The 126,916-nt window shown below is 42.1% G+C and overlaps 5 protein-coding genes, 4 long non-coding RNA genes and 1 pseudogene across 67 annotated transcripts; 6 read left to right on the top strand and 4 right to left on the bottom strand.

The window, feature by feature from the left end:
* Positions 1–16,834: 16,834 nt before the first annotated feature.
* ZNF177 (zinc finger protein 177) lies at positions 16,835–46,932 on the bottom strand. 8 transcript variants are annotated; one of them, XM_077976329.1, is made up of 8 exons: positions 43,866–46,932; positions 38,612–38,687; positions 25,791–25,932; positions 20,675–20,760; positions 19,931–20,057; positions 19,400–19,492; positions 18,866–18,948; positions 16,835–18,343 (listed from the first exon to the last, which is right to left on the bottom strand). In XM_077976329.1, the coding sequence occupies exons 4-8, from the start codon at positions 20,705–20,707 to the stop codon at positions 17,234–17,236; spliced, it is 1,446 nt and encodes a 481-aa protein (XP_077832455.1). In that variant the 5' UTR covers positions 20,708–20,760; positions 25,791–25,932; positions 38,612–38,687; positions 43,866–46,932; the 3' UTR covers positions 16,835–17,233.
* Positions 20,675–75,422, bottom strand: ZNF559 (zinc finger protein 559). 50 transcript variants are annotated; one of them, XM_077977187.1, is made up of 12 exons: positions 75,220–75,422; positions 74,837–74,921; positions 64,721–64,841; positions 63,591–63,699; positions 63,190–63,288; positions 58,524–58,691; positions 57,812–57,900; positions 57,077–57,203; positions 55,224–55,306; positions 38,612–38,687; positions 25,791–25,932; positions 20,928–21,569 (listed from the first exon to the last, which is right to left on the bottom strand). In XM_077977187.1, exons 7-12 carry the CDS (start codon positions 57,842–57,844, stop codon positions 21,461–21,463), a joined length of 570 nt encoding a protein of 189 aa, XP_077833313.1. In that variant the 5' UTR covers positions 57,845–57,900; positions 58,524–58,691; positions 63,190–63,288; positions 63,591–63,699; positions 64,721–64,841; positions 74,837–74,921; positions 75,220–75,422; the 3' UTR covers positions 20,928–21,460. The 50 variants fall into 50 exon arrangements, with proteins under 50 accessions (XP_077833316.1, XP_077833313.1, XP_077833306.1 ...); XM_077977180.1 differs by lacking the exon at positions 74,837–74,921 and having other exon boundaries at positions 58,629–58,691; positions 63,190–63,308; XM_077977170.1 differs by lacking the exons at positions 20,928–21,569; positions 25,791–25,932; positions 38,612–38,687 and adding exons at positions 52,565–54,706; positions 55,722–55,815 and having other exon boundaries at positions 74,837–74,924; positions 75,337–75,422.
* On the top strand, positions 36,310–37,883 carry LOC144336650 (uncharacterized). Its single transcript, XR_013408870.1, has 2 exons — positions 36,310–36,931; positions 37,247–37,883. It is a non-coding gene; the product is annotated as an uncharacterized LOC144336650 (long non-coding RNA).
* Positions 47,176–47,805, top strand: LOC100424827 (UBX domain-containing protein 2A pseudogene; annotated as a pseudogene).
* Positions 61,512–73,877, top strand: LOC144336644 (uncharacterized). The gene is made up of 2 exons (XR_013408864.1): positions 61,512–62,623; positions 73,516–73,877. It is a non-coding gene; the product is annotated as an uncharacterized LOC144336644 (long non-coding RNA).
* Positions 75,423–80,170: 4,748 nt separating the features above from the next.
* Positions 80,171–99,501, top strand: ZNF699 (zinc finger protein 699). 3 transcript variants are annotated; one of them, XR_013408826.1, is made up of 7 exons: positions 80,171–80,654; positions 84,887–84,939; positions 87,536–87,662; positions 92,117–92,227; positions 92,628–92,811; positions 93,174–96,035; positions 97,487–99,501. XR_013408826.1 is itself a non-coding variant. In XM_077977138.1 (7 exons), the coding sequence occupies exons 3-7, from the start codon at positions 84,892–84,894 to the stop codon at positions 94,630–94,632; spliced, it is 1,929 nt and encodes a 642-aa protein (XP_077833264.1). In that variant the 5' UTR covers positions 80,171–80,408; positions 80,565–80,654; positions 84,887–84,891; the 3' UTR covers positions 94,633–96,306. The 3 variants fall into 3 exon arrangements, 2 of the variants coding, with proteins under 2 accessions (XP_077833264.1, XP_014978257.3); XM_077977138.1 differs by lacking the exon at positions 97,487–99,501 and having other exon boundaries at positions 80,171–80,408; positions 80,565–80,654; positions 93,174–96,306; XM_015122771.3 differs by lacking the exon at positions 97,487–99,501 and having other exon boundaries at positions 80,171–81,065; positions 93,174–96,306.
* Positions 80,171–99,501, top strand: LOC144336641 (uncharacterized). The gene is made up of 3 exons (XR_013408861.1): positions 80,171–80,736; positions 82,378–82,429; positions 98,629–99,501. It is a non-coding gene; the product is annotated as an uncharacterized LOC144336641 (long non-coding RNA).
* Positions 99,502–100,187: 686 nt separating this feature from the next.
* LOC144336648 (uncharacterized) lies at positions 100,188–110,482 on the bottom strand. Its single transcript, XR_013408868.1, has 3 exons — positions 109,654–110,482; positions 105,114–107,006; positions 100,188–100,395 (listed from the first exon to the last, which is right to left on the bottom strand). It is a non-coding gene; the product is annotated as an uncharacterized LOC144336648 (long non-coding RNA).
* LOC720341 (olfactory receptor 7D4-like) lies at positions 108,473–109,749 on the top strand. Its single transcript, XM_002801463.4, has one exon. It carries the CDS (start codon positions 108,473–108,475, stop codon positions 109,409–109,411), a length of 939 nt encoding a protein of 312 aa, XP_002801509.4. The 3' UTR covers positions 109,412–109,749.
* Positions 110,483–120,855: 10,373 nt separating the features above from the next.
* On the bottom strand, positions 120,856–121,874 carry OR7E24 (olfactory receptor, family 7, subfamily E, member 24; the record flags this gene model as incomplete). The annotated part of the gene is given in 1 exon segment (NM_001194036.3): positions 120,856–121,874. A coding segment is annotated over 1 exon segment (1,019 nt), but the record flags the coding sequence as incomplete, so codon positions are not given.
* Positions 121,875–126,916: the final 5,042 nt, after the last annotated feature.

The raw sequence follows: 126,916 nt of genomic DNA, 5'->3' as shown, positions 1-126,916 counted from the left end.
TGCCTGGGTACTTTTAAAATTTTTGTAGATATGGAGTCTAGCTATGTTGCCCAGGCTGTTCTCAAAACTCCTGGCCTCAAGCGATCTTCCCACATTGGCCTCCCAAAGTGCTGAGATTATTTCTTCTGCTTACTTTGCTTTTTTTTTGTTTTTTTCCCCAGTTTCCTAAGGTGGAGGCTTAGATGATTGACATAGATCTTGTTTCTTTTCTAACTAACCATTCAGTGCTATAAATTTCCCCTTAAGAACTGCTTTTGTTGCACCCCACAAATCTTGTTAAGTTGTATCTGCTGTCAGTGCAAGTTTTTTAAAGTTTTCTTGAGATTTCTTGTTTGACCTATTTGTTATTTAGAAGTGTGCCATTTGATCTTCAAGTATTTTGAGATTTTTTTTAGCTGTCTTTGATTAGTTTCCAGTTTAATTCTGTTGTGATCTGAGAGCGTACATTGTATTATTTCAGTTCTTTCATATTTGTTAAGAGGTGTTTCATGGCCCACAGTGTGGTCTGTCTTGATGAATATTCTATGTGAGCTTAAGAAGAATGTATAATCTGCTGGTTTTGGATGAAGTAATCAGATATGCTAATTATATACAGTTGATTGATGGTGCTGTTCAGTTTTACTACATTTTTACTGATTTTTCTCCCTGCTGGATCTGTCCATTTCTGATAGAGGGGTATTTATTTTTTATTTATTTATTTTTAAATTTATCTTATTTTATTTTATTTTTTTGAGATGGAGTCTTGCACTGTCACCCGGGCTGGAGTGCCATGGCATGATCTCGGCTCACTGCACCCTCCACCTCACGGGTTCAAGCGATTCTCCTGCCTCAGCCTTCCGAGTAGCTGGGACTATAGGCGTGTGCCACCACGCCCGGCTAATTTTTGTATATTTAGCAGAGACAGGGCTTCACCACATTGGCCAGGCTGGTGTTGAACTCCTGACTTCGTGATCCACCCGCCTCAGCCTCCCAAAGTGCACTACCGTGCCTGGCGATAAAGGGGTATTTAAATCTCCAGCTATAATAGTGGTTTTGTCTATTTCTCCTTGCAGTTCTATTAGCTTTTACCTCATTTTGATGCTCTTTTAGGTGCACACACATTAAGGATTGTTACGACTTATTGGAATATTGATCTCTTTAAGTTATGCCCCTCTTTATCCCAGATAACTTTCCTTGATATGACATCTGCTCTGGGCCAGGCACAGGGTCTCACGTCTGTAACCCAGAACTTTGGGAGGCTGAGGTGGAGGATCGCTCAACGCTAGGAGTTTGAGACCAGCCTGGGCAATGTAGCAAGACCCTATCTCTGTAATTTAAAAAAGTTGAAGTCTGGGCCAGGCACGGTGGCTCATGCCTGTAATCCCAGCACTTTGGGAGGCCGAGGCAGGTTGATCGTGAGATCAAGACCATCCTGGCTAACATAGTGACACCCTGTCTCTACTAAAAATACAAAAAAAAAAAAAAAAAAAAAAAAATTAGCTGGGCGTAGTGGCACGTGCCTGTAATCCCAGCTACACGGGAGGCTGAGGCAGGAGAATGGTGTGAACCTGGGAGGTGGAGCTTGCAGTGAGCCGAGATCCCGCCACTGCACTTCAGCCTGGGCGACAGAGTGAGACTCCGTCTCAAAAAAAAAAAAAAAAAAAAAAAGTTGAAGTCTGCTCTGTCTGAACTTAATATATCTACTCCTGCTTTCTTTTGATTGTCATTAGCATGGCATATCTTTCTTCATTCATCTTTTAATCTATATGTGTCTATATAATTAAAGACACATATATATGTGTCTATATAATCTATATGTGTCTATATAATTAAATTTTATCTATATGTGTCTATATATTCTTGTAGACAATGAATAGCATTCCTTATAGCCCTCCTCATCTAACCTATTGACCACTGGCATATTACACATCCACACCCCATCACCAATCCTCAACCCTGACCTTACCTAATGCATCTTCCATCCCTGGTAAATATTCCATGGGCGCCACAGTACTTACCTCTGAATTCCCAATGACCTATCCCACGGGCCTTCCATCAATGACCCCACCGTTCCCCAGCATCACTGACCATCTGGAGTTCCACTAAGCCCCCTTGGAACCACATCACTGACCCCCACATAGCCACACTATTCATTTCAGACTGCACATCACTGACCCCACTTCATATCACTAACCCCACAGAGCTGCAACACAGCACCAGAGATTCCTCCATTGATCTCTGTATAATCCCTATCAGTGCTCCTACGGAATCTCTATCACTGACCCCACAATGTACATGTTACCCCAGAGATTCCTAATCACTGTCCTACAGACCTTCATCACTAACCTCACAAATCCTCAGTTTTAGTCTGTTCTCATGCTGCTAATAAAGACATACCTGAGACTGGGTAATTTATAAAGGAAAGAGGTTTAATTGACTCATAGTTCCACATGGCTGAGGAGGCTTTACAACCATGGCAGAAGGCGATTGAGGAGCAGAGTCCTGGTGGCAGGCAAGAAATCTTGTGCAGGGGAACTACCCTTTGTAAATCCATCATATCTTGACAGCCTTATTCACTTCAGCAAGAACAGCATGGGGGAAACCGCCCACATGATTCAATTATCTCCACCTGGCCCCCACCCTTGACATGTGGGGATTATTACCATTCAGGGTGAGATTTGGGTGGGGACACCGCCAAACCGTATCACTCACTAACCCCACTGACCCCTGTGATCTCACAGTAGAGGTGAATAGACCTCATCACTGATCATAAAGACTCCCAACCAAATCCACAAATACTCCCCATTCTTTCTTTTCTTTCTGTTTTTATACAGAGTCTTGCTCTGTTGCCCAGGCTGGAGTGCAGTGGCGTGTGATCTCGGCTCACTGCAACCTCTGCCTCCTGGGTTCAAGCAATTCTCTTGCTTCAGCCTCCCGAGCAGCTGGGATTACAGGCACCTGCCACCACACCTGGCTAATTTTTGTATTTTTTGTAGAGACAGGGTTTCACCCTGTTAGCCAGGCTGATCTTGAACTCCTGACCCCAAGTAATCCGCCCTCCTCGGCCTCCCAAAGTGCTGGGATTACAGGTGTGAGCCACTGCACCCGGTCACTCCCCATTATTTCTAATAGTGGTATAAACTGTTACCTCTTGGTTAAGATGGTGTCTGGCAAGTTTCTCCACTGTGTGTTAATTTTTTTAATTTTAATTTTTTGTTTTTCTTTACTGAAAAGTTGTAAAACTCTGCATTAATTAAAGGTAAGTTATATTTAAGTGCTTTGCGGAGGGGGGCAATGTGTTAAGACTATGTAAATATCCTTTTCCTCTTAGAAACTTTCATGTACCAGTAATGATTCTTGCCTGGATTAATTATTATAATAATAGTTACCAAATTGTTTTTTTTTTCTTTTCTCTGAGATGGAGTTTCGCTCTTATTGCCCAGGCTGGAGTACAGTGGCGTGATCTCGGCTTACCGCAACCTCCGCCTGCCTCCCAGGTTCAAGCAGTTCTCCTGCCTCAGCCTCTCTAGTAGTTGGGATTATAGGCATGCGCCACTACACCTGGCTAATTTTTTGTTTTTTAGTAGAGATAGGGTTTCTCCGTGTTGGTCAGGCTGGTCTCGAACTCTCAACCTCAGGTGATCTGCCCTCCTTGGCCTCCTAAAGTGTTGGGATTACAGACGTAAGCCACCGTGCCCAGCAGTTTTTTTCCCCCCCCAGAAGGAATGCCTTCTGGATTTCTCATTTGTCATACTGCTCTAGGTTAGAGATTTTTCTCCTCCCTATTTGTTTCATTTATTTATATCAGTGTGAATTCATGGGTTCCCATGTCCTCATTACTTATTTTGCCCTAGTTGTCCCAGCTTTGGCCAGTGGACGCCCCCTCGACTGGCTCCTACATCCCCTTGATATGGCCCATCATTCCATGAGAACTTTCTGACCTTAAGATGTTCTAGGCTTATCTCATATTTTTCCTTCTCCAGCCCTGGAGTCAGCCTTTCTCCCAAGAGCTCTAGTTCCTTTAAGAGGATAATGGTATTTAGAAACCAATTGTGGACACTAAGTGTGCTCATTGCTACCTTGAATTCGTTGTTTTCAGGGCCTCTCGGCAAACAGGGATAAAGAATAAATGTTTTTCTATCTACACGCATTCATGGATATAAGTACACAAATTTGAGTTCTATATTATATCTTAACAGGGCTTTACACTAATATTTCCAATTAATCAGGCATTATTCTCACCTTCCTCCTTTCCTGTTTGTAACTCTTAGTGAGAAGACTAGCTTCCATTATCCTCAGAGCATTTCCTCATTGGCTTATAAACCCTCACTTGCAACTTTGTGTATATGGCAACTTTGTTACCCAAAAGCTTGACCATGGACATGCTGGCCCCTGCACTCCCCCACACCTCAGGGGTACCTTCCCAAAGGACACTCTGCTGAAAGGGAAGAGAAAGGGGGAAGGAGGAAAGGCCAAAGATTGGTTTTGTTGTGAAACCTTTCCACATTCATTGTAGAAACATTGGTAAAACACCTGAGAGCAAAGAGGATATTAAATTGGATACATTTCAATCTCCAGAAAACTTTCCTTCTTACAAAAATTTTTTTATATATACAAATGGAGTATTACTATGTTACGGAGGCTGGTCTGGAACTCCTGGGCTCAAGCAATCCTCCTGCCTTGGCCTTTTAAAGTGCTGGGACTGCAGGTGTGAGCCAGCATGCCTGGCCTCCAGAAAACTTTTAAGATGAAATAATTGTAAATTTAAAGCAACGGATCTAATTATTAACATAATAATGGCCACAAAGTCTGAAATCTCAGGGTAGTAGTGTATTCTTTATACTTTTTTAGATTAATAACTGAACCCATTGATGCTAATTTGGAGGTGCTTCACCTATATAGATAGATCATAGTTGAAAAAAAACACATTGAACATATACTTTGAAAATATATGTGTATGTCCATATACATATATGTGTATATATATGTATTTACTTTTTAAAATTTTTTATACTTTAAGTTCTAGGGTACATATGCACAGCATGCAGGTTTGTTACATATGTATACTTGTGCCATGTTGGTGTGCTGCACCCATTAACTCGTCATTTACATTAGGTATATCTCCTAATGCTATCCCTCCCCCCACTCCCCACAATAGGCCCTGGTGTGTGATGTTCCCCTTCCTGTGTCCAAGTGATCTCATTGTTCAATTCCCACCTATGAGTGAGAACATGTGGTGTTTGGTTTTCTGCTCTTGTGATAGTTTCCTGAGAATGATGGTTTCCAGCTTCATCCGTGTCCCTACAAAGGACACGAACTCATCTGTTTTTATGGCTGCATAGTATTCCATGGTGTATATGCGCCACCTTTTCTTAATCTAGTCTGTCACTGATGGACATTTGGGTTGATTCCAAGTCTTTGCTATTATGAATAGTGCCGCAATAAACATACGTGTGCATGTGTTTTTATAGCGGCATGATTTATAATCTTTATGTATATACCCAGTAATGGGATGGCTGGGTCATGCGGTATTTCTAGTTCTAGATCCTTGAGGAATCGCCATACTGTTTTCCACAATGGTTGAACTAGTTTATAATCCCACCAACAGTGTAAAAGTGTTCCTATTTCTCCACATCCTCTCCAGCACCTGTTCTTTCCTGACTTTTTAATGATTCCCATTCTAACTGGCATGAGATGGTATCTCATTGTGGTTTTGATTTGCATTTCTCTGATGGCCAGTGATGACGAGCATTTTTTCATGTGTCTGTTGGCTGCATAAATGTCTTCTTTTGAGAAATGTCTCTTCATATCCTTTGCCCACTTTTCGATGGGGTTGTTTTTTTCTTGTAAATTTGAGTTCTTTGTAGGTTCTGGATATTAGCTCTTTGTCAGATGAGTAGATTGCAAACATTTTCTCACATTCTGTAGGTTGCCTGTTCACTCTGATGATATTTTCTTTTGCTGTGCAGAAGTTCTTTAGTTTAATTAGACCCCATTTGTCAATTTTGGCTTTTTGTTGCCGTTGCTTTTGGTGTTTTAGACATGAAGTCCTTGCCCATGCCTATGTCCTGAATGGTATTACCTGTGTTTTCTTCTAGGGTTTCTATGGTTTTAGGTCTAACATTTAAGTCTCTAATCCGTCTTAGATTAATTTTCATATAAGGAGTAAGGAAAGGATCCAGTTTCAGCTTTCTGCTTATGGCTAGCCAATTTTCCCAGCACCATTTATTAAATAGGGAATCCTTCCCCCATTTCTTGTTTTTGTCAGGTTTGTCAAGCAGATGACCGTAGAGGTGTGGTATTATTTCTGAGGGCTCTGTTATGTTCCATTGGTCTATATCTCTGTTTGGGTACCAGTACCATGCTGTTTTGGATACTCTAGCCTTGTAGTATTGTTTGAAGTCAGGTAGCATGATGCCTCCAGCTTTGTTCTTTTGGCTTAGGATTGTCTTGGCAATGTGGGCTCTTTTTTGGTTCCATATGAACTTTAAAGCCATTTTTTCCAATTCTGTGAAGAAAGTCATTGGTAGCTTAATGGGGATGGCATTGAATCTATAAATTACCTTGGGCAGTATGGCCATTTTCACGATACTGATTCTTCCTATCCGTGAGTGTGGTATGGTTTTCCATTTGTTTGTGTCCTCTCTTATTTCATTGAGTAGTGGTTTCTAGTTCTCCTTGAAGAGGTCCTTTAGGTCCCTTGTAAGTTGGATTCCGGCTGGGCGCGGTGGCTCAAGCCTGTAATCCCAGCACTTTGTGAGGCCGAGATGGGCGGATCACGAGGTCAGGAGATCAATACCATCCTGGCTAACACGGTGAAACCCCGTCTCTACTAAAAAATACAAAAAACTAGCCGGGCGAGGTGGCGGGCGCCTGTAGTCCCAGCCACTTGGGAGGCTGAGGCAGGAGAATGGTGTACACCCGGGAGGCGGAGCTTGCAGTGAGCTGAGATCCGGCCACTGCACTCCAGCCTGGGCGACTCTGTCTCAAAAAAAAAAGTTGGATTCCTAGGTATTTTATTCTCTTTGAAACTATTGTGAATGGGAGTTCATTCATGATTTGGCTGTCTGTTACTGGTGTATAAGAATGCTTTTGATTTTTGCACATTGATTTTGTATCCTGAGACTTTGCTGAAGTTGCTTATCAGCTTAAGGAGATTTTGGGCTGACACGATGTTTTCTAAATATACATGTCATCTGCAAACTGGGACAACTGGACTTCTTTTCCTAACTTAATACCTTTATTTTTTTGTCTTGCCTGATTGCCCTAGCCAGAACTTCCAACACTATGTTGACTAGGAGTGGTGAGAGAGGGCATCCCTGTCTTGTGCCAGTTTTCAAAGGGAATGATATTGGCTGTGGGTCAGAAATAGCTCTTATTGTTTTGAGAAACGTTCCATCAATACCGAATTTATTGAGAGTTCTTAGCATGAAGGGCTGTTAAATTTTGTCAAAGGCCTTTTCTGCATCTATTGAGATAATCATGTGGTTTTTGTCTTTGGTTCTGTTTATATGCTGGATTACGTTTATTGATTTGCGTATGTTGAACCAGACTTGCATCCCAGGGATGAAGCCCACTTGATCGTGGTGGATAAGCTTTTTGATGTGCTGCTGGATTCGGTTTGCCAGTATTTTATTGAGGATTTTTGCATCGATGTTCATCAGGGATATTGGTCTAAAATTCTCATTTTTTGTCGTGTCTCTGCCAGGCTTTGGTATCAGGATGATGTTAGCCTCATAAAATGAGTTAGGGAGGATTCCCTCTTTTTCTATTGATTGGAATAGTTTCAGAAGGAATGGTACCAGCTCCTCCTTGTACCTCTGGTAGAATTCGGCTGTGAATCCGTCTGGTCCTGGACATTTTTTGGTTGGTACGCTATTAATTATTGCCTCAATTTCAGAGCCTGCTATTGGTCTATTCAGGGATTCAACTTCTTCCTGGTTTAGTCTTAGGAGAGTGTAAGTGTCCAGGAATTTATCCATTTCTTCTAGGTTTTCTAGTTTATTTGCGTAGAGGTGTTTATAGTATTCTCTGATGGTAGTTTGTATTTCTGTGGGGTCGGTGGTGATATTCCCTTTATCGTTTTTTATTGCGTCTATTTGCTTCTCTCTTTTCTTCTTTATTAGTCTTGCTAGCGGTCTATCAATTTTGTTGATCTTTTTAAAAAACTAGCTCCTGGATTCATTGATTTTTTGGAGGGTTTTTTGTGTCCCTATCTCCTTCAGTTCTGCTCTGATCTTAGTTATTTCTTGCCTTCTGCTAGCTTTTGAATGTGTTTGCTCTTGCTTCTCTAGTTCTTTTGTAATGTTAGGGTGTCAATTTTAGATCTTTCCTGTATTTCCTGGATGTGAATGTTGGCCTGCCTTGCTATGTTGGGGAAGTTCTCCTGGGTGATACCCTGCTTTCTCTTGTGGGCATTTAGTGCCCTCTTCTCGAGGAGTATCTTTGAGGCGTTTTCTGTATTTCCTGGATTTGAATGTTGGCCTGCCTTGCTAGGTTGGGGAAGTTCTCCTGGATGATATCCTGCAGAGTGTTTTCCAACTTGGTTCCATTTTCCCTGTCACTTTCAGGCACACCAATCAGACGTAGATTTGGTCTTTTCACATAATCCCATATTTCTTGGAGGCTTTGTTCATTTCTTTTTACTCTTTTTTCTCTAAACTTCTCTTTTCGCTTCATTTCATTCATTTGATCTTCAATCACTGATACTCTTTTTTCCAGTTGGTCGAGTCGGTTACTGAAGCTTGTGTATTTGTCACGTAGTTCTCGTGTCATGGTTTTCATCTCTATCAGTTCGTTTATGGACTTCTCTGCATTGATTATTCTAGTTATCCATTCTTCCATTCTTTTTTCAAGGTTTTTAGTTTGTTTGCGCTGGGTATGTAGTTCCTCTTTTAGCTCTGAGAAGTTTGATCAAGTGAAGCCTTCTTCTCTCAACTCATCAAAGTCATTCTCTGTCCAGCTTTGTTCCATTGCTGAGCTGTGTTCCTTTGGAGGGGGAGATGTGCTCTGATTTTTTGAATTTGCAGCTTTTCTGCACTGCTTTTTCCCCATCTTTGTGGTTTTATCTGCCTTTGGTCTTTGATGATGGTGATGTGCTGATGGGGTTTTGGTGTGGGTGTCCTGTTAGTTTTCCTTCTAACAGTCAGGACCCTCAGCTGCAGATCTGTTGGAGTTTGCTTGAGGTCCACTCCAGACCGTTTGCCTGGGTATCAGCAGCGGAGGCTGCAGAAGACAGAATATTGCTGAACAGCGAGTGTTGCTGATTCTTGCTCTGGAAGCTTCGTATCAGGGGTGTACCCCGCCGTGTGAGGTGTCAATCTGCACCTAGTGTGGGATATCTCCCAGTTAGGCTACTCAGGGGTCAGGGACCCACTTGAGCAGGCACTCTGTCCGTTCTCAGATCTCAGCCTCCTTGCTGGGAGATCCACTGCTCTCTTCAAAGCTGTCAGACAGGGTCATTTACATCTGTAGAGGTTTCTTCTGTTTTTTGTTTAGCTATGCTCTATCCCCAGAGGTGGAGTCTACAGAGACAGGCAGGCCTCCTTGAGCTGCGGTGGGCTCCACCCAGTTAGAGCTTCCCAGTCTTTACCTACTTAAGCCTTAGCAATGGCGGGTGCCCCTTCCCAAGCCTCCCTGATGCCTTGCAGTTAGATCTCAGAATGCTGTGCTAGCAATGAGGGAGGCTCTGTGGGCGTGGGACCCTCCAGGCCAGGTGTGAATATAATCCCTTGGTGTGCCATTTGCTAAGACCCTTGGTAAAGCACAGTATTAAGGTGGGAGTTACCTGATTTTCCAGATGTTATGTGTTTCCCTTGGCTAGGAAAAGGGATTCCCTTCCCCCTTGCGCTTCCCAGGTGAGGCGATGCCTTGCCCTGCTTCAGCTCTCGCTGGTCGAGCTGTACCAGCTGACCAGCACTGATTGTCCAGCACTCCCCAGTGAGATGAACCTGGTACCTCAGTTGAAAATGCAGACATACACCCGTCTTCTGTGTTGCTCATGCTGGGAGCTGTTCCTATTCGGCCAACTTGCACTGGGACCCTTTTTTTTTTTTTTTTTTTTTAAACAGATTGATGGTGAACTGTCTGACTGTGGTTTTCTTTGCATTTATCTCACTTGGGTTTGCTGAGCTTGAATCTGCTGGTTTGATGTTTTTAATCAGTTTTAGAAAACACTCATTGTTTTCCTGTGTCCGTAAGTTTGGCACATTTGTTAACCTACCTTGAGTTCACTGATTGCCCTCTTCCCCCACCTTTATTTGCTGTTTAGTTTACTTTTAGGCCCACTTACAGAATTTTTACCTCTAGATTGTCTGTTTCTACTTTATAGATTCCACTTAGATAATGCAATTCTATGTATTTTTTTTTTTTTTTTTTGAGAGAGTCTTGCTCTGTCACCCAACCCTGGAGTGCAATGGCACAATCTTGGCTCACTGCAACCTCTGCTTCCCAAGTTCAAGTGATTCTCCTACCTCAGCCTCCCGAGTACCTGGGATTATAGGCATGTACCACCACACCTAGCTGATTTTTCTATTTTTAGTAGAGATGGGGTTTCACCATGTTGTCCAGGCTGGTCTCGAACTCTTGACTTTGTGATCCACCCGCCTTGGCCTCCCAAAGTGCTGGGATTACAGATGTAAGCCTACAATTCTGTGTTTTCATCCATTCGAATTTTTTAATTTAAACTTTATAAAATTAATCAGGAAAGGAGGGGGACAGATGGAAAACCAAGCTTACAGCACATTCAACATTAATCAAGTTTAATCTCTGACCTCCTTCATAGTTCACTGGTGCCTACTGTCCTAGAATTATGTAGACCCTGTGTATTAGTCTGTTCTCATGTTGCTAATAAGGACATCCCTGAGACTAGGTAATTTATAAAGGAAGGAGGTTTAATGGACTCACAGACCCTCATGGCTGGGGAGGCCTCACAATCATGGACGAAGAGCAAAGGGATAACTTACATGGTGACAACCAAGAGAGCGTGTGCAGGGGAACCGCCCTTTTAAAAAATCATATGTTCTCATGAGACTTATTCATATCATGAGAACAGCGTGGGAAAAACCCACCCCCATGATTCAATTACCTCCCATTGGGTCCTTCTCATGACAGGTGGGATTACAATTCAAGGTGAGATCTGGGTGGGGACACAGAGGCAAACCATATCACCCTGTTACAAGATCATACTTCCCCGTAACTCCTCTATTGATAACTTGACCATTATAAAACATTGTTTTTCCTTTGAGATATTCTTTCACACTTTTTACATGCCGATAAACCTACCATGTCAGCTAGTCTGAAGGACCCCATTGACTCAGCTGGTCTGAGGGGCCCCTGTTGATGGGCTCTGACCATCAACAACTCTAATTCTCCAGTCCTTCACCCTCCCTGATCCCCTTTAAAACTCCAGCCTGGAACTTCTTGGGGGTATAGATTTGTCTCCTCTTATCTCCTTACTTGGCGCCCTGTGGTAATTAAACTCTCTGTTTAATCCCTGTCTGTGTAATTGGTCTGTTACTACACAGCAGATATATGAACCTGTTGGTTCTGTAACAATTCTAACTTCTCATATCATCTATGGGACTATTTCTGTTGGACCGTTTGCTCTTGATGATTGGTAACATTGTCCTTCTGCTCTGCACATCATGTGATGTTTTAAATTGTATGTGGATATTATGTTTAGAAGAACAACAGAAATCAAAAAATATTTTCACATAGAAGTCACTCCATTTCCTCTGTCAAGCAGTTCAGATGAGAATCTCCTCAACTTTGATCCAATCAGAGGTTGAGATGTGAAAAAAATTAGTTTTGGTTCACTTCTGGTTTCAAACATCTTGAGTAAGATCTTTCCTGTGACTATTTCAGATCACTTCCTCTAGCAGGACTGTGGAATCTAAGCATTGCAAGACAACAGGGATATCCATTTTTTTCCTGGTTAGTGCCCAACACCAGCTGTTGCTATGCACTCAGCAAATCATCATAGGGACATGCAGCACTGGTAAAGACAGTCCGTTTTATGTTATAGTGTCACACTAGCCTTGTGACCATTATACTGTCTCCCTGGTCTCTCCATATTCCAATAAAGTTCCTCTGCCTGTGGCAGGCCTGGCTCTCCACCAATCTGCTCCTAGACCAGGAAAATGCCTTCAGGGAAGAAACCAGCCACTGATTTCTGCTCTTCTAGGAGGAGCTCATCCTCTGGCATTTAATTCTCTCACTCCTTTTTTTGTCCACAGATTTCCAGGGTCTTTGAAGATGTTAATTCACTATGAATGTGGGTTCCTGTAAATGTCTACAGCCAATCTGGAAGTGGAGCTGTATAACTTTGGAACTTTTGGAATCTAAATCAGTTTGGGAGAATTCAGTCTTTTCAGAATTTGGCCTATGAATGTCTCAAATTTGTTTAGGTCATTTTAATGTTTTCAGTACTGTCTTCAAAACAATTTTGGTAAGTTTTAAATTTATTCTTCCGTATGTTATACTATTGTTGCTCTCATAAATGGTATCACCCTCTAAATTTTTCTATTCCTAAGTTCCAAGTTTACCTTTAAGATACTAAACATTTTCATTAATTCTAATAATTTACATATACATCCTTTGAAAGTTTCCATTAAGGTAATATTATAAATGACAGATTTACTTCTACTTTTCTGGTCCTTAGGTTTTAAAATATCTTTTATTAGCCTGCCTCACTTAAGATTCCAGTAAAATACTAAGTAGTGTTTTTAATAGTGGATACCATTATCTTCCTGATTTTAAACTCATTTTCCACTATTGTTTACTTTTGCATTTTTATATAGTGTTTATATTTTGAAAGATTTTTCTCAGTAATACCTCTTTATAGCTTTTTCTATATTTACTGAGATAATCCTGTTTTTTCAATAATATGTTAAATGCTTTGAACACTGCCTCATTCATTTTAGGTGCCTAGTAATTATTAGTATGAGTGAATGATAATAAGCCTACTTTAAAAGTGAATTGTATTATTGATTTTTCTAATGTATAACCAACTTTGCATTTCTGGATAAATTTAAATTTGATTTCTTTTTTTTTTTTAAATACCCCGTTTCAGCCACGCATGGTGGCTCACACTTTTAATCTCAGCACTTTGGGAGGCTGAGGCGGGCAGATCATGAGGTCAAGAGATCGAGACCATCCTGGCCAACATGGTGAAACCCCATCTCTAACTAGCTGGGTGTGGTGGCGCATGCCTGTAGTCCCAGCTACTTGGAGGCTGAGGCAGGAGAATTACTTGAACCCAGGAGGCGGAGGTTGCAGTGAGCTGAGATCACGCCACTGCACTCTAGCCTGGCAACAGAGCAACACTCCATCTCAAAACAGAAAGTTTCCCTCTATCTTGTAAACTATTTTTGAAAGTTTTCAGGCTTTATTCTGTCCTTGTCTGAGTTTGTTATCCTGCCCTCATATATTGCCAGAATGTGTTGTTTTTCTCTTTTGAAATGGGGTTTCACTCTTGTTGCCCAGGCTGGAGTGCAGTGGCGCAATCTCAGCTCACTACAACCTCCACCTCCCGGGTTCAAGTGATTCTCCTGCCTCAGCCTCCCAAGTAGCTGGGACTATAGGCATGCGCCACCATCCCCAGCTAATTTTTTATTTTTGGTAAAGACAGGTTTTCTCCATGTTGGTCAGGCTAGTCTCCAACTCCCGACCTCAGGTGATCCATCCACCTCGGCCTCCCAAAGTGCTGGGATTACAGGCGTGAGCCACCATGCCTGGCCCATAATGTGTTGTTTCTCCAAATTCTCAAAGTGTTGTCATATTGCTTCTTTTCTGTAGGGTAGAGACTTCACTAATAGAGTCATCTGCAGATGGGTCGGATGTGTCAATATAGTGCCTCCAGAAACCAAAAAAACTTACTAAGCATTGTGCTATTTGTTGTTAGTAGCACAAATTGCAGCAATTTTCCTTTCACTTTAGAGGGAATATCTTGGCAAGCTCCAGACAACTAAACCCCGAGAAACTTCAGATGGTTAGCCTGAATGTTTGGGTCTATTCCCCAGCAAACATCTTACTCACCTATGTCTTATGAAAGAACTCATAAAGGCATCAATAAGAGAGGACAAGTTGTGGGATGTAAAGATGACCATAGCTGGTGGATGCTATTGTAAGCAACAGTGTAACTGATGTAACGCTGAGAAAAAGTTGCTCCTGGTTGTCCTTACAGTTTGAGAAAATGGCATTTCTAAGTCAGTAGCTCACATTTATATCAAGTAAATTAATGAAAATTATTACGGGAAATCTATGGATACTAGATAAGAATAATAGGACAATTTGCCAGAAACATAAAATGAGTAAACCTATTTGTACCCAATTGTAATGCCCCCAAAAAATGAGAAACAGATTTTTATTTTTTCCTGAGATAGTCTCGCTGTGGCCCAGGCAGAAATGCAGTGGCATGATCTCGACTCACTGCTACCTCTGCCTCCTGGGCTCAGGTGATCCTCTCAACCTCAGCCTGCTGAGTAGCACACTACTATACCTGGCTAATTTGTGTGTGTGTGTGTGTATTTTTTGTAGAGATGGAGTTTCAACTCATTGGCTGGGCTTGAACTGGTAAGCTCAAGTGATCTGACTGTCTTCTGCTCCCAAAGTGCTGGGATTCCAGACATGCACCACTGTACTGGCCTAGAAAGATAAATTTAAAAAAAAACAATTTGGCTGGGTGCAGTGGCTCACACTTGTAATACCAGCACTCTGGGAGGCCAAGGCAGGTGATCACTTGAGATCAGGAGTTCGAAACCAACCTGGCCAACATGGTGAAACCTTGCCTCTACTAAAAATACAAAAAGGTAGCCAGGCGTGGTAGCATGTGTCTGTAATCCCAGCTATTTGGGAGAATGAGACACGAGAAATCACTTGAACTCGGAAGGCAGAGGTTGCAGTGAGCTGAGATCACACCACTGTACTCCAGCCTGGGCAACACAGCAAGACTACGTCTCAAAAACAAAAAAATTTAGAAAAACCATGGTTATAGTATGATGTCTTAACATACTGAGAGGTGACGATGTACCAGCAGCCCTCACTCTCAGTGCCTACTCGGCCTCGGCGTCCACTCTGGCGGCACTTGAGGAGCCCTTAAGCCCGCCACTGCACTGTGGGAGACCCTCTCTGGGCTGGCTGAGGCCGGAGCCAGCTCCCTCTGCTTGTGGGGAGGTGTGGAGGGAGAGGTGCAGGTGGGAACCAGGGCTGTGCGCAGTACTCATAGTCCAGTGCGAGTTCCCGCAGGCATGGACTCTGCTGGCCCAGGGCAGTGAGGGGCTTAGCACCGAGGCCAGCAGCTGTGGTGGGTGCACCCAGTCCCCCAGCAGTGCCAGCCCGCTGGGCCTAAGCTGTCTCCCCGTGCGGCAGGGCTCGGGACTTACAGCCCGCCATGCCCCAACCACTCCACGGTGGGCTCCTGTGCAGCCCGAGCCTCCCTGACCAACGCTGACTGCTGCTCCACGGTGCTCGGTCCCATCAACCACCCAGGGGCTGAGGAGTATGGGTGCATGGCGCAGGACTGGCACCTGCCAGCTCCACCTGCAGCCCCAGCATGGGATCCACTAAGTGAAGCCAGCTAGGCTCCTGAGTCTAGTGGGGCCTTGGAGAACTTTTATGTCTAGCTAAAGGATTGTAAATGCACCAATCAACACTCTGTGTCTAGCTCAGGGATTGTAAACATACCAATGAGTACCCTGTCAAAACAGTCCAATCAGCTCTCTGTAAAGTGGACCAATCAGCAGGATGTGGGTGGGGTCAGATAAGGGAATAAAAGCAGGCTGCCTGAGCCAGCCAGCGGCAACCTGCTCAGGTCCCCTTCCACACTGGAAGCTTTGTTCTTCCACTCTTTGCAATAAATCTTGCTGCCACTCACTCTTTGGGTCCACGCTGCCTTTATGAGCTGTAACACTCACCTTGAAGGTATGCAGCTTCACTCCTGAAGCCAGTGAGACCAGGAACCCACCAGGAAGAACGAACAACTCCAGACGTGCCACCTTTAAGAGCTGCCACACTCACCGCGAAGGTCTTCAGCTTCACTCCTGAAGCCAGCAAGGCCATGAACCCACCAGAAGGAAGAAACTGCGGACACACCATCTTTAAGAACTGTAACACTCACCATGAGGGTCTGTAGCTTCATTCTTGAAGTCAGTGAGACCAAGAACCCACCAATTCCGGACACAATACCACTCTCGATTATAGAGATCAGAAGACAAAGTTTGTAAATAGATGACTTTTTTTTTTTTTTTTTTAAAGAGTTGGGGTCTCACACTCTTTTCCAGGCTGGAGTACAATGGTGCAAACATGGTTTATTGCATCCTCAACTTCTGGGCTCAAATGATCTTCCTGCCTCTGGCCTCCAGAATAGCTGAGGCTACAGGTGTGCAGCCGGTACCCAGCTAATTATTCTTTTTTTTGGTAGAGATGGGGTCTGTGTTGCCTAGGCTGATTTTAAGCTCCTAGGCTTAAGTGATCCTTCTGCCTTAGAAAACACAGACATAACAGTTGGGACTGAAATCAGCTGAAAGAGGAACTTCCCACAAGAGTGGTTTAAACCACATGGCAGTTAAGCAATACAGGATTAGTGCAACTAGATAATATTGCATCTCCCCTGTTGTTTCATTTAGTATCTTTTCTCTGGCCTCCTTTTGGTGTATATATTTTCTAGGAAATAAGGGATAAGACAGAGGGTAAATAGTTAAGAAAAAAAACGCCAGATGAGATATTCCCATTTCCATGAGCTTCCTCAGAAGCTGTATCCAGTGACTTCTGCCTACTTTGCATGGGCTAGGGATGTGGACACATTTGTAAGGAAAGCTGTAAGGAAAGCTGGGTGAAAACTGTCCACATTGCCAGGTTGAACTAAATAGTAAATTTTATTACTTAAAGAAGGGAGGAATGGATATTGAGACAGCAACTAGTTCTGTCTGCCTCAGTACATCCGTGTCCAGCAATTATGTTCAAATCTGTATCACAAAGAATCTACATATTGAAGACCATGTATTCTGTTCACAATGGAATTAAACTGAAAAGGTAACTATAAGATCTACATAAGTTGTGACACATATAAGAATGAAATACTCACTGACAAAAACAATCAGCACTATAACATTTTAAGGTTTGTCCCAGTGTAACAGCCAGCCAGAGTTGGGCCAGAAGGCTGTTTCCATGTGGCCATAACAGGGCTTCTCTGCAATGTATGTTCTAAAGTGAGAAAGGAGGCATGAGGGGCAACAAACACTTTCCTGTCGTCATTTCATTCATGGAGTTCCTGGCCAGTGTGGATTCGCTTGTGCATTATAAGGTTAGTGCTTGTGCTAAAGGCTTTTTCACACTGAATACATTTATAAGGCTTCTCTCCAGTGTGAGTTCTCACGTGTACCCTCAGGCAAGAGGAATTCCTAAAGGCCTTCCCACATTCTTTACACTCATAGGTTTTCTCACCAGTGTGAGTTCTCTTGTGCACAATAAGGTAAGAGCCTGTGCTGAAGGATTTTCCACACTGGTTACACTCATAAGGCTTCTCTCCAGTGTGAGAGCGTGTGTGTTTCTTAAGGGATGACTGATCAATGAAGGCTTTTCCACAGTCACTGCATTCATACGGTTTCTCTCCAGTGTGGGTTCTCACATGTTTCTGAAGGGATGAAGGAACAGTGAAAGCCTTCCCACATTCTTTACAGTCATAGGGTTTCTCTCCAGTGTGAGTTCTTTTGTGCACATTCAGATGAGAGCTCTGGCTAAAGGATTTTCCACAGTGATCACACTCATAAGGCTTCTCTCCAGTATGAGATCTCGTGTGTTTCTTAAGGGAAGACCGAAAAATGAAGGCTTTCCCACAGTCACTGCATTCATAGGGCATCTCTCCAGTGTGAGTTCTGACACAGTTCTGAAGGGACAAAGGGTCAGTGAAAGTTTTCTCATGTTCATTACATTCCAGACCCTCCTCCACACTACCAGTTTTTCTGTGGACACTAAGGGGAGATCTTTTGCCATAGTCACTGCATTCATCGCCTTTCTCTCCAGTAGGTATTTGCTCATGTACTGAGCAGGAAGAGTGTAGGCTGAAGGACATATCACATTGATCATACTCATGACACTTCTCTCCTGTGGGAGTTCTTAAGTGTTTCCCAAGGGATGACTCTTGATTGAAAGCTTTTCCACAATCAGTAAATTCAAGAGTGTTCTCTCCAATGTGAATGCTCACATGACTCCTAAGAGTTGAGGGATGGTTGAAGACTTTGCCATACTCTGTATATTTATAGCATTTCTCTCCCTTGCAATATCTTGTACAAATAAAGAGAGTGTTCTTTCTGAATTTCCCACAATGGTTACACTCCAGGGAGTTCTTACCAGGTTGATTTTCTGCCTATTGAAAAGGGAGTAAGTGGTGACTAAAGGCTTTTTCACTTTCACCTTATTCACAGGAATTCTCTTCCATGAGGGTTCTGCCATATATAGGAAGCACATGATCATAACTGACATGTTTACCATTTTCAGTATGTGCACATGACTTTTGCCCTATTAGCTTTTTTGAGTTGAATAAGCCTAGTCCTCTATCCAAGGCTCTATTCCTTCCCAGCAAAGGGCTTCTTTAATATAGTTTTTCTAATACTGAGTGAAGAATGAATGAATTATGTACTAAATACTTAACACTAAAATCATATTTAAGTAAATGTTTACTTGTGGTTATTCTCTGTGAGCCAGCAAGTGTTAACCTAGGTTTACACATTTCTCCAATTTCATGAAAATGAACTCTCTCCTGAGATAGCTTTCTGGTGAAAGCTTGGTGCTTGAACTCTTCTTACCCCTGCTTTGGGTGCTGATGTTTTAACTCATTGAAATTCCCAGACTTCTACAAAGACCAGGAATAATTCCTAGTAAGTCTTACCATGTTTATGCCATTGGATGTTTTTCCCCCAGGAATGTTCTGCACAGCAATTGCATCTTTTGATTTAAGTCGAGTTTCCCAGTCTGAAATAGCACAGGAAAATTTTTATAATTATTGGGAGAAAAGGTTGAGATGAAAGAAAAAGGAAGCGAGACCCTATAGATTTGTTTTCAAATAGTATCTTGCAAGTAGAGAAATGTGAGAGAGAAGACACAACCAGTGATTCACCAGTGATAGGAACAAGCAGTAGAAATGGGAGGTATTTTAGTTGGAAAGGATTGTGGAGGTTGGGAAATAAGTATTATCTGGAAAATAGGGAGAACTAAACAAAAGGCATTCATGGAAATGTTACATTTAAGGAGGGGTTAAAACTTTTCTCAGAGACCAAATTAACACATGAATGATTGGACAGATGGTGAAACAGGAAGGAAGCTCATGTAATGGCCTCAGATTTCTTTTCCTGCACTGAGTGACATTCCCAAATGTACCAACCCTCAATGGCCAAGGCCGTACTCTGTTCTGCCCAGGGCTCACCTGCACAGTCACCTTGTAGAATTCCTCTTTCATCTGTCTTCAGCTCTTCTTGATCCACCTTGGAGATCAGACTGTGTCTGCAGAGCTGATACCCTGCTCGTGCAGAAAGAGAGGATGTGGGAGAAATGTGTGAGAATTAAATATTCCACAAAACTGACTGCCATACTTGACTTTAATTAAAGGACTGCTAAAATAGTCAAGTGCAGCTTTAGGAACAGCGAAACAATCAGAGCTGAGTTCTTTCTTTCACAAAGACCAAAAAGCATAGTCCATGCCCTATACGGAAGTGACCCTTGAAACCTATACACAAGATCAGACACAGATCACAAATTACCTAAAGCTATTAGTGATAGAGAAAATGAAATCAGTGCATTTTCATGGGAAGCCACTGGACTGCCCCCTCAAGGGCAGGGACCATTCATTTTGCGGTTAACCACTGTATTGCCATTCTTTTCACAGATTCTGGAATACAATATGCACTTAAGAAACTATCTGCTACATAAACAAATGAAGGAAAGAGGCCAGCCTTACCCACTGAGGCCAGGTTCCTAAAGTTCTCCAGCATCACATCTTTGTATAGATTTTTTTGAGCAGGGTCCAGCAATGCCCACTCCTCCTGGGAAAAGTCCACTGCCACTTCCTGGAAGGTCACGGAGTTCTAAAACATCACATACATATGCTGGCTCAGCCGATGACCATTTTTGACAATATACCAGGAGAATGGTGGGTGAGGCTGACAGGACTGCAGAGAAGACCAAGGGCACTGGAAACTCAGACATACATCAGAGGCCTTCTATTAATTTGCCTTAAAGCTGACTTCTCAGAACTCTCTTTAAATCCTACTCCCTGGGCCATTTTATTCAGGGTCATGGTCAAAACAGCTTTTCTAAAATATGGTTGGCTTGATCTTTGCACAGTGAGGCTGTGAGGACTCTTTTGGTCTTATTCAGATCCAGAATAGATAGGGCATACTGTAGGAATGCAAGAAATACTTGAGAAATGATCAACAGTTTTCCTAGTAAAAGTCTTTGTTTACAGCACTCACTCAAGTATGGAATTCATACTCAAAAATATGGAAGAATATCTGGAGAACGTTAACAAATGTGGGAACACAAGCCTTTCCCAGGGATTCCCTCTTCCACATGCAGCAGCCTGGGAACTGTGGAAGATGAAGCCAGCTCAGACTGGGCTGTGAAGCTTCAGGTCAGGGGCAAGAGATGTGTTCTTTTCAGGAATGGCAGTGTGCTTTTGGAAATCGAGAAATTTCTTGTGTACCTGTGACCAGGTTGTCAGCCACCCTGCAGCCATTCTTCCTCCTGTAGGTTTCCTTCCTGGCTGGGCAGAGTCCTAAGCAGGCAGAGCTAAAGGAGAAAACAGAAGCCATTAGAGTCTAGGCCTGCTAGATATTCAACACTAGCAGGCTCGGAAGCTTCTTCATACTAGAGTATACACACACATAGCGTTTAGTTACAATTTGTCTCCTTATCCAAGAACACAGTGTATCCTCAAATTAGAAATATAGTATGCATTTTTCATTTTTTCTTATTGGACTTTTTTCTAGCCTGAACCACTGAAAAGGCTTATGACTGCTAACGGCTCAGGAGGAATGCGCCTCTAAAGTGCAAAACTCTCTGAATATCATTTACCTGTGACAGAAACCAGGACTCACTGGGGAAATAGCTGAGTCTGGTATAGAATAAGAAATCTTCAAGATGAGTTTGGAATATCTTGTATCGCACCTCACGTTCCTCATTGTTAGAATAGGACAGACTTCATAGGGTTGGGCTGAGTTAATATCCCTAAATTACTTACAATAATAAGGAGTAACTCCTAAGGACCATAAAGGTGAGCATATTTGCATTTCATAATAAAAGGGTGACATTCCAGAACAACATTTAGTACACTTAGCTGTGTATGTGAAGTCATCAAAACCTGCTGCAAATCTTCCAGGACTCTGTCTTCTTAACTCAGTAGCCTACTTTCAAGGCCCAGTTTGCCTGCCCGATTTTACTCTTTAAACTTTTTTGTTGTAAACGAAGACAAATATGCACCAATCTAGGCCTACACAGGCTTAGGATCATGAATATCACTGTCTTGAATCTCTTCTGAAGCATCTGCTTGAGGTTGTTTTTGAGTTAACTCGTCTTTTTTAGTAAGTAGAAGGAATACACTCTAAAATAATATAAATAGTATAAAAATAATATAAACCAGTAATGTGGTCACTTATTACTATTATCCATTATTATGTACTGTATATAATCTGTACTGTACATAATCATATGTACTATGGTAACATGACTGATAGTGCAGGTTTAAACCACGACATGTGAGTAATGTGCTTTACAATGTTACATTGGCTATGTCACTAGGTGATTGGAATTTTTTAAGCATCATTATGAGACCACTGTCACATATGTGGTCCATCGCTGACCAAAATGTCTTTATGCAGTGCATGACTGTACTACCAACCAAGAATGTTTTACCTGCCAAAAATGGCCTTCAGAAATGAAGGGACAAAAACTTCCTTGGACAAACAAAAGATGAGGGGCTTCATGAGTAATGGAGCTGATTTATAGGAAATAGTAAATTCTTCAGCTTAAAAGAAAGGACACTTAGTAACATGAAAACATATAAAATTATAAAACCCACTGGGATAAAGGTAATTATACACTCAATCCAGATTACCCTAATACTGTAACAGTAGTATCTAAATAACTTATAACTCTAGTATAAAAGATTAAAATATTAAAAAGTTATAATTTGTTAATACACAATATAGAAAGATGTAAATTGTGACATCAAAAACATAAAATGTGGGAAATGGAAGTAAGAGTATAAATTGTATGCAATCAAAGCTAAGCTGTTAACAGCTTAAAACAGACTACTGAAACTACAGGATGTTGTAAGCTTCATAGTAGCCACAAAACAAGAACCTATACTATGGAGGAAAGAGAATGGAATCAAAGCATATCACTGCAGAAAGTCATCAAATCACAAAGGAAGACAGGAAGGGAGGAAGAAAGGAACACAACATCTGTACAACAGCCACAAAAGAATGAATAAAATGGCAACAGTAAGTACTTACTTATCAATAATTACTTTAAATATAAATGTACTCAGGAGGCTGAGGCGAGAGGATCACTTGAGAGCAGGCAGGAGTTTGAGACCAGCCTAGGCAACATAGCAAGACCACATCTCTACAGAAAATAATTTAAAAAAATTATCTGGGTGCAGTGGCATCTGCCTGTAGTTCCAGCTATTTGGTGGGCTAGGGTGGGAGGATCGCTTGAACTTGGGAGTGGTTGGAGTATGATCATGCCACTGCACTCCTCCTGGGTGACAGAAATCCTATCTCCTTAAAGCAAACAAAAAAGTAAATGGATTAAATTCTCTAGTCAAAATATATAGTAGCTGACTGGATTAAAAAAGAAAGACCTAAGGTATATGCTGCCTACAAGAAACTCACTATAGCTTTAAGAATGCATGTATCCTGAAAGTAAAAAGATGGGAAAAGACATTCCACGTAAATGGGAACCAAAGAGAGCAAGGGTGAGTAGGAAAGATCTTATACAGCTTAATGTTACACCTCAAGTTACTAGAAAAAGCAGCAGCTAAGCCCAAAGTCAGCAGAAGGAAACAAGAAGAAACTAAGCCCAAAGCCAGTAGAAGGAAGGAAATTAATAATAAAGATCATAGCAGAAATAAATGAGAAAGAGATAAGACAACGGAAAAGATCGATGAAACTGAAAGTTGGTTGTATGAAAAGATAAACCAACAAAAACCTTTAGCCAGACTACCTAAGATTAAAATAGACAAGACTGAAGTAAAATTAGAAATGAAAGAGAAGGCATTACAACTGGTAACTACAGTGCCAGGTGCGGTGGCTCACGCCTGTAATCCCAGCACTTTGGGAGGCCGAGGCGGGCGGATCACGAGGTCAGGAGATCGAGACCATCCTGGCTAACCCGGTGAAACCCCGTCTCTACTAAAAAATACAAAAAACTAGCCGGGCGAGGTGGCGGGCACCTGTACTCCCAGCTACTCGGGAGGCTGAGGCGGGAGAATGGCGTGAACCCGGGAGGCGGAGCTTGCAGTGAGCTGAGATCTGGCCACTGCACTCCAGGCTGGGGGACAGAGCAAGACTCTGTCTCAAGAAAAAAAATGGCCGGGCGCGGTGGCTCACGCCTGTAATCCCAGCACTTTGGGAGGCCGAGACAGGCGGATCACAAGGTCAGGAGATCGAGACCATCCTGGCTGACACGGTGAAACCCCGTCTCTACTAAAAGTACAAAAAACCAGCCGGGCGAGGTGGCGGGCGCCTGTAGTCCCAGCTACTCGGGAGGCTGAGGCAGGAGAATGGTGTAAACCCAGGAGGCGGAGCTTGTAGTGAGCCGAGTTGGCGCCACTGCACTCCAGCCTGGGCGACAGAGCAAAGACTCCGTCTCAAAAAAAAAAAAAAAAAAAATCAACTGGTAACTACAGAAATACAAAGGATTGTGAGACTATAATGAAACATTATATGCCAAAAAATTGGATAATCTACAATAAATGGATAAATTCCTAAAAACACATAACCTGCTAAGACTGAATCATAAATAGAAAACCTGACAAGATCAATAAGAGTACGGAGATTAAATCAGTAAGGAAAAATCTTCCATCAGAGAAAAGCCCAGGACTTGGTGGCTTCACTGTTGAATTCTACCAAACATTTAAAGAATACTCCTTCTCAAACTTTTCCAAAAAAATGGAAGAAGAGCCCAACCAAGCTCTTCATTAAACTCATTTTATGAGGTCAGCATTACACTGATACCAAAGCCAGAAAAAAACACTGTAACAGCAAAAAACTACAAGCCAATATCCCTACTGAAAATAGATGCAAAACTCCTCAATAAAATACTAGCAAACCATATTCAACAGTACATTAAAAGGATCATACACCATGATCAAGTGGTATTTATCCCAGAAATACAAGGATAGTTCAAGATATGCAAAATCAATGTGATACGCCATACTGACAGAATGAAGGATAAAAACTATATGATCATTAGAATAGATGCAGAAAAAGCACATGGTAAAACTCAGCATTCTTCTGTGATAAAAACCCTCAACAAATTAGTTATAGAAGGAATGCACTTCAATACCAGTAAAGGCCATAGGTGACAAAGCCACAGCTTACAGTCAATTATAAAAAATTGGAGGCTTCTCCTCTAAGATTGGGAACAAGATGCCCATCCTCGCCACTTCCAGTCAACATACGACTGGAAGTTCTAGGCAGAACAATTATGCAAGAAAACAAAAGGCATCTACATTGGAAAAGAAGTAAAATTATCTGTTTGTAGATGACATGATAGTTTGATGTAGTTTCACTTCATTATTTTTGCCTTTCTTGCCTGTCCTTTCGGTGTCAACTCCTTTAAAAAAACCAGTCAAGACCAGCCTGACCAACATGGTGAAACCCCGCCTCTACTAAAATGCAAAAATTAGCCAGGTGTGGTGGTGGGTGCCTGTAATCCCAGCTACTCGGGAGGGTGAGGCAGGAGAATCACTTGAACCTTGAACCTGGGAGACACAGCGAGACTCTCTCAAAAAAAAAAAAAACAAAAACTGAATTATGAAAGGAAGCAAGGGAGAAAACGGATGTAGTAAGAATGGCAAAATGGTGACAATCATGGAAGCTGGGTGGTAGGTACATAGTAGCTTCATCATAGCACTCTATTCCTGGGTATGACTGAAAATCCATGGTGAAAAGTTTTTTAAAAAGAAAGTAAAATTTCCATATGAAACATGAAGCAAGGAACTAACTGTACCTGTCAGGCATAATAGAAAGAAAATCTCTCTTGAGGATTTGTATATACAAGTGCTTTCTTTTAGGTTTCAGTCCAAATTCATTTGTGTAGTTCAAACAACCTCAAGAGAATCATTTCACTTTAAGAGGGTCCTAAGTGGCATTGTCCCCAAGCAACTAGTGCAAGCAAATGGACCTATCTCTGGAAAATCAACTTTAAGTCAGGTCTTGAGAAAAAAATCTTATATGCAAAGTTCTAAGTAAACTGAGGAAGGCACAGTTTAAGAAACAAACACAAATACGCAATGTACCATGTGTAAGACACAACTAAAACACAGCCATCAGGTGGAAAAGCCTAACACTTCAGATATTATCCTTTTAGACATACTTTAAAAAATATAAAAGCTTAAAGAAATTAACAAAAATTTGGATGTGGAATAAGATACTATAAAATGGTTAATTAGTTTAAAAAGCAATTTTTAGAAATGAAAAATAAACCCACTGAAATGAGAAATTCAATGCCAGTATTAACTACTAGATTAGAATTTTGATAGCACTATTAGATGAAAACCTAGCAATTTTCTTGAAGTAGTGAAAGACACTAACCTTTGGGTACTGGAAGTATTATAAGCCCCAAGCTGAATACATAAAAAGAAATCCACATCTAATTTCATTATAGATTTTTCTTCCTTGGTATTTGATTTTTTTCCATGATTTTCAAAGCAGCCAGGGGAAAAACACACGTCACCTATAAAAGGAAAAACAGACTGATAGTTGATGTCTCAACAGCAACAATGGACATCAGAAGAAAGCAGGACTATGTCTTCAGTGTGCTGAGAAAAAAATGGCTTATCAACCTAGAATGCTAGACAGTTAAACTATCTAGCTGCTCTTTATAGGAAATACAAAGATAACCAGTTTAAGCAATGAAAACAAACCAGTCAGCCAAATCCAAATATTATGTGGGACATTTTAAGAACAAATAACTTTATTTTTTCAATAAATCAGTGGATTAAAAAAATGAAAAGGGAGGAGGCAGAGAACAGACACAACAGAAACTTAAGGGGTATAAAATAAAAAAAATGGAGACCCTGTTAAGCTTCTCATTTGAACAAACCAAACGTAAAAAGATATTCTGTAGCCAGTCAGGGAACATCAGACTTTGTTAGTTGGGATAATGGAGTAGTGGTGATGAACCAACTAGAGATGCACAGTTAGTAATTTACTGAAGAAATGACAGGATGTCTGGAATTTGCTTTAAAAACAAATCTGGGGGGAAAAAAACAGCATTATCCAATAATATTTATTTGTAGTAACCGCTAATACAGTAACCACTAATCATGTATGGACAGCTACTGAACACTTGAAATGAGGTTAAACTTTAAGCATTTAAACTTCAATAGCCACACGAGGCTAGTGGCTACTGTATTGGACAGCTAAGGGCTAGATGATGCAAGATGAGCAAAATATTGGTAACTGTCAAAGCTGAGTGTTAAGGACGTGAGAATTCATTATACAGTCAGCCCACTACACGACCACAGATCAAAAATATGTGGAAAAAAAGATGAATGCTTGTGTCTATACCGAACATGTAGACTTTCCCCCTTGCTATTATTCCTTAAACAATACAGCATAACTATTTATGGTCCAGCACAGTGGCTCACACCAGTAATCCCAGCACTTTGGGAAGCTGAGGCAGGAGAATGCCTTGAAGTCAGGAGTTCAAGACTAGCCTGGGCAATAAAGCAGAACCCTGTCTCTACAAATATATATATATATATATATATATTTTTTTTAAAGTTATCCAGGTGTGGTGGTGCATGCCTGTGGTCCCAGCCACTTGGGAGGCTAAGGTGGGAGGATTACCTGAGTCCAGGAGTTTCACGCTGCAGTGAGCTATGATCACAACACTGCACTCCAGCCTGAGCAACAGAATGAGACTCCATCTCTTAAAAAAAACCAAAAGACCAACCAACCACTTACATAACACTTATTGTACTAGGTACTATAAGTAATCTGGGGATGACTTAAAGTAAATGGGAGGGAAAACATAGCATTTATGGGAGGATGTGTACAGGTTATATGCAAATAAAATGCGATTTTATATAAGGAATTTGTGGCTGTGGAGTTTGGAAGCCCTGTGGGGGTCCAGGAACCAGTCCCCCATGGATACGAGAGACACCTGTACTATTCTACTTCTGTGGAGAATTAAAAATTTTCATGATTAAAAGCTTAAAAAATATACAAGGAGAGTTATATAAAGGCATTTTAAAATAAAGACTTGAGACAACGTACCCATCAAAAAAGACCATCACAGAAGTAAATTAAAAGTACTTCAGGAGATAGGAATTGGAAGACCCAAAATGTTAAGTAGAATGAACACAGGTAAAATGGATAAAATTAAGGAAACCTTTATTATATAAAATGATAATAATATCCAATTTGTGAGATGGAAAAATAAGCTCAATCCTAATACTAAATAATACATAAATTGGGAAGGAGGCTGTATGTTCCTTGTATTCTTCCACTGGGGACTCACAATATTGATTAGCTTTAGACTGTAAGTATGCATGATAAAATAGGGTAAAAATTCAAAGGATGGACATAGTGAGTTTAACTCAGTCTAGAAGAGAAAATGGAATTAGGTTAAAAAAAAAAAAAACCCTCAATTCCAAAGGTAAGAAAAATAAGGGAAATGAAACAAAAAAATAGGTCAAATGAAAAGCACAATGTAGTAAGATGGTAGAAAATGTCTGACTTTATCAGTAAGTGTACAAATGGGCTAAATTCTGCAGTTTAAAAAGACTGTCCTGGTAGATTAAGATAAACTCCAGCTCTATGTTATTTCATTAGATGCACTAAAACCCACAACACCACATAAAAACTGAGTCTCGCTGAGGTGGAATGGATCACATGAAGTCAGGAGTTTGAGACCAGCCTGACCAACATGGAGAAATCCCGTCACTGCCAAAAAAAAAAAATACAAAATTTGCCGGGCTTGGTGGTGTATGCCTGTAATCCCAGCTACTCGGGAGGCTGAGGCAGGAGAATCACTTGAACCCGGGAGGTGGAGGTTGCAGGAGCTGAGATTGCGCCACTGCACTCCAGCCTGGGCAACAAGAGCGAAACTCCGTCTCAAAAAAGAAAAAACAAAACAAAACAAAACAAAACTGAGTCTCAAAAATAAGAAAGATATATCAGGTGAATATTAACCAAAATAAAGTTTGCTAAATTAATTTCATACATTTTAAGATAGCACTATTAGAGGTAATGATATGAGGATGTAAAGTACCAATTAGGAAGATATAAAATTCTAGTCTCATAAAACTCATAAAGCAGAAGCTAGTACAATTAAAGAAGAAATAACACAAATCATCAACACTTTAAGACTTTGAAACACTGCTCAGCGATAGATCATATGAAAAAAAGGATATGAAGATTTGAACAATACAATAAGTATGTTTAATCTAGCACACTGAGGGATACGACTGAATGTATTGAGTATACCAGACATTCTTTTGAAGCACAAATGAAGTGTTTATAAAAACTGACCATACTGTATGGTAAATATACTGTAAAGCTTGTCTTCAACCTTTCAAAATTTGGTATATAAAACATCAAGTGCCCCTTAAATATATACACCTACTATGTGCCCACAAAAATTAAAAATTAAAAAAAATTAGAAAAAGATTTGGTATACAGACACGTTCTCTGACGTGTCTTAATTACAATGTAATTAAGTTGTAAGTTAATGACAAGAGATTACGTTGCACTATATGAAATGGCTGTTTTGGTAGTTTAAAACTGTGGTTGAATGTTAGTGGTTTCATATTTTTCAAGCAAATAGAAAAAAGTAACACATTTGGAATTAAGAACACATCACACTTCCAAAGAACTTATGGTTTTATAAAAGAATTGAATTAGAAAATACATAATACTATGGTTATTGATTAGTTCTAAGTACCACAACTTGTAGAATGTACCTAAACTGGTCCATAGGAAAAAAATAAGCTTTATATGTTTATATTAGAAAAGAAGTGAAGTTAAAAATTAACTTAAGTGGTTGGAGCAGGAATAGCAAAAAATACTATGATGAACTAGAAAACAACAGTATCACTCAGGCAACAAACTGGTTCTTTGAAAGCTACTAGGAAAAAAATCAGGCAAAACTCTTCAAAGAAAAAGAGAGAAAAACACAACTATAGATGTTGCAGAGATTAAACAAGACATGAATAACCTTAATCAAATTCAAAACTTTCAGGAAATAAATTGATTCCTACAGAAATATAACTTACCAAAACTGACTATGTAGAAATTACAATAAAAAGAACTAGCTGGTGATGGTTGAGTAACACTGTGAATGCAATTAATGCCACTAACTTGTACATTTAAAAATGATTAAAATGGCAAATTTGGCTTTAGATATTTTACCACAATTTAAAAAACGTAAAAGAGAAGAATCTAGACTGATGCTGTCAGCAAGGTGCTAGGTCTTCCCAGCTTAACTCACTGCCCAGACATTCTTTTAAAATAGAAAACAAAACTGGATTATTTAGGTATTCACCAAAAAACACCATGCTCAAAGGCTTAATCAGTCAGTTATGCCACTCAAAGAAGAAAGAATTCTAGTCTGGATGAAAATCTTCCAGAGATTAGGCATATTTATGAAGACTCTGGTTACTTAAACTACACTTCAATGTAATTCGTCACTAACGTTTGCATTATGTTAGGTATGGATAACTTATCCACTCTATAGGCGAGAGTTGGGTATTTGGAAGGTTTAATATAGCCTTTATGCAAACCCCAGAACCCTGTATGGTTCAAAATGTCATGTTTGCATTTGATTATTCTATTAACAGCAGTTTACAATATTACAAGGGGAAAAAATGGTCACTTTTAAACTAATTTCACAAAACAGTTTAACTTATCAAAGGGATTACAGTGATTAACAGTATAAAAGGAAGAATGTTCTCTGAGATTGGCATACTGATATCAAACATGACAAGGCCACTTTAAGTAAACAAAATCATAGGCAAATTTCAACATAGATTCAGATATTCTAAGGAAAATAAGTCCAAATAAAAATGTCAATAAATAGGAAAGATAGTACAACAGAATTAAGTTAGGTTTACCAGAGGAATACAAGATGCTTACTATTAGAAAATCAATCAATATAATTTGCTTCATTAATAGAGCAAAAGAAAACCAGGATGATCAACTCAAAGTGATAAAAACCAGTATCACATAATAATTTCAAAAATAAATGTTTTCAGCCTGAAAACTTTCAGGCTGAATTTAATTCAGCCAGCTTCTTTATTTATTTATTTTTGAGACGGAGTCTTGATCTGTTTCCCAGGCTGGAGTTCAGTGGCACGATCTCTGCTCACTGCAACCTCTGCCTCCCGGATTCAGGCGATTCTCCTGCCTCAGCCTCCCAAGTAGCTGGGACTACAGATGCGTGCCAGCATGCCTGGCTACGTTTTTGTATTTTTAGTAGAGACGGGGTTTCACCGTGTTAGCCAGGATGGTCTCAGTCTCCTGACCTCATGATCCGCCCGCCTCGGCCTCCGGAAGTGCTGGGATTACAGGCGTGAGCCACTACACCCAGCCTCAGCTGAATTTTTAAAACACAATTCAAAGATGGGCAAAATGATCTGAATGAACATTTTTGTAAAGATAAAAAGGTCAACTGCAATGAAAAGATGCTAAACATCATTAGTCACCAGGGACATGCAAATCAAAACCACATTAAGATACCACTTCACACACTAAGGTGAGTGTAATTAAAAAGACAAGTGTTGAGGATGTGGAGAAATTCTTGTTTTTTGTGGAGGCGAGTGAAGTGGTGCTGCCACATTGGAAAACAGCCTGGCATTTCACCAGAAGATTAAACATAAAAGTTCGTCTCATGAACAAGCCATTCCACTCCTAGGTATATGCCCAAGAGAAATATTCACAGCAGCAGTATTCATAATAGCCAAAAAGGAGAAACAACCCAAATGTCTATCAATTGATGAATGGATAAATGAAAATGTGGTGTATCCATACAATGGACTACCATTTGACAACAGAAAGGAATGAAGGCCAGGCATGGTGGTTCATGCCTGTAATCCTCAGCACTAAGGGAGGCTGTGGTGGGTGGACCACATGAACCCAGGAGTTCAGACCAGCCTGGTAACACAGTAAGACTCAATCTTTACCAAAAATTTAAAAAATTAGCTGGGCTTGGTGGCCCACACATGTGGTCCTACCTACTCAGGAGGCTGAGGTGGGAGGCCAAACTAGGAAGGTCGAAGGCACCACTGCACTCCAGCCTGGGTGACAGAGCAAGATCCCCTCTCATTAAAAAAAAAAATAAGGAATGAGGCTGGGCACAGCGGCTCACACCTGTAGTCTCAGCACTTTGGGAGGCCAAGATGGGCGGATCACGAGGTCAGGAAATCGAGACCACCCTGGCCAACATGGTGAAACTGCGTCTCTACTAAGAATACAAAAATTAGCCGGGCATGGCGGAGCACGCTTGTAATCCCAGCTACTTGGGAGGCTGAGGCAGGAGAATCGCTTGAACCCAGGAGGCAGAGGTTGCAGTGAGCTGAGATCGCGCCACTGCACTCCAGCTTGGCGACAGGGCTAGACTCCGTTTTAAAAAAAAAAAAAAAAAAAAAAAAGGAATGAAGCAGTGATACATGCTACAAAATAACCTTGAATTCATTACGCTAACTCAAAGCAGCTAGTCGCAAAGGACTACATAGTTCATGATTTCCATTTCATGATTCCATTTATATGAAATGTCTAGAATAGGCAGATCCACAGAAACACAAAGTCTCTTAGTGGTTACCAGTGAAATGGAGTGGAATGGGGGAATAACTGCTGATGAGTATGGGGTTCTCTTTGGGGCAATGAAAATGTTCTAGAGTTAGATTGCAGTCATGGTTGTACAACTCTTAATATACTAAAAACCACTGATTTATACACTTTAAATGAGATGAAATATATGATCTTATGTCAATAAAGCTGTTACAGAAGGGAATGTCCTTAATCTATCAAAAACATATAGCAAACATGTAAGTAGTGACAAGCTGAAAGCTTTCGTTCTGACACCTGGAAGGCAGCAAGGATTGCTCCTTCTAATGTTTCGGACGTCTTAGGCAGGGCAGTAAATTTGCGGGGCAGGAGTGGGGTCATAATAGGATTATAAAGGGAGAATAAACTTCTTATTCATAAACAATATGTGAATATGTAAACATCCGAAACAAACTACAGGTAAACTGAAAACTAAGGTCTGCTGCTTGCTGTATACAAAACATACACCCTGAGGGCTCAAAAAAGCACAAGTCCCATAGACGGGCATCTGGTCATACCTAGGAATTACACATTCATTTATCCTTTGACCCAACAACTTGACTTCCAAAAACAAACTTTGAAGACCTAAGTCCACAAATACGAATAAACACGCACAAGCCCACTCAGATGGAACAACTCAAATGCCCATCAAGCACTAGGGTGCATCCACATAACAGAGGAGAAAAAAAGGAACGATCTCCGCAAATTTATAATGCACATCCCAAGATATGCCTTCTAATAGCCGAAAGTGAGGCACACGAGGGCATTTTCTTGAGAAAAATAGTCTCATACTGGGGAAGACGTTTAAAGAGGACGGTACAGAAAGTGGAGAAGAGGCCCCGCCAACGCGCTCTGACCACATGAACCCACTCGCCTCCTCCCAGGGACCAACTTCCGGAATGGCCGCCCCAAGCCCAGCGGTGCTGGAAGGAGCCGCAGCCGGGGGCTCCGGGAAGAAACACGGCGATAGCCGGAGGCTTGGGCGGGAAGCGGCAGGCAAAGTCTGGAGCAGCCGGGGCTGCGCAGGGCGCCCTTGACCCCTTCCCTCCCCACTCCGCCGGCCTGACTAGCGGGGCGCACCTGGGCCTGGCCCGCTAGGACAACAAACGATACGAACACCTTTCTCAGCTGCAGGCGGCAGCGCTGGGAGACGGCGACGCGATGAAAGCGCACTTCCGCTTCCGGCCAGCGGCTGTGAGGGGCGGGCTCCCCAGCTAGCGCATTTGGCGGATTCGCCCTGAGGACTTGGGAATGGGGAGTGGCAGACGGGCCTGCTCCCTTAGGGCGAAGGCTGTGACTCTTTATTCATTGCTTTACAGAAAATAAGAGGCACAAGCCAAGTAACTTGCTTGGGTCTCAAAGTTAAGTAAAAGGGTCCGCAGGAACTAGAATCCCTACGGTCTTCCCAAGGGAAAAAGCAAATGTCCCCAGAGGAAAATGGGACTCTGCAGCCACAGGAAGAAAAGGGGTCCAATTGCCCCCTTCCCTCTTCCTGAGCAAAGGAAGACCCCCGAGGTCAGGGATATTTTGGTCTGGACTCCAGTTTAAACAATTAAGTCCAGGTATTTAAAAAAACTGAGGGTCTCTATCAGCACTTGAAATTATCCGCCAACAAAGGAGATCCTGTTAGGACCAACAGGGTTTGATTCACATTTGCAAGATTGGAACCTTAGAATTAAAACTGAAAATCTCAGTCCGGTGGTAGAAAAAAAGATGGATTTTAAATGACTTTGGAGTTATTACTGTATTCAGACATCCCAAATCCTGGCTTTTAAAAAAATCTCAATAGCCTTTGTCCCTTTTCCAGACACTCCCATGAATAAAACTCCTACCTAGACAGAAGGATTTAAGAATGTTTAAGAGAATCATTATTTTTAAAATTAATATTTTTTTGAGACTGAGCTTTGCTCGTCATCCACGCTGGAGTGCAGTGGCGCGCTCTGGGCTCACTGCAACCTCCGCCTCCCAGGTTCAAGCAGTTCTGCCTCAGCCTTCCAAGTAGCTGGGATTACAGGTGCCCGCCACCACGCCCAGCTAGTCAATTTTTGTATTTTTAGTAGAGACGGGGTCTCACCATGACCAGGCCAGGCTGGTCTTGAACTCCTGACCTCAAGCAATCCACCCGTCTCGGCCTCCCAAAGTGCTGGAATTAGGGGCATGAGCGCCCGGCCAGAGATTCATTGTTAATGTTATTCACTAGAGCCACTCAGAACTAAGAATCCTGGCTAAAGGAAATCTCAATCCCTCCTGGCAGTTTGTGCCTCTCACATAGACCAGCTCCATAAAATAACTGCCTATAAACAGAAGATCCTTAAAGCACTAGGGATTAATTACTAACATTAGATTCAGGCATTAGGGCCATTGTGTTTAAAACAAAAATTTCAATCTACATCCAAAAAAGGAAAGATTTTAAGAAGTTAGGTTCTTTTCTTTACCACATTATTAGAGCCTAAAAAGGAACTACTAGGTGAAGTGTGAGGATATTTACACACGTTCATTGACCAAGGACTCTCGACTTTGTTCCGGGGACAAAGTGTGATGGTCTGAGGCAGAAGTAAAATGTCCATTAGCCCTCCTGAGCTCCATGGCAAACACACAGCCTCTGTTAATGCTGGTCTTGGCCTCCATCTGTATTCATGCAAGAGGTAGAACCTCTTTTAAAAAAAAATTTTTTTTTTTGAAACGGAGTCTCGCTCTGCCGCCCAGGCTGGAGGTGCAGTGCCTTGGCACACTGCAAGCTCCACCTCCCGGGTTCACGCCATTCTCCTGCCTCAGCCTCCCGAGTAGCTGGGACTACAGGCGCCTGCCACCACGCACAGCTAATTTTTTGTATTTTTTTTTTTTTTTTAGTAGAGATAGGGTTTCACCTCGTTAGCCAGGATGGTTTCGATCTCCTGACCTCGTGATCTGCCCGCCTCGGCCTCCCTAAGTGCTGGGATTACAGGTGTGAGCCACTGTGCCTGGCCTCTTTTTTTTTTTTCTAGAGAAATTGCCAAGGCTGCATGCATGCAGATGCAAGAGCAGACTGCTTGTTCACTGCAATACAGCTACCTCACTGATTACACCGATTCCATTTTTAAATTATTATTTTTTTCTGGAGAGGGAGGGTGGATAGAGAAGGAAGTCCCAGGGAGTCAAAGGCCCAGAAACTCAGTGGAATGTCTCTTCTCACCACAATCTGTTCTGCTCCCTGCTGCTGACAATTTCCACTGAGCCCTTCAAGGGTCTCCCACACACAGGACAAGGGCTGCTGCTCCTACCTCCTCTCCCATGGACGCAAACATTGGTGGGAGCAATCCTTTTATTGTTATGGCAAAGAGAAGCCCTGAGGGTACCCACATGGATGCCTTCAAGGTGACAGGCAGAGCCTGAGGCTCTGAAAAAGGTTGGCCTAAAACTACTGCACTAGATATGCACTTCCTGCTTAGACCAATCTCATTTGAGAATTAATGATATAGCCTTTCCCTGCGCGGGGCCCTGTTCTGACTGTAGTCAGGTTTGGGGTAGGCAGTGTAGAAACCCCCATTTTCACAGGCATCTGTAAAAATCATGTTAGGGATTTATTTATACTAAGCCACAGTAGGTTCATGCAAATCTAAAAACACTTTATGACGTGTTTGTCTAAAATCCTTGATCTCTTAAAGCAATTAAAAAAAAAAAAAAAAAGCAGGCCCCAAATTGAAAACTGGCTTTCCAATTTCAATGGGTAGTATTTCTTCCGTATGAAAAGTTTACATTTGTGAGTCCTGTATTATTATTGGCCAGATTTTCAGAATTATTTTAAAAGACTACTTTAGGATTTTCGTTAAAAGAAAATAAAGGATACTGTCACCATTTATGTATCAAAAACTGGCAAAATTGTGCCACCTCTGGATCCAGAGCAGAGACATATTTGAAAACAAATTCCCAATGAAACCAAACCTGGGGGTTTTCAGGGCTCAAAATCAAAACCTATAGCCTTGTTAAATGCTCATATATACTTTTTTTTTTTTTTTTTCCCTGAGATGGAGTCACCCTCTGTTGCCCAGGCTGGAGTGCAATGACACGATCTCGGCTCACTGCAACCTCCGCCTCCTGGGTTCAAGCTGTTCTCATGTCTTAGCCTCCTCAGTAGCTGGGATTACAGGCGCCTGCCACTATGCCTGGCTACTTTTGTATTTTTAGTAGAGACGGGGTTTTGCCATGTTGGTTAGGTTGGCTTCGAACTCCTGACCTCAGGTGATCCCCCCGCCTTGGCCTCCCAAAGTGTTGGGATTAAAGGTGTGAGCCACCGTGCCCCGGCCTCACATATACTTTCAACTTTTCATTCCTTTGTCAACTGCAAGAATCGTAGTGTTTGACAAGTTGGGTGTTTCTTGTCAAATACTACAATTCTTGCAGTTGACAAAGGAATGAAAGTTTTTTTTTTTTTTTCAGTAGCTTGGCAAAACAATCCTCTTATTTCTGATGACAGCAATACTCTCACTTCCTTCTAATTCCTGAAAATCAGCATATAACATACTTTCATTTTATTGTGCTTTGCAGATAATGTGTGGGGTTTTATTTTTATTACAAATTGAAGGTTTGTGGCAATCCTCCACTGATGAAGTCTACTAGCACCATTTTTCCAATAACACATACTCATTTTGTTTCTCTGTCAGCATTTTGAAGCAAAGTATTTTACAATTCAGGTGCGTCCTTTGTTTTTTAGACATAATGCTACTGCACACTTAATAAACCTTTTTTTTTTTTTTTTTTTTTAAAGATGGAATCTTGCTCTGTTGCCTAGGCTGGAGTGCACTGGCATAATCTTGACTCACTGCAGTCTCCACCTCCTGGGTTCAAGTGATTCTCCTGCCTCAGCCTCCCGAGTAGCTGGGATTGTAGGTGTGCTCCACCACACCTGGCTAATTTTTGTATTTTTAGTAGAGATGGGGTTTCACCATGTTGGAGAGGCTGGTCTTGAACTCCTGGCCTCAGGTGATCCACCACCCGCCTCAGCCTGCTAAAGTGCTGGGATTATAGGCATGAACCACCACGCTCAGCACTTTTTTTTTTTTTTTTTTTTTTTGAGACAGGGTATTGCTCTGTCACCCAGACTGGAATGCAGTGGCACAATCATAGCTTACTGTAGCCTTGAACTCCTGGACTCAAGCAATCCACCTGCCTCAGCCTCCTGAGTAGCTACAACTACAGCTACTCCACCACACCTGACTGATTAAAAAAAATCTTTTTTGTAGAGATGGGGTCTCGCTATGTTTGCCCAGGCTGGTCTCAAATTCCTATACTTGAGTGATTCTCCTACCTCAACTTCTCAAAGCACTGGGATTACAGGTGAGAGCCACCTCATCCAGCCAACGTAACTTTTATATGAACTAGGAAACCAAAAAATTTGTATGACTCGCTTTACTATGATGGTCTGTGGAAGCAAACCCACAAATCTCCAAGGTAGGACTGTATATAACAGTGAAAACCTGAAATTAAATAAACTGTATTGTCTACAGGTGCCAAAACAAAGGCAAAAAATAAGCAGCCCTTACTTATATTTTACCTTGAGTGTGGTTCTGAATTTGAAGAATGGTTACTTAGAGGCAAAGTGATTGGGGAAAAAAAGATCAGTCTAACTCTTGATATTATTTCACCTAGACTTAATAGGTCTCCAGGGTCAGCAATAAGGGAGATTTTGGGTTCATCACAGGATCTCTAAAGTAAGTGGCTTAATGACAATATTGTTAGTTTTATTACTATGATGCTTATACTCTGAAATACTTCATTCTAACAGGACATGACATACATATCCAATTGGACAGATGCAGCTTGCTGAGTAACTTCCAAAACAAGAGAGAGGAAAGAAATAGGAGAGTTAAAAAAAGAAAATTGGGCATGGTGATTTGTGCCTGTAGTCCCAGCTCCTGGGAGACTGATGTGGGAGGATCACTTGAACCCAGGATGTGGAGGCTGCAGTAAGCTATGATCATACTACTGCACTCCAGCCTGGGTGACAGAGCAAGACCCTGTATCAAAGAAAAAAAAAAGATATTTTGAACTGTGAGTTCTCTGCCCAGAGGCACACAATAATTCTAAATATCGGGCCAACAATATAGAACCCAGAAGAATGCAAATTGGCTGCTGTTAATTTTGGATGAGGCCAGAAAGTCTGGAATCAGTAACTAGGGTTCCCCTGTTAACTCTAAAGACTGGACAGACTCAAATGAAACAAGGTACTGGAATCCATCAGAGATGGTAGTGGATATTTCATCGTACACAGATCACTTAAGACAGTAACAATGGTGATCCCTCAAGGAGTTGTAATGAAGTGAGTCGAACCACAGGCATTTTATGGCATCCATTAAGGGCAAAACAACTGTGAGGTCATCAGACCTTGTGACAGTTACAACTATTAGAAAGTTTCCACTGGCATTTAGCAACAAAATCATTTGCCTTATTTATGATGTCATTTAACAAACGGAGAATGAGATTCAGGAAAGGCTAAGGGAAGGGCCCCAGACACATAGCTCAACAGTAACAGCTGCAAGGCCCACATTCCAGTAGCTGGGCTCGAGTCTAAGCCCTCAACACCCAGGCTCTATGTCAGCAAACAGTACCTCTACAGGCTTTGCAACTCTGAAGCTGTTGGGACCCTGGAATCTTCCCAGTCAGCCGTCTAGTCCACTGAAGAAACTAATAATTAAAAAAAAGAAGAAAAAAGGGTATGAGTTTGGTTCTGATTATTGTTGTAGTACAAAAAAAACCACCTCAAGCTTAGTGATACAGAATAGCGGTTCTCAGGGTTGGTAAACTGCTGAGGGACCCAAAACACTTTCAGGGGGTCTGTGAGATTAAAACTACTGTTATAATAGCACAAATACATTCTTGACCTCTTCACCATATCCACATTTATACTGATGACACAGTACAACAGTGGACAAAAGTGCTAGTGCCTCAGCAGAAATTAAGGCAGTGGGCTGGGTGCCATGGCTCATGCCTGTAATACCAGCACTTTGGAAGGCCAAGGTGGGTGGATTACCTGAGGTAAGGAGTTACAGACCAGCCCGGTCAACATGGCGAAACCCTGTCTCTACTAAAAATACAAAATTATCCGGGCGTTGTGGAGTACGCCTGTAATCTCAGCTACTTGGGAGGCTAAGGCAGAAGAATCGCTTAAACCCGGGAGGCGGAGGTTGCAGTGAGCCGAGATTGTGCCATTGCACTCCAGCCTGTGGCTAAAAAGAGCAAAATTCTGTCTCAAAAAAAAAAAAAAAAAAAAAAAAAAGGGCAGTGGCACTGAACTGCACAGTCACTGAATGCCTCACTGTCCCACACTTGGGATAAATAAAAATGTCCTTGAGGGAACAGAAAAAGTTAGAAAGCTTAGATCTGTCACCTTGGAAGTGTCTCAACACATGTAAACTTTTCTGATAGGATCAATGGTCATGTTCATGAAGGTTTATTTTAGACACTGTACTGTAAAATAGGTCAACATTTGGAAGATCTGGGTAATGAAGTAAATAACGATTTCCTTTCATTTTAGAAATGAGGGTCTCACTATGTTGTCCAGGCTGCTTTCAAACTCTTGAGTTCAAGTGATTCTCCCACTTTGGCCTCCCGAAGTGCTGAGATTATAGGCATAAGCCACTGTGCTGGCCCTATTTTCTAAGTCATGTAGTAAGGTATGAAATCATGCATTAATAAAGTAGCCAAAGTGCAAGATATAGGCTGGGCGCAGTGGCTCATGTCTGTAGTCCCAGCACTTTGGGAGGCCAAGGTGGGTAACTGACTGAGGTCAGGAGTTCGAGAGCAGCCTGGCCAACATGGTGAAACCCTGTCTCTACTAAAAATACAAAAATTTGCCAGGCATGGTAGTGGGTGCCTGTAATCCCAGCTACCTGGGAGGCTGAGGCTGGAGAATCGCTTGAACCCAGGAGGCGGAGGTTGCAGTGAGTGGAGATCGCACCATTGCACCCCAGCCTGCGCAGCAAGGGCAAAATTCCATCTCAAAAAAAAAAAAAAAAGAAAGAAAAAAAAGAAAAGAAAGAAAAAAATAGTGCAAGACAAACAAACGGATTTTAATGTAACAGAAAAGAAACAATTCCTTGACAGGATTTCATATTCCATATTGCAACTAATCCTTCACAAACTACCATTTCTTGAGCTTTGGTGTAATATCAAAGAAAATTCAAAATTACCTGAAAATGCTTCTCTCTTTTCCAACTATATATCTCAGCAAAGCCAAACTTTCTATATATACTTTAATCAAAGCAATTAATGGCAAAAAATGTAGAAACAGGTATGAAAATTCAGCTGTCATCTATTAAGCTCTTAAGACATTAAAGAGATTTGCAAAAGCATGCAATATGCCACTCTTTCCACATTATTTTGTTGCTATTGTGGAAAAGTTATTTTTAAAAAGCATGTTATGTATATTACTAAAATATTTTTAAAATTTGCAATTCTTTTTTTTTTTTGCGATGGAGTCCTACTCTGTCACCCAGGCTGGAGGCTGGAGCACAGTGGCATGATCGCAGCTCACTTCAACCTCTCCCCCTGGGTTCAACTGATTCTCTTGCCTCAGACTCCCGAGTAGCTGGGATTACAGGCACACACCACCATGCCAGCTAGTTTTTTTGTATTTTTAGTAGAGATGGGGTTTTGCCATGTTGGCCAGGCTGGTCTCGAACTCCTGACTTCAGCTGAGCTGCTGGCCTCAGCCTCCCAAAGTGCTGGGATTACAGGCAAAAGCCACCATGCCCGGCCTTAATTTCTAAAATATTAAATATTCACAGATAGAATGCCCATTGGCAAAAGATTTTTGGGGTGCTCAATTTTCGGAGTATAAGAGTCTCAAGATAAAAAGTTGAGAACTGCTGGTAAAGAACCATTACCACTCTATTATGTTAACAGATTATGGGGCAGGAATTTGGACAGGATACAGTAGGAATGAATGGCTTGTCTCTGCCTCACAATGTCCAGGGCCTCAGCTGGGAAGTCTTACACAGCTGATGCTGAATCCAAAGGCTGGGGGCTGGAATCACCTTGATTCTATCATCACTCTTGTATCTGATGTTTTCCTTGAAATGGCTAAAAGACAGACAGCAGCTGGTGGCTGTTGATGGCAGCCATCTACATGTAACGCCTCCGTTACAGCAGAGCTGCTAGTTCCCAAGAGGAAGCACTAAGAGGAGCAAGCATCTCAAGAGGGAATGTTCCAGGATAACCACGAGGGAACCGCATGGCCCTTTGTGGCCTCGCTGTGGAAATCTCATGGAATCATTTATGTCGTACTCCTTTGGGAAATGCAGTCAAAGGTCAGTGCAAATACAAGGGGGAGGTAAAACTATCAAAGAATTTTAGGGCCATGTTTTAAAACCATCGGAGTCTGCACGTGGCTACAAACTATTAATATTTATACTTCCCACATACAAGAAATACTTATCTTCCTAAGGCCACACCAAAGTCTCATGCCCGTAGTAGCAGACTCTGGTTTTATGTCCAGGATCTGGTCAACTAAATAAGGTGCAATCCAGAAAAGAGGGCCAAGAGCAGTGGCTCACGTCTATAATTCCAGCACTCTGGGAGGCTGAGGTGGGAGGATCCCTTGAGTCCAAGAGTTCAAGACCAGCCTGGGCAACATAGAGACCCCGTCTCTACAAAAAATACAAAAATTAGGCGTGGTGGCATATGCCTCTGGTCCTAGCTACTCAAGAGGCTGAGGCAGGAGGATCACCTGGGCCCAGGAGGTCAAGGCTGTAGTGAGCTATGATTGTGCCACTGCACTCCAACCTTGGCAAGAACAGCAAAATAAGACTCCCCTCTACTCCCCACAAACACATGCTGGGTGTGGTGGCATGTGCCTGTAGTCTCAGCTACTCAGGAGGCTGAGGCAGGAGGATCACTTGAGCCCAGGAATTCAAGGCTGCAGTGAGCTATGATTGCATCACTGAACTTCAGCCTGGGTGACAGAATGGGACCCCGTCTCAAAAAATTTTTTGAAAAGTGGCTGGGTACAGTGGCTCATGCCTGTAATCCCAGCACTTTGGGAGGCCAAGGCAGGAGGACAGCTTGAGCCCAGGAGTTTGAGACCAGCCTGGGCAAAATGGTAAAACCCTGTCTCCACCAAAAACAAACAAATGAATAGCTGGGCACGGTGGCATGTGCCTATAGTCCCGCTACTCAGAAGACTGCGGTAGAGGATCGCTTGAGCCTGGGAGGCAGAGACTGCAGTGAACCAAGATCATTGTGCCATTGTACTCTAGCCTGGGTGACACAGTGACTCTGTCTCAAAAAATAAATAAAAATAAAAATTTAAAAATAACAATAAAAACAAATAAAAATCGTAAAAGAGTCCTTGGGTTTGGTTTCTTGAATATACTCCTGCTCCTCTAGATTTGAACATTTATAAGCTAAAGAGACGTTATCTGTTCCCCCACACAACCAATACAGAGTTTGGGACAGGAATGGGATAGTTAAAATAGACATTCCCATTAAAAAGGCCTGGGTGGGAAGAAATGGGATTCCACAGCAGCCCCTGACCCACAGCAATTCTTAAATTCAGGCAGAAACATGTCATCTGTTTCTTATGCACCAGTGCAACTCCACAGGAGTGATTCTTCTGAAGTTCCGTACTCTGAATCATACTTGCTTTCCCATAAAAAGTAAACATTTTCAACTGAGTAGTTTCACAGGCCTATTTCATCTGTTTTCTAACTGCAGTTTGGGGGTTCGAAGGTCTCTTTTCATTTTGTACTACTTCTTTCCATTTTATTTGGACAAAGTTGGCCTTGCTTTTGCCAGTGCAATAAAAACCCTTTTCCCATTTATCTCCATTAATTTTACTGGGTTTGTGTCATTAGACAAAAGCCATGGCTTAAATATATTAGGCCCTTCTCTATCTTGGACCCCTGTCTGTGAGACTGCAGGGGAACAATGCCCAGAAGGGATGCTGAGATGCTCTTTTGGTTAATGGAGAGGCACCTTATTTAAACTTCTACATACTATATCTATTCATAAGACTCTATCAAACACCAAACTAAAAGTCTCTGAGATCTTAAGAAATGGTTCTATGATAAAAGGTTTTTATAATAAAATCTCTCAGTGAACTACTATAGTCCCAGCTACTTGGGAGGCTGAGGTGGGAAGATCACTTGACCCCAAAGTTAGAAGCTGTGTAGTGAGTTATGATTGCATCACTGGATTCACGCCTGGGCAACAGAGTGAGACCTTGTTTCAAAAAAAAAAAAAAAAAAGAAAAAAAATTAAAATCCATAAATGCTAAAAAAAATAATAATAATAAAATAAAATCTCTCAGTGAACAAGCAGTGGAAGGGAACGTCATCAACCTAATAAAGCTGTCTTCAAAGGAATCCACAGCTAACATCATACTTAATGGTAGAAGACTGAACACTTTCTACCTAAGGTTGGGAATAAGACAAGGATGTGTGTTCTTACCACTCTCACTCAACACTACTGGAGGCCCTAGCCAGTACATTAAGAAAACATAAAGAAATAAAAGGCACAGATATCAGAAAGCAAAACTGCCTTAATACAGAGGACAGATTTGTTTATGTAGGATATTCCAAAAAGTTACAGGAATAGATAACTATACAAAGTTTGCAGGATTCAAGGTCAAATATAAATTATACACAATTGTAAATAATTTTATACACTAGCACTGAAAAATTGAAAATTTAAAACTAGTATTTATAATAGCATCAATAAAATGGTGCAATACAGAAAATCACAGAACACGGTTGAGAGAAATAAGACCTAAATTAACGGGGAGATTGTCTTAGTCCGTTTGGAATGCTAGAACAAAATACCATAGACTAGATGGCTTATAAACAACAGAAATGTATTGCTCACAGTTCTAGAGAATGGGAAGTCCAAGACTGAGGTGTTGGCAATTTGGTGTCTGATGAGGTCCCACTTCTTGGTTTACAGATGGTGACTTCTTGCTGTGTCCTCACAAGGCAGAAGAGATAAGCAAGCTCTCTGGAATATCTTTTATAAAGGCACCAATCTAATTCATTAGTGCTCTGCCCTCGTGAGCCTAATCGTCTCCCAAAGGCCTGACCTGCCAGTATCATTGGACTGGGGATTAGGATTTCAACATAAAAATTTTGGCGGTATGCAAACATTCAGATCATGGCAGAGATATTGTGTCTATGGTTCAGAACAGCCAATATTAGTAAGATGCCAATTCTCTAATTCATCTTTAGATTAAACTGAATCTCAGTTAAAAAAAAAAATCTCAGCAGGCTTTTTATGGAAACCAGTTAAGTTTACTCTAAAATTTATGTGAAAAGGCCAGGTGCAGTGGCTCACGCCTGTAATCCCAGCACTTTGGGAGGTCAAGGTGGGCGGATCATGAGGTCAGGAGATCGACACCATCCTGGCTAACATGGTGAAACCCCATCTCCACTAAAAACACACACACACACACACACACACACACACACACACACACACAATTAGCCAAGCGTAGTGGCACGCGCCTGTAGTCCCAGCTACTCAGGAGGCTGAGCTTGCAGTGAGCTGAGATTGCGCCATTGCACTCCAGCCTGGGAGACAGAGCGAGACAGTCTCAAAAAAAAAAAGAAAAAAGAAACTTATGTGAAAAAACAAAGAACATGAACCATCCCAAATGATTCTGAAAATTAAGGTCAGTGATGGAACTCTCACACCACTTGCTTTCAAGATTTACTAGCAAGCTACCATCATCAAAAAAGTGTAGTATTAGCAGGCCAGATGTGGTGGCTCATGCCCGTAATCCCAGCACTTGGGGAGGCTGAGGTGGGTGGATCACTTGAGGCCAAGAGTTTGAAACCAGCCTGACCAACATGGTGAAACCCTGTCTCTGCTACAAACACAAAACTTAGCCAGGTGTGGTGGTGCGCGCCTATAGTCTCAGCTACTTGGGAGGTTCAGGCACGATAGTCCTAGCTACTCGGGAGGCTGAGGCACAAGAATTGCTTGAACCTGGGAGGTGGAAGCTGCAGTGAGGTGAGATGGTACCACTGCACTCCAGTCTGGGTGACAGAGTGTGACTCTGTCTCAAAAAAAAAAAAAAGTGTAGTATTAGCAAAAGGACAGACATAGATTAGTTGAACTGAATAGATCCCAGAAATAGATTTAAACATATGTGGTCAATTTGATTTTCAAAAAAGGTGCAAATAATCCAATTTTGGTTGAAAACCAAAATTATTTTTGGTTGAAAACTAGACAAAAGACTGTTTTCAACCAATTGTCCCGGGGGAAAAAAAAAAAATTCACATCCCTTCTACCCCTTCCAAAAGAAACCGTGACCCACGCATTGCAAAAAGGATCATAGAAGGGCTCATGCTTCCCAATTTCAAAAATTACTCTAAAGCTATAGTAATCACGGCAGTGTGGTTACAAACAGGTTAGACATGTACAATGGAGGTGAACTGAGAGTCTAGAAATAAATCTTAAATGCTGGGCACAGTGGCTCACATCTGTAATCCCAACACTTTGGGAGGTCGAAGCCGGAGGATTGCTTGAGCCCAGGAGTTCAAGACCAGTCTGGGCAACAAGATGAAACCCTGTCTCTACAAGAAATACAAAAATTAGCCAGGCGTGATGGTGTGCACCTGTAGTCCCAGCTACTTGGGAAGCTCAAGGGGGAGGATCACTTGAGCCTGGGAGGTCAAGGCTGCAGTAAGCCCAGATCACACCACTGCACTCCAGCCTGGGTAACAGAGCAGGACCCAGTCTCAAAATAAATAAATAAATAAATAAGCCTTTACATTTACGGTCAACTGACTTTTGACAATTGACTCTTGACAATTCAATGGGAGAAACAGTCTTTTCAACAAATATGCTAGGGTAACTGGGTGTTACATGCCAAACAATGAAGCTGGATACACTGTTCACAGCATGCATAAATATTAGTTCAAAATGGATCACAGAACTAACGGTAAGAGCTGCAACTATAAAAATCCTAGAAGAAAATATAAAAGACTTCATGACCTTGAGTTGGCAATGGTTTCTTAGATTTGAGACCAAAAGCATAAGAAAAAAATAAATTTAAAACTTTTATGCTCAAAAGGATGCCATCAAGAAAGTGAAAGGACAACACAAAGAATGAAAGAAAATACCTGTAAACCATTTATTTGATACGGTATTTGTAGCTAGAATTTATAGAGCTCTTGAAACTCAATAATGAAAATAACTTAAATTAAAAATGGCAAAGGATCTAAACAGACATTCTCCCAAAGAAGACAGACATATAGTCAAAAATTGATGAAAAGATGATCAACATCTTTAGTTTTCAGGTGAGCTAAGCCCAGAGGAAAAAAAAATAATAAAAATCTTTAGCCACCAGGGAAATAAAAATAAAAAACAATGAACACTATTTCCCACCTAATAGGTGTTATCAGAAAAAAAGATAATAAAAAAGATAGTTACTAAATGGTAAAAGATTCAATGATTTACTCCCAAGACCAGAAACAAGACAAGACTGGTCTCTCAACTTCTATTTAACAATATACTCCAGGTTCTAGTTAATGCAATAAGGAAAATACAAAACGCATACAGATTGGAAAGCAAGAAGTAAAAAATTTTATGTGCAGACAACAGAATTGTCCTAGTAGAAAATCTGACAGAATCAACTAAAAAGCTGCCAGAGGCTGGGTGCTGTGGCTCATGTCTATCATCCCACCACTTTGGGAAGCCGAGATGGGTGGATCACTTGAGCCCAGGAGGTCTAGACCAGCCTGGGCAACATGGCGAAAGCCTGACTCTACTAAAAATACAAAAAAATTTAGCTTGGCGTGGTGGGGCACGCGTGTAGTCCCAGTTACTCTAGAGGCTGAGGCACAAGAATTGCTTGACCCCCAGAGGCAGAGGTTGCAGTGAGCCAAGATTATGCCACTGCACTCTAGCCTGAGATACAGAGCGAAACTCGTCTCGAAGCAACAACAAAAAAAGCCCATGCGCGCTCCTCAAGTCTGCAGGCAGTGGGTGTGGGCGAACACTTGGCGCCTGGTGGAGACAGAGGCAGACGGGATTATCAACAGCGCAGCCGGGGTACTGGAGGTGGTCTGGGGTGAGGTGCTCCGGGTCTGAAGGGCTCTAGCCAAATGGTGCTGGTGGCACCTGAGCTGAGTGAGGCTGAGGCTTGGTGGCTGTGCTCGGAGTAAGGCAAAAGAAAATGAAAGAAGTAGATAATCTTGAAAGTATAAAAGACTGGGTTTATGAAACAGGACCTGACAATCAACCTCTTGGTGATAATCAATAAACAAATTGTGAATGGTTTGTTGATAGCCTTTTTGAGGAAGCTCAGAAGGTTGGTTCCAAATGCTTGTCTCCCACTTAACAGAAGAAACAGGTAGATGTAAACATAAAATTACAGAAAAATGGATTCGCTGTCAACGATTTCGGAAGTTATTCAAATGGTGCAAGTCAGCAATTTTGGAACTCCATCAAAAAGGGGGAATTACCTTCAGAATCACAGGGAATTTTTGATAAAGAGGTGGGTGTTAACGCTGAAGACAAGAAAAACAAAATATGTATGTCTACAAAGCCTGTCTTCCAGCCCTTTTCAGGACAGAGTCACTGATTAGGAAGGGTAAGCCATATCAAAGACTTCACTGAAAAATACCGAGGATCTCAAAAGAAGTCCTCCTTTTCCCTGGCAACAACTCTTCCTGTCCTCAGGTTGTTAGACGAAACAATCACACTGGAGGAAGCAGATTCACAGAATGCTGCCGTCATTCAGAGACTCCAAAAAACTGCTGCACCTTTTCGAGAACTTTCAGAGCACCGATTTTTGATAGACTAAGTGGAAAATTTGCAGAAATGATGGTTGTAAGCAGACATGCAAACCAAACTGGGGACTGGACTGGAGAAGTCAGATTCACTGGACTTTCGGTTCGGGTACCATTGAACTCTCTCCTGATGAGATGTTTAGATAAGTGCAAGTTAGAAAAGTAGCATATGCCCCGTCTCTACTAAAAAATACAAAAAAAAAAAAAAAAACTAGCCGGGCGAGGTGGCAGGTGCCTGTAGTCCCAGCTACATGGGAGGCTGAGGCAGGAGAATGGTGTAAACCCGGGAGGCGGAGCTTGCAGTGAGCCGAGATCCGGCCACTGCACTCCAGCCTGGGCAACAGAGCAAGACTCTGACTCAAAAAAAAAAAAAAAAAAAAAAGTAGCATATGACTGGAAACTATATTCTGTGCACTTTTTCCAAAAGGCTACTCAGAAAAATACACTTATTTCAAATACTAATTATCAAGATATATTAAATAGCTGTATTATTTAGAATCTTAATATGGTATAAATTGGCAAATATGTTCACAATATTATTCAAACATCATTCCCAAACAGGGATTTATTTAAATGTTAGCTGTCTCAGAGTTATTAAATGGTTAATACATTGAAAAATTATACATGGCAGGTTTAAAAGCATCGACGGAATTATTTTACAATTTAGATGCAAAGTTGGAGGGCCGTTTTTACCACAGCTATGCCTAAACCTCAAAGTGTCCTTGGTTATCACTCCATAATGGCAACGTATGTATATTTGAATATTAATTTGGCAGCCAGGTGTGATGGCTCATGCCTGTAATCCCAGCACGTTGGGAGGCTGAGGTGGGTGGATCACCTGAGGTCAGGAATTCAAGACCAGCCTGGCCAACATGGTGAAACCCCGTCTCTGCTAAAAATACAAAAATTAGCTGGGCGTGGAGGCGGGTGCCTGTAATCCCAGCTACTCAGAAGGCTGAGGCAAGAGAATCACTTGAACCCGGGAGGTGGAAGTTGCAGTGAGCCAAGATTGCACCACTGCACTCCGGCCTGGGCAACACAGCAAGAAGACTCCATCTCAAGAAAACAAACAAAAGGCCAGGCGTGGTGGCTCAAGCCTGTAATCCCAGCACTTTGGGAGGCCGAGACAGGCGGATCACGAGGTCAGGAGATCAAGACCATCCTGGCTAACACGGTGAAACCCCGTCTCTACTAAAGATTACAAAAAACTAGCCGGGCGAGGTGGCGGGTGCCTGTAGTCCCAGCTACTCGGGAGGCTGAGGCAGGAGAATGGCGTGAACCCGGGAGGCGGAGCTTGCAGTGAGCCGAGATCTGGCCACTGCACTCCAGCCTGGGTGACAGAGCAAGACTCCGTCTCAAAAAAAAAAAAAGAAAACAAACAAAAAACAAATATGAATCTGGCGACGATATCAAAGATCTATTTTCATTTAAGAATAAAATTGTGGCCAGGTGCAGTGGCTCACACCTGTAATCCCAACACTTTGGGAGACCAAGATGGGAAGATCTCTTGAGGTCAGGAGTTCAAGACTGGTCAACATAGCGAGACCCCGCATCTCTATTTTTTTTATTTAAAAAAATTAAAAAAGAATAAAATTATGTAGGTTAGTATAATATTAATATAAAAAATATTCCAGAACAGGTTTAACAAGGTTGCAGCATACGAGATGAATATATGTACAAAAACTGTATTCCAGGTAGTAGTGAACTAGCAGAGAAATTGAAATCTTTAAAATACCATCGGCAATAGTGTCAGAGAAAAAATGCCTAGGAAGACCCAAACACCAAAAAACACAAACATTGCTGAGAAAAAAATTGTAAATCCTAAATAAGTGGAGAGATATATTATGTTCATGGGTTGAAATGCTCAATATTGTGAAGACATCAATTAATCTACAGATTCAACACAATGATAATCAAAATCTTAGTGAGTTACTTTGGGGGTGTGGGGTGGTGGTGGTAGAAATTGACAACCTGATTCTAAATTTTATATGGAAATACAGAAGTCCTAGAAAGGAAGTAAGTCAACAAAGTACAGCCACATCAAGACCAAATGTGGCTCATCGTCTATAACTGTACAGGTTGAATGGAATGTGAGAACTATTTGTATATTTTAAAAGGTCTGTAACAGAAAAAAGAACACGCAACAGAAACTATATACAGCATGTAAAGCTTAAAATCTCTACAATCTGGTCTTTTACAAAAAACTTTGCCAACCTCTGACCTAAAATAGGACAACTCTGAAAAAGAAAAAGCTGGAGGACTAACTCTATCTGCAAAAGTTATCAAGTTGTTAAGAGAGGGTAGTCCTGGAATAAAAGATAAGTAGCTCTATGGAACAGAACAGTTGAGAAGCAGACATATGTATAAAGACAACTGATTTTCAAGAAAGAAGCAAAGGCAATTAAGTGAAGAAAGGATAGTCCTTTCAACAAATGATGCTGGAACAATTAGATACAAAGAAAAAAAAAAAACCTACAACTTTGATCCAATCTTTGTGCCATGTAAAGATTTTAACTCAAAATGCATCATGTACTGGTACCACAAGTACAACATATATTAAATATATTGTAATACACATACTCCTCAACTTACGACAGGGCTATGTCCTGATAAACCCATTTTAAGTTGAAACTATCGTAAGTTAACAATTTGTAACCTCATTGTAAATTGAGAAATATATTGAATGCATAATGTGTTTCCACCATTGTAAATTAAAAACAATACTAAGTCAAACTCTTATAAATTGGAAACTGTATTTATGTTACCTGTTAAAATGAAATGTTTTATTATATAAACGTACATTAAATGTAAAGTATTAATATATCAAATACACTAATAGGTTTAATATTAAATAATTACAAATTTTAAACTCCCAAAATTCAATAAAAATTACAAAACCACATGATCGTGCCACTACACTTCAGCCTGGGTGACAGAGCAAAACCCTGTCTCTACTAAAAAAAAAAAAAAAATTCAAAGCCAATATAAACAGGCAAAAGATTTGAACAGACTTCCCCAAAGGCTTCAAGAGGGCCAGTAAGCATGTGAAACCATGTAAAACATCATTAGTCACTGGGGAAATACAAATTAAAACCATGATACTACTGCACACCTATTAAAACGGTCAAAATAAAAAAGACTGACCATACCAATGATTGGCAAGGATGCAGAGGAATCGCAACCCTTATATACTGCTCATGGAAATGTCAAATAGCACAACCACTTGAGAAAGGTTTAGCAGTCTCTTAAAAAATTAAACGTACACTAACATATGATCTGATCATTCCACTCTTAATTATTTAAAGAAATAGAAGCATATGTTAAAAGAATAATCTGCATATGGGTGTTCAAGGCAGTTTTAATTGAAATAGCCAAAAGGTAGAAATAACACATGGATAAACAGCTTGTGGCATGCCTTACAATGGAATACTATTCAGCAGTGAAATGGACTCTACAACATAAATGGATCTAGAAATTATCCTGAAAGATGCCAGACTATGAGATTCCATTTATATGAAAACTGTACATAATATAAAGTCATCTAAGAGAAAGCAAATCAGTGGATCAGGAGAATGACAGACAGGGAAGGGTGAGGAGAAAAAATTATAAAAGGGCATGAGGAAACCATCTGGTCTGATAGGTATGCTCATTATCTTGGTGTGTATGTACACATACGTGTATGTGTCCAAACTTAAAGTGTATGCTAAAAACATGTGCAGTTCATTACACGGCAATTATACCTCAATAAACGTATTGAAAGAACCTGCCTCAATAATTCAAACCAAAGACTCTCGGCAACAGTGAAAAAAGATCATTAAATGTACACTTCACCAAAGACTCATAAGCATATGAAAGCTCTGTTCAACATCATTAGTCTTTAAAGACACACAGAAAGGCAAACTTAAATACTTTATTTGGTTTTCTTTGCTGGTGCCAATTTTCTTTTCTTTTTTTTTAGACACAGTCTCATCGTGTAGACCAGGCTAGGGTGTAGTCGCACAATCTGGGCTCACTACAACTTCTGCCTCCCTGAGCAGGCTCAACCAATCCTCTCCTCCCAGACTCCTAAATAGCTGGGACTACAGGTACAAACCACTACACCCAGTTAATCTTATTTATTCTTTGTCAAGATGAGGTTTCACTATATTGCCCAGGCTGGTCCTGAACTCCTGGGCTCAAGTGATCCTTCTGCCTTGGCCTCCCAAATTGCTGGAATTAAGGTGTGAGCCACCATGCCTGGCCAGGACCAATTTTCTCGTATGCATTAAGTAAAAACTTATACCCCCTAAATGTTCCTCAATTCCTTATTCTTATAACTAAGTTTTTCATTAAAAAACCCTTTGAGGATACTTTAATTTTTTTTTCCTTTCTTTTTTTGAGACAGTCTCACCACATCACCCAGGCTGGAGTGCAGTGGCGTGATCTCAGCTCACTGCAACTTCTGCCTCCCAGGTTCAAGCAATTCTCCTGCCTCAACCTCTCGAGTAGGTGGGATTACAGGCATGTACCACCATGCCTGTCTAATTTTTGTATTTTTAGTAGAGATGGGGATTCACCATCTTGGCCAGGCTGGTCTCAAACTCCTGACCTCAAATGATCCACTCGCTTTGGCCTTTCAAAATGCTGGGATTTTAGGCATGAGCCACTGCGCCCAGCCTAAAATTGTTTTAAAGACTAGTGAAGTGTAGTACTGACAAATGGAAGAAAGAGTGGAACTCGTAAACAATTAAAAGTTCCATCTGTAACCGTCAACAATCGAGATAACTCAGGATCTTCAGACTAGCTAGATATTTTTATTAATAATATATACCTCTTTAAAACATGTATATTTACCAAAAGCATTCTGATATGGTATTCCTCTAGTATGACTTTTTGCATCTAAATTAATACAGCTTTTTTGACCTTCCATACAGTTTAGTTCCTCTTCAGTGTGGATGTTTCCTAATGACCAAGTTCAAGGGCTTTCCAACATCTCTTTCATTCATGGGACTTCCCAATGTGTGATCTGACATGTTCCCAAAGTGGAAGCTAAAAACAAAGAAGAATCTCCACACATCTTACATTCAAGATTTTTCACACTTGTGAGATCACAGTTGAATATTAAGGTATAAGGCAGAGCAAAAGGTTTCAACACATTCCTTACATCCAGAGGATGTGCATTTATATCCAGTGTGCTCACAAGCTCAATAAGGCCTGAGGAAAATAATGAAAGCTTTTCCACCTTCCTCACATTCACAGCATTTCTCTCCAGCATGAGTTCAAACAGACTCAGTAAGATGTAAGCATCGACTGATGGTTTTCTACATTCAGTTTGTTTCCTAGGATGCAGAGACACATGAATAAGTACGGCCTATGGAAGGAGCCAAGACTTTCCCACATTCCTTACATTCATATGTCTTCTCTTCTATTGGAATTGCTGAGATCTGAGACACCAAGGAAGGCTTCCCACATTCCTTATGACTGTGTACATTGCCACTATGAGTACATGTTCAGTAAGTGTGAGGAAGTAGTGGCTTTACCACATTCTTTCCAAATATCAGCCCCAATTCACACACATTCAGTAAGGCATGAGGAATTACTAAAGGTCTGCCCACATTCCTTATATGGTTTCTTCACACTGTGACTTCTTAGATGTCGAATAAGATACGTGGACCGAGTAAAGGCTTTCCCACATTCCTGACATTCAAAGGGCCGTTCGCCAGTGTGAGTTCTCATGTGTACTGTAAGGCCTGATGAGATAGCGAAGGCTCGCCCACACTTTTGACATTTATATGGCTTCTCCCCTGTGTGTGTTCTTTTATGTTGACTAAGGTGCGAGGAGTATCTAAAGGCTTTCCCACATTCCTCACATTCAAAAGGCCTTTCCGCACTGTGACTTCTTAAATGTCGAATAAGAAATGAGGATCGAATAAAGGCTTTCCCACAATGTTGACAGTTATAGGGTTTTACACCAGGGTGAGTCTGCATGTGACTTTTAAAGCAAGAGGAATTAATAAAGGCTTTTCCACATTCCTTACATTGATAAGGCTTCTCACCAGTGTGAGTTCTCATATGTACAGTAAGATGTGAAGAGTTAGCGAAAGCTTTCCCACATTCCTTACATTCATAAGGCTTTTCTCCAGTATGAGTTCGCCTGTGTTTTATAAGACCTGAAGAATCAGTGAAGGCCTTCCCACATTTGTTGCACTCATATGGTTTTTCTCCAGTGTGAACCCTTATGTGAATGTTGAGTTTTGAGAAACAAGTAAACTCTTTGCCACATTCATTACAAACATAGTGTTTCCCTCTAGTTCTAAGTCTCATATGTTTAGCAAGTTCTGGGGAATATGCAAAGGCTTTGCCAAATTTCTTATGTTCTATAGGTAACACTCTACTATGAGTTCTTAAATGCTGAGTAAGATATGAAGACTGAGTGAAGGCTTTCCCACATGCTTTACATTCATAGAATTTTTCTCCATCTTGAGTTTGCATGTGTACAAAAAGGCCTGTAGAATCAGAAAAGGTTTTGACATACTCCTCATGAGTATATGGTCTCTCTCCACCATAAATTCTTACACATTCTCTGAGGTGTGAGGAGGAAGGTAAGCCTTTTTCACAGTCACTGCATTTGTATGGTTTCTCTTGAGTGTGAGTTTTCTTGCAAACAAGATGTAGATTTTGGCTAGTTTTCTTGCAAACAAGACGTAGATGTTGGCTGAAGGCTGTTTCACATTGATTACAGTTAGGAAGTTCCTCTCCAATATCAGTTTTCTTGTGTAAAGTAGAGGGTTTTGTGAAAGCTTTTTCACACTGATTACGCTCACAGGTTTTCTTTCTAAAGTAGGTTCTCCTGTGAGTCTTAAGGCATGAGTGTTCACACAAGGCTTTTTCACATTGGTTAAAGTCAAACAGTTCCTCTCCAAAATGGTTTCTCTCCTGTTGGTGAAAATTAATGATGATTCATACAAGTTTTCCAAATTTATTTCATTCAGATTCTCCCTTTTACTCTGAATTCTGTTATGCACGGAAAATAAGTTAGTATAATTGAAATTGTTTGTTCCTGCCATTTTCATTGCAATGCATGGTTCAGATCTGAGTGCTTTCAAGTGAAACAAAGTGACTGCAGGAAGTTCTGTTATATTCTTTACTTTCACAGGGCTTCTAAATAGAGCTTAGCTGATAGTGGCCCAAGAGTGAATTATTTATCAAAAACATCTGAGATACCTATATGGGAATGTTTAGTTGAAGGAAATATGTAAGCAAATATATTATGAGGGATGTTTAGAGTGTTTGTCAAACTCATGATCCACAGTGTCTCCAAGAGACAGATTATTTTTGGGTGAAAAACACTAGTCTCAAATGTCTAAAGGTTACTGTGCGGCTTTTCCATTTTACGGAATTTCCAATCTTCCTCTAACATGGAAGGCAATAAATTATACCTTCTGAATCTTACCATTTCCACCACACTGGATGTTTTCCCCTGCAAAAAATTCTGCTGAGGTGCTGACCATTTGGTATTAATATGACTCTCCCAATCTGAAATAAGATGAAAAAAAAAATTTTAAGTTCTTAGAGAAATAATGATTTTAAAAAGGGTATTAAAAATGCACGACTAGCGTGTATTGTAGTTTCAAACACTGGCTTGAAATACAGTTTTTTTTTGTTTTTGTTTTTGTTTTTTAAAGAAAGGGAAACAGAAATTGAGAAACTTGGATGTAATAAGAGTCTAGCAACAGTAAGGTACTGAGGTCAAGTTGGTAGGTGATTCACTAAGAAATGGTTCTCTAGGCTGGGCGTGGTAGCTCACGCCTGTAATCCCAGCACTTTGGGAGGCCAAGAAAGGCGGATCACGAGGTCAGGAGATTGAGACCATCCTGGCCAACATGGTGAAACCACATCTCTACTAAAATACCAAAAAAAAAAAAAATTAGCCAGGCAAGGTGGCACGCACCTGTAGTCCCAGCTACTCAGGAGGCTGAGGCAGGGGAATCGCTTGAACCTCGGAGGCAGAGGTTGCAGTGAACTGACAGAGTGAGACTCCGTCTCTAAAAAACAACAACAACAAAAAGAAATAGTTCTCTAAACATTGAGACTTTATAGTGAACAAAAAAGAGGTACAGCCAGGGAAACAAAGTTGAAAGGAAATGGATACACAGCTAAATGCAAATCATAAATTTAAAGAAGAAATGAGACACATCTTAATGTCAGGGCAAAAGAAAGTTTCCAAGACGGATGAAAAGTGAAAGAGAAAGAAAAGTTAAGGTACCCAAGGAACCACAGAAACCAATTGGCCTTGATATTCTCCCCAAAAAAGTACACTTTCAAAACCTTCCTACTTAACATTTATAAACAGACTGCACCTCTGATCGGGGCTGTTTCTCACAAATAATCACATCTGTCTTTTCTCTCATCTTGGAGAATTTTCTGCACTGTCTTTAACTCTTCTTGTTTCACCTGAAAAGTCAAACCATGTCTGCGTAGCTAGTACCCTGCTCTCAGAGAAAGATGAATGATGTTAGAATGTGCAAGGGATGGCCGGGCGCAGTGGCTCAAGCCTGTAATCCGGGCACTTTGGAAGGCCGAGGCGGGCGGATCATGAGGTCAGGAGATCAAGACCATCCTGGGTAACACGGTGAAACCCTGTCTCTACTAAAAATACCAACAAAACCCACAAAAAAATTAGCTGAGCGTGGTGGTGGGCGCCTGTAGTCCCAGCTATTCCGGAGGCAGGAGAATGGCGTGAACCTGGGAGGCGGAGCTTGCGGTGAGCTGAGATGCCACTGCACTCCAGCCTGGGCGACAAAGCGAGACTCTGTCTCAAAAAAAAAAAAAAAAAAAAAAAAAAGAAAAGAAAAGAAAGAATGTGCAAGGGATAACAAATGCTTCCATGAATTAAGGGCTAAGATTTTGCTGTTTGGGCATTCTGAACCCTCTCAGGTATAACTTAAACAGCACAATGTTCATGACAAAAACTTTCAAGTGAACCTAAACTGCAAATACTCTTTTCTCATTCACTGTGCACCAAAAGGACTAGCAATTCTTCCCATGCAACCCAGGCTCAAGCTCGTATACATATTCAAGAAGCTCTAAGTCTTTTATCCATGGAGAAAACAAAGCCAGAACAATGAATAGATGTTCAATTTCATCAGAAAAATCACTAGGCAGTAAGGTCTATGAGATGGAAACAATGTTTCGCCTGTTTACCAATGCAGCCCATTAACAAGCAGAGAGCCTAGAATATAGTTACTTAAGACGACATATTTGTTCCAGAAAAAAACTAAACGAAAAGATTGGTACCAGCCTTACCTACTGCAACTAGATTCTTGTAGTTCTCCAGCATCACATCTCTGTATAAGTTTCTCTGAGTTTGATCCAGCAAAGTCCACTCCTCCTGGGTGAAGTCCACAGCCACATCCTCAAAGGTCACTGAATCCTAAACCATCACACACATTCTGGCATCAAGCAAGTACCTTCTCCACTGTGTTGACTGGACAATGAGGGGCCCTGTCTCGGCACGCCTTGACAAGACTCTCTGGTCCCTGTCACTTGACGGTCCTCACTTTCTTCTCCTCTGTCTGTACATATTCACTGGTGATCTCATCTAGTCACATGGCTTGAAGAGCGCCTCTTTCACCTAACTGAATATACCTCAGCACAACTAGATTGTGACTTCTTATCGTTCGCTATCGACAGGTTTTAGCACAATCCTGAGTACATTACAGACACTCAAATAAATGCTCTAGTGACAGCACAAATTCTGAGAAGCACAAGTGCATTCTCTCCCTATCACAGCAAAATGAAAGCATATAATCAGCATGGATGAGAGTCAGACTGAATTAGTAAACACTGGGATAGTAGGATCATTTCCCTGTGAAATCTGTTAACCACGTGAGAGGCCTGTGGTCCGAAGAAGTTTGATGAGAGATGTGGTCCCTAAGCAGACCCTCTTTGCTTGTAGGAGCTCCGTTCCACTAGGAGAAAACACATCTACATGGTAATAAGAAGCATATGCTTCTACAGAAAAAGCAATTTCCTACTTACCTGAGAGTAACTTGTCAACCACCCAGCCACCATCCTTTCCTCTTCAAATTTTGCCTCATGAAGACAGAAGAAGTCTTGAGAAAGATGATCTTGAGAAGAAGAAATAAAACTTGAGAATCCAGGCTGCTGATAGCTTCCATACTCACAAGCCAAGAAGCCACCTCATATTAATACTAAGCGGACACACATACATTATTACAATAAAATGCCTGAGCAGCGTGACTCACCTGAAGCCAGAAAATATGCTTCAGGCTTTGATGACCAGGAGAGAGAGTTTAACAATTCCATTTTATAAGGAATAAAAAGTCTGGAGAAGTTAACATTTTCCTTCTTATTTGCCAAAAATGAAACTCATCATGTGATTAAGCTGAACCTCTTCCACAAAAGCCTGCATACTTACCCCTCCTCCCCAAATCCCAGGATTTAAACCACAGAATATTCATAACTACTTTAGCACCTTCTAGGTATCTCAAAAGCCTGTGTACTTACCCCTCCTTCCCAAATCCCAGGATTTAGACCACAGAATATTCATATCTACTTTAGCCCCTTCCAGATATCTCAAAAGCAGGGCCACTTAGACCCTAAACCCTAATCACAAGACAAGCTGTTCACAGCCTGGTTAAAGCAGGGTCTCGAAGGACCATTAACATGGACTTACCACAAAGGGAAAGATCAATGGCCAGCATCCTGTGAGTCTAACAGTGAAATGTACCTGAATATCTTGTTCCCAAAGTCTCTTCGAGACATTGTCTGAACTTATGAGTAGGTCAATCTCAATTCATCTTGATTAAGTAGTAATGGGAGTCTTGTCTCATACCGTCAATCTTTAAGCAACAGGCATTACTCATCTGTCATCAAGCGCCATTCATTAGCCATCTCTCTGCAGAAGATGAAGTTGTTCATGTGAATGCCACTACAGTATTATGCCACGTGGACATAAATAATAACAAATGCCATTTACCTGGTACCCATGTGCCAGAAACAGTGGTAGGATAAGTTCATATAATTATCAAAGCAGTTTTTGTTACTATCGTATTAGTTGAGGAAACCTAATAAGCTCAGACACTAATTGACCCAACATCACCAATCAGGAAGTGTGAGCCAGGATAAGAATGCAGGTTACACTGACTAACAAACTTAAACTCCTGAGGTTCTTCTTATTCTCTAACGTGACCACGAGATCGTCATGAAATGATGTGCGGAAAGGTTAACTCAACAGGCCTGGGATGCCCAAACCCCGCACTCTCCTGAGAAAGATCTGTCTTCAGGACTGACACTTGGCTCAGTTTGTGAGAGATGACCTGTTAGCCTGTGGAATATCTTGCCTGATAAGTGTATATTTTTGTATGGTTGAGCTACTGAGCCAAACTATATTAGCGTGACCAGATTGTGTACGCTAACCATATGATTTATGCTGAAGGCTTGTTTTTGTATGCCTGAGGCTTCTGGCAATAACGCAGGAGTTTGAACTGTTGACAGGCTGGGCATAAGTGTATGAAGTAAGTCATTCAGGTGCTGTATGCCTACAGGACTAAGCCTTGGTAAAAATCCTGGACACCAAAGCTCAGGTGAGCTTCCCTAGTCAGCAACTTAAGCACTGTCCATGTGACTACACGGGAGAGAAGACTGTTTTTTTCCAGACTTCATTCCATTCATCTTTTCCCTTTGCAGATTCTAATCTGTACCCTTTTATTGTAATAAACCATAACTGTAGGTTTAATAGCTTCTGAGTCCTGTGAGTACTTCTATCACTGAGCATGAGGGTGGTGGTCTTGAGGACTCCCAACACAAACAGTTTATTGAATTTAGACATCTTTAGCTCCTCCAGCTGGCAAAGTCATGTAGGCCAGGTGACTTCCCTTCAAGTCCTTATCTCTGGCTTATGCTTTCATTCACTCTGCAAATATTTATGAAGGACCTTATCTTCGTGAGGTAATATACTAGACACTTAGGATAGTCAACTATACAAAAAATGTCCTAGACCTTAGGTATCTCACATTCTAAAGTGCTAAGCAGATAATAAACACATAAACAAGTTTTATTGTTTTTTTTTGGGATGGAGTTTCGCTCTTGTTGTCCAGGCTGGAGTTCAGTGGGGCAATCTTAGCTCACTGCAACCTCCGCCCTGCCGGGTTCAAGCGATTCTCCTGCCTCAGCCTCCCGAGTAGCTGGGATTACAGGCATGTGCCACCACGCCCAGCTAATTTTCTATTTTTAGTAGAGACAGGGTTTCCCCATGTTAGTCAGGCTGGTCTCGAACTCCTGACCTCAGGTGATCCGCCCGCCTTGGCCTCCCAAAGTGCTGGGATTATATGCGTAAGCCACCGTGCCCAGCCATAAATATGTATTATATCAATTGGTGACAAATACTATGGAAAAAAGTAGACGAATGGATAAGTAATATCATCCTCCACCTCTCCTACCACACACACATATAAATGTGTATTTACAGACTCAGAACTGGTTCTGGGCAAGAAAATAGAAGAAAATAACCATAAGACACTTGAAAACTGACATCTGGCTTGCCTAAAAAGTGACACTCAACTTCTTATCCAAAGCAATAGAATAATACTAATGGTTCACACAAGAAACTCAGAATACTGCTAAGGCTAATGCCTAGCTGTAGCCAATTAAGTAATTTCTTTACTTTGCTTCCATATTCAGTCTATAAAACCCAGTTGGGCATGGGCATGCTGCTACAGCAGAGCCCCTGAACCTCTTCTGGTTTTGAGTGCTGCCTGATTCACGAATCCTTTAATGCTTAACTATTACATTTATCTAAAGTTTTTCTTTTAATATTCATAGGTCCTAGCAGAGGGTAGAAAATGTATGGGGTGTGGCTCACGCCTGTAATCCCAGCACTCTGGGAGGCCAAAGCAGGCAGATCACTTGAGCTCACAAGTTTGAGACCAGCCTGGGCAACATGGTAAAACCCTATCTCTACAAAAAACACAAAAATTAGCCAGGTGTGGTGGTGCATGTCTGTAGTACCAGCTACTTGGGAGGTGGGAAGGTGGCTTGAGCCTGGGAGGCAAAGGTTGTAGTGAGCCGAGATCATGCCACTGCACACCAGTCTGGGCGATAGAGCCAGACCTTGTCTCAACAAAAAAGAAGAAAAAGAAAAAAGAAAATGTATGGGGTGGATGAAATGCAAAAAATTTTTTTGGTAGAGAGTGGTGGTAGGGCTGGAATGGAGAAGAGGGTTCCTCACAATGTTGGGAAGACTGACCTTGAACTCCTGGGCTCAAGCGATCCTCCCGCCTTGACCTCTCAACGTGCTGGATTACAGGTGCTAGCCACATGACCAACCAATTTTTTGTTTGTTTTTGAGACACAGTCTTGTTCTGTCACCCAGGCTGGAGTGCAGTGGTGCCATCTCAACTCACTGCAAGCTCTGCCTCCCGGGTTCACACCATTTTCCTGCCTCAGCCTCCTGAGTAGCTGGAACTACAGGCGCCCGCCACCACGCCTGGCTAATTTGTTTTGTATTTTTAGTAGAGACGGGGTTTCACTGTGTTAGCCAGGATGGTCTCAATCTCCTGACCTCGTGATCCGCCCGCCTCGGCCTCCCAAAGTGCTGGGATTACAGGCGTGAGCCACCGTGACCGGCCATGACCAGCCAATTTTATACTTCTAAAAAACCTATCACTTGAGTTTACTGATCAGTTTTACTTTTTTTCCCATTAAATGTTGCTTTCAGCTTTTGATGTTTTCTTTATATTCATTTTGCTAATCTCTTTCAAACACTTGGAAATGACACCTGAATTTTTTAAACACTTAATTGAAATATATATTCACAAAAGTGTAGAATTACAAAGGTATAATGCATCATTAATTTCTACACCTTGATTCACACGACACGTCTAAATCATTGCCCCTCTTCTCAAATGGTAGCACTATTCTCACTTCTAACAGTATAGATTAATTTTGTCTGTTTTTAAACTTTATAATGAAATCATTTATTCATTTATGTCTAGCTGTTTTGATTCAACATTATGTTTATGAGAATCATCCATACTGTTGCACATAGCTGTAGTTCTTTTCCTTTTACCTAAAAGCACTCCATAAAACAGGTTGAGTATCTCTAATCTGAAAATCTGAAATCCAAAATGCTCCAAAAAAACCTTTTTGAGCATAGACATGACACTCAAAGGAAATGCTCACTGGAACATTTTAAATTTCTGAAGTATAATGCAAATATTGCAAAATCTGAAGAAATCTGAAATCCAAATCACTTCTGAAATCCAAATCACTTCTGGTCCCAAATATTTCTGATACTTAACCATTATAGCTTGGTTTATTCATGTATTCTTGTAGACAGACATTAAAGCTATTTAATTCTGAGCTACTTCAAATGATGATGCTATATGGTTGTATTTAAGGGTATATCCTTAAGTTCAAATTTGGAACGCAATGCCAAATCGTTTTTCAAAACATATTTCTACTTTACACACTAAAAGTATATGCAAACTCTAGTTTCTTTAAACTCTCTTCAACATTTGGTATTGTAACTCTTTTTGGATTTAGCCATGCTGATGCATGTGTAGTGGCAGATTTAATTTCCATTTGCCTGATAATTAATGAGGATAAAAACTTCAATTTTTCATGTTTATTATCCATAGCACAGTTTTGTGAAGAGCCTGCTCAAGCCTCTTTACTGATTCTTCTATTGGATTGTTTGAATTTTTGGAATTAATGTGTAAGAGAGTTCTTAATATATTTTGGATATAAGCCTTTTTTTGGTCAGTTACCTAAGCAGGAATTATCTCCTCTTATTCTCAGGCTTGTTTTTGGGATGGGGTAAGGGACAGGGCCCTGTTCTGTTGCCCAGACTGAAGTGCAGTAGCACAATCTTGGCTCACTGCAGCCCTGACCTGCAGGGCTCAAGGAATCCTACCTCAGCCTCCCAAGTAGCTAGGACAAGAAGCATGTGCCACCATGTCCAGCGAATTCTTTAGTTTTCTGCAGAGATAGGGTCTTGCTATCTTGCTCACGTTGGACACAAGTGATTCTCCTGCCTTGGCCTCCCCAACGGCTGGGATTACATGTGTGAGCCACTATGCCTAGCTTCCTTTGGAATTATTTTTAACTTCATTAAAAAAAAAAAAAAAAAAAAAAACACCAGGGAATTTGGCAGCATATAGTTAAATTATATACGCATTTACCATTTGACTTAGAAATCCCATTTCTAAAAATCCTCCTGGATGTATAACTCTACAAATATCTATTTTTAAAATTTTCTGGCTGGGCATGGTGGCTCATCCTAGCACTCTGGGACGCTGAGGAAGGTGGATTGCTTGAGCCCAGCCTAGGCAACACATGGTGAAATCCTGTCTCTACAAAAAATACAAATATTTGCCAGGTGTGGTAGCACTCACCTATAGTCCAAGCTACTCAGGGGACTGAGGTGGGAGGAAGACCTGAGCCTCGGGAGGTCAACGCTGCAGTGAACTGTGATCTTGCCACTGTACTCCTGCCTGGGCAACAGAGACCTCGTCTCAAAAACACAACAAAACAAAAACCAAAATAAATGTTCTCATACATTCATATTAGAATGTAAAACTTCCAAGGGTTGATCCTTCTCTCTTAAAACGCAAGCCACATAGTTATAAAATCATACCTTTTAAAAATACATCAGAGAGCCAAGAATGCAGATACACCTAAATAATAAGCTTTGCTAAGAAAGAATATACTCATGATTTTTCTCAATCTTGAATGAGTGCTGAGAGAAGGAATCTGCCACACATGAAGGTATAAAGAAATCATCATTAAATCTTACCAAAATTTGACAGCAGAGTGTGGCTGACAGACCACATTAGAATTCTGAGACATCTCAGTTACAGAAATCACAGTGATGAATCCATCCACAGACTCTCACAAGTCTTCACCTAATACCAGACCATAGTATATTAAAGGCTGGGATAAGGCAGGATCACTGAGGTGCATGTAGCCTCCCTGATGACCAAGGCAGCCATCCCCAAAGGCAAGTGGCAGGGCAAAGGGGTAAAGGTAAATCCATTTAAGGCACTCTGGGCCCTCAGCTATCACAGGCTGGTTGGAGAGCAGAGTTAATACAAACCCTTAATAAAATTTTAGCAAAATGAATACAGTGATATATATATATATACACACATACATATGTATACCTCTATATATGAAGAGATAATACATCAAGTTAGAACATATCCCAGAAACGTGAGATATTCAAATGTAAATCAATTTAATGCAACATATTGGCAGGCCAGAAAATCAGATGATCTCATGAGATGCAGAAAAGGAATCTGACAAAATTCATTAACCATGATTGTTTTCAATGAAGTTCAATAAGACCAAGAAAAATTTTCAGCCTAATAAAGGGCATCTACAAAAACGCCAAAGCTAACATTACACTTTAAGGTGACAAAAATGGTTTTTAACTGTATTACAAATGAATAACAAAACCATATTGAAAGATAAAAATAACTCATCTAAGTGAATTTGGAAAACAGTATTTTGAACATATAATCTAAGCCTAAATATAAAAGAATCACACAAAAACAACTCAGTTAATAAATCTGTTTTCCACAGGGGTCTGAATTAGCAATTCAGAGCTACCTTATTTGTATTTTAAGATTCAATAAGTAATATATCACAGAGAATGTCAGTAAAACGGCAGAGTAGGAAGCCCTACCTCTCTGTTCACTCATGAAAACATGTAACAACAATACTGGAACCAAAATACCTTGAAGATAAATCCATAATCAAACTAATAATTGCAAGCAACCCCAGAGGAGCACAAACTGAGAGCAGCTGCATTTATACAGGTAAGAACAATTTTCAACTTAGCCCTTCCCCCAAACCAGCTCAGCTCAGTTGCCCTGACTGATTATTTCTTCATGGGAAGTGAGATTGGCTACTTGACCTCCTGACCTCTCAGAGAGTTTTCCAAGGAGCTAGTAGCCATCTTGTCTCATACTGAGGTGCTGATCATCTGAGAAAGCAATGAGGCAGACATCCTCTTACATCTGCTCTGTATGACTGAGACGCTCTTCTGTGGAGAGAGAGAGAAGAGAAGATGTACTTGTCACCAACCTTATGGTACACTCCTGTAGGGGTCAGTCCTGATCTTGTCTCATACGGAGCACAGCTAATGGATGAAGGTCTTTCCCAGTCAAGACTAACTCATAAAGACTGAGAAATACCTACTACTTCAATTCACAGACAGCAAAGCAAACCTACAAACAGCATGAAGAATCAAGAAGAAACCATGACACAAAGGAAGAAAACAAATATTCAGTAGCCAATCCCAAAGAAATGGAGACCTGTGAATCACCTGAGAAGTAATAATAATCATCTTAAAGATCAGTGAGTTAAATTACAGCAGAGATACATAACTATATGAGGTCAGTAAAATAATAGATGAAGTGAGAAATTCAACCCAGAGATTGAAATGATAAAGAACAAAAGAGAAATACTGGAGCTGAAGAGTACAATAACTGAACTGAAATATTAACTAGAGGGGTCCAAGAGCAGACATCATCAAGCAGAAGAATCAACAAAATAAAAAGTAGATTATAGTCAGAGGAACAAAAAGAAAAAACAATGAAAAAGAGTGAAGAGGCCGGGCGCGGTGGCTCAAGCCTGTAATCCCAGCACTTTGGGAGGCCAAGACGGGCGGATCACGAGGTCAGCAGATCGAGACCATCCTGGCTAACCCGGCCACTGCACTCCAGCCCAGGCGACAGAGCAAGGCGACAGAGCGAGACTCCGTCTCAAAAAAAAAAAAAAAAAAAAGAAAAAGAGTGAAGAAAGCATAAAGAACCTGTGGAACCCTGCCAAGTGAATGTAAGCATTAAAGAAGTTACAGAGGGAGCAGAGACAGAAACGAGTAGAAAGCCTATTTAAAGAATAGCTATAAATCTTCCAAATCTGGGGAGACAGAGGCACCCACATTCATGAATCCCAAAGCCCCCAAAAAGGTTCAACTGAAAGAGATCTAAACTGAGACACATTACAGTCAACTTGTCAACAGTCAAAGACAAAGAGAATTTTGAACGTAGCAAGAGAAAATGACTCACTACATACAAAGGAATCTCCATAATATTACCCATTGATTTCTCAGCAGAAACCTTGCAAACCAGGGGACAATAAAATGGTATATTCAAAAAGTCATCACTCGCAAAGACTGCAAGAGAAGACAGGAATAAAAGAACTACAAAACAGCCAGAAAACAATGAACTAAATGGTAATAACAAGTCATCATCTATCAACAATTACTTTAAATGGATTAAATTCCCCAATGAAAAGACACAGAATGGCAGAATATGGTTAAAACAAACAAACAGGTGGGGCGTGGCGGCTCACGCCTGTAATCTCAGCACTTTGGGAAGCCGAGGCGGGCAGATGATGAGGTCAGGAGTTCGAGACCAGCCTGGCCAATATGGTGAAACCCTGTTTCTACTAAAACATAAAAATTAGCCAGGCATGGTGGCACACGCCTGCAGTCCCAGCTACTCAGGAGGCTGAGGCAGAAGAATTGCTTGAACCCGGGAGGCGGAGGATGCAGCAGGCTGAGATCACGCCACTGCACTCCAGCCTCGGCGACAGAGCACGACTGTCTCAAAACAAACTAAACAAGATCCAACTATCTCCTGGCTACAAGATACTCATTTTAATTTTAATGGGCACAGACTAAATGTCAAGGGTTAGAAAAAGATATTCCATGCAAATGATAACCAAAGGACAGCAGGAGCCCCTATTCTTACATCACACAAAATAGACTTTAAGACAAAAACTGTCACAAGAGACAAAGGTCCTTATATAATAATAAAGGGGCCGGGCGCGGTGGCTCAAGCCTGTAATCCCAGCACTTTGGGAGGCCGAGACGGGTGGATCACGAGGTCAGGAGATCGAGACCATCCTGGCTAACACGGTGAAACCCCGTCTCTACTAAAAAAAAATACAAAAAACTAGCCGGGCGCGGTGGCGGGCGCCTGTAGTCCCAGCTACTCGGGAGGCTGAGGCAGGAGAATGGCGTGAACCCGGGAGGCGGAGCTTGCAGTGAGCTGAGATCCGGCCACTGCACTCCAGCCTGGGCGACAGAGCGAGACTCCGTCTCAAAAAAAAAAAAAAAATAATAATAATAATAATAATAAAGGGACCGATTTATCAAAAGGATATAAAAGTTTTAATTATATATACACCAATATATTTAGGGAGCTCATAATACATAAAGCAAATATTAACGGATCTGAAAGAAGAAAAAACAGTATGATAATAGTAGGAGACATCCATACTCCACTTTCAACAATGACTAGATCATCCAGACAAAATATTAGTAAGAAAATAGTGATCTTGAAAAACAATGTAGATGAAACGTAGAAACAGAACATTTCATCCAACAGCAGTACAAAATACATTCTTCTCCAGCACACAGGAGAATATTATCCTGGAATATTCTCCAGGATGATAAAATGTTGGGCGACAAAGCAAGTTAACAAATTTAATAAGACTGAAATCATAAAAACCATCTTTTCTGAAAATAATGGTATGAAGCTAGAAATCAGTAACAGGCTAAAAACTGGAAAATTCAGAAACAGGTGGAAATTAACTAATATACTCTTGAACAACCAAGGGTCAAGGAATACACTAAAATAGAAAACTAATAATTATCTTGAGACAAACAAAAATAGAAACTTGACATACCAAAACTTACGGGATGCAGTTAAAAGAAGTTCTAAGACAAACCTTTATAGCAATACATACTCATGTTAGAAAAAAAAAAGGTATCAAATAAACAACCTAATTTATGCCTCAAGGAATTAGAAGAAGAACTAAGCCCAAAGTTAGAAGGAAGGAAATAATAAAGATTAGAGCAAAAATAAATCAATGAAATAGATACTAGAAACAAAAGATCAACAAAACTGAGAGCTCGGTTTTTTTTTTAAACAAATTAAATAAATGGAGAAATCTTTACCTATAGTAATTAAGAAAAAGAGAAGGAAAACTCAAATAAGATTATAATCTTAAAGAAAGGGACATTAAAATGGATGCCTCGGAAAAACAGAGAACCAGAAGAGACTACCATGAACACTTATATGCCAATGAATTGGATAACCTAGAAGAAACAGACAAATTCCTAGAAACATACAATCTATCAAGACTGAATCATGAGGAAATAAAAAACCTGGACAACCAAAAACAAGTAAGGAAATTAAATCAGTAAACAACCACCCTGCATGAACAGGACCAAATGGCTTTACTGGTGAATTCTACCAAATATTTAAAGAATTAATGGGCCGAGCGTGGTGGCTCACGCCTGTAATCCCAGCACTTCGGAAAGCTGAGGCAGGTGGATCACTTAAGGTCAGGGGTTAGAGACCAGCCTGGTCAACATGGTGAAACCCCATCTCTACCAAAAATACAAAAATTAGCCGGGTGGGGTGGCGGGGGGGTGGGGGCGACTGTAATCCCAGCTACTCAGGAGGCTGAGGCAGGAGAATCACTTGAACTCAGGAGGCAGAGGTTGCAGTGAGGCGAGATCATGCCACTGCACTCCAGCCCAGGCGACAAGAGCAAAACTCTGTCTCAAAAGAAAGAAGAAAGAATGAATGCCAATACTTCTTAAATTCTTCCAAAACGCTGAAGAAGGAAGACTTGCAGACTCATTTTATAAGGCCACCAATACCCTGATACCAAAGCCAGACAGGAAGCCTTCAAGAAAACTATAGGCCAATATCCTTGTGGAATATAGATGCAAAAATCCTCAACAAGGCCAGGTGCAATGGATCATGCCTGTAATCCCAGCATTTTGGGAGGCTGAGGTGGGAGGATTGTTTGAGCCCAGGAGTTTGAGACCAGCATGAGGAACATACTGATACCCCATTTCTACAAAAAGCCGGGTGTGGTGGCACACGCCTGTGGTCTCAGCTACTTGGGAGGCTGAGGTAGGAGGATTGCTTGACCCCAGGAGGACAAGGCTGCAGTGAACCATGATTGTGCCCCTGCATTCCAGCTTGGGAGACAGAGTTAGGCCCAGTCTGAAAAACAAAACAAACACACAAAAAATCTCAACAAAATAGAAGCAAACTGAATTCAACCACATGTTAACATCATGTAGGCTTTATTCCTAGGGTTCAAGGATGGTTCAAAATAATACAAATTAAGCAATGTGATACACCACATTAACGGAATGTAGGACAAAGTTCTTATAATCATCTCAATAAACGCAGACAAAGCCTTGACAAAATAAAACATCTTTTCATGATAAAGACCTTCAACAGGCCAGGCACAGTGGTTCATGCCTGTAAACCTAGCACTTAGGGAGGCCAAGGCAGGTAGATCATTTGAGATCAGGAGTTTGAGACCAGTCTGGCCAATATGGTGAAACCCTGTCTTTACTAAAAATACAAAAAATAGCTGGCCATGGTGGTGTGCATCTGTAATCCCAGCTACTTGGAGGCTGAGGCACAAGAATTATGTGAACCTGGGAGGTGGGGCTGTGGTGAGCAGAGATCATGCTACTGTACACCAGCCCAGGAGACAGAGCAAGACTCCTGTTTCAAAAAAAAAAAAAAAAAAAAAAACTCTCAAATTTGTGTACAGAAGAAATGTACCTCAACATAATAAAGGCCATATGACAAGCCCACAGCTAACATCATATTCAACAGTAGGAAGCTAAAACCTTTCCTTTAAGAGCAGGAACAAGACAAGGGTGCCCAATCTAACTACTTATGTTCAACCCAGTACCAGAAAACCTGGACAGAGCAATTAAGCAAAACAGACAGAGAAATAAAAGGCATCCAAATTAGAAGGGAAGAAGTAAAATAAACTGTTTGCAGATGACATGATCTTATATACAGAAAACCCAAAAACTCCACCAAAAACTGTTAGAACAAGTAAACAAATTTACTTTTTGTTGCAGGATACAAAATCAACATACAGGCTAGGTGTGATGGCTCATGCCTGTAATCCCAGCACTTTGGGAGGTCAAGGCAGGACGAACACCAGGTCAGGAGTGCAAGATCATCTTGGCCAACATGGTGAAACCCCATCTCTACTAAAAATACAAAAATTAGCTGGGCATGGTGGCATGTGCCTGTAATCCCAGCTACTCGGGAGGCTGAGGCAGGAGAGTCACTTGAACCCAGGAGGTGGAGGTTGCGGTGAGCCGAGATTGCACCACTGCACTCCAGCCTGGCCACAGAGCAAGGCTCCATCTAAAAAAAAACCATACAAAAATCAGTTGTGTTTCTATACATAAACTATCCAAAAAAGAAAGAAAGAAAAGAATTCCTCTGGCCGGGCGCGGTGGCTCAAGCCTGTAATCCCAGCACTTTGGGAGGCCGAGGTGGGTGGATCACGAGGTCAGGAGATCGAGACCATCCTGGCTAACATGGTGAAACCCCGTCTCTACTAAAAAAAAAAAAACTAGCCGGGCGTGGTGGCGGGCGCCTGTAGTTCCAGCTACTCGGAGGCTGAGGCAGGAGAATGGCGTGAACCCGGGAGGCGGGGCTTGCAGTGAGCGGAGATCACGCCACTGCACCCCAGCCTGGACGACACAGCGAGACTCTGTCTCAAAAAAAAAAAAAAAAAGAAAAGAATTCCATTAAAAGACCATTAAAAATATTTAGGAATAAATTTACATAAGGAGGTAAAAGATCTGAAAACTATAAACACTGATGAAAGAAACTGAAAAAGATACAGATAAAAAGATACCCAGTGTTCATGTATAGGAAGAATATTAAAATGTGCACAGCACCCAAAGTGATCAACAGATTCCATGCAATTCCTATCAATATTCCAATGACATATTCTTCTGAAACAGAATAAAAGCTGAGCTTTGGCTATGATACCATGGTTTTTTTGGTAAATTTTTTTTCTTTATTGTGGTAAAATACATAGAATATTTAACATCTTAACCATTTTCAAGTGTATAGTTCAGTAGCATTAAGTACATATGTTTGTACAATCACCGCCACCAACAACCTCCAGAGCCCTTTTCATCTCGCAAAACTGAAACCCCAATACCTATTAAATACGTCATGGCTTTAGGAATATATACAAATACATATAGACAGATATAAATGTTTTGGTGTGTGTACAGACACACACATTTCCCAGATGTATCCAGAAGAAAAAAGCACACCTAATGCCCAGATCTTGGTTTATGAATTTCATTCTCCAATAAAAGGAACCAGAGTTCCCCAGAGATCAATTCCAGGTCTGGGGCAAGGAAAGTACAAGATGAGCCTGAACACTGCCAGAAGGTAAATAAATTCTCCAAAAAGGATGGGAACATGTCAAAAACAATGCAGAAATCAACTTAAGGGAGTTCCCAATAACCAAGTCTGGGACATTCTGAGCAAGAAAATAAAAAACAGTGGTAACAGCCACTGGCCTATACTGATGTGAAGTAATTTAATAAAGGGAGGAGAAAGAAAAGTTGTTTTTTGCAGAATTCCAATAAATACAGAAGATATGACTGGAACAGAAATTCACAATTTGGAAAAATGGCACAATAGTAAGTATTACAGATAATAATTATCAATGGATACTAAAATTAGTGGGCATATAGTAAGATGAAAACAGAATCCTTGCCTAGTCTTGAAGTATCTCCCTATTAGAAACTTTCTAATCAGAGTAAGATATTAACTTTACAGTGGGGAAAAAGTGGAAGAAAACACATTAAATGTGAAAAACAAAGACTCTCAAATTAAATACAAAAATCAATCATACTGTATATAAATATAAAAAAATTAAAAAATATGACTCCATATACGCTCAAGGCCATTCCATTTATGAAAGAGGAATAATAACTATGATGTTTAAAAAGCTGTATTGGGTAAGCACAGGAATAAAAAAAGAAAGTTTAAAACTTAAAACCCCAAACCCAAAAAACAAAAAAAACAGCTGTACGGTTACCACAAAAGGAACAAGGCAGTTTTAATGACTTTTTTCTTTGAGTTACTGTTGCATTTTTACGCACTGTGAAATTTTGTTCTCTAAAATCAGTTATTAGAAATTTGCTGTTTGAAACTGTATCAGTAAGAAATATCAGAAAGACTGAAATATCCCACTTTCACCTGAAGGGTTTATGTAATTTTTTGATACCAAGAAGTAACAATTTACAACCCAGGTGCTGAGTTTCAAATAAAAGATTTCTGACACAACATTCCACATCTACTCAAATTTACTGTTTCCAAGGAAATGTGACCCTGGGTTGTTTGCATCAAGATACGATACTGACCCGTTTTATACAGCCCTACTTTGCGCTCAGACTATCAAATGCTTCTGCATTTAGGCCGGGCGCGGTGGCTCACGCCTGTTATCCCAGCACTTTGGGAGGCCGAGGCGGGAGGATTACCTGAGGTCAAGAGTTCCAGACCAGCCTGGCCAATATGGTGAAACCCCATCTCTACTAAAATTACAAAAATTAGCCGGGTGTGGTGACGTACTTCTGTAATCCCAGCTACTCGGAAGGCTGAGACAGGAGAATCACTGAACCAGGGAGGCAAAGGTCGCAGTGAGCCGAGATCACGCCACTGTACTCCAGCCTGGGCAGCAGAGCAAGACTCCGTCAAAAAAAAAAAAAAACCAAAAAAACAAAAAACAACAACAAAACAAAAATAAACAAACAAAAGCACTGGGTGAAAGGCTGTTGGGGAACAGATTATTCCCCTGTGGCCAAAGTCTCACTTATAGATTACTATAAGAAAAACGTGACTATACAGAGATGAGTACCTTGACCAAATGCTTAGCATCACTAACAAACTTGTATTATGTGACTACTGATAGGATATAATATGAAGCCATGTACATTGCCTAGAAAATGGAAGCCTTGGATCTGGCCAGTCTAACTCAATAGCCACTAGCCCCATGTGGCTAGTGCAACTGAGGAAATGAATTCTTAAATTTATTTACTTTTAATTCAACTTTAAAAATAAAATTGTTACTGGAAAACTTTTAAGTATGTTTGGAACAACCTGGGTTTGTTAATCTACTTTTTCAACAGTAAATTTTATAAACTCTAAATACAGATCAAGAATTTCCAATGAAAATCAGCTGTAAGTGTAAAATACGTGCTGGATTCCAAATACTTAGTACAAAAGAAGCGTGAAATGTCTCAGTTTTATATTGACTACATTAGTCATTAATTTCATTAACTTATATTGATAACTGGATATGCTGCATTTTTAGTATTTTAAAGATGATTTCATACATACATTTAATATTTTCTAATTTGGCTACTAAAATTTTTTAAAATTACATCTGTGCCTTACATTATATTTGTGTTAGACAGTACCGCTCTAACTCCAACATCCACTTTACAGGAAATACAGGACATAGGTAAATCAAGTAAAATCACAGGAAAACCTCATTGCATGAGAACATCAGCATTTTACAATATAATCCTCCAGAAATCTTCAAAGATCAAAATGTTATTTTTAAAATTTCAGGTGAATGGTGGGGCACGGTGTTTTACGCAGTACTTTGGGAGGCTGAGGCCAGCAGATCACGAGGTCAGGCGTTCGAGACCACCCTGGCCAACATAGTGAAATCCTGTCTCTACTAAAAACAATTAGTTGGGCATGGTGGCACACGCCTGTAATCTCAGCTACTTGGGAGGCTGAGGCAGGAGTTGCAGTGAGCTGAGATCACACCACTGCACTCCAGCCTGGGACAGATGGAGACTTCGTCTCAAAAAAAAAAAAAAAAAAATTCAGGTGAATATTCTAGTCAAAAACAGATTTAACAGATCTAAAAACTTGCAAACAACCTGGCAACGATAATGGTGACTTTTGGACAGCTGGGGAAATGTGATTTGATTTGGGGGTGAGGATGGACAATGTAGTCTTATTTTAAGCTTGTCTTCGCTTTTAGGAGGTATATAAGATACATGCTTAAGATAAAAGGGGAAAGTTCATTCACTTCCAATTTAAATGGCTCATCATAAAGTATATACAGAAAAAAATGAAACAAATCTTAACAACTAGTGAATGTAGGTTAAGGGTTAAAGACATTTGAGTTTTATTTTATTTATTTTGAGACGGAGTCTCGCACCGTCGCCCGGGCTGGAGTGCAATGGCGCAATCTTGGCTCACTGCAACCACTGCCTCCCCGGTTCAAGCGATTCTCGTACCTCAGGCCCCTGAGTAGCTGGGATTACAGGCGCCCACACCTGGCTAATTTTTTGTACTTTGAATAGAGACGGGGGTTTCATGTTGGTCAGGCTGATCTTGAACTCCTGACCTCGTGATCTGCCAGCCTCAGCCTCCCAACGTGCTGGGATTCGCCCGGCCTAAAGACATTTGTTTTACTTGAGCTACAGATTTTCTCTAGATCGGTATTTGTTTTGTTTTGTTTTGTTTTTTTCGAGACAGGGTCTCACCCTGTCGCCCAAGTTGGAGTGCAGTGACACAATCACAGCTCACAGCACCCTCGACCTACCAGGCTCAAGTGATCCTCCCACCTCAGCCTCCAAAGTAGGTGTGACCACAGACACACACCACCACGCCCAGCTAATTTTTTTAATTTTTAGTAGAGACAGGGATTTGCCCTATTTTTTCTAGGTTAGCATCAAATTCCTGGGCTCAAGTGATCCTTCAGCCTCAGCCTCCCAAAACGCCGGGATTACAGGTGTGAGCCACCTGGCCCCGCCCTTGATAAGACTTATAAATGAATAGCTGGGAGAAAACCCACCTGCCGAAAGTTATCTCCGCATTCATTATCAATTCAATCACTCGTGCTAGTAAATCAGCCCGCATCATGTTCCTAGGGACGCCCTCCTGTTTTGAGGCTCTGGGGGAATCTACAGGGCGCTAGGGCGAGATCGAGGTGATAGTCTGGAACCACAGTTGAGCAGTCCTGCGTTTTTCCTGGATGGTAAATTGTACATTTATGTGCATTCATCTACCCACTCATACATTCGATGGTATCAGATCCAAGTGCTCCTGAACCACCTGAAAAGGTTTCTTTCCACCTCGATACAACTTAAAACTTCAAGACCCGACACCTACAGCCAGAACAAGTGCATGAAGTGCTCACCGGACACGACAGAATTGCCAGGCTGGTGAGGCCAGGAGGACGCCAAGCGAAAGTCACCGTGAACAGGAAGGCACAGATGCTCTTCCTTCTGGAGAAAAGGCACAACGCTGGATGTGGAGGCTTTTTTTCCGCCCCCCTATTAGATTTTGGGGCGGGAGGGAGCTCTCCCTATGTTGCCCTGCCTGGTCTTGAACTAGCCTCAAGTAAACCTCCTACCTCAGCCTCCCAAAGCGCTGGGATGACAGGCGTAAGCCGCCGCGCCCGGCCCTATGAGGCTTCTGCAGATGGGAACAAGGCGAATGAAAACGCCGTGCGCCCCCCCAACCCCCGCCTCCTCCAAGGCGGAGGCCCCAAGGCAGCCGCTTCGACCCCTGAGGACAGACCTGACTGTGGCTTTCAGAGGAGGGGCCGCGACTTGGGAGCGCCCATAGGACGCTCGAACTGCCCGACTGTGCACGGGAGAGGCTCCATTTCACTGGGCATCTCTCCTTTCGACCCACCTACTCCCGCGTGGCCGCACCGGGACAAGACCAGAAGCCGCCGAGAAACCAAGCCTTACACGCCGGAGTGAGCGCGCGGTTAAGATGGCGGCCGCTATGCGCATGCGCACACGCAGACAGGCTGCGCACGCGCAGAGGCTAGGACCACGTGGGGGCGGGGCCTCGGGTTCCCTGCCCACAAGCGGCTGCGGCTTTTTCCAACCCAGAGCAGAGAGGAAATGCTGTTTAACTCCCGGAAGAGGGCACGTGTCACCGGTAGAGGGTCTTGACTGCAAGCTGTCCAGGTTATTGGCGTTTTGAACAAAGAATTAGACAAAACGCCCAGCAAAGCAAAGAAAGAACGAAGCAACAGAAGTACAAAAGCAGGGATTTGTTGAAAACGAAAGCATACTCCACGGTGTGGGAACTGGCCAAGCAGCAGCTCAAGGGCCCTGATGGTGCAGAATCTTCATGAGTCCAAATACCTCTTAGAAGTTTACCATTGGCCACTTCATGCTCACCTCCTGTAAATGAAGTTTGCCCGCAGTCTGATTGGTTGCAGAAAGCAGCCAACCAGAGGCTGAAGTGAAGTTACAAAGGTCACACTCCTGTGCAAACATCTGATTGGTTGCAAAAAGCAACCAATCAAAGGCTAGGGTGAAGTTACAAAGTTACACTTCTCTGCAAACGAAGACTCAACCGGCCATCAGTCTGATTTGTTGCAGACCGCCAATTTCCTATCTGCCAGCGGAAAAGGTCAAAGGGAGTAGCCTCTGGTCCTTTTGTTACATAGGCGAGGAAAATTAGGGTTTTCCTTTCAATTTAGTTTTAGGACGTCGGCATGAAACAGCCTTAGGTTCCCTGCCTCCAGACACTATTCTGCCCCGCAAGGACTGGATTTTTGGTCATTTCACACCCAGAGACTGGAAGTTCCTATTACTTGGAATTGGTTCAAAAATTAGCACATAGAGTCTGGGCCTGATGGCTTACACCAGTGATACCAGCACATTGGGAGGCTGAGGCAGGCAGATCACTTGAGCTCAGGAGTTCGAGATCATCCTGGGCAACATGGCAAAACCCTATCCCTATAAAAAAGCCAAAAAAAAAAAAAAAAAAAAAAAACCACAAAAATTAGCACGTAGATAAGAGCATAGATAAGATTCATGCGGACTTCCTAAAAGACAAAACACCAAGATCTGGGGTCGGGGAATCTAAGGCCAATTCGCAATAATTTCCTAAAATTAAAGAAAAAACACCTGGGGCTGGGGGCAGGGAACCTAAGGCCAATTAACACGAACTTTCTGGAGCTAAACCAAAAGGAAAAACCCCATCTTCTCAAGATCAAAGGCTACTCTCTCTACTGTAAAAAGTAAGGTAGAGGTTCTCTTTAAAGACTTTCCTGCCCATCTAATTAGGAATAAATAGTAACTTCTCTTACAAGCAAAATTTACTGAAAGACCTGTGCTAACATTCTTAAATATCTGCTAGCCGTAATAAAGAAATCAATGTACTTTATTTTCTTAGCTCCCACAATTTAGCCTAAATATTTGCCCTGGCATGCTTATACTGGTCCAAGCAAGCATTAGGTCATAGCCTGTTCCTCTTCCTTATCTGAAGGTGTTTTTACCTTTCTCAACATTCCACAAGTTACTTCCTCCTTCCTTTGTTCTCCTCTGCCTTTGCCCCTTTTAAAAAGTCCTAAGTTGCTAGCCAATCAGGACAAACACAGAATGTGAGGTCCTGTTCCAGCCAATGGAAACTGGACACAGCAGTAGGATGGACGCATCAGGTTATAAATGACCCTGTCTCCTTTGTTCAGTGTACTCTCGTGGCAAAACTGCTGGCAAGTGTACCCTTTCTGCAGAAAGTAAAAAAATGGCCTTGCTGAAGAAATTAAATTATGTTCAAGTGCTAGTTCTTTACAGCACCAGGCAACAAGCATTTCTAACACTACGATCCTTCTCCTTCCACCACGTCTCACATGGAAAGGGGAAGTGCCTTGGAGTGGCCGTGGGCCAAGCAGGGGCTACCGCCTTCATCTGTGTAAGGTACCAATCTGCTCCAGCCTCTGGTTGTCTGCAGGCCAATTCATCTCAGCCTTTATTTAGCCAGGGGCCAAATCCTCCATCCAGATAAGGGATAGCCAGTAGGGACCTCAAAAGGAGTACTTAAACCCCAAAAAACTTTGTGAAAGGGACTTTGAGCTGCTTGCTTAGTCCCACTCTCACCCTGTGGAGTGCTTTCTTGCTACAGTAAACGCCTACTTTTGGCTGGGTGCGGTGGCTCACACCTGTAATCCCAGCACTTTGGGAAGCTGAGGTGGGCAGATCACTTGAGGTCAGGAATTCAAGACCAGCCTGGCCAACATGGTGAAACCTTGTCTCTACTAAAAGTACAAAAATTAGCTGGCTGTGGTGGCAGGTGCCTGTAGTCCCAGCTACTTGGGAGGCTGAGGCTGGAGAATCGCTTGAACCCGGGAGGCAGAGGTTGCAGTGAGCAGAGATCACGCCGTTGCACTCCAGGCTGGGTGAGAGTGAGACTCCGTCTCAAAGAGAAAAAAAAAAAAGAAAAAAAAGGCTGGGCACGGTGGATCACACCTGTAATTCCAGCACTTTGGGAGGCTGAGGCGGGTGGATCACCTGAGGTCAGGTGTTTGCGACCAGCCTGGCCAACCTGGTGAAACTCTGTCTCTACTAAAAATACACAAATTAGCTGGGCATGGTGGTGGGCGTCTGTAATCCCAGCTACTTGGGAGGTTGAGACAGGAGGAATACTTGAACGTGGGAGGCAGAGGTTGCAGTGAGCAGAGATCACGCTATTGCACTCCAGTCTGGGTGACAGAGCAAGACTCCGTCTCAAAAAAAAAAAAAAAAGAGTTAAAATGGTGTCGTTTATGTTATATATATTTTGCCACCAAAAAAATCATCATGTACGAATGTATATAGCAGTTTTATTCACAAAAAGTGAAAACAATCCAAATGTCCTACAACTGGTAGTAAATGTAAGCCATGGAATACTACGCAGCAACGGAAAAGAACAAACAATAGACATTCTTAACTGTGAGTCAAGAATATGACATGACTAATCTGAAATGCGTTGTGCTCTGTGAAAAGCAGAATGCTACATACTGCGTAAGACATTTTTGGAAAAATAAACTGTAAGAAATATTGCAGGAATTCATGATGAGGGAAAAGTTTGACTAAAAAGAGGCAGCACTACAGAGTTTTTTAGAGGAATGAGAATAACTGTTTACTTTCATCATGGTAGTGGTTACGTGATGTTAACAACACTGCTATGGGCCGGGCACGGTGGTTCACACCTGTAATTCCAGCATTTGGGGAGGCCAAGGCGGGTGGATCACCTGAGGTCGGGAGTTCGAGACCAGCCTGGCCAACATGGAGAAACTCCGTCTCTACTAAAAATACAAAATTAGCCTGGCGTCATGGCGCATGCCTGTAATCCCAGCTACTTGGGAGGCTGAGGCAGGAGGATCGTCTGAACCCAGAAGGCGAAGGTTGCAGTGAGTTGAGATCGCGCCACTGCACTCCAGCCTGAGCAACAGAGAGTGACTCTGTCTCAAAAAAAATAAATAAGGCCAGGCGCAGTGGCTCAAGCCTGTAATCCCAGCACTTTGGGAGGCCGAGACGGGCGGATCACGAGGTCAGGAGATCAAGACCATCCTGGCTAACAGGGTGAAACCCCGTCTCTACTAAAAAATACAAAAAACTAGCCGGGCGAGGTGGCAGGCGCCTGTAGTCCCAGCTAATGTAGTCCCAGCTACTCGGGAGGCTGAGGCAGGAGAATGGCGTACACCCGGGAGGCGGAGCTTGCAGTGAGCTGAGATCCAGCCACTGCACTCCAGCCTGGGCGACAGAGCGAGACTCCGTCTCAAAAAGTAAAATAAAATAAAATAAATAAATAAATAAATAAATAATAGCTGGGTGGGGTGGTATGCGTCTATACTCCCAGCTGCTTGGGAGGCTGAGATGGGACAATCACTTGAGCTGGGGAAGTCAAGGCTGCAATGAGCCATAGTCGCGCCACTGCACTCCAGACTGGGTGATAGATTGAGACATTGCCTCACAAAAAGAAAAAGAAATGAGTTATACATATTAAAACAATGAAAATAAGCATAGAAAACATTTATATTTGATGTTCCAAATAATAAACTGACAGCTATCAGAATTCAGCAAGTTTCCAGGTAAAAGGTTGTATTTAAATAATTATCAATGACTTCTCTCTATAGGAGAAGTTATCAACACAACAATGAAAGGGAAAACTGAAAGGCCCAAAAGGACTGAATGAATGGAAAGGACAGTCTGTGTCATATTAGAGTTGCAAATTAATGTGTCCTGTGTACAGGGCTGTAGCAACGTGGAGGATAGGTATAAACCCGATTGATGAGCATCCTGTATCCGTGGTGGCTGAGGGACCTGAATGGGAAGCCCCAGCCTTAGCCCCATTCCTAGGCCTAGTCACTTAAGCCCCGCCCCGCCCCTAGCCCTCGTCTCCACCCACTAGGAATTTCAACCAAGGCCCCCTCCCAATGTGGTTCCACCCTTAGCCCCGCCCCTTGGAGTATTTAAAAAGCCACGCCCCTAGGTCCGGTCTAGCCCCAGCTCGGCCCGTCAGGCCGAGTCATCCAAGTCCAGTCCAGGGTTCTATTTCTTCTCTGTTTACTCCCAATCATGAAGAAACTAGGATTTCTCATCCACTTGCGGCTGGAACCAGCCTTCGCGCTCCTTCGCACCCTGCTCCTCCCCGCTCCACCCCCTTCACCTCAAGTCCCGCCTCCCGGGCCCCGCCCCATACACCGTTTGCAGCGCCGAAACAGGAAGGCTAAGTGCGCTTCTGCGCATGCGCGAGTCGGCAGCCATGTCACCCTGCCACTCCGCCAGCGTCTGAAGAACATTTTTGCTTCCGTCGGCTTCCTGTCTTGCCCTGCCCCGCCCCGCCTGCACCGGGTCTGGTTCGCGGGAGACTGAGGGCTCGGCTTGAAGATCGGCGGTCTAAGGGCTGCCTCCCCGTCACTCCCTGCCCGGACCCCGCGCCCCGGGCCTCCCGCCGCTGCGGCACCTCCTCGGAGAGCCCGGGTCAGCTGCCCCTGCGGCCGCGGCTGGTCCCAAACTCACTGAATCGGGAACTCTGGTCTGGGTCCAGAAATCGGAGTGATTCTGATGCAGGCGAGAGTTGGAGAACGAATGTCGTAGTTCATCAGCCTCTGAAAGCATCCTTTGCTCTCTTTCCAGAAAGGAAGAGCATCTCTGCCATTCGGGTCTCAAGGACAAGCGCCTCAGCCTTGTTCTCTGTGAGCTGATCTGTGGATCGCGGCGAGTCGGGTGAGCACGGGGTGATATTTGCCTCGGCTCGGTCCCCTCCTGTGCCCTCTTTATGCATGAGATAGTGTTTGTGCCAGGCGCGGTGGTTCACGCCTGTAATCCCAGCCCTTTGGGCGGCCGAGGCGGGCGGATCGCTTGAGCCCAGGAGTTTGAGGCCAACCTGGGCAACATAGCAAGATCCCGTCTCTACAAAAAAACCAACCAACAAACAAACAAAAAAACCAGTAAAATAAAAGGTGCGCTCCTGTGTTCCCAGCCACTCGGGAGGCAGAGGTCGCAGTGAGCTGAGATCGCATCACTGCACTCCAGCATGGGCAACAGAGTGAGACCCTGTCTCAAAAGAAAAGATAGTATTTGGTCTCTGGATTTTATACTCTGCCTGTGGACATCAGTTTGATACATTATATTCAGGTAAAAGTGAACTGATGCTTTATGTCATTAATGATGCATTTGAATCATTTATTTATAGATTGGTTACATTTCACACAGAAAATTTGGTCATCTGTCAGTTTCAATCTTTTCCCTTTTTATTCCTTGCAGTTTCCATTTCTTTTCATTTCTTTACTGCACTTGCCAGGACCTCCAGTACAGTGTCCGACAGAATTAGCATATAATTTACATCCTTGTCTTGTTTCTGATTCCAGAAGGAATTATTCTCTCATTTCACCATTAAATAGGATGTTTGCTGTAGGTGTTTGTAGTTTTTTTTTTTTTCCTTTCTTTATTCCTATTTCTTTTTAGAAAATAGAAGTCTCGCCGTGTTGCCTGGGCAGGTCTTGAACTCATGGGCTCTCTGCCTCCCAAAGTGCTGAAATTACAGGCATGAGCCACTGCACCCAGCCTGACCATGTTTTAAACCGCTGATTTTTTTTTCTTTGATTAGTGGATGTAATCAGGTTTTAGATCATTGCTGGAAAGTTGTACTACTTTCTAGAAATGTATTGATTTCCTGTGCATCTTCATATTTATTCCTTAAATTTTTTCTATATTCTCCTTATGATAGCTGTAATTATGATTCATTCTTGTTCATAATTTTTGTTGTTCTTTAAGCCCTGTTGCTCTTAAAATTGCTGAGTTTGTTGCTGGCTATGGTGGTGCACATCTGTAGTCCCAGCTGGTGGGAGGCTAAGGCAGGTGGATCGCCAGAGCCTAGGAAATAAGATCAACCTGGGAACATAAAGAGAGTCTGTCTTAAACAATAAATTAAATAAAAAATTTTTTTTTAAGAGCTGAATTTGTCAGTTTCATTAGTTTTTCTTTTTGCAACGGATGCTTTTTTTTTAGCTTTTCTGATTCTGTTTACTATGTTTTAAAAAATATTATTTTCTATTTTCTTTCTAAACTTTTATGCTAGTCTTTATTCAGCCTCATATATCAATAGTCTAGCCTATTAATACCATTTTTTTTTTTTTTTTTTGAGACAGAGTCTCGCTCCGTCCCCCGGGCTGGAGTGCGGTGGCGCGATCTTGGCTCACTACAACCTCGGCCTCCTGGGTTCAAACAATTCTCTGCCTCAGCCTCCCAAGTAGTGGGGATTACAGGCACCTGCCACCATGCCCGGCTAATTTTTTTGTATTTTTAGTAGAGATGGGTTTCACCATCTTGGCCAGGCTGGTCTTGAACTCCTGACCTTGTGATCCACCTGCCTTGGCCTCCCGAAGTGCTGAGGTTACAGGCATGAGCCACTGTGCCTGGTCAATACTGATTTTTTTTCCTCTGGGAGCTGATAATGCTTATAAATATATAGTAGACATACTAAACCCTCTGAAATTCCAGCATTATCTGAAACAGTTATTTTAATTTTCTGCTTCTACCCTGCCACATTACCTGTCCTGACTTGCTGAAGATAAATATGTTATGTGTCTCCTTATCCCTATAATGTGCTACATTTTTTTATATAGCATGTATCTTTACCTGATGTATTTTGTTTACTTAGTGTCTTACTCCAAAATATTATAACATTCATTTACTTCAGGATTTTTCTTTTTCTTTTTTTTTTTTCCTATGCCTTATTCCTGGTGACTTCATGTAGTAGGGTTAGTAGGGTCAGGATAAATGTTACCTAAATAAATATGAAATGAAGGAGGTAAGGGCTATAAGGGAAGCGTCGTTGTCCAAAACATAGGCCTTAGGAGAAGGAGCTCAAAGATAGCATATTTGATTATTTATTTATTTATTTTGAGACAGAGTCTGTCTCTGTCGCCCAGGCTGGAGTGTAGTGGTGTGATCTTGGCTCACTGCAACCTCCGCCTCCTGAGTTCACACAATTCTCCTGCCTCAGCCTCCCGAGTAGCTGGGACTACAGCTGTGTACCACCATGCTCGGCTAATTTTTGTAGTTTTAGTAGAGATGGAGTTTTGCCATTTTGGCCAGGCTGGTCTCGAACTCCTGACCTCATGTGATCCCCCCACTTTTGCCTCCCAAAGTGCTGGGATTACAAGCAAGAGCTACCACACCCAGCATATTTGATTAGAATGCTTCATTTGTCCACTCTCCGTGGTGCCCAATAGAGTTCTAGGCTAAATCCTGGTAAAACTAGGGAATAAGGGGCTTAATAACAATTAAAATTTAAGGTATGTGTTCAGAAATGTACTCACGGGGTGTTTGGGTTTTGAAGACAAATAGGCCTGCATTCATACCCTGCCTCAGCAGCTGTCTAATGGGTTAATATTGAACATGTGGTTAATTGAGTCTTTCTAAGATAATTCTAAACTGGTTATAATAATATTTGAATTGCAGAGCTTCCGTGAGAAATAGTCTAAAATGTGGCCATTTCTTTGCAAAGTCATTCTCACATCAGGGTTGCCCAGCTGGCATATATTGTTACTAATACAGTGAAGAATGTTACAGTTTTTTTATTGGCTTTTAAAAATGCTACTTGTTCCATTGCAGTGGAGGTAACTGTTAATATTTCCTTGTTTGAAATTTGTGAAACAGCCCTGCAGATACCACATCAGGTCTGACACAGGTTAAGTATTTTTGTGTTTGTTTTTTTGAGATGGAGTCTCCCCCTGTCACCCAGGCTGGAGTGCAGTGGCGTGATCTCAGCTGGCTGCAACCTCCGCCTTCCGGGTTCAAGCGATTCTCCTGCCTCAGCCTCCTGAGTAGCTGAGATTACAGTCGCGCGTCACCATGCCGGTTAATTTTTGAATTTTTAGTAAATACATGTTGGTCAGGCTGGTCGTGAACTCCTGACCTTGTGATCCACCCACCTTGGCCTCCCAAAGCCTGGGATCACAGGCATGAGCCACTGCGCTTGGCCAAGTAGTCTTACTCTGCTACTCCTGTACTGTGCAGGCAAATTTAGCATGTTTTTCACAACATAGCGGCCTTCTCTACCTCCTGTATATGGAATTCAATAGGCTGATGCTCGGGCAGGCGCGGTGGCTCACGCCTGTGATCCCAACACTTTGGGAGGCCGAGACGGGCGGATCACGAGGTCAGGAGATCAAGACCATCCTGGCTAACACAGTGAAACCCCGTCTCTACTAAAAACACACAAAAAACTAGCCGGGCGAGGTGGCGGGCGCCTGTAGTCCCAGCTACTCGGGAGGCCGAGGCAGGAGAATGACGTGAACCTGGGAGGCGGAGTTTGCAGTGAGCTGTGAGCCGTGATCGTACCACTGCACTCCAGCCTGGGTGAAAGAGGGAGACTCTGTCTCAAAAAAAAAAAAAAAAAGCTGACGCTCTTTCTCAGGTTTTGGGGACCCTGCAGCTCATGGGGCAGGGGTAGTGGTCTAGGGCTGAGCAGCAAAGCCTGTTAGCCCGCCAAGTGGTGCAGAAGTAAGAAATATTGGGAGTGGAACTCCCAGAAGCCTGGCGTATAAATCAGTGCTTTCTTGAATTTGAGACAGGGAGTGTTTATTCTTGTTGTGGAAGATATTCCTGGATACATTTTATACTTTTTGTTATCATGGGCAAATATACAACCAGACTTTTCTAGTCTTCAGTTAACTTACAAAATAGCACTCTTAACCTCTTCTTTATGATCAGCAAGAACCAGAGCACTGTTTTCTATCTCTAGGGGGACGTGAGGTTGTTCTACTTTCCCACAAGAGCAGCGTATATTTGCGTGTGTGTGTGTGTCTGTGTGTGTGTTGAGGGGAGTTGTTACTTATAATTGATGGGCTGCAACATCTAGGCTCATGAGTGTGGGAATTTTGGGGAAGTCTGGCTTCTCATGTTATCTTCTTTACTTTTAACTTCTCAATATCCTGCTTTTCTTCATGAAGGGGACATGGAGGAAGAAAGAACAACTGTTGAATTACAGAAAAATAGCATACAGGTAAGTAAAAGGGAATAATTGTCCAAAAGAATATTTCCATTGCACCGGGTCTCCCTCAGTGTTTTAGAGCACAAGTCAGCATTCTGTTTCTATATTGGATCACATAATATTTTAGGCACTGAAGGCCATAGTGTTTCTTTTTTTTCAAGACAGAGTCTTGCTCTGTCACTGGGCAGGAGTGCAGTGACACCATCTCGGCTCACTGTAGCCTCCAACTCCCTGGTTCAACCGATTCTCCTGCCTCAGCCTCCCCAGTAGCTGCAACTACAGCCATGTGCCACCACTCCTGGCTAACTTTGTATTTTTAGTAGAGATGGGGTTTCACCATGTTGGCCAGAATGGTCTTGATCTCCTGACCTTGTGATATGCCCAGCTCGGCCTCCCAAAGTGTTGGGATTACAGGCGTGAGCCGCTGTGTCTGACTGGCCATAGTGTTTCTATTGCAATTCAGCTTTGCCATTTTAGTGCAAAAGCAGCCATAGACAGTAAACACATGTTTTATTGTGTTCCAATAAAACTTTATTTATGCATTCAAGTGGCAGCTTGGATATAGTCCATGTGCCATAGTTTGTTGACTACTGGCCTAGAATACAAGGAAGTATGACCAGCTGTGGGCCTCACTTCAAAGTTGTGCTTGTGCAGGCTCCTGGGCCTCTCAGGTTTGTGAGAGGGGGAAAAAATGAAAAGCTTCTATTCTCTCAGTGTATTTTTATTCATTAAAACCCCATCTAGATTTGACCCTGTGTTTAATGTTGTAGTGATTGCTATGGTGGGAACAAAGTAACAGGTGAAGTTATTTCTGTAGTAAGGAATTGATGATGTCAATGTGGAAAGTATTTCATTTCCAGAGCATTTCTCTCATTTCTTCAATATGCTCTGGACTTTTCTAGGCCATCGTAAGACTGGCATTGGTCACCATCTATGATATTGTGAAATACATATTTGGGGCTGGGCACAGTGGCTCACACCTGTAATCTCAGCACTTTGGGAGGCTGAGGTGGGCGGATTGCCTGAAGTCGGAAGTTCGAGACCAGTCTGGCCAACATGGTGAAACCCTGTCTCTACTGAAAATACCAAAAAAAAAAAAAAAAAAAAAAAATCGCTGGGCATGGTGGCATGTGCCTGTAATCCCCACTACTTGGGAGGCTGAGGCAGGGGAACTGCTTGAACCAGGGAGGTGGAGGTTGTAATAAGCTGAGATGGTGCCACTGTACTCCAGCCTGGGCGACAGAGTGAGACTCTGTCTCAAAAAAAAAAAAAAGAAAACAATTTGGTTTTCATCCTGTTTCCTAGCACAGAGTTCCTAAAAACCCTTGTAATCTCTAGAGCAATAAGAGGGTCTTTTGTGTGCTCATGAGATGGCTGGGGTCTGGAAGCCCCTAGAGAGCCTCAGAATGGGGGCTGGTTCAGAAAGACGCAGGCAAGATCAGAGGATTGGGACTTAAGTCAGCCATGCCTATGATGGAGCCTCCTTAAAAACCCAAAGGACTGGCTTGAGGAGCTCGTGGATAGCTGGATGTGTGGTGGTTCCTGGAGGGTGGCATGCCAGGAGAGGGCATGGAATCTCTGCGCCACTTCCCACCATACCTTGGCCTGTCCATCTTTTCATCTGGCTGTTTTATCTGTGTACTTTGTAATGTCCTTGGTGATAAACCAATAAACATGTTTCCCTGAGTTCTGTGAGTTGTTCCAGCGTATTAATCAAACTCAAGGAGAGGGCAGTAGGAGCCCTGATTTTAGCCAGTCAGAAGTAAAATTGACAGCCTTTTAACTTGGGATTGGCATCTGAAGTGGGAGGCAGTTTAGTGGGACCTCGTGTGGAATCTCCAACCTGTGGAATCTCCAACCTGTGGAATCTCCAGGTAGATAGTATCAGAAGCAAATGGTAAGATACCCAGCTGGTGTCCACTGGGGAATTGCTTGGTGTGTGTGGAAAATATCCCCTACACATCTGGTGTCAGAGGTGTTCTGTACAGTATTGAGTGACTATGTAAAAGGGTGGGAAAAACACTTTGTTTTTTCCTAGCTCATTGGCATCAAATTGTGGGGAGATAAATTTAGTGGGTTTTTTTTTTTTTTTTTTTTTTTTTTTGGTTTTTGTCCAGGCTAGAGTGCAGTGGCATGGTCATGCTCATTGCAGCCTCAACCTCGCGGCTCAAGCAATCCTCCCACCCACCTCAGCCTCCAGAGTAGCTGCCACCATAGGCACACGCCACCACGCCCAGCTGTTTTAAAAAAAATTTTGGTAGAGACTGATTCTCACCATGTTCTGTTGCCTAGGCTGGTCTTGAACTCCTGGGCTCAAGTAGTCCTCCTGCTTTGGCCCCCCAAAGTGCTGGGATTATAGGCTTCACCCAATTTGCCTGGCAATTTAGTATTTTAGAAGTGTTAAATCTACAAGCCAGGATTTGATCAGTGATGAATTATGTATAGATCGAAAGAGAGATTTGTTGACTGAGTCCTAGAGTAGATGCTGGGATCTTCTGAACTTCCTATGAAATGACTCTCATTTCCTCGATGTTGTCAGCCTCATCTGTCCTCTTGTACACATTGGAGGAATTGTACCTTTCTGAATAGAATTTGTGGTATGTTTTAGGACTCAGTGGTCTTTGAGGATGTGGCTGTGGACTTTACCCAGGAAGAATGGGCTTTGCTGGATCTTGCTCAGAGGAACCTCTACAGAGAGGTGATGCTGGAAAACTTCCAGAACCTGGCCTCACTAGGTAAGAATGGCAAGATTCTTTCATATAGTTGTTTAGAAAGTTATTTTATCTCACTAAATTGACTTTATTCTAGAATTTGGGCTGAGGAATGGGAAGACATTGATAAATAAGACAGATATGGTCACTGACCCCAAGGAACTTACAGTCTAGTGGCTTACCTATGAAAATAAACACCTGGGCCGGGCGCGGTGGCTCATGCCTGTAATCCCAGCACTTTGGGAGGTCGAGGTGGGCAGATCACCTGAGGTCGGGAGTTCGAGACCAGCCTAAGCAACATGGAGAAACCCCATCTCTACTAAGAATACAAAATTAGCCAGGCGTGGTGGCACATGCCTGTAATCCCAGCTACTTGGGAGGCTCAGGCAGGAAAATCGCTTGAACCCAGGAGGCGGAGGTTGCGGTGAGCCAAGATCACACCATTGCACTCCAGCCTGGGCAACAACAGTGAAACTCCATCTCAAAAAAAAAAAAAAAAAAAAAAAGAGAAAGAAAATAAACATCTGTATATTGAACTGATGCTTTTTTTTGTGGTTGAAAGCCTTGAGGTTTATTAAGTATCGAAAGTGTGGATATAAACCTCAGCAATCACTATAGGACACAGGGAGGAGGTTTGCAGTTTGGACATTTTGAGGATTTTACTGCTATCTATGTTCTTTACCCAAAGACTACCAGAACACACCTATAGTTAAACAAGTTGGGTTTATTTTGCAGTGCAGCAAGCAAGAATACATGTCTCTTACATGTCCTAGTAAGAGGGTGTTAGAAAAGACCTATTATAGGATTTGTGCTTCAGTTGAGTGATTTGGGGGTGGGTCTGTGGAAGCAGGCTGTATTAGTTTCCTAGACCTTCTCTAACAGAGTATCACACACCGGTGGCTAAAAACAATGGAAAGTTGTTCCTTCACAGCATTTCCGGAGGCTGGGTTTCTGAAATCAAGGGATCAGCAGGGCCATGTTCTCTCTGAAGGCTCTGGGGGAAAGATTCCCTTTTCTCTTCCTGGCTTCTGGTGATTGCTGCAATCATTGGCATTCCTTGACTTACAGATGCATCATTCCATTCTCTGCCTTCATCTTCTTCCCTAAGTCTAAGGAAGAGACGTAGATTTCTAAGTCTCTTTCTCCTTATAAGGACACCAATCATTGGATTTAGGACCCATCCTAATCCAGTTTAACCATGTCTTAACTTGAATATATCTGTAAAGACCCGATTTCTAAATAAGGCAACATTTGGCCGGGCGCGGTGGCTCAAGCCTGTAATCCCAGCACTTTGGGAGGCCGAGACGGGCGGATCACGAGGTCAGGAGATCGAGACCATCCTGGCTAACATGGTGAAACCCCGTCTCTACTAAAAAATACAAAAAAAATAAACTAGCCGGGCGAGGTGGCGGGCGCCTGTAGTCCCAGCTACTCGGGAGGCTGAGGCAGGAGAATGGCGTAAACCCGGGAGGCGGAGCTTGCAGTGAGCTGAGATCCGGCCACTGCACTCCAGCCTGGGAGACAGAGCGAAACTCCGCCTTAAAAAATAAATAAATAAATAAATAAATAAATAAATAAGGCAACATTCTGAGGTTCTGAGTGGACTTCTCTGTTTTCTTTTTTTTTTCAAGCAGGCTTTATTATTATTTTTAGAGCAGTTTTAGGTTCACAGCTGAATTGAGTGGAAGGTACAGAGATTTCCCATATAACCTCTGGCCCCCCACATGCATAGCCTCCTCTAATAACAATATCTGCCACCAGAGTGGTACATTTGTTATAACTGATGAAGCTACATTGATACATCATCATTGCCCAGAGTCCATCATTTACATTAGGGTTCACTCTTGGTATTGTACATTCTGTGGGTTTGGAAGAATATATAATGACATGTGTCCACCATTATAATATCATACAGAATAGTTTCACTGCTGTAAAAATCCTCTGTGAGGCCGGGCGCGGTGGCTCAAGCCTGTAATCCCAGCACTTTGGGAGGCCGAGACGGGCGGATCACAAGGTCAGGAGATCGAGACCATCCTGGCTAACACGGCGAAACCCCGTCTCTACTAAAAACACAAAAAATTAGCCGGGCGAGGTGGCGGCGCCTGTGGTCCCAGCTACTCGGGAGGCTGAGGCAGGAGAATGGCGGGAACCCGGGAGGCGGAGCTTGCAGTGAGCTGAGATCTGGCCACTGCACTCCAGCCTGGGCGACAGAGCGAGACTCCGTCTCAAAAAAAAAAAAAAAAAAAAAAAAAAAAATCCTCTGTGCTCTATCAATTCATCCCTCCTTCCCTCCCTCTTAAATCTTGGCAATCACTGATCTTACTGTCTCCATAATGTTGTTGCCTTCTGCAAAATGTCATAGAGTTGGAATCATGCAGTATGTAGCCTTTTTAGATTGGCTTCTTTCACTTAGCAATATACATTTAAGATTCCTCCATGTCTTTTCATGGCTTGAGAGCTCATTTCTTTGTACTGCTAATACTCTATTGTCTGGATGTACCACCGTTTATCCATTGACCTACTGAAGGACTTCTTGGTTGCTTACACGTTTTGGTAGTTATAAATTAAGCTACTGTGAACATTGGTGTGCAGGTTTTTATGTGGACATAAGTTTTCAACTCCTTTGGGTAAAAGGAGTGCAATTCAGTTGCTGGATTTTATGGTAAGAGGACGTTTAATTTTATAAGAAACTGCCAAACTGTCTTCCAAAGTGGCTATACCATCTTGCATTCCAACCGGCAATGAATGAGAGTTCCTGTTGCTCCTCATCCTCACCAGCATTTGTTGAATGTTCAGGATTTGGGCCATTCTAATAGGTGTGTAGTGGTGCCTTGTTTTAATTTGCATTTCCCTGATGACTTATGATGTTGAGCATCTTTTTGTATGCTTATTTGCCATCTGTATATGTTCTTTGTGAGGTGTCTGTAAAGGTCTTTGGCTCATTTTTTTTGTCTTTTTTTTTAAAAACATTGAGTTTTAAGTTATCTGAATATATATATTTTTTTCTGTATGAAATCTGATACTCTCTTCATATATTTTTGATAACAGTTCCTTCTCAGATATATTTTTTGCAAATATTTTCTCCCAGGCTGTGGCTTATCTTTCCATTCTCTTGACATTGTCTTTCGGAGGGCAGAAATTTTTAATGTTCATGAAGTTCAGTTATTGATTCTTTGTTTTATGGATCATGCTTTAGCATTATATCTAAAATATTGCCAGGGTGTGGTGGCACACGCTGGTAGTCCCAGTTACTTGGGAGGTGGAGGCTGGAGGCTCACTTGAGTCCAGGAGTTTGAGGCTGCAGTGAGCTTTGATCACACCACTACTATAGCCTGGGTGATAAAGTGAGACCCTGTCTCTTAAAAAAAATTAAAAATGTCATTGCCAAACAGAAAGTCATCTAGATTTTTCTCCTGTTATCTTCTAGGAGTTTTCTAGCTTTGCATTTTACAGTGAGGTCTGTGACCCATTTTGCGTTAACTTTTGTGAAGAATCTAAGGCCCGTGTCTAGATTTATTTTTTTGCTTGGGGATGTCCAGTTGTTCCAGTACTATCTTTTCTCCATTGTATTGCCTTTGCTATTTTGTCAAGGTAAGCTGACTGTATCGGTGTGGCTCTGTTTCTGAATCCACTGTTCTTTTCCATTGATCAATTTGAACATAAATTTTGGGGGGACGTTGTTCAGCCTAGTGACACAGGGCAGTCATTTTAGATTGGTTGCTGACAGAAAGTGAATAGTATTGCTGGTTGCTGACAGTATTATTCAGTAATACTCCATTATTGAGTATGTTGTGGGTGGCATAAAGTCTTTAGCCAAAATTTTGAGGTAACCTTGTTTTGTTTCATTTTATCATGATCTCAGAGTAACTTTATCCAAGATTAGTATTTTGTGAAATTATTTATATTCAATAGGAGAACAAAATGTCCCAGTTGTGACTGATCAGCTTGGAATGATACTGAGGTTTAGGTGTGAACATTAGATCAGTTCTATATGTCAGAGAGAGGCTGCTTCCTCCTGCCACCTCTCCTTTTTTTTTTTTTTTTTTTTTTGAGATGGAGTCTCGCTCTGTCGCCCAGGCTAGAGTACAGTGGCACAATCTCGGCTCACTGCAACCTCTGCCTTCCAGGTTCAAGCAGTTCTCCTGCCTCAGATTCCTGAGTAGCTTGGATTATAGGCGTGCTCCACCACACCCTGCTAATTTTGTATTTTTAGTAGAGATGGGGTTTCACCATGTTGGTCAGGCTGGTCTTGAACCCCTGGCCTTGTGATCCACCTGCCTCGGCCTCGCAAAGTGCTGGGATTACAGGCATGAGCCACTGCGCCTGGCCTGTCACCTCTCCTTTAAAAAAAAAAAATTGACATTATGTTGCAGTTAAACTCACAGAATATCAGAAGACTAAAGTTTTGTTTCTGTCTCATGGAAATGTTTGTGATTCTTCATTATTTTCCCTTGTGATATGCCTTTCTGCTTGTGCAGGGTATCTGCTACACACACCCCATCTGATCTGCCAGTGGGAACAAGAGGAGGACCTGCAGACAGTGAAGAGAGAACTTATCCAGGTCATCTTTATGGGAGAGCACCAGGAAGGCAAGAATCCTTGGGAGAAACTGCTTTGGTTGGGGGAAAAATATCAACTTAAAATCAAAAACAAAAACAAACTTTGTTTTATATGAGGAAGCTCATCTTCCACAGATATCTCAGATGACTATTTTGACTTTTTATCAGTCTTGTCACATTTTCCTTGTTCTTGGCAAAGACCTTCCACATTTCCTCTTTGTAAGGTAGCATTTGGTCATGTGCATTCTATCCCATTTCTGTTTTGTTCTCCTAATACTATCTTAGTTATTTAAGTTTCAATCTTCATAGAATTATTTCTTAGTTAATTGCTTACCATTTTGACCCTTGCGCCTATTAATGCCAAAGTCCTGAAAACGCCACTCTGCAAAAAGTCCTTTGCTCACAGAAGCTTTCACTTTTTCTGTTTCAGGTTTTGAGACTCAACTTAGAACTAATGAATCAGTTGCTCCACAAGATATTTGTGGAGAAAAAATATCCAATGAACAAAAAATAGTAAGATTCAAAAGGAATGATTCCTGGTTCTCCAGTTTACATGAAAACCAGGAGTCCTGTGGTATTGATGATCAGAACAAAAGCCATGAGAGACATTTGAGGTGAGTGCCATTCGTGAGAAAGAGAAAGTGTCTCAGGAGAGAATCTCAAAGTCATGAAATTTAAGAAGTATGTATATATTAACAAGCCTAGGTCAAAGATTGTGGTTTGAGAAAGAATTTTCATGAATTAATTTTTTTCCACAAATGAGACAGAGATTTTGAATGTTTGACACATACTTCAGTTGTAAACAGTTATCAGAAAAATCCCAGGAGTCAATAACTGGGTGGGTGACGGTATTGGCTATGGTAGAACTCTCTGTGAGAACTTTCGGCTTATAACTTGACAGAAGGGCAGAAAACATACACATTCACTGAAATTGGTAGACATTTCTTACTAATAATGTGTCTTTTATTTTTAAAAGAAATCATATGGTAGAGAATATCTATGAATGTTGTGAAGAAAATCAAGATGGACAGACTTTCAGCCAAGTTCCAAATCTTGATTCACTCAAGAGAAACACTGAAGTAAAATCCTATGAATGCCATGAGTGTGGAAAGGCCTTCGTGGATCATTCATCCCTTAAGAATCACATCAAGTCTCATACTGGAAGCAAACCCTATCAGTGCAAGGAATGTGGGAAGGCCTTCCATTTTCTTGCTTGTTTCAAGAAGCATATGAAAACCCCCACTGAAGAGAAGCCCTACGAATGTAAGGAATGTACCAAGGCCTTCAGTTGTTCCTCATTCTTCAGGGCACATATGAAGATTCACGTCGGAAAGACAAACTATGAATGTAAGGAATGTGGGAAAGCTTTTAGTTGTTCCTCATCGCTCACAGAACACAAAAGAATTCACAGTGGAGATAAGCCTTATGAATGTAAGGAATGTGGGAAGGCCTTCAGTTGTTCCTCCTCACTCTCCAAACACAAAAGAATTCACAGTGGAGATAAGCCATATGAATGTAAAGAATGTGGGAAGGCCTTTAGCTCTTCCTCTCACCTTATAATACATATAAGAATTCACACTGGAGAGAAGCCTTATGAATGTAAAGAGTGTGGGAAGGCCTTCAGCGAGTCCTCAAAACTCACTGTACATGTGAGGACACATACTGGAGAGAAACCCTACAAATGTAAGGAATGTGGGAAAGCCTACAATTGTCCCTCCTCTTTAAGTATCCATATAAGAAAACACACTGGAGAAAAACCCTATGAATGTCTGGAATGTGGAAAGGCCTTCTACCTCCCCACTTCCCTTAATACACATGTGAAAAATCAAAGTCGAGAGAAACCCTATGAATGTAAGGAATGTGGGAAGGCCTTTAGTTGTCCCTCGTCCTTTAGAGCACATGTGAGAGACCACACTGGAAAGATACAGTATGAATGTAAGGAGTGTGGGAAGACCTTTAGTCGTTCCTCGTCCCTCACCGAACACCTAAGAACTCACAGCGGAGAGAAGCCGTATGAATGTAAGGAGTGTGGGAAAGCCTTTATTAGTTCCTCCCACCTTACAGTACATATCAGAACTCACACTGGAGAGAAACCCTATGAATGTAAGAAATGTGGGAAAGCCTTTATTTATCCCTCAGCCCTTAGGATCCACATGAGAACGCACACTGGGGAAAAACCCTATGAATGTAAGGAATGCGGGAAAGCATTTCGTCATTCTTCATACCTTACTGTACATGCAAGAATGCACACTGGAGAGAAACCCTTTGAATGTCTGGAATGTGGAAAGGCCTTCAGTTGTCCCTCATCCTTTCGAAGGCATGTGAGAAGCCACACTGGAGAGAAGCCCTATGAATGTCAAGAATGTGGGAAAGCCTTTGTTTGTCCTGCCTACTTTCGAAGACATGTGAAAACTCACACTAGAGAAAACATATAAATGTAAGGAATATGGGAACGTCTGCAAAGCTTCAGATCCTAGGCAACTTGTGAGATCTCATACTGTGGAGATACCCTATGAATGTAAGAAAGTAGGAAATTGTTGCTCATCGTTTTGAAGATTTGAGGACACTTCAGAGAAACCCTGTGTATGTAAATCATGTACTGAAAACTTTATGAACGTTGCTTATTATGTATAAGAAAATTCATACTAGAAATGAAGATCAGTGCCTCATCCTTAAAGTAGACTGCTAGCTCTTTGATTACCAGTGTTTTCTGATAGGAACATTTAAGGTGATAAATTTACCTTTTCAGCTCCAGCCACATACCTTTTAGTATGAGGTGCTTTAATTTTGGTTCTGATGTAAATATGATTTCCATGACAAAATCTTTTGGATCCATGGAGGATGTGAAAAAATTTTTCTGTATAGGCAGGAGTGGTCTTTTTTTAAAAAGTGGTTTCTAATTTATGTCCATCATTCTTTAAATGGGTAGTCACTATAATATTGACACTTTGGTTTTTGTTGATGCTTTGTTTTTAGTCTACATGGCGGATAGTAGAACTTGCCCACTCAATATTTTTCTTCCTATTCTTTTTCCTAAGAGAGACGTTAGAGTTTCTGAGATGGTCAATTTTTACTGTTTAAAGCTTTTATTGTCTAGTGAGTAATTTCAGCAGAAATTAATTTAATATACTATTTTCATATTTTATTCTTTGTCCTTGCTCATGGCTGGGAATTGGATTCAGTGTTTTGAGTGTAAAAATTGTATTACATTAACTACATTTCCCAAAATCACTTTTTTCTCCAGTTCTAGGTTAGACTTGTCTAATATAAGAGTTTGTATGAGATTTGGAAGGCATAAGGGAAGAAAAAGCCATTATGCTATGTTTAGTGGGGCCATCAGACAGGAAGAGAGATGTATAAAGGCCTGGTGACCTCTAGTTTTCAGCTCATTTTTTGGATTGTTGGACTCATTGATCAATATTTGCTCAAAACTGAATGTTATGGCCGGGCATGATGGTGCATGCCTGTGGTCACAGCTACTCAGGAGGCTGAGGCAGGAGGATCACTTGAGCCCAGGAGTTTGAGGCTGCAGTTAACTATGCTCATGCCACTGCACTCTAACTTGAGTGACAGAGTGAGACCCTTTCTCAAAAACAAAACAAAACAAAAAACCAAACATTAAATGCTTGCTTGACTTCAGTGTCCTCCAAGGCAGCATCTCTACAGCTATCACTATATACAACTTCTTGGATTTTCTGGCAAGCTCTGGCATTGCCATTTTGCTTGCGTTGCAGTCTGTCTTACACAGTTCAGTCGCATCATGTCACGCTATTCATGGGGAAAGATAGTTTTGCAAGTCTCAAAAGCAAGAGCTGGCCGGGTGCGGTGGCTCACGCCTGTAATCCCAGCACTTGGGGAGGCCAAGGCGGGCGGATCACGAGGTCAGGAGATCGAGATCATCCTGACTAACATAGTGAAACCCCATCTCTACTAAAAATACAAAAAATTAGCTGGGCGTGGTGATGGGCGCCTGTGGTCCCAGTTACTCGGGAAGCTGAGGCAGGAGGGTGGCGTGAACCCGGGAGGCAGAGCTTGCAGTGAGCCGAGATCGCGCCACTGCACTCCAACTGGGCGACGGAGCAAGACTGTGTCTCAAAAAAAAAAGAAAAGCAAGAGCTGTGGAGAATGAGGGAAGTTACCCTTGGTAATTGAGGTAAGCATCCACAGGGTGTCACCCTGTCTAAATGGAGGAAGATTTATACTTCAAACCTTTAAACAGGAAAGATTTTACCGCTTTTTTTTTTTTTTAATGTAAGAAGATGAATTGCTTCAGGTACCTTTAGCTACAGTATTATATTTTCCCTTTAAAAGTATAACTCTACTACTATGATATTTTCCCTCCTATTTTCCCTTTAAAAGTGTAACTCTATTTCCCCTTAATCACTTTTTATTTTGTTACACATACACTAACATGCATGAAGTATGCCAATCTTCAATGTACAGCTTAATGAAATTTCATGTATGTATATGTCCTGGTAAACACAGTACATTTCCAAGACTTTAGGAAGTTCCTTCATCCTCTTTCTCAGTGATTCATTACTCCACAAGGCAACCACAATTTTGACTCTTACTATAATTGACTTGGTGTGCTTGTTCTTGATTTTCATCTAAATGTTAAAATACAGTATGTACAGTTATGTGTTTTGGCTTCTTTTGCTCAACATAACGTGTAGTTTGACTTTTAAATGTTCTTTTGATAGATGTATGGGCTTATTTATCTTGGTAAGTGCTATATGCGCAGGAATGAATTTTCTGAATCATAGGGTAGACTTTAAGTTTAGTTTTGGTAGGTATTCCAGTTTCCAAAAAATATTGATTCCACCAATAATCCCCCAAACAATGCATGAAAGTTCTAGTTGTTTCACACACTTGTCCAGCACTTTCTGATTGTAGTCATCCAGCAGAGAGTATGCATTTACCTGATGTGTTATGAATTTGAGTACTTTTCGACGTGCTTGTTGGCTATTCGGATTTTTTTTTTTTTTTTTGAGGGCACCTGTTGAAACATTTCACCCATTTATGGTATCTTTTCTTTTTTTTCTTTTTCTTTCTTTTTTTTTTTTTGAGACAGACTTTTGCACCTAGGCTGGAGTGCAGTGGCGTGATCTTGCTCACTGCAATCTCTGCTTCCTGGGTTCAAGTGATTCTCCTGTCTCAGCCTCCCGAGTAGCTGGGATTACAGGCATGTGCCACCACACCTGGCTAAGTTTTGTATTTTTTTTACAGGGTTTCACCATGTTGGACAGGTTGGTCTTGGACTCCTGACCTCAGGTGATCCGCCCACCTCAGCCTCCCAAAGTGCTAGGATTATAGGCATGAGCCACAACACCCAGATTTATGGTTCCTTTTTTTAAAAAAAAAGTAAAGGGCTTCCTTCTGGTTACTTGTCCTTTATTGTATGTATGTACATCTATATCTAGGTACACAGGTATAGATACGTATAAACCATGTATCATATATTACATATCTATGTAAAATATGTATATTACATATACATACATTACAGATAACGTTTCCCAATCTCTGTCTTGTCTTTTTATTCTTTAAAGGGAATTTGTTGGTTTAAATAATTTATTACTAAAAAGTCCTGGGGTATAATGAGCTTCAGGCATGGCTAAATTCAGGGGCTAAAAAAATGTTATATAGTTGAATTCTGTCTCCCTGTCCTGGCTGTGCATCCTCCTGCATTAGCATTTCTTCCAAGCAGGTTGTCTCTTCATAGCAGGCCCCAGAAACTCTGGCTACTTTCTTCCCAGCTTAAAGTCTCAGGGAGAAAAGAGTGATTGTCTTTTTCAACAGTTCCAATATGATGATCAGAATTGAATCTAGTTGGCTCTGACTGGCCACTTGCCCATGTACTCTAGTCACTGGCCTGGGGAATGTAATACTCTCACTTGTTTAGGGTTCGTGCCCGTGCTTATCCAGAAACTGGGTTAGAGTCTGCACTGACTGAATCATAGGGTCCTAGCAATTTGGGGGCATATGCAGAGGGGAGGAGGCAGGAGTGGGCAGGTAGGATCTGAAAGCAGTGGTAATACTGTTAGCTGTTATGCTGGTCTTAGCAGCAAGTAGGAACTGTGAAGTCTGGGAAATCGGCCAGGGTTAGGTAGTTCCTAAAGAGCATTTTAGAAAGGTCAGGTATCATCTGTTAACTTGTGTTTAGATTGCTAAAGATTGCTGCTCAGCCGGGCACAGTGGCTGACTCCTATAATCCCAGCACTTTGGGAAGCCGAGGCGGGCGGATCACCTGAGGTCGGGAGTTTGAGACCAGCCTAGCCAACATGGTGAAACCCTGTCTCTACAAGAAACAGTAGCCAGGCGTGGTGGCCTGTGCCTGTAATCTCAGCTACTCAGGAGGCTGGGGCAGGAGAATCACTTGAACCCGGGAGGTGGAGGTTGCAGGTAGCCAAGATTGTGCCAGTGCACTCCAGCGTGGGCAACAGAGTGAGACTCTGTGTCAAAAAAAAAAAAAAAAAAGATTGCTGCTTAATCTTTAATAAGCATAAAGATCAACTTGAGATCTGACACCTGTTTAAGAATTATTTGCCTGGACCAAGATAATGAATCTATTCTCCTATGTTTCCTTCTAGATTCTTTATTGTTTTTTAATGTAGGTCTGTGATCTACTTTGAATAATTTTTTGTAGCGCGTGAGGTGGGATCAAGGTGTGTGTATATAGATTTATCAAAGAGACCATGGTTTCCTCTCTGCTTAGGCGATGTCTGCCCCTTGGTTCATTTGTCTTTTCTTGCATCAGTAGCATACGATCTTAATTTATGTTGCTTTGTAGTATTTTTGGAAATCTGGTAGTGAAAGCCTTCCAACTTTTTTATTCTTTAAGATTGTCTTGCCTTCTCTGTTCCCCAGGTTTTCCAAATTAATTTTGGAATCTCAGGATTAATTTTCACAAATGAATTTTTGGTACTATGCCTGTAATTGCATTGATTTTGTAAAATAACCTAAGGATAATTGACATCTTTACAATATCGAGTTTTCCAATTGATGAGTATGGTATAATTTTCCATTTACCTAGGTTGTCTTTAACTTTTCTCAAGAGTGTTTTATAGTTTTAATTGTAGAAATCTTGATTTGTTTAATTTATTTCTAGGTTTATTTTGCTTTGTATTTTTTTTATTTGTTTTTCAGTGCTTTTGGCTAGTACATAGAATTGCAATATCTTTTTGTATATTGACTTTATAGCTGGTGACATTTATAAATTCAATTATTTATTCCAATACTTTGTGGATTATTTTGGATTTTCTATATATATAATCCTGTGAATACCAATAAAAGAAAGTCTTACCTAATTTCTAAACTTGATTTTTTGCTAATTTTTCTTGCCTTATTTCTTTAGAGTAATGAATAGAAATGATGAAAATGAGTATCTTTGCCTTGTTTCTGAACTTAGGGAAATGTGTTTAATATTTCACCATTAAGTATGACACTACCTAGAAGTTTTTTTATAAATAACCTTTATCAAATTAAGGGAATTCTGTTTTGTTCTTGGATCGTCAAGATTGTTTTATAAAAATCATGAATGGACATTAGATTTTATCTAGTGCCTTCTCTGCATGTATCAGGGTCTTTTAAGAAATCCTTGTCAATCCTGAGAGGTCTGGAAAAGAAATTCTTAAATCTGTTAATAAGGTGAATTCCTTGATTTTCATATGGTAAAACAACAGCTATTACTGGAATAAACCACACTTGGATATGGTTTATTAGCCTTTTCATTTTTGCTAGATTCAATGTTACTTTAAAAAAAGTATTTCTGTGTCTATGTTAATGAGAAGGTTGTCCTGTGATTTCTTTTATCATAATATACTTGTCTGTTTTGTATCAGGTTTATATTGTCTCATTAAAGTTGAAAACTATTCTGAAAGGCTGTATAAAATCACAGCTCACTGCAGCCTCGACCTCCTGGGCTCAAATGACCCTCTTACCTCAGCCTTCTGAACAGCTGTAACTACAGGCATGCGCCACCATACCCAGCTTTTTTTTTTTTTTTTTTTTTTTTGTATTTTTTGTAGAGACAGGGCTTCGCCATGTTGCCCAGGCTAGTCTTGAGCTGCTAGGCTCAAGTGATCTGCCCACCTTGGCCTCTCAAAATACTAGGTTTACAGATATAAGCCACCATGCCTGGCTGTGACCTTTCTTTCAATAGGTCTTTTTTCTTTTCTTTTTTTTGAGACGGAATCTTGCTGCTCTGTCGCCCAGGCTGGAGTGCAGTGGCGCGATCTCAGCTCACTGCAAGCTCCACCCCAGGTTCATGTCATTCTCCTGCCTCAGCTTCTCAAGTAGCTGGGACTACAGGCGCCTGCCACCACGCCTGGCTAATTTTTTTTTGTATTTTTAGCAGAGACAGGGTTTCACCTTGTTAGCCAGGATGGTCTCGATCTCCTGACCTCGTGATCCGCCCGCCTCGGCCTCCCTAAGTGCTGGGATTACAGGCGTGAGCCACCGCGCCTGGCCGGTCCTTTTTTCTTTCTCCTTCAGAAGGTGGTTTCATCCCATGGTCCAAGTACCTTGACTTTCACTACCACATTCTAGAAAATTAATGCCCTCATTTCCTCACTCCTTGTATATTCATGCCCTTTGCTATGTGACTTGTTTTGGGCAATGGGACGTTAACCAGTAAAATATGACCAAAGGCTTTAAACATGCTTGTGTAGTTGGGTTTGCTAACTTTAGCACTTGTGGCACTACTACAGATGCAAGAGTAGCTCAGTGGCTCAGTGGAACCCAATGCAGATCAACTCCCAGATTTGTGAGCTAAATACATACATGATGTTTTGCCTCTGGGATTTTTGTGATCATTTGTTAGGCAGCACATTGGAGCAATAGCTAACTGATACACACATAGGCTAACAACCCCCAACTTCAAATCATGGCTCAGACTCCTCCTCTTAGCTCCAGAAATGTATTTGCATGGCTAATAATCATCTTAAAAATAACATGCCCCAAATAGAACTTTTCTTTAGCAAGCCACCCTTATCATACCTGTTCCACCCTTATAAATGACACCATACTCCCAACTCAAATTTATGACTAGTTCTGGATTGCTTCCTTTCCTTTATGGTGACTGACACTTCATAATGACTCAAACATTTGTGAAATGAATGAGTACAGTTATCTAAGTGTTCTGCTGCTAGAATATATAGGACACAGTATTCTGGTCAGACCTGTCTTCAAATTCACTATCTACACTAAGTCTTGTGAAATACGATAAGACTTCTAAACCCAACACCACACTCTGTAAGAGGCCCAAAGTACCCAGAGAAGCTTCTCAATTAGTTGTGTTTCTGTTATCTTCCTCAATTATAAAATTATTGGCTAATATGTTAAAATATGAAAGGTGTTAAAAAATAAGGAATAAGAACCCGTCTATGTTTAGTCTTGGGCAGATAGATTATCAACATTGGCTGGAAATGAAAGCCACTCAATATCACCAGAAATGCATATAGGAAGTGATACTAGCATGGCTGGGGTGGAAGCAGGGACTAAATCCTTTCTGTGGGATCAGAAACACTTCTTCCATTATCCTAAGTTCTTATTTTATTTTTATTTTATTTTATTAATTTATTTTTTTTGAGATGGAGTCTCACTCTGTCTCCAGGCTGGAGTGCAGTGGCACGAGCTTGGCTCACTGCAACCTCCACCTCCCAGGTTCAAGGGATTCTCCTGTCTCAGCCTCCTGAGTAGCTGGGATTACAGGTGCACACCACCACACCCAGCTAATTTTTGTATTTTTAGTAGAGACGGGGTTTCACCATGTTGGCCAGGATGGTCTCAATCTCCTGACCTTGTGATCCACCTGTCTTGGCCTCCCAAAGAGTTATTATTATTACTACTACTATTATTATTATTATTATTATTATTGAGACGGAGTCTTGCTCTGTCCCCCAGGCTAGAGTGCAATGGCGTGATCTCAGCTCACTGCAACCTCTGCCTCCCGGGTTCAAGCAATTCTGCTTCAGCCTCCTGAGTAGCTGGGATTACAGGTGCACACCAGTACGCCTGGCTAATTTTTGTATACTTTTTTTAGTAGAAATGTGGCTGGTAACACAAGGCCATATTCACACAAGTGTGTAAAATGGTCAGGAGGTAGAGAAAAGACATTTCTGGGACTCCTTGACATGGGAGCCTCATGTACTCTGGTTCCAAGACCTGGTAATGGAGTCCTAACAGGGACTATAGTTAGATTGCGAGGATATGGAAATACAATTGTTGATGGGATTATGGTGAATATTTGAAAATCAGTGTTTATTATTATTTTGAGACAGGGTCTCTGTCACCCAGGCTAGAATGCAGTGGTGTGATCATAGCTCACTGCAGCCTGGAACTTCTGGGCTTAAGTGATCCTCCCAGGTTACTAGGACTACAGGCACACACCAGCATAACTGACTAATTTTTTACCCTTTTTTTTTTTTCTTAGAGATGGGGTCTTGCTATGTTGTCCAGGCTGGAAGACCTGGACTCAAGTGATCCTTCCACCTCAGCCTCCCAAAGTGCTGGGATCATAGGCATGATGTGAGCCACCATGGCTAAGGAATTTTCAAGTGTACAATACATTATTATTAACTAAGTCACCATAGAGTACAATGTCCAGAAATTTTCTTCCTGGAGTTTGAGACCAACCCGGGCAAAATAGTAAGACTCACATTGCTATTAAAAGTAAATCAATCAATCAATCAATCAATCAATAAAAGCAACATGGTTGAACCTTGAAAACATTATGCTAAGTGAGATAAACAAGATGGAAAATGACAAATATTGTGTGATTCCACTTACATGAGGAAACATGAACAGGGAATTCAGAAACACAGAAGGAGCAATGGAGGTTGCCAGGGCCTGGAAGCAGAGGAGAATGGGAGGTATTATTTCATGTGTATAGGGTTTCCATTCAGAAATGATGAAAAAGAATGCAAGATGGATAGTAGTAATGGTGCACACCATTGTGAATGTACATAGTGCCACTGAGTCTCCATTTTTTTTTTTTTTTTTTTTGGGATGGAGTCTCACTGTGTTGCCCAGGCTGGAGTGCAGTGGTGTGATCTCAGTTCACTGCAACCTCTGCTTCCTGGGTTCAAGCGATTCTCCTGCCTCAGCCTCCCTAGTAGCTGGGATTACAGGTCCACGCCACCACACCTGGCTAACTTTTGTATCCTTTTTGTAGTAGAAACGTGGTTTCACCATGTTGGCTAGGCTGGTCTTGAACTCCCAACCTCAGATGATCTGCTGACCTCAGCCTTCCAACATGCTGGAATTACAGGCATGAGCCACCATGCCTGGCAATGTGCTGCTAAGTCTTACACTTAAAATGGTCAATTTTGTTATACATATTTTACCACAATAAAAATATTAATAAAGGCCAGGTGTGCTGGCTCATGCCTGTAATTCCAGCACTTTGTGGGGCTGAGATGGAAGAATTCTGTGAGGCCACAAATTCTAGACCAGTCTGGGCAACATAGCGATGCCCTGTCTCTACAAAAAAATGTAAAAAATCAGCAGGGTGTGGGGGTGCAGCCTGTACTCCCAGCTACTTGGAAGGCTGAGGTGAGAGGATAACTTGAGCTGGTAAATTTGAGGCTGCAGTGAGCTGAGATCGCGACACTGCACTCTAGCCTGGACAAGAGTGAGACCTTGTCTCAAAAGGAAAAAAAAATAATAAAAACTTTATTATTTATTTTAAATTAATAAAAAGTTTCATAAATAAAACTCTTGCATTTTTTTTTCTGAGACAGAGTCTCACTCTGTCCCCCAGGCAGAGAGCAGTGATGCGATCTCAGCTCATTGCAGCCTCCACCTCCAGATTCAAGCAATTCTCTTGCCTCAACTTCCTGAGTAGCTAGGAATACAGGCATGCGCTACCACACCTGGCTAATTTTTGTATTTTCAGTAGAGATGGGGTTTCACCATGTTGGCCAGGCTGGTCTCAAACTCCTGACCTCATGATTTGCCTGCCTTGGCCTCCCAAAGTGCTGGGATTACAGGCATGAGCCACCGTGCCTGGCCAACTGTTATAATTTTTTTAAAAAGTAGATTCTTAGGTCCTCCCTTGGAGATATTGATGAGGTAAGTCTGGGATAGAGTGGGAAGCTATATATTAACAAGATCCCCTAGGGTAGCATGGTAAAACCCTGTCTCTAAAAAAAAAAAAAAAGTAAAAATTAGCTGGGCATGTTAGTGCACTCCTGTAGTCTCAGCTACTCAGGAGGCTGTTGCGGAAGGATTGCTTGACCCCAGGAAGTTGAAGCTGCAGTGAGCTGTGATCACGCCACTGCACTCCAGCATGGGTGACAGAGCAAGACCCTGTCTCAAAAACAAAAACAAAAAACTATAGTATTTTTTTTTAAGTAGATTCTTAGGTCTTCCTTTGGAGATCTTGGCAAGGTAAGTCTGGGATACGGTGGGAAGCTATCTGTTCACAAGATCCCCTCTTTATAATACTTTGATACATCTAAATTTGTGAAACACTGTCCCAGGATACTGGTTCCCAAAAAGATTGTCCTGGGGACCATCACATCTAGAATGTGTCCAAAATGCAAATTATGACTCAAGCTTAGACCTACTGAGACAGAAACTTGAAAGTGGGTTCTATCAATCTTGTGTTTAAACAAGTCCTTGAGGTCATTCTGGTGCAGTCTCCCTTTTGAGAACCACTACCTTTTTGTGACTCGTGGGACCCTTTGCTACCCAACTATCTGCCTGATTATGAAACCTCAAGTCAGAAAATGCTGGCCAGGTGTGGTGGCTCACGACTATAATTGAGCATTTTGGGAGGCTGAGGTAGGCAGAGCACTTGAGGGCAGGAGTTCAAGACCAGACTTCCAGCGTGGTGAAACCCCATCTCTACTAAAAATACAAAAATTAGCCAGGCGTGGTGGCAGGCGCCTGTAATCCTAGCCACTTGGGAGGCTGAGGCAGGAGAATCGCTTGAACCCGGGAGGTAGACACTGCAATGAGCCGAGATTTCGCCACTGCACTTCAGGCTGGGAGACAGAGCGAGGTTCTCTCTCCAAAAAAAAAAAAAAAAAATTGCTGACAGTTGTCACCAAAGGTGACTCAAAGTAGACTAGAGTAATTCTTCCCAAAGGAGAGGGTACAGGAGACGGGAATCACAGCTGGCCCCATTGATAGTCTCCCAGGGATAAGGAATTGGCAGTTCAGAAACCTCTTGTGTAGTCCCTGCCCTTGAGGAACCAAACTGATCAGGGAATGAATAAGCCATTGACCAATTTGTCTAACAAGCTTCAGAGGGGATACACCCTCCCAGGGCCCAACATTCAACTTATTTACTTACAGTCACCCAGGCCTCCAGGCGCAAGGTCCAAGACACTCATGTGTTCTTCAGGAGAAATCATCCAGGCCCCGTACCACCTGCTGGGCTCTCTCTTCCTGCTCTTTTGGAGGGTAGAGCTTCTGTCTTCATCACCTACTTCCACGAGACAACAAGATTCAGGGGAGGTGGCTCCTGTGGTGGGTCCACATTGCCAAGCCAGCATAGCCCAGTAAGTGTTGAGGGAAACAGGGAAAAGAGATGATTGAGGGGAAAGGCATTGACTTGTAATCACAGGGCAGGAGAAACCCTGTGATGTCCATGGAGAAGAAGCTCTTGAGGCTGATTTCTTAGAAGGGAGAATGGCTAGACTATTTGCTTAAGTTGCCATTGCATAATGAGCTTTAACTTTGCCTGTATATTACTTGGGTGGATGACTGATGGAGATTATAGGAAGGGCTACTGTTTGTTGGCCTGGGGCACTCTTTGATATCATAGTGCTGCCCTGGATCACTCTGTGTGGTCTTACAGTGCGCAATCTGCATTGCACAAATGGATGCCCCAAGGTACTGATAGAGCTGTAGGTGCCTTGCAGTGAAGTCCTGGTCACTTCTAGTTCTTTTCACCTACTAGTTGACCCAAGAACTTCAGAGGCCCTCTGCCTAGATCAAGCCTCTCTGAATTCTTCTCTGTGACCCTCACTTGCTTGGAAACATCTCCTGCTTCTCCAGAAAGACTTATCCTTCCCCTTCTTTCTTTACCCTTATCCATGGTTCTAAGCAGACACCTTCAAGAGACAAGCGTCTGTGTTCCCTGGAATCGAAGGCCATGGTGTATAACAACTAGGGTAGGGTGGGTGAGTGAGGGAAAGCGAAGGGCTCAGGCAAGCCCAACATCCAGTCTCCTCTTGACATCATATCCTCTGGGGAACGCAAGGGAAGCATTGAAACCCACTGGATTCTTTTCCATAATTCCCTCCATTTCACTTGAGTGTCAAGTCTTGTCCTTAAGCTGAGATTGTTAGCTCGACCTCATTCCTTTACCTCTCCTGGCCTTTGTTTTCCTTCTGTGAAAATATTCCTGAGTTGTCCCCCTCAACTCTAATGATATGAGGAATCCCCAACCCCCTGTTCCCTTGTCCTTAGTTTTGCCTGCCCTAAATCCATCTTTCCCTCCAAGCCCCAGAGAGAATTGCAATTCCTATCACATTACTCCTTTGATCGCAGTTCCTTCACAGCCCCATCCTTTATGGATTATACTTTGCAAAGTTCTTAGACATGTCATCCCTGCCCACCTCTCCAACATCATCCTCATCATTCTTATCTAACACTGCACTTAAGCAGCAGCAAAGGGCTAAGAGAACTCTGTCCCGTGCTGCTTCTTGCTTCTAGGCTTATTCCCTTGCTTATATCTTTGCCAGAAATGTCCCTGTGCAACCCTTCACCTGGGTAACTCCTTGCCCGGGTATTCCTTCTTCCAGGAGTCCTTCCGTGAGTGCATTACTCCAGGCTGGGTTGAGGAATCCTCTCTGTACTCCACTCTGCACATTGTTTTATTTTAGCACTTAATTCACTGTGTTACAATGATCTGTTTCTGAATCCATCTTCTGGAAGGTGGAACCATAAGAAAAAAAAAGACCACATCATTAATCTTTGATCCCCAACAGCTAACACTTAGCCTCGCCCAAAGAAGACCCTCTTGCGGAATGACTTTTAGCACTTTTTCAGTGACTGACAACCTAGTTGTCAACCTAGTTCAATTATTCTATACTCCCCAGCATGGCTCAACAAAAATTGTACACCAGGCCAGGTGCCGTGGCTCATGCCTGTAATCCCAGCACTTTGGGAGGCAGAGGTAGGCAGATCACCTGAGGTTGGGAGTTCAAGACCAGCCTGGCCAACATGGTGAAACTAGCTAGTTTTTTACAAAACTAGCTGGGCGTGGTGGTACGCACCTGTAATCCCAGCTACTCAGGAGGCTGAGGCAAGAGAACCGCTTGAACCAGGGAGGCAGAGGTTACAGTAAGCCGAGATTGCGCCACTGCACTCCAGCCTGGGTGACAGGGTGAGACTCTGTCTCAAAAAAAAAAAAAAAAAAAAACAAACAAAAAAACCACAACAAAAGCAGAAAACCAACAACAACAACAAAGAAACCGTGCACCAACACTAGACAACAGAAACAGATTAGGCCATATTTATTATGCGGATGGAAAAAGAGAATTGTATAAATGTCAAATGACTGTATCTTTCTGGTCTCTAATTTTGAAACCCTGGTTCTAAGGTAGAAGGTTTTTAATGTGTGGCCAGCTTCTTAAGATGAATGTTGTTAGTGGTAATCTCATGACCTATTTGAGTCAGAATTTGGCTGCCACCATAACTCCAAGTGGGACTTGAGGCAAAAAGAAATTCTTTCTTTCCTTCCTTCCTTCCTTCCTCCCTCCCTCCTTCCCTCTTTCTTTCCTTGAAAAACCTAAATCCACTCATCTTGCAATATTTTGCCTAGCTATTATCTCTGCTTTCATATTTTCTCACTTCTCATAGTTGCAATATTCTGCCTATCTATTATCTCTGCTTTCACATTTTCTTACTGCTCAGACATAGTTGTCTGACCTTCTTCAGTCTTAGTTGTGTCTTAGACAAGGAAGACGACCCTGACCTTTTCTTAGGTTCACTGGACCTTATGTGTGTTAGAGCAGGTATGGACCGTTTTATCTCTAAGGTCTAAAGTTGCTCTTATCTTGGTAGATTTGATGATGCTAAAGCAGAGAAAAAGGGAATGGGTGGGTCTCCGAGAGGCCAATGAACAGGCGTTAGTCAACATCATGAAATGTTGCCTATAACAAATGACAGAATGTAGGATTCCTAAGTTTTGCAATTTTAAAGCTTTTGTACCCAATTATTCTCTTCAAGAAATAAAACAGCAGAGAGATTTTGGAGCCTGTTCAGCAACTATTTCATGTTTCTTCCCTTCCTTAACTGTCTAGCTGATGTGTCGGCAACATGGACTTGGGAAATCAAACAAGGGTTTCAGAATTTTTACTCCTGGGATTTTCCCAGGACCTAGAGGATCAACAGACAATCTTCGCACTGTTTCTGTCCATGTACCTGGTCACGGTGCTAGGGAACCTGCTCATCATCTTGGCCGTCAGCTCTGACTCCCACCTCCACACCCCCATGTACTTCTTCCTCTCCAACCTGTCCTTGGCTGACATCGGTTTCACCTCCACCACAGTCCCCAAGATGCTGGTGAACATCCAGGCGCAGAGCAATGCCATCAGCTATGCAGGCTGCATCTCCCAGATGTATTTTTTCATGGTTTTTGGAGGCATGGACACATTTCTCCTCACCATGATGGCCTATGACCGGTATGTGGCCATCTGTCACCCCCTGTACTACCCTGTCATTATGAACTCCCGCCTCTGTGGCCTGCTGGTTCTTGTGTCCTGGTTCCTCAGCTTGTCATACTCCCTGATCCAGAGTCTGTTGATGCTGCAGTTGTCCTTTTGCACCAGTTGGGTCATTCAGCACTTTTACTGCGAGCTTGCTCAGGCCCTCACGCTTGCCTGCTCAGACACACACATCAATTACATCCTGTTCTACATGGTGACCGGCCTTCTGGGTTTTGTGCCCTTCTCAGGAATCCTTTTCTCCTACACCCAAATTGTCTCCTCCATCCTGAGAATCTCATCCACAGATGGGAAACACAAAGCCTTTTCTACCTGCGGATCTCATCTGTCTGTGGTTTCTTTATTCTATGGGACAGGCCTTGGTGTGTATCTTAGTTCCAATGCATCGTCCTCTTCCTGGCGGGGCATGGTGGCCTCGGTCATGTACACTGTGGTCACCCCCATGCTGAACCCCTTCATCTATTGCTTGCAAAACAGGGACATCAAGAGGGCCCTAGAGAGACTGCTTGGGAGAAGGCTCTATGCTCGATGACGGGAACATTGGTCCTGGGTTGGTAACCTTTCTGAGTTGGCAGAGGTAGCAGCAGCAAGCTAAAAAAATTCTGGACCAGCCTGGGCAACATAGCAAGACCCTGTCTCTACAAAAAATAGATAATAATTAGCCAGGCATAGTGGTGTGCACCTGTGGTCCCAGCTACTCAGGAGGCTGAGGTGGGAGGACCCCTTGAGCCCAGGAGGCTGAGGCTGCAGTGAGCAGAGATTGTGCTACTGCACTCCAGCCTGGGCAATAGAGCCAGACCCTGTCTCAAAAACAACAGCAACTAAAGAAATTCTGCCTACAGGCCAGGCGCAGTGTCTCACACCCTTAATCCCAGTGCTTTGGGAGGCTGAGGCAGGAAGATCACTTGAGACCAGAAGTTCAAGACCAGCCTGGGCAACAAAGATAGTAAAATGTCTCAAAAAGAAAAAAATTCTGCCTCTTAATCTCATGGAATTTGTTTCTCTGTCTTTAGTCAACATACCTTGTGAGTACTGTGAGTACTTTGTATGAGTTTTATACAAAGAGACGGGCTTCTGTTATCCTTCAGTTCTACCCTTTCATCTCCTCCTTTTATATTTTCCACGACTACACCTCAGCTTGGTGTTTGTAGATTTGTTTGTATTGATTCCTGAGGGTTAATACAACAAGTTCAAGTACTCAACTCAGACATTGTTGGATAAAAGTTATGAAATAGTTCATTTTACCATTAACCATTGCTAGCTCTTATCGAATTCATTCATTTGACAATCTTTTTTTAAACCTTTCTCAGTGATCCTTTGACAGTATTTATTGGACCTTATAGTGTGCCAGGCTGTTCTAGGTGCCTGGGATACAGAAGTGAAAACAAATTCTTGCCCCATAGAGTTAAATCTGCAATCTTAGAATGTTATCAGATCATGTTATATGTCCAAACTTAAAATAGACTGATGGATAAATAATTTATTTCCTTATTAGTGAGATTGAGGATTTCTCCATATGTTTGTTTAGTACATTTCTAAAATAAGTTTGATAGCCTCTAAAATAAATAGGGAGACCTTTTCTTTACAAAAAAAAAAAAAAAAAGCTGGGCACGGTGGCTCACCCCTGTAATCCCAGCACTTTGGGAGGCCGAGGCGGGCAGATCACGAGGTCAGGAGATCGAGACCATCCTGGCTAACACAGTGAAACTCCATCTCTACTAAAAATACAAAAAATTAGCCGGGTGTGGTGGCGGGCGCTTATAGTCCCAGCTACTTGGGAGGCTGAGGCAGGAGAGTGGTGTGAACCCGGGAGTTGGAGCTTGCCATGAGCTGAGATTGTGCCACTGCACTCCAGCCTGGGTGACAGAGTGAGATGCTGTCTCAAAAAAAAAAAAAAAAAAAGCCAACTATTGTAATGTTCACCTGTAGTCGCAGCCACTTGTGAGGCTGAGGCAGGAGGATCACTTGAGCCCGAGAGTTTGACCCTGTAGTGAGCTGTGATCACACCACTGCACTCTAGCCTTGGAGACAGAAAGAGACCCTGTTTCAAAAAAAAAAAAAAAAAAAAAAAAAAAAAAAAAGGCCAAGTGCGGTGGCTCACACCTGTAATCCCAGCAATTTGGGAGGCCAAGGCGGTGGCTCACCTGAGGTCAGGAGTTCGAGACCAGCCTGACCAATATGGTGAAATCCCCATCTCTACTAAAAATACAAAATTAGCTGGGTGTGGTGGCGCATGCCTGTAATCCTAGCTACTCGGGAGGCTGAGGCAGGAGAATCGCTTGAACCCAGGAGGCAGAGGTTGTGGTGAGCCGAGATGGTGCCATTGCACGACAGCCTGGGCAACAAGAACGAAACTCCGTCTCAAAAAAAAGAAAAAAAAAGAAAAGAAAATGTATCACCAGAAACAGACAAACCATCTGCCCAGAATTTTAGGTCTGATCATGCTGTATTTTGTCTAGTTGCCTAATTTTGCAGGTGAATTCACAGAGGCCCAAAACAGGAGTTTAGACAGTAACAGCACCTGGCTGAATGAAGACACATCTTCAAATGTGGTGCCAGGAGCGAGCACTGGCTTATGATTCAGGAGAGTGAGAGCTGAATCACAGAGTTGCCAGAATCTTAATATGTAGTCTTGAGCAGCTTCAGATACTGCAACATCCATTAGGACTACTGGCTCTCTTCCTAAATGTTCTTTTTAATATTTCCTCCACCATAAAACAAGTATTTTGGTGTAAGGTGAGATAATGGAGGGATAGCCCAACAAGAAATCGGATAATACGTCTTTGGATGATGCTGTTTGCCAAGGCACTGTGGGCAGGGAAGGTAAACATAAGTACATAAATAAATATTCATCTCAGTAAAGATGAATTGCTGCCTACCCTGGGGTGGAAGGTGTCTGATGTAATCAACTTGCCACCATGTGGTCCTCGAGGAATATTGACTATTTAGAGGCCATATTTTGACATCTAAAGATGAGCCCAGCACCTCTTCAATTTCTATGCTCTAAATCTGAAAAGAGGTTTGAGTAGAAAACTGGTAGAAGATAAGTTCAATTTGCTATTACACCATATGGTCCTTAAGAAAAGCATGTCATTTGGCTGGGCGTGGTGGCTCACGCCTGTAATCCCAGCATTTTGGGAGGCTGAGGTGGGCAGATCACGAGGTCGGGAGATCACGACCATCCTGGCTAACATGGTGAAACCCCGTCTCTACTAAAAAAAATAGAAAAAATTAGCCGGGCTTGGTGGCCGGCGCCTGTAGTCCCAGCTACTCAGGAGGCTGAGGCAGGAGAATGGCGTGAACCTGGGAGGCAGAGCTTGCAGTGAGCCGAGATCATGCCACTGCACTCCAGCCTGGGCGACAGAGTGAGACTCTGTCTCAAAAAAAAAAAAAAAAAAGTCGTGTCATTTTACAATAGAAAAACACTTAAACTATAAATATGTATTATGAGGCAAGGCACAAAAATGAAGTTTTTAAATAAAACCCAAATGTGATGTTTAATGTACATGTTTTTTGTTTGTTTTTGAGATGGAGTCTTACTCTGTCGCCTGGCTGGAGTGCAGTGGTGTGATCTTGGCTCACTGCAACTTCTGCCTCCTGGGTTCAAGCTATTCCCCTGCCTCAGCCTCCTGAGTAACTGGGACTGCAGGCGCCCACCACCACTCCCAGCTAATTTTTATATTTTTAGTAGAGACAGGGTTTCACCATATTGGCCAGGATGGTCTTAATCTTTTCACGTCATGATCCGCCCGCCTCAGCCTCCCAAAGTGCTGGGATTACAGGCGTAAGCCACGACGCCTGGCCTAATGTACATATTTAAAGATTAAATGTGTAGTGGTCATTAAAAAAACAAGAAAACTAGCAGAAGAATCTGATTTTCAATGGTGGCAGCTGACATCTGACTTCTACTGACTTGATCATGGTGTTTTTGGATACACAGGTCAAACAATACACTTGGTATCTGCTCACCTACAATCTGTTGCCATCACCACAAACCCCTGTGGGTCATGGACCCTGTTTACCATTTTAGACTTGGTGCCTGATAGCCTACCTTGTCTCTCACTTTTAAAGTTGCCATTCCAGCTTGGAACTCAAGATGCTAGTAAAAAGCAATGCAAAGCCTCTGTTTTAGGCTAGGCGTGGTGGCTCAAGCCTATAATCCCAGCACTTTGGGAGGGTGAAGCAGGCAGATCACTTGAAGTCAGGAGTTCAAGACTAGCCTGGTCAATATGGTGAAACCCCATCTCTACTAAAAATACAAAAGTCAGCTGGGTGTGGTGGCATGCACCTGTAGTTCCAGCTACGCGGGAGGCTGAGGCAGGAGAATCGCCGGAACCTGGGGGGCGGGGGTTGCAGTGAGTACCTTGGTATAAGACGAGATTATACAGGGATGTCCCAACAAGAAATCGGATAATATGTGTCTTTGGATGATGCTGCAAATCATCATCCAATGCAGTGAGATTGCGCCACTGCACCCCAGCCTGGACGACAGAGAGACACTTCGTCTCAAAACAACAACAGCAGCGATGACAATGACAACAATAACACCACCTCTGTTTTACTATGAGAGTTAACGGTGCTATGTTTAAATATCCAAGAGTTGGAACAACAGTTTTGAACATTCTGATTTTCAATGGACTAAGATGGCTTTAATGTTTTCCTCAGCTTTACAAAACAAGCTAGGTTTCTTCCTGACTACAGAGCCCTGACCTTTTTTTAAAAGAGCATTTACTTTAGAAAACTTGTGATTACAAATTATTTATCTGCTCCCTTGAAAGGGAGAGAAATCATTTTTAAGTCTCATAGCTTTTTTTTTTTTTTTTAAATGAGATTGTCTCTCACTCTGTCACCTAGACTGGAGTACAGTGGCGTGATCATAGTTCATTGCAGCCTCGAACTCCTGGGCTCAAGTGATCCTCTTGCCTCAGACTCCCAAGCAGCTGGGATTACAGGCATATAGGCCACCATGCCTGGCTATTTTTTTTTTTTTCTGTCAGACGTGGGATCTTGCTATGTTGCCCAGGCTGGTCGAATTCCTTGGCTCAAATGATCATCCCACTTTGGCCTCCCAAAGTGCTGGGATTACAGGTGTGAGCCATCACGCCCTGCCACATCCCACTTTTATAACCCAGGAATGTCTCAAGAACCTGGGTGCCATCCCTTTGAAATGTGAATTATTAATAAAAACAACATTCCTATCTTTCAGCTTCTTTGGGAGGGTAGGAGCCTTCTGTAAGTGACAATTAGTGAACACAGATGGCCAAATCACACTGGACAACCTCCTCCCTAACGGCTTCCTGGACTTTTCCATTAGCTCACTCCAGCATTTGAAAATCCTCTCATTTTTGGCCGGGCGCGGTGGCTCAAGCCTGTAATCCCAGCACTTTGGGAGGCCGAGACGGGTGGATCACGAGGTCAGGAGATCGAGACCATCCTGGCTAACACAATGAAACCCCGTCTCTACTAAAAATACAAAAAAAAAATTAGCCGGGCGAGGTGGCGGGCGCCTGTAGTCCCAGCTACTCGGGAGGCTGAGGCAGGAGAATGGCGTAAACCCGGGAGGCGGAGCTTGCAGTGAGCCGAGATGGCGCCACTGCACTCCAGCCTGGGCGACAGAGCGAGACTCCGTCTCAAAAAAAAAAAAAAAAAAAAAAAGAAAATCCTCTCATTTTTGTTTCAGTGGAGTTGAGTTCAATCTCTTTTCCCTACGCCGAGCTGGAGTGTACTGGCGCAATCTCGGCTCACTGCAACATCTGCTTCCCAGGTTCGAGTGATTCTCCTGCCTCAGCCTCCTGAGTAGCTGGGACTACAGGCATCTGCCACCACGCCCAGCTAATTTTTGTATTTTTAGTAAAGATGGGGTTTCACCATGTTGGCCAGAATGGTCTCGATCTCTTGATCTCATGATCCACCTGTCTCGGCCTCCCAAAGTGCTGGGATTACACGTGTGAGCCACTGCGCCCAGCCCAAGTTATCTATGTTCTCTTTTGTTCCTTGTGCATTTTGTGTCTTATACAAATAATCGTACCTTATCTAATATAATGAAAGTATCTCCCAATATTTTCTGTAATTTTAAAAATTATTTTAGTTGTTAAGTTTAGGTCTTTCATCCAGTTTGTGTTAATTTTTGCAAATGTCGTAAGGTAAAGATCCACCACCACTCATCTGCATGTGGAAATCCTGTTTTGTAACACGATGTGTTAAAAAGGTTGTCTTTCCTTAAACATAAGACCTAAAACCATAAAAATCCTAGAAGAAAACCTAGGCAATACCATTCAGGACATAGGCTTGGGCAAAGACTTCATGACTAAAACACCAAAAGCAATGGCAACAAAAGCCAAAATTGACAAATGGGATCTTATTAAATGAAAGAGCTTCTGCACAGCAAAAGAAACTATCAGAGTGAACAGGCAACCTACAGAATGGGAGAAATTTTTTGCAATCTGTCCATCTGACAAAGGTCGAATATCCAGAATTGACAAGGAACTTAAACTTACAAGAGAAAAACAAACAACTTCATCAAAAAGTAGGTGAAGAATATGAATAGACACTTCTCGAAAGAAGACATTTATGCAACCAACAAACATATGAAAAAAAGCTTGTCATCACTGGTCATTAGAGAAATGCAAATCAAAACCACAATGAGATACCATCTCATGCCAGTTAGAATGATGATCATTATAAAGTCAGGAAACAACAGATGCTGCAAAGGATGTGGAGAAAAAGGAACGCTTTTACACTGTTGGTAGGAGGGTAAATTAGTTCAACCATTGGGGAAGACAGTGCAGTGATTCCTCAAGGATCTAGAACCAGAAATGCCATCTGACCCAGCCATCCCATTACTGGGTATATACCCAACGGATTATAAATCATTCCACTATAAAGACACATGCACACGTATGTTTATTGCAGCACTATTCACAATAGCAAAGACTTGGAACCAACCCAAATGCCCATCAATGGTAGACTGGATAAAGAAAATGTGGCACATATACACCATGGAATACTATGCAGCCAGAAAAAGGATGAGTTCATATCCTTTGCAGGGATATGGATGAAGCTGGAAACCATCATTGTCAGCAAACTAACACAGGAACAGAAAACCAAACACCGCATGTTCTCACTCATAAGTGGAAGTCGAACAACAAGAACACATGGACACGCAAGGGGAATATCACACACTGGGGCCTGTCGGTGGGTGGGGGTTATGGGAGGGATAGCATTAGGAGAAACACCTAATGTAGATGATGGGTTAATGGGTGCAGCAAACCACCATGGCACGTGTATACCTACGTAACAAACCTGCATGTTCTGCACATGTTTCCCAGAACTTAAGGTATAATTTTTAAAAAAATTTTAAATAAACTGGATATAGTGGCATGTGCCTGCAGTACTAGCTACTAAAGAGGCTGAGGTGGGAGGATTGCTGGAGCCCAGGAATTCAAGGCTGCAGTGAGCTACGATGGTGCTCCTGCACTCCAATCTGGAGCGCAGAGTGAGACCTTGTCTCTAACATATATATTATATATAATATCAGGAGAAGTGTAAGGGTATTTCACTGCCTTGACACATTAAACAAGAGAGATTATATAATTATTTCATTAGATACAAACTGTGATCCATGTCGACATCCAAAAGTAAAATTCAAAATCTCGGAGCCTATTAGGATTGGAAGTAAAATGCCTTAAACCTGATAAAGGAGATGCACAAAAACCCTTCTGTAAATACTGCTGAATAGAAGAACACGAGAAGCCTTTACATTTTTTTTTTTTTTTTTTTTTTTTTTGAGACAAAGTCTCACTCTGTCGCCCAGGTGGAGTGCAGTGGCATGATCTCGGCTCACTGCAACCTCCGCCTCCCAGGTCCAAGTGATTCTCCTGCCTCAGCCTCCTGGGTAGCTGGGATTACAGACGTCCACCACCACACCGGGCAAAATTTGTGTGTTTTTAATAGAGACAAGGTTTCACCATGTTGGCCAGGCTGGTCTCAAACTCCTGACCTCAAGTGATCCACCTGCCTCAGCCTTCCAATGTGCTGGGATTACAGGCCTGGGCCACTGCGCCTGGCCTGAAGCTTTTACTTTAGATTCAACAGTAACAAACAAGGATCCTCACCAACCTTGCCTCTCAATATGGTGCTGGAGTCTGAGACAGGTTGGCAGGAGATAACCAAATAAAGTACAAGGACTGGAAAAGATGAAATTGTCACTATTCTCAGACAATATGCTTGACAACATAGGAAACATGAAATAAATCATAGATAAATCACCAGGTTCAATAATAGAGCACATGAGGGTGCTTGCATGAGTTATTTTATTTTATTTGTTATTATTACTGTTTTTTTGAGAGGAAGTCTCACTCTTGTCCCCCAGGCTGGAGTGCAATGGTGCAATCCTGGTTCACTGCAACCTCCGCCTCTGGGTTCAAGCAATTCTCCTGCCTCAGCCTCCCGAGTAGCTGGGATTACAGGCGCCTGCCACCACACCCGGCTAATTTAAAAAATATTTTTACTAGAGACAGGGTTTCACCATGTTGACCAGGCTGGTCTCAAACTCCTGATCTCAAGTGATCTGCCTGCCTAAGCCTTCCAAAGTACTGAGATTACAGGTGTGAGCCACTGTGCCAGGCCATTTTATTTTAGATTCAGAGAGTACACGTGCAGTTTTGTTGTGTTACAACAAAAGCCTTAGACAAATTAAATTTAATTGAGGTTTTTCGTTTTGTTTTGTTTTTTATTCTTTTTTTGAGACAGAGTCTCGTTTCGTCACCCAGGCTGGAGTGCAGTGGTGTCATCTCTTCTCAGTGCAAACTCCACCTCCTGAGTTCAAGCGATTCTCCTGCCTCAGCCTCCTGAGTAGCTGGGATTACAGGCGCCCACTACCACATCTGGCTAATTTTTTTTTTGTATTTTTAGTAGAGACGGGGTTTCACCATGTTCGCCAGACTGGTGTCGAACTCCTGACCTCAAGTGATCCACCTGCCTTGGCCTCCCAAAGTGCTGGGATTACTGGCGTGAGCATCCACGCCCAGGCATGAAGTTCTTTATGCCAAAAAAAAACCCTCTATTTTTATACACTAAAACAGTTATAATTTAATTTTCAAAAGTTCCATTTAAAATAGCCATCAATTTTTTTATTCAAATGTAATAATTACATATAAAAATACCACAAAGTACATGTGGTATTTTGATATAAGCATGCAATGTGTAATTATGGATATTTAGAATATCCATCACTCCAAACATTTATCATTTCTTTTTCTTGGAAACATTTCAAATCTCTTCTGGCTATTTTGAAATATACAATAAATGGGCCAGGTGGCTCACACTTGTAATCCCAGCACTTTGGGAGGACGAGGCGGGTGGTCACTTGAGGTCAGGAGTCTGAGACCAGCCTGGCCAACAGGGTGAAATGTGTCATCTCTACTAAAAATACAAAAATTAGCTGGGCATGGAGGCTGGCGCCTGTAATCCCAGCTATTCAGGAGGCTGAGGCGGGAGAATCGGTTGAACTTGGGAGGTGGAGGTTGCAGTGAGCTGAGATCGTGCCCCTGCTCTCCAGCCTGGGTGACTAAGTGAGACTCAAAAAAAAAAAAAAAAAATCTATATATACATATATAAAATAAATTATTTTTAACTATACTTACCCTACTGTGCTACCAAATATTAGAACTTATTCCTTCTATCTCACTGTATGTTGGTGTCCGTTAACCAAACGTTCTTCATCCCCCACACCTACTCACACAGCCTTCTCAGCCTCTGGTAACCACCACTCTTCTCTCTAATGCCATGAGACTCACATGCTAGCTCTTACACATGAGTGAGAATATGCAATATTTATTTTCCTGTGCCTGGCTTATTTCAGTTTCCATGCATGTTGCTGCAAATGACAGGATGTGATGTATTTTATGGTTGAATTATATTCCATTGTGTATATATATATATATCACATTTTCTTTTTCTTTTTTTTTTTTTGAGACGGAGTCTCGCTCTGTCGCCCAGGCTGGAGTGCAGGGGCACGATCTCAGCTCACTGCAACCTCCACCTCCCAAGTTCAACCGATTCTCCTGCCTCAGCCTCCTGAATAGCTGGGATTACAGGCACTCGCCACCTCGCCCAGCTAGTTTTTTGTATTTTTTAGTAGAGACGGGGTTTCACCATGTTAGCCAGGATGGTCTCGATCTCCTGACCTAGTGATCCGCCCGTCTCAGCTCACTGCAAGCTCCGCCTCCCGGGTTTACGCCATTCTCCTGCCTCAGCCTCCCGTGTAGCTGGGACTACAGGCACTCACCACCTCGCCCGGCTAGTTTTTTGTATTTTTTAGTAGAGACGGGGTTTCACCATGTTAGCCAGGATGGTCTCGATCTCCTGACCTAGTGATCTGCCCGTCTCGGCCTCCCAAAGTGCTGGGATTACAGGCTTGAGCCACCGTGCCCGGCCCACATTTTCTTTATAAAAATGGAAAATATAGCAAATTAAAAAAAAAAAATTAGTCTCTGAATGTGAAGTTTCAGGGATACTGTTACCATATTATTCTTTTCTATTTCCCTTTTAATGTATGCACAAGAGTGAAAGAGGAGAAAATATATGAAAAGAGAAGAAAAAAGAGGAGAAAGTATAAATCTATGCTGAATAAATGTACAATAAAAATTATAGTGGTGAAAAAACCCAGCATAATGTTAATTTCTTTCTCTCTTTTTTTTTTTTTCTTGTTTTTTGTTTTTTGAGATGGAGTGTCCCTCTGTAGCCCAGGCTAGGGTACAATGGCACCATCTCAGCCCACTGCAACCTCTGCCTCCCGGATTCAAGTGATTCTCCTGCCTCAGTCTCCCGAGGAGCTGGGATTACAGGCATGCACCACCATGCCTGGCTAATTTTTGTATTTTTAGTAAAGATGGGGTTTCACCATGTTGTCTAGGCTGGTCTCCAACTCCTGACCTCAGGCGATTTGCCCACCTCAGCCTCCCGAAGTACTGGGGTTACAGGTGTGAGCCACCACGCCCGGCCACAATGTAAATTTCTACAGTGCTGAATGACAATGCATTTTAAGATATTTGAATGAATCACGTCGCCTGGTGCTACGTTAAACTCTTTTGTAACTTACCCATTGTAGCTCCATCCCTTTAGAAACGTCATCACCTGAACTATTCCTGGTGCTTTAAAAAAAAAAAAAAAAAAAAAAAAAAATTCCTCAACCCACACAGGTTCAAATACATTTTGGTAATGACACCCAGGCATCAGTATTTGTGAGGTCCCCAGGTGATTTCAATAAAACCAATGGGAAGCCCATTGATAGACATCATCACACATGAGGTGCCTAAAGTGATTTTCCTAGATGTGATTTGGATAGAAATTACACGAGAACTGTAAAAAGGGAGGTAAATACGAAGTACGATAAGTCCTCACTTAACATCCTCCACAGAAAATTAGAAACCACAATTCAAGCAAAACAATGAGCCATGAAACCAATTTATTCATTTCTCATCAAAATTAAAACTAAACAACATTGAACAGAATGACCTTATTTCAGGACCTGCTGCACTTCGTTTTTTTAAAGTTGAAGTTTCCCAGAACCTCTTGACAATGTTAAGTGAGGATTTCAAGTCTATAATAAAAGATTTGTGATTGCACCTGGATAGTTAAGTGAGGATTTCAAGTCTATAAGAAAAGATTTGTGATTGCACCTGGATAGTTAAGTGAGGATTTCAAGTCTATAAGAAAAGATTTATGATTGCACCTGGATATCAAGATCATTGCACAGATACTAAAGGAGGCTGTCTAGGTATATTGGCATCATTCATGATGTATATGATGAACAAAGGATACCAGAATACTCACCCATTGCAACTAAAGACAACACAAAGCAAGCAATATTCACATACAAAACCCAGAGAGGAATGAAAGCCATCAAGCAACAAAAATAACGTGACCAAGGGGGCAGGATTTGCAGGCCTAGGTATTACATTTTGCTGCCATTTCTAGCCCATATAACAAAAAGGATGGAGAAGATGAGATTTGACTATTCTGCCGTGCAGCCTGCACAGAGCACTTTGAATGTCCCTGTTCCTCAGGCTGTAGATGAAGGGGTTCAGCATGGGGGTGACCACCGTGTACATCACTGAAGCCACCATACTCTTCCTGGGGGATGGTGACACAACTGAACTGAGGTACCCTACAAGGCCTGTTCCATAAAATAAGCAAACAACCGCCAGGTGGGAGCCACAGGTGGAGAAGGCTTTATACTTCCCTCCCGATGATGGAACTCTCAGAATGGAGGAAACAATTTTATAGTAAGAGAAAAGGATCCCTGAGATAGGGAGACAGCCAAATATGGCACCCATGAAATATATGACCATTTCATTGATGAAGGTGTCAGAACAGCTAAGGTGGAGGAGTTGAGAAGGGTCACAGAAGAAATTAGAAATGGCCACATCCCTGAAGCAGGTGAGCTGTAATACAATCAAACTGTGCAGCTGGGAGTCCAAAAGACTAATAAAAAAAGACAACAAGACTAAGAAGCCACAGAGGCGTGGGTTCATGATGACTCGGTATTGCAGGGGGTGACAGATGGCCACAAACCGGTCATAGGCCATCACACTCAGGAGCATGTCATCCATACAGGCAAAAAGGACAAAGAAAGACATCTGAGTCAGGCAGCCTGCATAGGCGATGACTCTGCTGTGAGTTTGCATGTCCACAATCATCTTGGGGATGGTGGTGGAGGTGAAACCGATGTCAGCCAAGGACAGGTTGGAGAGGAAGAAGTACATGGGGGTGTGGAGGTGGGAGTCAGAGCTGACAGCCAGGATGATGAGCAGGTTCCCCAGCACCGTGACCAGGTACATGGACAGGAACAGCCCAGCAAGGACCAGCTGCAATTCTGGATCCTCTGAGAGTCCCAGGAGGAGGAATTCTGAGACACCTGTGAGATTCTGTGAGTCTGTGTAGCTTGGACACCTTTTGAGGAAAGAAACAAAGAGAATTGGAAAATAGGACATAAGTAAACCAGCGTCTGGCACTGTGTCTATATTTTGGATACAAGCAATTCAGAAATTAAGTTTTCACATAGGATAATACACCCTCAGTAACAGTTCTCAGTTGTGACAAACCCAATTTCCTTAGAGCTACTTCATAATTGATTTTGTGTTATTCACCTCGTTCTGTATACACCTACCTTAGAGACAATCTATTGAAGAATGTTAGGAGAGCAAAAACATTAGGGATTTTAGAAATCCATAATCACAGTGAAATATAGCCTAATTTACCAGGAAAAAATATACAAGAAAAATATTCTTGCCCCTTTAAGAAAAAGATTAAATCCATTGAAAAGATACTAAGGAGTCAGCTATGCCTTGTTTTATTCTAATATAATTCTACAATATTCCATTGATTGAGGATATTTATCACACTCAATAAGATCCAGGACTGTAGGGTCCAGCCCCACAGGGTCGATGGGTTTTTCTCCCCATGTGCGGAGACAAGATATTGTAGAAATAAAGACACAAGACAAAGAGATAAAAGCTGGGCCCGGGGGACCACTACCACCAAGAGGCGGAGACCGGTAGCGGCCCCGAATGCCTGGCTGCGCTGCTATTTACTGGATACAAGGCAAAAGGGGCAGGGCAAGGAATGTGAGTCATCTCCAATGATAGACAAGGTCACATGAGTCACATGTCCACTGGACAGGGGGCCCTTCCCTGTTTGGGAGCCTAGGCAGAGAGAGAGAGAGAGAGAGAAAGAGGACACAGCCTATGCCATTATTTCTTCATATCAGAGGTTTTTAGTACTTTCACTAATTTTGCTACTGTTAGCTAGAAGGCAGAGCCAGGTGTAACAGGATGGAACACGAAAGCGGGCCAGGAGCGTGACCACTGAAGCACAGCATCACAGGGAGACGGTTAGGCCTCAGGATCAACTGTGGATGGGCCTGACGTCAGTCAGGCCCTCCACAAGACGTGGAGGAGTAGAGTCTTCTCTACACTCCCCTGGAAAGGGGGGACTCCCTTTCCTGGTCTGCTAAGCAGCCGGTGTTTTTCCTTGACACTGATGCTACCGCTAGACCACCCTCCGCTCCTCTTCCCAGACGCTGGTGTTACCGCTATACCAAGGAGCCCCCTGGTGGCCCTGCCTGGGCATAACAGAAGGCTCACACTTACCTTCTATGTCCCCTCAGCTCCTATCTCTGTATGGCCTGGTTTCTCCTAGGTTATGATTACAGAGCGAGGATTATTATAATATTGGAATAAAGAATAATTGCTACAAACTAATGATTAATGATATTCATATATAATCATATCTATGATCTATAGTATAACTATTCTTATTTTATATATTTTATTATACCAGAACAGCTCGTGCCCTCCGTCTCTTGCCTCGGCACCTGGGTGGCTTGCCGCCCACATAGGACCATGTTGTCTCAAAACTAAATGCAAATTCATAGTTCATAATCAGAAAACATCCTTACATGCCAGTTACATTCTATGGTTTCCATCATTCCTACGTTTTCTGACTTTCATTCCTCATGGAAGTAAGTGCTCACTCAAATACGTGGGCTTTCTTTTAAAATTCACTTAATTACAACTCCTGTCCTTGCCTTAGGTGGACTTGGAGGTTTTTTTTTTTTTTTTTTTGAAATGGAGTCTGGCTGTGTCTCCCAGACTGTAGCGCAGTGGCGCGATCTCGGCTCACTGCAAGCTCCGCCTCCCGGGTTCATGCCATTCTCCTGCCTCAGCTCCCGAGTAGCTGGGACTACAGGCACCTGCCATCATGCCTGGCTGATTTTTTGTATTTTTAGTAGAGACGGGGTTTCACCGTGTTAGCCAGGATGGTCTCGATCTCCTGACCTCGTGATCCACCCGCCTCGGCCTCCCAAAGTGCTGGGATTACAGGCATGAGCCACCACACTCAGCCGGATTTGGAGTTTTGATAAGAAAGAGACTCTGACTATTAAATACATGAAAGGAAGGTTTAGTTAAATGCACATAATTACTGGACATCATTGATGGCAAAGATGCTGATAGTGTGGAATGTCCCTGTGGATGACAGAACATTAATATAATGTTAAAATGCTTTTAATTTTTTTTGAGACCTGAGCCTCACTCTGTTACCCAGGCTGGAATGCAGTAGCGTGATCTCAGCTCACTGCAGCCCCCACCTCCCGGGTTCAAGTGATTCTCTTGCCTCAGCTTCCTGAGTAGCTGGGACTACAGGCACATGTCCCACCATGCCCAGTTAATTTTGGCATTTTTCGTAGAGATGGGATTTTACCATGTTGGCCAGGCTGATCTCAAACTTCTGACCTCAAGTAATCTGCCCACCTCTGCCTTTCAAAGTGCTAGGATTACAGGTGTGAGCCACCGTGCCTGGCCAAGGTGATGTTAAAATACTTTGGCATTACTTTCGTTGTGGCTGGAATCATGTGAAACTCTAAAATGTATCTCGATCCAAACAGTAAGGTTTACCTGCCCCCACTTCTTTCCGCATCCTTCTCTCTTTTTTTATGACTGTAAAAATCTCTGCCATGGTCTTTAAGTAATTGAATGTTGTAGATGCTATTAAGTGCAACTACAGGACGCAAGAGTCCATAATATAGACATAAAAAAAATGCTATTTTACTTTCTGCCTGGTTTGTGACACATTCCTGGAAGGAATGAAAGTACAGATAGGAAAGCAGTGAGTGTGTTGAAGTCACACTGATCACAGCCAATTTTGTGAACTAAGGAAGGGTCTATTCAATATGCAACAGAGATCCTAATTTTTGGTGTCTCCTCTGTACCAAGCAAGATACAGGCTCTGGGAAACCGCTGAAAGAAAGTCAAATATTCTTCTCACAATCCTCAGTACTTACTTATATAAGGGCAAAAATTAAATGTCCTGTCAGAGACGTTGGGAACCACAGCTAGGTTCCTGGATATTTCGGTTCAATGGTATGGAGATTAACCTCGAAATATTAATTTAAAAAACATGTAGAATACACTTCACTTTATGCCTCTATCACACAGGGATCACACAGGAGCACCCACCATCTGTTTAATCATTGCTCGCTGCAGTGGGATCTGCCGGAAATCAACTCAGATGACAGTGCTGAGCCTCAGAGACACGGACATCTCCCCCCTTGCCACACAGATCAGGGGCATGGGCAGGATTTGGAATTAAATGGTTGGTCTTTGAGTCTCTGGCACTAAACTTCTTGTTTTCCAGCTCTCAGAGAGTTTTAAGCAGCGGCCAGCGGTCTTAAGCACAGGTGCATCTGAGGCACATTTTGAAACTATTTCCAGTTTCCCGAATAGAAATGGATCCCAAGACCCTGATTTTATTTCTCCTTGAGGAAATAGAGAGCTGCAAGGAATCCAGAAACAGGCGCAAGGGAGAGATGCGCCCTGAGTGATCCTGTGCCAGTTCTTTCTGGGATCTTTGATGTGATCTCAGCTGTCCTTTCTATACTTGACACAGTGAACGTGGCACCCACTGGTCTAGCTGTGGTCTACCAGCAACCCCCAAAGGGAAGGACACAGTTAGCAGGGGTACCTGCCGGGTGTGACAGGGATTTGAGGGGGTAGGTTGGATGCAGAGAGAGGCCTGGCCAAATGCCATGTGTCTGGAGGTAGACTGCCTGGCGCAAATAAGCTATATAAAAATGCATTGCTCCTTTCCTCCTCTGTACAATAATAATAATGTGTGCAGCTATAACTCAGGAAAAACTGTGAAGACGAAATGAAACAAGCTATACAAAACACAGAGCTGAGATCCATGCATTTAGGGAGCCCTCAGTAAGAATTCACGATGTCATGGTGACTGTCATCTTCCTCCTCATCCTCATCATCACCTTTGTAAACTTTTTGTTGTGCTTAGGGCACAGTTTAGAGGGGCCCAGTTTTTGCTACCCTGGGTGAGATGTTCATGGGAAGTTCAATCAGCATGGGAGGAGGGTAAAATTTCACCAGAGTCGAAAGTTAACCCAGGGAATAGGAAAATATATTTGTAAATCATGTATATGCTAATAACAACCAAACTACACGAAGAACTCCGACAACTCAACAACAAAACAAATACCCCACTGAAAGTGGGCAGAGGACTTGAATAGACATTTCTCTAAGGAACATATACAAGGAGCCAATGAGCATACAAAATGATATTCAACATCAGTCATCGGCAGGGACGTGCAAATAAAACACACAATGAGATACCACCCAATAGGATGGCTATTAAGAGCAAATGAACGAAACAGCCTGTCAGGTTTTGGTGAAACCACAGAGAAGTAGGAATTCTTATACAGGACTACGGAAATGTAAAATAGTGCAGCAATATGAAATAAAGGACCACACACACAACCCCGAACATAAACTCCACAGTCCTCTGCGCTGACATCTTGCACATTGGTGTCCTCCCATCTGCCACCCCACTGTCCTGTTTGTGCTGAGGATGAGGAAACAAGGCTCCCGACCGTCCCTCAGCACTCACTGAGCCACGCTTTGCCTCTGCTGGGCCATGACCACGGAGAGCAGGTCTGCTGTCCTCCCTGCGTGCTGCACGATGGAGGCTCAGGCTCCGTCCTCAGGACTGGCAGGAAGACAGGGTCAGACATGAGCCTCCTGATGCAGACGACAGGTGTGGAGCCCACTGGACTGGAAGCTCACACTGCAGGGCTGGAGGCATAGGCTGAGTATTTACTATGCTATGGCTGTGGGGGCTCAAGGCACAGAGCTCCTCATTAGCCAAATTGGTTGATGTTCCCCAATCTCTAAGGACTGCGTCTTATTCATGGAGGAAGAAGAAATGAACGTCCACAGAAGCTTTCGGGGTCTTCCTCCACTCAGGAGGAATGCTGAGTGTACTATCCACTTCTCTCATTTCTTTTTTTTTTATCAAAATTCATCTACTTTTTATTTTCCTTTTTATTATATAAAAGATATTGCATATGTTAAAATTATATAAATGGTTTTATATAAAATGGTAAATACAACATTTTATCATTTTCATCATTTTGAAGTATATAGCTCAGTGGCATGAAGTGGATTCACAATGTTGTGCAACCATCCCC

Source organism: Macaca mulatta, chromosome 19 (genome assembly GCF_049350105.2).
Source record: "Macaca mulatta isolate MMU2019108-1 chromosome 19, T2T-MMU8v2.0, whole genome shotgun sequence".
Taxonomy (NCBI): Eukaryota; Metazoa; Chordata; class Mammalia; order Primates; family Cercopithecidae; genus Macaca; species Macaca mulatta.
Note: the sequence above shows the minus strand (reverse complement) of the source record. Positions and strands in the feature narration are given on the sequence as shown.

Coding starts and splice junctions, on each gene's coding strand:
- ZNF177 (XM_077976329.1), bottom strand. CDS start 20,707: ATGGCTGCAGGGTGGCTGACAACCTGGTCACAG. Junction 20,058..20,674: donor GGCTGACAACCTGGTCACAG/GTACACAAGAAA, acceptor GTGATGTTTTAG/AACTCCGTGACCTTCCAGGA. Junction 18,949..19,399: donor TCTACAAGGTGACTGTGCAG/GTGAGCCCTGGG, acceptor GTGCTATTTCAG/ACTGGGAAACTCGACTTAAA.
- ZNF559 (XM_077977142.1), bottom strand. CDS start 58,659: ATGAGTAATGCCTGTTGCTTAAAGATTGACG. Junction 57,901..58,628: donor CTGTTGCTTAAAGATTGACG/GTATGAGACAAG, acceptor CTTCTTCTCAAG/ATCATCTTTCTCAAGACTTC. Junction 57,204..57,811: donor GGTTGACAAGTTACTCTCAG/GTAAGTAGGAAA, acceptor GTGATGGTTTAG/GATTCAGTGACCTTTGAGGA.
- LOC720341 (XM_002801463.4), top strand. CDS start 108,473: ATGGACTTGGGAAATCAAACAAGGGTTTCAGAATTTTTACTCCTGGGA.
- ZNF699 (XM_077977138.1), top strand. CDS start 84,892: ATGGAGGAAGAAAGAACAACTGTTGAATTACAGAAAAATAGCATACAG. Junction 87,663..92,116: donor CCAGAACCTGGCCTCACTAG/GTAAGAATGGCA, acceptor CTGCTTGTGCAG/GGTATCTGCTACACACACCC. Junction 92,228..92,627: donor TATGGGAGAGCACCAGGAAG/GCAAGAATCCTT, acceptor TTTCTGTTTCAG/GTTTTGAGACTCAACTTAGA.